This window comes from Budorcas taxicolor, chromosome 14 (assembly GCF_023091745.1).
Source record: "Budorcas taxicolor isolate Tak-1 chromosome 14, Takin1.1, whole genome shotgun sequence".
NCBI lineage: Eukaryota > Metazoa > Chordata > Mammalia > Artiodactyla > Bovidae > Budorcas > Budorcas taxicolor.
Window position 1 is genome coordinate 74,352,102 of NC_068923.1, and position 144,179 is coordinate 74,496,280.

Genomic DNA, 144,179 nt, shown 5'->3' on the forward strand with positions numbered 1-144,179 from the left:
GCTGTCTAGGTTGGTCATAACTTTTCTTCCAAGGAGTAAGCGTCTTTCAACTTCATGGCTGCAGTCACCATCTGCAGTGATTTTGGAGCCCCCAAAAATAAAGTCTGACACTGTTTCTACTGTTTCCCCATCTATTTCCCATGAAGTGATGGGACCAGATGCCATGATCTTCGTTTTCTGAATATTGAGCTTTAAGCCAACTTTTTCTCTCTCCTCTTTCACTTTCATCAAGAGGCTTTTTAGCTCCTCTTCACTTTCTGCCATAAGGGTGGTGTCATCTGCACATCTGAGGTTATTGATATTTCTCCAGGCAATCTTGATTCCAGCTTGTGCTTCTTCCAGTCCAGCGTTTCTCATGATGTACTCTGCATAGAAGTTAAATAAGCAGGGTGACAATATACAGCCTTGACGTACTCCTTTTCCTATTTGGAACCAGTCTGTTGTTCCATGTCCAGTTCTAACTGTTGCTTCCTGGCCTGCATACAGATTTCTCAAGAGGCAGGTTAGGTGGTCTGGTATTCCCATCTCTTTCAGAATTTTCCACAGTTTATTGTGATCCACACAGTCAAAGGCTTTGGCATAGTCAATAAAGCAGAAATAGATGTTTTTCTGGAACTCTCTTGCTTTATCCATGATCCAGCGGATGTTGGCAATTTGATCTCTGGTTCCTCTGCCTTTTCTAAAACCAGCTTGAACATCAGGAAGTTCACGGTTCACATATTGCTGAAGCCTGGCTTGGCAGGTAACAAATGGGCAGGCTGCAATATGTTGACCACAGTGAGTGGTGGGGATCCTCACAAGCTGGAGGCTCCCAACTTCAGCTAACATAACCTTATCAACTCCAGCTGACTGTATGTAAGTGACAATAAGGACCCAGAGATGAAAGATTTTCCAAGTTTTCAAAGATGGAAAGTTAGTGTATTCTTTAGAATTAGGTTTAGCTGGGAGTAATGACCTGCAAAGTCCATCCAAGTCTTTCCAAGTCAATCTCCTGGCCATGCTAGACCTTCCGGCTGGGCAAGCCCTCCTGTGATCATGGTAGGAAAACCACTGGATCTGCAGGCAAACTTCCTCACTTGAGTCCTTGTTCTGCCACATACTGGCTGAATAGACCATAAATACTTTTTAAACTGTAAATGGGAACAGTGTTCCCCTTACCTGCTTCATGAGGATTTGGGGAGGACTCAAAGTGATACATTTCGGGTATCACTTATGTAAAAGCCCACTGTTTATTTATTTTTAAAAATAATTTATTTATTTGGCTGGGCTGGCTCTTCCTTGCTGCGTGGGGGCTTTCTCTAGTTGTGGAAAGCAGGGGCCACTCTCTGGTTGTGGTGCGAGGGCTTCTCGTTGCAGCGGCTTCTCCTGTTGCACAGCACGAGCTCTAGAGCGTTCAGATTTCAGTGGTTGTGGCACGTGGGCTCAGTAATTGTGGCTCCCAGGCTTGGTTGCTCTGAGGCACGTGGGATCGTCCCAGATCAGGGATTGAACCCAGGTCTCCTGCACTGGCAGGCGGATTCTTTACCACTGAGCCACCAGGGAAGCCCAAAGCCCTTTGTTTAAAAGAAACAAGATAGCTAAGCAGCTATGTACACAAATTTGCCTTTTCATACTATTCAAGGGGTTCTCAAGGCAAGAATGCTGAGTGGTTTGCCATTCCCTTCTCCAGTGGACCACATTCTGTCAGACCCCTCCATCATGACCCATCCAGATTGTTCTGGAGCAGGAAAGATCATGTAATGCCCTTTATTCCCCTCTCCTCCAGAAGTGGAAACTGTTTCTAGATAAACCAGAGACACCCTCTCAAGTTAATAAATTCCATACAACCTACAGTAGTTAAGTGATGCAAAAACAAGGTTGTGAAGAGGAAGGGGGCTCAGCTGGCAACTGGCAGGGTGACTGGTGCAGGGACACCTTGCACAGAAGCGCGGTGCACGAGCCCTTGAACTTGCTGGCTCGATGAGCACCAAGCTTTGGCAGTGGGTGGATGAACGCCAAGTTTTGGCAGTGGGTGGCTCCTGCTGAGTAATGCCAGAGGGGATGCCAGAGTCACAGGTTTTGCTTTATTATTATTTGTAAAAGTTTTGGAACCTAAAGTTCCCTAAAAGCCCTTTCTCAAAGAATCACACAGTGATAAAGACTTGGTAAAACTGTAGTTTTGTGTATGATGGAGTCTTGTAGAGTGACCAGAAGGAAGCCCAGGTCTGTAGTTAGAGAGAGAAACCTAGCTTGACCATAAAAATGAGGTTACACTGCAGAGCAACTCACACCACATATATCTCAATGTAAACCAGCCTCCTAGTTATTTTACCATCAGATTCAGGATATACAACCGTGACTGTGCGTGTATGCATGCTAAGTCACTTCAGTCGTGTCTGACTCTTTGTGACCCTATGGACCACAGCCTACCAGGCTCCTTTGTCCGTGGGATTCTCCAGGAGAGATTACTGGAGTGGGGTTGCCATTTTCTTCTCCAGGGGATCTTCCCCACCCTGGGATCGAACCCACATCTCTTCATCTCTGCATTGGCAAGCAGGTTCTTTACCACTAGTGCCACCTGGGAAGCCCACAGCCGTGACTGGCCAGACTCTAAATCTCTCAGCATCTGCCTTACACAAGGTTGTCATTTAATGTTTAATGAATAAATATACCGTCCACTGAAGGAAGGAAGGACACTGCCCGCTTGTGTTTGAGGAATAACATAGCTGGGAGGTAACAAGGCCAAGGATCTGAATTTTTAGCCAGCTCGTGTCAATTCTCTGGACTATGTTAGATAAACATACACCATCAGACTGCATTTCTGCTAAACATGGAATTTATTGGTATCATTCAGTACAACTTTAGTCCTGCCTTTCCCAACCCCAGGCCTGTTGACAGTCCTTTAAAAATCAGGCTACATTACTTTGGAGGAAAATATGTCCACTTAACATGTTTAAAGAAATGCTAGAAAATTTTATTCCTATCAAAAAAAAATTGTTTTATTTACCCCCTCAGCTACTTGACTTCTAACAGAGTGCATGTTGATCTAAAGTCCATGTGACTTCACACCAACCAGGTACTAACTTCCTTAAGGGATTTCTTTGCAGATACCAAATGACACAGTCCTGAGCTATGCAGAGAGGCCTAAGGGAAGCCAACATGTTCCAGATTTTCTTCCTCTTGTGAGCCTAGTCTTTGATTGGGCCAAAGGTCTTACTGGAGAGAAAAAATACTCAAGAAAACAAGCAAAGTGGGAAGCTGAAAAAATGCAACATCTGCAGAGCCCTGAGGGCATTTGAAGTGACCAAAATTGTAATATTGTTGTTCAGAGGCTGTTGTGGACCCTGGCCTGGGGGGATGCTGAAGACAGGTGAGAGAGAAATGGGTGTGACTGTATCACCGAGGCCTCCTTGGGACACACTGGTTGTTGGTGGGGTTAGTTCCTTTAAAATTGGATCTGAATCTGTCTCATACTGAGCTAAGGAAACAAGATTAACAGTTTTCCTGTTTCTTGATTCCTCATTCAAGAAAATTGGGTGAAAGCCAACTTTTAAGTAAGCTTTGTGATAGTAGTATTTTAAAATAAAGGAAGAATGAAGGAATAAGCTGGCCTGAAACAGGAGAGCACAGAACTGCCCATGACTCAGCTGGAAACCCACCCCTCCCACTTTTGTTTCCTAAACTGGCCTGTGGCTTCTGCTCACCATTTTTCTATCAGACCACACTGCAGGAGTTACCAGAGGCAAACTGAACACACATTTGTGGTTTATTACCCTATGGGAATACTGTGCCAGTGCATTTATGTGACATACAGGAGGCTGAGAATGTCTCAACAGGCGAAGACAGCATCCCAAAGCCCTTGGCCGTGCTCCCGCGCAGCAAGGGCAACCTCTTCTTCAAACTTCCTTGATGGTATCCAGGATGTGAAGGGCACCAAGGAAGTCCCTCTGCCCTTCAGCTGGCGGAACACTCTGCTAGTTGATGCAGTTCTTTGTGATTCTTCGACTTCTGTCCACCTGTCGGATGCTGTCTGCGACATTAATGGTGACTTCTTTCGCAGACGTCCGCTTAGTGTCCCTTTTAGCCTGTTAAAAAGTTTAATGCGGTGAATTGAGTTACTAGGAAATATCCAAAGGTCCTCATATTGGCATTAATCTCTTGAAGTTGTTACACACACACACACACACACACAGAGGCAGGAAGAATAACTCATAAGGACACATGCACGAATACTCCTTTTCATAGGCTGTTCTGTTGAATCTCTTTTAGCAACCTAGCGCAGAGCTTGGCATAAGAGATGCTTGGTAAAGCAGTGTTGAAGGAATGAATGAATCAATTAGCAAAGGTCCATCAAAGGGCAATGGGAAGGATTTTACGGTTAGCTTTGGTAGAATAGCTAAGGGTTTGAGCTTTGGAGTCAGACAGACTTTGGTTTGAACACTGACTTTATAATTTCACTGTAGGCAAGTTTTTTTCTAAACTCTCTAACCCTTAGATGAGTTTCCTCATCTGTAAGATGGAAGATAATAATAGTACCTAACTCATAAGGTTATTATAAGCACTAAATAAGATAAAGCTGAGTGCCGAAGAATTGATGCTTTTGAACTGTGGTGTTGGAGGAGTCTTGAGAGTCCCTTGGACTGCAAGGAGATCCAACCAGTCCATCCTAAAGGAGATCAGTCCTGAGTGTTCAGTTGGAAGGACTGATGTTGAAGCTGAAACTTCAATACTTTGGCCACCTCATGTGAAGAGGTGACTCATTGGAAAAGACTCGGATGCTGGGAGGGATTGGGGACAGGAGGAGAAGGGGATGACAGAGGATGAGATGGCTGGATGGCATCACTGACTCGATGGACCTGAGTTTGAGTGAACTCTGGGAGCTGGTGATGGACAGAGAGGCCTGGCATGCCACAATTCACGGGGTCACAAAGAGTCGAACATGACTGAGCGACTGAACTAAGATAATGAATATAAGATACAATGCCTGTCACTAACCAAAATGAGGAAAAAAAAAAAAAAAAAAGACCTGGTAAGTATGATAAGTAGAAAATAGGATAAATTGTCCACTTCTTTTTTCTTCAATTTTTTAGTTAAATGAAAGATTCTTTAAATTCCACAGTGCCTTACAGTTTTTGAAAGTTTTACACACATGATTTCATGTAATCCTATAATAACTCTTCCCCCCCACACACCAAAACCCTATTATCGCCCCCTCTCTCCTTACCTCTCTGCACACGTTTGTCCTCTAAATCTGTAGATTACCCACTTCTAAGTGAAGACACACCAGTGAGATAAGTCCAGGATTGATATTAAATACTAAAGCACTGACTAAATTGCAGATTCCTCACGCATATGTGCACAATCCTCGCATTTCCCCTCAAGAGAAGACAACCTTAACCAGTTGGGGGGGTGGGGGGTGGGGGACAGTAATTCTGAGCCCCTTCTTCTCAGTGATCACGTGCGTCAAGTGAGCAACAGACAGGCCTCCCGAGTCGTTGCCATCTTGGACAGAGATGTGTGTGCTCCCAACCCCCAGGCCAGGGTGGCCCTCTGCCCAGCTGCAGAGAGTGCAGACATCAAACAGCCTCAGGCTGTCTCTTCAGGGTGGTCTCAGCTGCAGAAAGCCCCCTCACCCTGGGCCCTCCTTCCCTGAGGTGGCCCAATGAGAGGGTGCCGCAGGGTTATAAACGCCTAGCTATCTGACCCAAAGCAGGCCAGCCCTGACTGGCCATTTAGCTCCAGGGCCCCCCGTGGGGTGGGGTCGCCGAGGCTATGGTCAGGGCCTCACTGTGGCTCCATTTCCTCTGCCCCACTCCTGCTTCCGGCCCCCTCTCCCACAGTGCTGACTTCCCAAAGAACATCCCACAGGATGACATCTCAGAGCTGGCTTCCTGGAAAACAAGTCTCAGATGTGTGGGAGCATCTCTCAGCATAAGCATCTCCCCATTCTGGGTGTGAGTCTAGAGTTGACAGAAGCCTCTTTTTCATACAACATGGTTCCTGAACATAAGCCAATGATTTCATCTGTAGTGCATCCTAAGACGTGGTAGCCTGTTGCCTCACTGGATAATAACTGCCCTGTTGTATTTAAACAGATGAAATGCAGGTTTCTAACAGACGCTTACTCCTTGGAAGAAAAGTTATGACCAACCTAGACAGCATATTAAAAAGCAGACATTACTTTCCCAACAAAGGTCCGTCTAGTCAAGGCTATGGTTTTTCCAGTAGTTGTATATGGATGTGAGAGTTGGACTATAAAGAAAGCTGAGCACCGAAGAATTGATGCTTTTGAACTGTGGTGTTGGAGAAGACTCTTGAGAATCCCTTGGACTGCCAGGAGATCCAACTAGTCCATCCTAAAGGAAATCAGTCCTGAATGTTCACTGGAAGGACTGATGTTGAAGCTGAAACTCCAATACTTTGGCCACCTGATGTGAAGAACTGACTCATTTGAAAAGACCCTGATGCTGGGAAAGATGGAAGGTGGGAGGAGAAGGGGACGACAGAGGATGAGATGGCTGGATGGCATCACCAGGTCGATGGACATGAGTTTGAGTGAACTCCAGGAGTTGGTGATGGACAGGGAGGCCTGGTGTGCTGCAGTCCATGGGGTTGCAAAGAGTCGGACACGACGGAGCGACTGAACTGAACTGAACTGAACAGGTCGCATAAATCCTGTGTAGTGGCTGCTGGCGATGCTGCTCTTAGATGCTCTCCACTTGGCTGGTGCCTCCATCCCTCAACTGTTTTGAGTTCTGGCTGCTAATCACTCAGAGCTGCACCCTTCTTTCAAGAATTGCCTTCATCTGATTGGAGCCATCTCACCCAGAAATACCAAACAGGTTATACCTGAATTTCTAGAGATAGCCCAAAGCTAATGCCTGATCATGGGGAATATAAAGACTGGCCCTTTTGCCTCAAGGGGGTATAAATCCATGAGGCCATTCATGCTCTGGAGCTCCCTGTGGGATCAGGCTGAGGCGGCAGCTACAACTATTCAGCTGAGCTCAGTATTTGCAGAACTTGGTCCTCTGCCCCACCCTGCATCCCACCACCTTAAGGGTTTCACCTAAGACTATGCTTTTACTCACTTACTTGCACAAGAATCCTCATGTCAAGCTCTGCTTCCAGGGAACCTGACCTAAGATAATACTTCATGGGTAATTTGGGGGATGTTTATCGATCATTTTGACTATATGCAACTTTAGCCTTATTCACTGATTTCATCAGATAGGATTTCATTGTTTTCCTCATCAAGTTCCCAGCACCTAGCATAGTCTGAGACATAGAAAAGTGAAGTCACTCAGTTGTGTCCGACTCTTTGCGACCCCGTGGACTGTAGGCCACCAGGCTCCTCCATCCATGGGATTCTGCAGGCAAGAATACTGGAGTGGGTTGCCATTTCCTTCTCCAGGGGATCTTTCCGACCCAGGAATTGAACCCAGGTCTCCTGCATTGTAGGCAGACGCTTTAACCTCTGAGCCACCAGGGAAGCCCTAAGCCTTCAATTTAACTTTGGTTGAATAAATGGGTGAATGAATGAATAAACACATATCTGAGAATGTACCCTTTCTTTAACTATCAGTAGTCAATACTGTCTAAGAATTTAGTCTTGCTCTTGGGGCTTCCCTGGTGGCTCAGATGGTAAAGAATTTGCCTGCAATGCAGGAGACCCAGGTTTGATCTTCCAGACCCAGGGATCAAACCTGGGTCTGGAAGATCCCCTGGAGAGGGGAATGGCTACCCACTCCAGTATGCTTGCCTGGAGAATTCCATGGACAGAGGAGCCTGGTGGGCTACAGCCCATGGGGTTGCAAAGAGTCAGACTCGACTGACACTTTCACTTTTCACTTAGGTCCTCCACACCTTAACTGGCACTAGGGCCTAGCAGTGACTTTTATGGGTTTATTTTTTTCCTAAAAGCAGAAAACCCATAGAGTCCACAACCATTTTTGTTTCTGAAATATAACAGTAGTGATTATGAGGTTGATTCCATCTGATTTCAATTTGGGGTGTTATTGCATAAAAGCTTAGAGGGCTGCAGCACGGAGGAGAGACACAGAGGCCTTATTTGAAATGAGCCAAGGGGAGGGCGGCATTCCCATCAAACCAGTAGGCAGTAAGAGAGCTTTCCAGAATGGAAATGTAAACTTTCTGAACTGTAGAACTGCTTTTCTTTAGAGTTATTGGCAAGGTTTCACAAAGTTATTAAAAATTCTACACAGAAAGTGCTCTTGCTCCATGGTTCAATCTGCCTTCATAAGTTTAAAAAAATCCAAGCAAACGTTTAATAGTTGGATGATCGTTAGTTTTTCAGCCTGTTTAAGAGTTAAAGGCTACAAAGCAGTCATTCCCAGAAAAGCCGCAGAATATGTACAGTTTGCATCTCAAGTACACTGGAGCAATTAAAAAAAAATTTATTTGGTTGTGCTGAGTCTTCTATCTTTGTGGTGGCATATGAAATCTTTAATGGCAGCAGTTGAGGCAGGTGGGATCCAATTCCCTGACTAGGGATCGAACCCACCCCCTGAGTTGGGAGCCCTGAGTCCCAGCCTCTGGACAACCAGGGAAGTCCATGGGGCAATTTCTTAAATCTGTGAATAAAAAGCCTGACAATGAAGACGTTCAAAGGACAAGCTTTGGGGGCCAGATAGACTTGGCATGAGGCTTTGCCATTAGTTAGCCTAAGAGCGGGCTGCAGTCCACAGGGTCGCAAAAGAATTGGACACAGCTTAGCAACTAAACAACAAGCTGTACAAGACATTGCTTTAACCTCTGAAACTCAGCTCCCTTATCTGAAAGAGGGAATAATGCTTGTTTCTTAGTGGTTTTTGTAAGGAGGGTTTGGGAAAGAATTAAGCATGTCAGTTCAGTTCAGTCGCTCAGTCGTGTCCGACTCTGCAACCCCATGAATCGCAGCATGCCAGGCCTCCCTGTCCATCACCAACTCCCAGAGTTCACTCAAACTCATGTCCATCGACTCAGTGATGCCATCCAGCCATCTCATTCTCTGTCGTCCCCTTCTCCTCCTGCCCCCAATCCCTCCCAGCATCAGAGTCTTTTCCAATGAGTCAGCTCTTCGCATGAGGTGGCCAAAGTACTGGAGTTTCAGCTTTAGCATCATTCCTTCCAAAGAAATCCCAGGGTTGATCTCCTTCAGAATGGACTGGTTGGATCTCCTTACAGTCCAAGGGACTCTCAAGAGTCTTCTCCAACACCACAGTTCAAAAGCATCAATTCTTCGGTGCTCAGCTTTCTTTATAGTCCAACTCTCACATCCATATACAACTACTGGAAAAACCATAGCCTTGACTAGACGGACTTAACATTAATAGGGTGATCAGCTTCTCCTGGCTTGCCCAAGACTGTCTCCAAATAAAATCCCACATTCTGGGAATCTTTCTTGTTCTACTGAAACCATCACTATTGGTGAAAGTGAAAGTCGCTCAGTCGTGTCCAGCTCTTTGCAACCCCATGACTATACAGTCCATGGAATTCTCCAGGCCAGAACCCTATTGGTGGGGCTACTTCTAAATACCAACAATAATAATAACTCTACATGATCTGTCTTTGAATAAAGAACAAACTGGAGTTCTGTATTCTAATAATGGGCACAGATGATTCCAAGCCATAAACAAATCCACTTTCAAATAATTACAGTATATTTAATATGACAAATGAAACAATTAGAACAACAGTGCATTGACTTAAAACAGGAAAGAGAAACTTCCGAGTCTGAGACCTCAGAGAGGCAACCACCCTTTTTATAATGGCACAATTATCTAGGAGGTTGGCAGTTGCTAAAATGTAGTTACAACTTGGAAACCTCAGATTTGAAGCCCAAATGAGACGGACAAAGAAGATGAATGAGAAAGAGAACCACAAGGCCAGAGAATTTGTCTAGAAGTTCCAAGAAGTAAGCTGTTTTGCCCTCTTTTGACAAGAGCTATATAGGTACACAGAATAATTACACCACTTGTGCTTCTGGGACCATGGCATTTTGTATGACACAGATATTTCCCCCTCTGATGTGGTTTTTAGCCATCTGAGCCTTTTAATTTAACAGCCAACTCTTTTTATTCAATGACAGGAAAGCAAAATGTGTCCCTATTGCAATTATTGGCTTAAAAAAGAAAATCTTATGGTCCTTAACTCAATGCTGAGAGAAGCCTGTTTGGCACCTTTTCCTTTTGTGGCTGTCTGCTAATTCAATCCTTCCACTTTTAAAATTCTTGTCTTGCGAGTTTTATCACCATTGGCTTTTGTTAATGGCCACACTCTTGTTTCTCACCCAGTTTTACAGCTTTTCTATTTTCCCCTCGCCTTGTTTTAATTTCTGCAGGTTTAGAACCATAGATTTTAGTCCTCTCGATACTGCCTTTTTAATTAATAGTAACTTACTGGCTGCCATTTCTCAAGGGCAACCAGACTGACTGTGATAACTTCCTGGCAGATGGATGTGCTTCTTTCGAGGTTTTAAAAGTCAATGAGCCAGCTCATTCCCGCAAAAGGAGACCTGAACTCAAGAGGGCAGCTACATCTCCTCAGCCTTTTCTCACTTTTCTCCCAAATGGAAATGGTGATGGTCTTTGCTTTATTTTGACTCCACGAATATACCTAACAGGGCTGTACTGACCTTTTTGCAGCTCCTTGTAGACAATGAAGAAAAACAAGGCTTCTTGAGATCAAAATGTTTTTTGAAAATGTATTTATTTATTGATGACTGTGCCGGGTCTTCACTGCTGTGGATGAGCTTTCTCTAGTTGCAGTGAGCAGGGCCTGCTTTTTGCTGCAGTGCACAGGCTTCTCATTGCACTGGCTTCCCTAGTTGCAGAGCACAGATTTAGTTGCTATGCGGCCTGTGGGATCTTAGTTCCCCAACCAGGGATCTAACCCGGCGTCCCCTGCAATGGCAGGCGGATTCTTAACCATTGGACCACCTGGTAGTCCATGAGACCATGATTTATCAGACACCAATGTTCTATGTAACTAGTATTTTTTATAAATTATAAAAATGATATGTAATTATGGTAAAAAGAAATTCACAGAGTAGGGAAGGGTACAGTGATGAGCAACACTTGCTCCCATGCTGGGGCCACACCGTGCTTTCCCCAGAGGTGATCACAGCTAATCATTTCTTAGGGAGTGTTGAAGGGATTTTCTAAGTGGACACAGGATGGGGCTGTCTCATTTCCTCTCCTGGTACTCTGTACTTTCTTCTTGGCCTTTAACCAGAGATTGGGTTATCTATTTATCTGCTTGTTTACATGCTTATTTTTACATCTTCATTAGATTAAAACTTCAAGGGGGTAGGGACCCAGTCTGGTATTCCCAGCATCTAATTTACTGCCTAATACATAACAGACAGCTGACAATCTGATGAAGGACTTAAGTGTAAAGATACATCTTCAGAAAGAAAGAGAAAAAAAATCCCTGGGAGGAGAACCTGTTTGCATTGCCCTGCCTAAACATTCTAGAACTTTCCTACAGGATTTCAATCATGCTCATTATTAATTGTTCCTTGGACCATCCCTGAAAAATGGCCAGGAATGCAGCTGTGTACTCTTTTTCTGAGGAGGCAGCTGAAGTCACTCAGGCTAAAGCAATTTGCCCAAAGTCAGCGTCAACAGGTAAAGAATCTGTCTATAATGCAGGAAGACCTGGGTTTGATCCCTGGGTTGGGAAGATGCCCTGGAGAAGGGAATGGCTATGTATTCCAGTATTCTTGCCTGGAGAATTCCATGGACAGAGGAACTTGGCAGGCTACAGTCCATGGGGGTCACAAAAAGTTGGACACAACTGAATGACTCACTTTCATTTTCTTTCACAATGTCAACAGGGGTGGTGAGTTGAACTAAAGATGGTAGGAGGGTGGATGTGGGCTTTGGGTCTCACATGTAGATTCCTACAATCGCCAGCATGCACACTAAACTCTCCACCACTTTGCTTCAGGAAATGGGACACAGATCATAGGGTTTGGAGGCAGACAGACCTGGATTTGAACTCCAGCACAGCCAGACACTACTCCCTGTGCCGCGGCGGCCTTACCTTTCCAAGCCTGTTTCCCAGCCGGGGAATGAATGGTGCTGCTGACCACTTACACTGTGAGGGGGAAAGATAATGCCACGTATATACACACGGTGTCTGGTTCACCGTAGACACGGAAATGTTGGTTCTTCCTCTCTGCCTTCCCAAAAGATGAAAGCTTGAGCCTTGACAGCTACAACTCAAGACATTTTTCTTCTTTTCCATCTCGCCCCATTAAAAGGAGACACACAATAACAGACTTCTAGCTGTTCCCCCAATTCCAGGAATTTATTTGGCATTAATGTGAGGTTGTTCAGGAAACATTTGATCGCAGCAACTCCACCGAGAGCCAGGATACTAGCCTCCAAAGGCAGGAGTCAGGCCATGCCTCGGGCAAAACTCTCAATATGTTATGTTAGCTGCTCATTAGTGTCCTACTCTCTGCAACCCCATGGACGGTAGCCTGCCAGGCTCCTGTGTCCGTGGAGTTCTCCAGGCAAGAATACTGGAGTGGGTTGCCATTTTCTTCTCCAGGGTGGCATTAACACGAGGTTGTTCAGGAAACATTTGATCTCAGCAACTCCACCAAGGGCCAAGATACTAGCCTCCAAAGGCAGGGGTCAGACCATGCCTTGGGCAAAATTCTCAAGAGCTCCCCAAACCTAAAGCAAATCCTACACAAAACACAGCCACTTGTGCTAGTTCAGGCTAACCAAGTCTAGGGGTTTTTATTTATCAGGTATCTGGTGCCAAAAGGAGTTGTTGCTTTCCAACTTAAACCTCAGATAGATCAAATGCTAGGAGGGCAGTAGAACCTGCTTTAGAAAAACAGTTGGCTCCAAGGGAACAGTCATCAATCATATGATGGTGGCACGGGGGGTGGGGTTGGGTGAGTTGGGAGTGGACCCGTGGGAAATCTTTCTAGTCTTAATGAAGTCCCAGGCTGACCGCATTCATCAACAATTGGTGAGTTAATATACCATATTTGTTTTTCTCTTTCTGACTTACTTCACTCTGTATAACAGGCTCGAGACATTGCTGTATTGCACAGGGAACCCAGCCAGGCACTCTGATGATCTAGAGGGGTGGGGTGAGAGGAGCGGAGAGAGGCGATATATGTGTAATTATGGCTGATTTGTGTTGTTGTAGGACAAAAACCATCACAATTTGTAAAGCGATTTTCCTCCAATTAAAAAATCAATTAAAAAACCAATCAGTGAGTACATGCTAGGTGCACACTCCTGAAGCAGGCTCAGGGGACAATGGAGGAATACAAAGGAGAATAAGAAGGTCTCTGCCCTGCTGCTGCTGCTGCCGCTAAGTCGCTTCAGTCGTGTCTGACTCTGTGCAACTCTATGGACAGCAGCCCACCAGGCTCCTTTGTCCACAGGATTCTCTAGGCAAGAATACTGGAGTGGGGTGCCATTTCCTTCTCCATCTCTGCCCTGAGTCTTCTCATCAAACTGGTTTTTCTGCAGACCCTTAGGTGAAGAGCGAGTCTTGCAATTCTTCATCTACATAAGGTTGCAGCTAATATATACTTGCAATTGTGGAAATCACCACACACACACCCCACCCCTAAACTGCTTCTTTGCTTCCTTTTCCCAGGCTCAGACTAGAACATGCATCAAAGGAGGCCCCTTCTACCCGGTCTTCCTTTCCTGTTGTCCTAAATGTGCCTTTTTTTTTCGCTCTCTCCTTTTAAGGTCATGTTTTTGTTTCTCCAAGAGAAACTCACATTTCCTTTCCAAACTCATGGATCTTATATTACCGCCACCAGGAGAAATTCTGGGTTGGTTTCATCCTCCTTTTGGGATTACACCCCTGCCTTCAGGTCACACCCACATCCACATCTCTGAGGCTTCACCTACCTTTCCTGGACCGTGCCAAGCCTTGCTGACAATTAGACACTGGAGAGAGAAGGGGGCTGGGAGCAAAGAAGGGAGAGGCTACTTAGCTGAGAACCAGTCCAGGCATCGGCTAATTTGTTTGGCAAGGTCTGGCTACTCTAACGAGAATAATAAAGCAAACCCCAAAAGATGAAGCTTCTGAGGATGTGAAGGCTCCACTGGGAGGCCGGCCACAGACCAGAGTTTCGTGTGGCCAGAGCCGCCTCCATATTTACTTCTCTGCCTTGGCTGAATAGTTGAGGAGACAGCTCTGGAGGAGGAAGACAGGAGTCCTCAGCCTGGAGAAACGGGTTGGAGAGTCATGTCTGGAGGCGGCCCCGAGCTCCCGAGCAATTCATTGGCATGGGAGAACAGGCAGCTACAGAGCTCCCCTTGTGTTGTCTGCTGGGCTCAGGGAGGGGTGGGGAGGAGACCGCCGATGACCTATCAGCTGCTTTTCAATCTAAAAGGTCCCAGGTGACTGGAGCAGATCAAGGCTTAACAGAGAAAGAAAGAGCGCCCCACCGAGACAGTTCCAACTCGTGAAGCATCACTTCTGTCACATTCTTTCTGCCCGTTATCACCTCTTAACACCAGGCATGAGACAGAGGCCAGTGGGAACTGAAAGAAAGATGTGGTTGGTCTGATGAGGTGTGGATTGGAGCAGGGCTCCGAATGCAAGGTGCAGCTGCTCATAGGCATCAGCTGCCCCATCACCCTTCGGAAAGTGATCTGAACTATGGGGATCGCTAGGGAGGAGAAGGGGATGACAGAGGATGAGATGATTGGATGGCCTCACCGACTCAACGGACATGAGTTTGAGTAAGCTGCGGGAGTTGGTGATGGACAGGGAGGCCTGGCGTGCTGCGATTCATGGGGCTGCAAAGAGTCGGACACGACTGAGCGACTGAACTGAGCTGAACTACCATCCCCTACCAGGGACCTTTCATTTCCTTCGCAACACGATTTCGAATCTGTAAGGCTTTGTTCATTTACCCTGTGTTACCTGCCTCCCCAGGCTCAGTGCCATTAAAATCGGCAGCTGCCTCTTCCACTCCTGGACCCTTGGCATCAGAACAGTGCCTGGCACCCAGACAGCACTCCGTGGGTGAGCATCAGATGAATGAATCCAAAACGTTCTTACACTACTCGACAAGGAAATTTTCCACACCAGGTGAGGATTGCCTTTAACCCACAAACACGGTCTGTCAATCTGAACGGGACTACTGAGTAGACATGGGCATGATGATGCATGCTTCATGAACAGGTTCTTCTGGAGAAGGGAAGCTTTAAAAAAGTGCCCAAGAACCCTTAGCTGGTGGCCCGATGATGTCCAGGGGAACACTGTTAAGTACTAACAGGTGATCTTGCGGGAGCCAAAGGCAGATCGGAAAAGGCCAGTGGATACTGCCTGAGCCAGACACAGAAGACTCAGGAAGCTCTAGCCTGGAGTACGAAACACACCAGGAAGAGACGGTGTGTCAAAAGCCCTGGATGGAAAAGGAAGAAAATAATTTTCTCTTTATTTAAAAGATTTATGTATTTGTGTATTTTTTGGCTGTGCTGGGTCTTTGTTGCTGCGTGCGGGCTTTCTCTAGTTACAGCAGCTCAGTCATTGAGGCACACAAGCTTTAGTTGCTCTCTGGCATGTGGGATCTTCCAGGACCAGGGATTGAACTGCTGTCCCTTGCATTGGCAGGCAGACTCTTAACCACTAGATCACCAGGGAAGCCCAATCCTTTTTTTTTTTTTTTAAAGCAGATTCTAGGCAGCTGAGAGCTGTGTTAACAGAAGCTTCAGAGGTGGGCCTGTCTTGTAAGCTGACACCTTTGGTAGAAATCTTTGCCCTTGAGGAAGACAGGACAACTTGTGGCTGGTGAGGTCTCAGGACTGGAAGACCACTGATGCACTTCAGCAATTGTCTGAACGCTTATCTGCTCCTTGATCTTATTTTGGAAATACTTAGTACACAGCATTGTTCGCTGAATCTGAAAACACAAAAGCTGTGTGTTGGGCTTATCAGTGTGTGCCATCTCCCCCCCAGCGCTGTGCTAGTCATGTTGCTCAGATGTGTGATCCTCACTCCCAGCCACACAGTTTTCAGTGCGGCTGGAGCCTAGGCGGGGTGGGCTCTACCCGGCCCCCTTTTAACTACCACACAGTGGGGAGAGCTTTCCTGAAGCACCCGAGGCTCCATTCTTATCTGTACACTGGAGACAACAATATCCACACTGTGAAGATCAGTGATATGACGAAGTGCTTAGACCCCAGGCTGCATGTAGAAGACCTAAGAAAGATGGGACTAAGCGCAGCTTACTGGCCTTACATTCTTATGGTCCCTAACTGGAACTCATCTGCTGCCAGTTAGCATGTTAAGTGATATAACCACTTTGGAAAACTGTGTCAGTATCTGTTAAAGTCAAATATATACCCACCCTATGAGCCAGGAATTCTACTTCTGGGTATATACCCCAGAGAAGGGAATGTCTACCAAAGGGCACAAGCATGTTAACAGTTGGGACTTCCCTGGTGGTCCAGTGGTTAAAACTCCAAGCTGCCAGTGCAGGGGACACAGGTTCAATTCCTGGTCAGGGAACTGAGATCACACATGCCACATGATGTGGACAAAAAGGAAAAAAAGAATACAAAAAAGACTAAATATACGTGTATATAGGTAACATTCACTTAAAGCAACTATCAGTTCAGTTCAGTCGCTCAGTCATGCCCGACTCTGCGACCCCATGAATCGCAGCATGCCAGGCCTCCCTGTTCATCACCATCTCCCGGAGTTCACTCAGACTCACGTCCATCGAGTCAGCGATGCCATCCAGCCATCTCATTCTCTGTCGTCCCCTTCTCCTCCTGCCCCTAATCCCTCCCAGCATCAGAGTCTTTTCCAATGAGTCAGCTCTTCGCATGAGGTGGCCAAAGTACTGGAGTTTCAGCTTTAGCATCATTCCTTCCAAAGAAATCCCAGGGTTGATCTCCTTCAGAATGGACTGGTTGGATCTCCTTGCAGTCCAAGGGACTCTCAAGAGTCTTCTCCAACACCACAGTTCAAAAGCATCAATTCTGCGGCGCTCAGCTTTCTTCACAGTCCAACTCTTGCATCCATACATGACCACAGGAAAAACCATAGCCTTGATTAAACGGACCTTTGTTGGCAAAGTAATGTCTCTGCTTTTGAATATGCTTTCTAAGTTGGTCATAACTTTCCTTCCAAGGAGTAAGCGTCTTTTTTAATTTCATGGCTGCAATCACCTTTGCTCTAATAACAACTAATTTTAAAAAAGAACATTAACAGCTGTATTGTTCACAACAGCCCTAAACTGGAAACAACCTAAATGTCCTTCAAGTACGAGTTAAATGGTGGTGTATTCATTTAACGGAATAAACATGGCAGTGGAGATGAGGAAATTTTTGCAACTCACAACACCATGGATGATTCCCACTAGCATAATGCTGAACAAAAGAAGCTGGACCCAAAAAAGCACATACTATATGATTCCATTTATAAAAGTCAAAAATAAACAAAACTGATCTCTAATGCTAGATGTCAGAGACTGGTTATGTTATGGGGGTGGATGGTGACTGGTGCATCCAAGTCCCTATGGTGAGGGGCACATGGGATATTTGGAGTAATGATACTGTTCTGTGTCTCCTTACAGATGATGGTTACATGTGTGTGTGACCTTATTAAAATTCATCACTCTTAGGACTGACTTGAACATTTTTCTATATGTATGGTGTATGTAGTAGATTGCTAATCCTTTGCTATCCACTGCAGACAGACTCCACTTCCTTGTCTTGCTGATGTTGGGTTTGTCCATGTGACTTACTTTGACCAATAGGAGGTCAGAGGGTCTGATGGGAGCAACGACATGAAATGGTTTTGCCCTCTTGGGTTTCCCACAGGCATAATAAACCCCAGAGAGCGGCTGCTCTTTTAGCCTGATTCCCAGAATAATATACACGGAACAGACTAAGCTAGACCTGGAGCCTGAAGTCAGGTCTAGCCATTCAAGTAATGGTTGATTGCGAGGAGAAAGATTCCTGTTTTAAGCCACTGAATGTTGATTTGCTTTGTCATGCAGCATTATTGTGGCAATAGCTGACTAATACATTATTCTTCAACAAAAAAAGGACTTTAAGATCTAACTGCTCTGTTTTTCTTATAGTCACTTGTTTCAACTTAATGTTACTGACACCCATCTCTAGCACTTATAGGACCTATTCATGTCATCTATCAAGTGAATTTCAGTTTCCTTGTCTATAAAATGGGATGGTGCTTACTTTACATGCTCTTGGGTGGAATGAATGAGCCAGGAGACCTAAAGCACGCGTGCTCAGTCGTGCTGACTCTTTGCGACCACATGGAGTATAGCCCACCAGGCTCCTCTGTCCTTGAGATTCTCCAGGCAAGAACACTGGAGTGGGTTGTCATTTCTTCCTCCAGGGGATCTTCCTGACCCAGGGATAAACCCACATTTCCTGCACTGGCAGGTGGATTCTTTGCCACTGAGCCACCTGAGAAGCCCAGAAGACCTAAAAGCACGACACAATTTTAAAGTGATGGACTTTAAAGTGAAGGCACACTCACACCGGGTGAAGCTGCTTCCTTCCTTTTGTGCACATCTTGGCTCAAAAGGTGAGGGTGCGGTGTGGGGAACAGGCTGGAGAACAAAAGTCAGGGCCTGCCCTAGAGCAATGACGGAGCTTCTGGGTGTCGTTCTGTGGGACCCAGGCTGCCTTGGGAGATGGCAATGATGCTTGGGCCTCTAGAAGGTCAGCAGACCATACAGGACCCCAGGAAGGCCACCGCTGCCCTCAAATCTACCCCCCAGCCATGACCCTCTGTGTGTCTGAAGAACTACCATCAGTGTTTCCTTTCACGGGGTTATGGTGCTGGGTGTCTAACCAGCCTCTGTTGAACCCTTACTGCCTTTCTCACTGCACTTCTCAGTTCCCAAAGAGCAGGCCCATCTGTTTTCTCATTTTGGTATCATTTCCACTGTGTGGATAAGAAACCTGAGACTCTGGAGGACTGAGTGATTTCTGCAAAGCCACTTAGTCCAGGAGTATTGGAGCTAAATTTGCAACAGGTTTTCTGACCAAAGCTTAGAGAGGCAACTCACTGATGTGGGCAAGAATTCTATCATTAGATAATCCAGTCGGATCTTCAGACATACAATAGGTGGCACTGGCCTGAGGGATAGGAGCAGTGAGTTTTGACAGAGGAGACGGGAAAGACAGGTATTGAGTGAGCAGGTAAGTAGTGGACTTTGAAGTGGGTTATGGGGGGTGGTGAGGGAGTGAGAGGGAAGAATGGAGTCGGGGCAGGTGGGGAAAGACTGCAGACCCCTGTGCTGGTCTGCTAAGGAGCAGTCAGGAGCAGCAGCAGGAAGAGTCCTTCCCAAGAATGGCTCTGAGAGAAAAGAAAGAATCAGAAAGGATGCCAGCCAGGTCCAGGGACTCTGCAGCCCCACTCCATCTCCAATAGCAACAGTGTGGGGTGGTGCCGTCACCACATCCTACAACAGGAGCCCCGCCCCGGGGACCCTCCTGCTGCCCGCCTGGCTGGAGGGTTAGGTAAGACTCCAGGCTTGCCTCCTACACGCTGGGCTCTGGTCTCGTTCCCTGCCAAGCCCTGTGACAGCCGACTGCCTGGCCTGGGACTAGTTCCTGCAACCAGTACAGTCCTCACTATCAAGATTTGGCAGCCAAGGAGACCCTTGAACAAAGCTGTATTTAAACAAACACACACTTCCTCTAGAGCCCAAATATCAAGGACCCATTTCCGCTGATTCAACTAAACACAGCAGCCCTCAAGGCAGGGGGTGGGAGGTGGGGCCGTGCTGTTTTCTTTGCAACGATGGGTGGGTGGAGAATTTCCTTTGGCAAGGTGAACCATCACGGCTGCTTCCGTGGATGCAGTCTCAGCGTGGCTCTGCCCAAAAGCAACCTTCTCCCCCCTGACTCCGGTCCCCAGTCTGTTCTGCGGCTGTGACCTACCTCTGCGGTTCGCAGGCTGTTCTGTTTCTGGGCCAGGGGGCCTGAGCTGAGGCTCTGAGGGTTCGGGCACTGGGTCCCACAGCTCATCTTCTTCTCTGGGTTGGATATTCCACTCGGGGCTGTCGATCGGGGCATGCCGTTGGAGGTCACACCATCTTCCAGCACACCTGCGGGGAGGGAAGCAGAGCATGGGACTAGAGTCTTGCCTATGGCAGTTGCTGCAAACAATCCCCAAGACAGCAGAAATGAAGAAATAAATGTCACCCAGAAATCCCATCATGCAGAGCTACATTTTTCTATAAGAAGACGTATGGGTTTTTTCCTCTTCCTTTTTAAAAAAAAATTAAAAAAATAATTTTTGACCACATGGCATGCCACGTGCAGTCTTATTTCCTTGACCAGGGATCGAACCGGTAACCCCTGTGTGTTGAAAGCCTGTAGTCTTAACCACCAGACAAGTCTCCGTTTTTACAAAAATGAGACTTTAAAATAATTTTGTAACCTCAAATTATTACTTAATAATACATCATTGACATTTTCCCACACCCTTAAGTATTCTGCCATACACTTTGTCTGGTCTGTCACTGTATGGATATGTCACTATTTATTTAACTAATGCCCTCTAATTGGATATTTATTTTTACCTTTTCACATCAAATGTTACAGCGATGAAAGCCAGTGGGGCTAAAGTTTTATTCTTAATTATCTCCTAGGATAAATTCCTAGAGGTGGGATTACTAGTTTGAAGGTAACACATTGTTTTTTACATAATTCCATTTCAAGGTGTTGGACTGAGTATGTGGTTCCTCCCAGCAAAGGCCAAGAAAGGACAGAATGAAGTTTAAATATGGCCTCAGTGAAAAGCAAGAGGGTGGAATTCCCTGGTGGTGCAGTGGTTAGGACTCCGAGCTGTCACTGCTGAGGGCGACCAATCCCTGGTCAGTCAGGGAACTAAGATCCCACAAGTTGTGGGGGGAGGCCAAAAAAAAGAAAAAAAGGAAAAAGAAAAGCAAGAGGAGGACTTCATGGATAAAGAGTATTTAATTGAAAAGACAAAAGGTGGTCCAGGGAGCACTGGGGGTGGGGGTGGCAAGGGCGAGACAGGAAGACAGCAGAAGCTGTGATGGCCACAGGGAGGCCCAGGGCAGCCGGGCAGGCCAGTCCCTCTGCTCCTCCAAGGCCAGTCGGCAATGACGGAGCCGTCTGTGAGGGTAGGACGTTGTGATACAAAAAGAAACATACATTTGGTCTTGGTCCCCGGTTCCCGGCACAGAGCTTCTAAAACCCTTATCATTTCCCGAGTAATAACGGGGACAGCAGCACCTTCGATGACAACATTTTATATTTGCTCATGTTTCCTGACGCAGAGCTCCCAAACTCCTTGGAATTTCATGAGTGACAGGAAAGAGAGGAGCGCTATTTGTTCTAAGGAGGCCACTCCTGGTGGCCCCCTTCAGGGTTGGTTGCCAGGAAGACCTGACCTTGAGTAGGAGCTTGGAACTTTCAGCCCCACCTTCCAACCTCTGGGGAGGGAAGAGGGACTGGGGACTTGAGTTAGTAACTGATGATGCCTACGTGATTAAACCTCCCTAAACATCCCTACGTGACAGTGTTTGGGGGAGCTTCCAAGTTGGTGAAAGCATACAGATGCTGGGAGGGTGGCACACCCCAGCTCCACAGCTCAGATCCTGTGCTTAGAACTCTTTCAGACCCTGCCCTGTGTACCTCTTTATCCAGCCGTTCATTTGGATCATTCATAATATCCTTTACAAATAAAATGTTAAACATAAGATATATTACTTATATGCCTATTGGCTAATTGTGTGTGTGTGTTTAAATTTTTGAGTCTTTGCCTGTCTTACTTTTGGGGTGTTGGGGTGTTACTTTGGGGGTCTTAATTTTGGGGTGTTTGCTTTCAAACTTAAGGAAAATAAACAAAATCCTTTCCCAGAGTGTTGAGAAATCTGGCACGAGGCAGGCATCAGAAGCTGTGTATCTGATACACTAAGAGAGGGAGGGGCAGAGCTGATGAGGCTGCAGTCTCCGTGCAGCTAAGGGAGGGACCTGAAGGACACACATGTCCACATGCCACCCACCTGCTCTGCAAAGTGCTAGGAGGCTCCTGACCATGGTCACAGGATAGAAATCCAAATTCAAAACACTAAGTCAAAATGGAAGATGCCTAATCGAAAGTTTCCTGACTGGCAGGCACTCTGGATAAGTTCCAGATGTGTTGAGAAATGGCTGGATTCCTTCAGCTGGGCTCACCCCAAATCTTTGTGCTCCTCTTCCTCCACCAGCTGGCAGCCTGCCCCCCTTCTCTTCCCATCCTCCCTCCATCCTGCATCAGCAGTGCTTCAAACGCATATGCAGACACCCCAGCATACATACTCAATCTCCATCCCCACTGCCCCCTGCAAACAGCTGCCCCTCGGCCTAGGGAAATGCAAACCGCAAACCAGGAGAATGACTCAGGTGAAGAGGCCCATGAAGACCCTGGAAGCAGGTCTGTGTGATTTGGACGGGTAATTCCAGGATCCTGGCACCCACAGAAGAGTCTAAAGCAGAGCTTCTTATCATGGTCCACTGTTGTTACTGGTCTGCTGTGGGATAACTATAAGAACTGAACACAAGCATTTGGAAATGTACGGATGTGAGAGCTGGACCATAAAGAAGGCTGAGCATGGAAGAATTGATGCTTTCGAATTGTGGTGCTGGCGAAGACTCTTGATAGTCCCTTGGGCTGCAAGGAGATGAAACCAGTCGATCGTAAAGGAAATCAACCCTGAATATTCATCGGAAGGACCGATGCTGAAGCTGACGCTGAACCTCTAATACTTTGGCCACCTGATGTGTAAAGCCTACTCACTGGAAAAGACCCTGATGCTGGAAAAGATTGAGGGCAGCAGGAAAAGGGGATGACAGAGGATGAGATGGTTGGATGGCATCACTGACTCAATGTACATGAACTTGAGCAAGCTCCAGGAGATAGTAAGGGACAGGGGAGCCTGTCATGCTGCAGTCCATGGGGTCTCAAAGAGTTGGACACAACTGAGCAACAACAACAAATGACCATCTGACATCACTGGAACACCCAAGGGTGAACCTGTCAGACTGAACTTGTCTGGTTGAAGAGGGTATAGACCAGTTTCGGTGTTGTCAAACTCATGAGGTTAGTCACAATTGCTGCAAGCTGGGTGTTAATCATATACATAGGACCATTTATTTGTCTGTGATGGACTGGAAAAAAGAAAAAGCAACTTGGCCAAGAGCAGACAGTGGAGAACACAGAAGCCGAGAGGCAACAGGAAGTGGGACCGGGCACAAGGCAGAGCTCCAAGCTCCTGGCACCTGTTCTACTGTCCCGTAGTATTTCACTTACAAAACGCAAATTTAGACAGAACTATTAAGAATTTCAGCATGGCACCTGCAGGGCATTAAATCCTAAGCACAGACCCCTTCTGAGCCTGGCAGGCCCTGTGGGGCTGCCCTGGTGGCACCCCCAGGAAGAGCCAGTCCTGACAACACAGATTGAGGCAGAGCTGCTATGGCTGCGGTGCATATGGTCAGTCCTACCCTCTCAGCAGCACACTGACTCCCTGCATGTCTCTGCTGAGGCTCACGACTCCTAGAAACATTGCCATTCATTTGGTCTAGTGTTTTCAGTTTTCACTGGTGGCTGAACAAAAGTTAGAGCTCCTTCTTAATCCTCAGTCTAGGGACTTCCTCAACGATTAAATGGGAAGAATAATTCCCACTTCCTGGGCTATTGTAAGGGTTAAACAAGACAACACATATTAAGGTTCTAAGACTTCAGCAATATGTGAACCGTGAACTCCCTGATGTTCAAGCTGGTTTTAGAAAAGGCAAAGGAACCAGAGATCAAATTGCCAACATCCGCTGGATCATGGAAAAAGCAAGAGAGTTCCAGAAAAACATCTATTTCTCCTTTATTGACTATGCCAAAGCCTTTGACTGTGTGGATCACAATAAACTGTGGAAAATTCTGAAAGAGATGGGAATACCAGACCACCTGACCTGCCTCTTGAGAAATCTATATGTAGGTCAGGAAGCAACAGTTAGAACTGGACATGGAACAACAGACTGGTTCCAAATAGGAAAAGGAGTACGTCAAGGCTGTATATTGTCACCCTGCTTATTTAACTTCTATGCAGAGTACATCATGAGAAAAGCTGGACTGGAAGAAACACAAGCTGGAATCAAGATTGCCGGGAGAAATATCAAGAACCTCAGATATGCAGATGACACCACCCTTATGGCAGAAAGTGAAGAGAAACTAAGAAGCCTCTTGATGAAAGTGAAAGAGGAGAGAGAAAAAGTTGGCTTAAAGCTCAATATTCAGAAAACGAAGATCATGGCATCTGGTCCCATCACTTCATGGGAAATAGATGGGGAAACAGTAGAAACAGTGTCAGACTTTATTTTTGGGGGCTCCAAAATCACTGCAGATGGTGACTGCAGCCATGAAATTAAAAGACGCTTACTCCTTGGAAGAAAAGTTATGACCAACCTAGAGAGTATATTCAAAAGCAGAGACATTACTTTGCCGACTGAGGTCCGTCTAGTCAAGGCTATGGTTTTTCCTGTGGTCATGTATGGATGTGACAGTTGGACTGTGAAGAAGGCTGAGCGCCGAAGAATTGATGCGTTTGAACTGTGGTGTTGGAGAAGACTCTTGAGAGTCCCTTGGACTGCAAGGAGATCCAACCAGTCCATTCTGAAGGAGCTCAACCCTGGGATTTCTTTGGAAGGAATGATGCTAAAGCTGAAGCTCCAGTATTTTGGCCGCCTCATGCGAAGAGTTGACCCATTGGAAAAGACTCTGATGCTGGGAGGGATTGGGGGCAGGAGGAGAAGGGGATGACAGAGGATGAGATGGCTGGATGGCATCACTGACTCGATGGACGTGAGTCTGAGTGAACTCTGAGAGTTGGTGATGGACAGGGAGGCCTGGCGTGCTGCGATTCATGGGGTCGCAAAGAGTCGGACACGACTGAGCGACTGAACTGAACTGACTGAACTGAACTGAATGTGTTTGGCACGTGGGCTTCCCAGATGGCTCAGAGGGTAAAGAATCTGCCTGCAATGCTGGAGATGCAGGCAGATGTGAGTTTGATTCCCAAGTTGGTAAGATTCCCTGGAGGGGGGCATAGCAACCCACTCCAGTATTTTTTTCCTGGAGAATCCCCATGGACAGAGGAGCCTGGTGGGCTATAGTCCACAAGGTCGCAAAGAGTCGGACATGACTGAAGTGATTGAGCATGCATGTCACTTTGCTCTTATTATTATTTAAGGTCCAACACCAGCCGCCTCGACTGCTCAGGTGCCCCCTCTATCAGCCATATTAATTACATTCTTGATCTATGAGTCACACAAGCAGGGTCTATGAAGAGCTCAACGACTGGCCCACTGAGCCTGATGCGTGTGTGTGTGTGTGTGTGTGCTCAGTTGTTCAGTTGTGTCTAACTCTTTGCGACACCATGGACTGTAGCCCACCAGGCTCCTCTGTCCATGGAATTTTCCCGACAAGAATACTGGAGTGGGTTGCCACTTCCTGCTCCAGGGGATCTTCCCAATCCAGGGATTGAACCCGTGTCTCCTTCACTGGCTGGCAGACTCTTTACCACCAAACCACCTGGGAAGCTCATACTGAATCTGATAAATAAGAAAATCCCTGATCATAAGCAGTAAAACAGGGCCAAGCTTGGAGCCTGGCATTGCCAGTGAGCAGGACCATCTGCTCAGTGTGGTCAAGAGGTCACTGCAGGGGGTCAAGGATATGTATGCCTACAATCCATCAGGTGGTTTCACTGCATGGATTTAATTTGACGTGTCTAGTTCCAAAAATAATAAGACTCAATATTAGAAAACCTGTCAACTATAAAATTACACAAGGGGAAAAGAATTTTTACCTCATCATGCAGAGATAACAAGGAGGTGATGTCCTTCTGACAGATGCTACTGGTGCCCCCACCCAGGTTCAGTTATCTGACCCCAGCTGTGGTGCATGCTGGCAGCCAACAGCTCATGCCTGCCCCCTTCTCCTAAGGCCTGTCCTTGGTCAAAGGAGGCCCCCTCACCGGGAGAGGCTTGGTTGATTATGTCAGGTATAGTCCACGGCCAATAAAAAGTGTGTAGGGGTGTGTGTATAAGAGCCCAGCACCCAGCCTCTGAGCAGGATAATTTCTACAAAAAACTTCTCCAAAGTAACTCAGGGGAGGAAGCTGGGACTAGACTCATCCTGAAACTAACACATCTTTGCCCAGCGCCCTCCCCTGGCCCACCCTGCTTCCCAGGCTCCCTCCCTCACATGGTTCTCCTCCCAGGAGTATCTCCAGGAGTCAGCTGCATACAATCCCCATCTCGGGCTCTGCTTCAGGAGAACCAAACCTAAGACAGCATATATACCCTGCATGCTCAATATGTTCTTTCTGCTCATCACACTGACCTTCCCCTCGTCTTCGCCCTGCTCCAGGTCCTAGAACTCTGACTTGAAAAGCGCCATATTCACAGGCTCCCTTGCCCACTGGCTTCTAGTTGGGTGCCAGTGGGCATCACGAGCTATTGAGCCGGGGTCTCTGCAGAGGCACGCTGAGGTAGGGCCTTTACTTTCCTAGCTCCCTTCCAGTAGAGTTTCCATGGGTGCCTGTGTCCTCTACACACTCCTCCACCAGAAAAGGGTATAGAATCAAGAAAAGCCAGAGAGACTGTGTCACTGGGAGGCTCCTGGTGGCTTCGAGGGGAGCTCAGAGGAGTGATGGTAAGAGAGAATAGATGGTAAGCTGTTGCGTAGGGAGCTACAGATGCTCTATCAGTCAGAGTGCAGAGCGTCAACAAAAATTGACGCCAGTGAATTAAAGTCAAAAAGTGATTCATTTAAATAATCCGAGAAGCTCACAGAATATCTGGAAGGGCTGGAGACTAAGACACAGAGGCTGTCAATCGAGGAACAATGTCCCAAATCCTTCTGTGGAGCTTGTCCTAGCAGCCCCTGGACCCTGGAAACTCACCTTGGCATTATTGCCACAGTTACACTGAAAAACTATTATTGTTTTTCTGAAATTCAAGTTAACCAGGTGTCCTGAATTTTATCTGGCAACCCTATAGGGTGCCAAGTCACCCAGACTGGGGGGACACTGTTGTGAAAGTTGCGTTGTACTAGATCCCAAGCTTCATCCGCATCCCTCCTCCAGGCCAGCCCTCTCCTACCTGGGACCTGGGGGAGTGAACCTTATTTTGTAGGAAAAGAAACTGAAGTTTAACTCTGGTTCTGTATATGTCCAAAGCTGGTGGTCTCAGCAAGTATTCATTCACATTACCTTCGAGGAAAAGCTCCCAAGGAGGCAGTTCTCAGATTTTAGTGTTTGTGAGAGCCACCTAAGTGAAAGAAAAAGTCACTCAGTCGTGTCCGACTCTTTACAGTCCATGAAATTCTCCAGGCCGAATACTAGAGTGGGGAGCCTTTCCCTTCTCCAGGGGATCTTCCCAACCCAGGGATCGAACCCAGGTCTCCCGTATGGCAGGCAGATTCTTTACCAGCTGAGCCACAAGGGAAGCCCAAGAGAGCCACCTAAAGTCCCTGTTAAAATACAGGTCCTTACATCCACCCCCACCCCAGAACTTCTGATTCACTGGGGGCTCAGGAATATACATTTTAACAAGCTCTTTCCATCCTTCCCCACCTCCAGTGATTCTGAGGCAAGGAATTCTAAAGACTACACTTCTACGCTCCTGGCATAGAGATCAACACTCCTGCTAGTTTTTAAGGTTCACTGAAAAATGCCTACCGCCATTTCTTTCCACAGTGAAATCTGTAGCAGTAAATTGAGGGACATTTGTGTGCCCCTGGGGTATGTCCTTTTTGGACACCCTTCACAAAATGTTCATTCCATCCAGAAGACAAGCCAAATCACTGACTCTGCCAGAAGAGGGGAAACAGCTGTGTCCAAAGCTGGATGACAAATTGCAACCCAGGACTTCTTGCCAGTTTCTTGCTATTTTTGAAAATGGAACTGGGAGAGGGGCAGAGCATAGAAGTTAAAAAAGATAGCCAGGAACTGTGCGGGAAGCAGGACAAAGGGCCGTTTCTCCTTAACCCTTGTTGAAGGTGATCACAGATTTCAGTCACTGAAACCACCTGCAAGTCATTCCCTCAACGCCCAAAATCCAAAATGCTGAGTCATAAGCAGTCTGTTTGGGAAGAATCTTCTAAAGTCACATCAGATAAAATTCTGGCTCACCAAACACTATCTGGGCTCAGGCTCTGAATATGTGGCTGATGATAAGTCTGTCTGAACTGAGTTATAAGTTAAATAAACTGCAACTACCCAGCCACTTACTGAGAATTTGTTTCCTCAATTTTTCAAAATGAACTAGAATGGGAAGGTGTTTGTCATTTCTTCATGCTTGTGGGTAATTTCTGATTACACACATGATGTGTAAGAAGCTTATATGTGACTTTTGGAAAATATTTATTTATTTATTTGGCTGCTCAGGTTTTGGTTGCAGCAGGCAGGAGTTTTCATTGCAACACATGGAACTCTCTAGATGTGGCTTGAAGGCTTAGTTGCTCCCAAGCCTGTGGGATCTTAACTCTCCGACCAAGGATTGAACCGGAGTCACCTGCATTGTAAGGCAGATTCTTAACCACTGGATCATCAGGGAAGTCCCTACGTATGACTTTTTGTGTGACTGGTATAAGAAAATCTTTAAAATGATTAGCAACCCTTACAATCACTGTCACTTGATTTTGGGGAAGGAAGGGGAAAGAATTGTTTTTTCAAGTGTATGGGATAACTGAATATCTACACAAAAAAGACTGAAGTTGGGCCTTGTTTCTCACGATATACAAAAGTTAACCCAAAGTGGATCAAAGATCTAAATGTAATCGCTTCAACTATTAAACACTTAAAAGAAAACATTGAAAAAAAAATAAAAGAAAACATTGATGTAAATTTTCACAACCTTGGATTAGGCAATGGTTTCTTAAAAATGACCCCAAAAGCAACAAGAATAAAATGTAGATAAATTACAGATCATCAAAATTTTAAACTTTTGTGCTTCAAAGGATACCATGTGTAAAGTGAGAAGACAATTCACTGAATAGGAGAACAATTTTTGAAATTAGATATCTGGTAAGCGAGTCTTCGGAAAAGGCGATGGCACCCCACTCCAGTACTCTTGCCTAGAAAATCCCATGGACGGAGGAGCCTGGTAGGCTGCAGTCCATGGGGTCTCGAAGAGTTGGACACAACTGAGCGACTTCACTTTCATGCATTGGAGAAGGAAATGGCAACCCACTCCAGTACTCTTGCCTGGAGAATCCCAGGGATGGGGGAGCCTGGTGGGCTGCCGTCTCTGGGGTCGCACGGAGTCGGACACGACTGAAGCGACTTAGCAGCAGCAGCAGCAAGGGAGTCTTACTACCCAAAGCACACAACTCCACAATAAAAAGACATACAGCTCAATTAAAACATAGGCAAAGGAGGTGAATAGACAGTTTTCCAAAAAAGATACGCTAACAGTTAATAAGCACGTGAAAAGATGTTCAAGGTCACTAGTTACCAGGAAAATACAAATCAAAACCACAATATCACTTCAAACCCAATGGAATGGCTATAAAAAAGGACAAATAATGACAACTTTTGATGAAGATGTGGAGAATTTAGAACACTTTTATACTGCGAATGGGAACGTAAAATGGTCCAGTCACTTTAGAAATCAGTCTGGCCGATCCTCCAAAGGTTAGACATAGTTGCCACAGGACCCAGAAATTCCAGGCTTAAGTATACCCTCAAGAGAAATGAAAACCTATATCCACACAAAGACTTGTACATGAATGTTCACAGCAGCATTATAACAGCCCCAAGGTGGAAATACCCTAAAAATCCACCAGCTGATGGATGAATAAAATATGGTATATACCTACAGTAGATTATTACTTAGCAGCAAACACAATGAAATACTGAGACAAGTTGCAACATTGGTAAACCTTGACAACATTATGCTAAGTGAAAGAAGCCAGTTACAGAAGGCCACATATGGTATGATTCCATTTATGAGAAAAGATCAGAAAAGAGGCAACTCTATAGACAGAAATGTAGATTAGTGGTTGCCTGGAGCTGGGGAGGTTGGAGGGGCAATGACGAGTGCCTGTTAATAGATACAGGATTCTTTTTAAGTGATGAAAATGTTCTAAAATTGTGGGGATGGTTGCAGAGTTCTGAGAATATATGAGCAGCCATTTAATTGTACACTTGAAATAGGTGAATTGTATGGTATGTGAATTATAGCTCAATGAGCTGTAATTTAAAAAATGGTGAGCAACACATTTTAGAATGGTATATCATCTTGAGAAAACAGAGCACATTTGGATTTGAACAGCAACAGTCAGGGAGAGAGACCGACCGATGGACTTCAAGTCCATAAGGATGCCGGCAGTACTCACTTCTCATTCCCCGAAGGTCAGGAGTCCCACCTGGGAGAGCCCCGGAGATGGAGCTCCAGCCTGCCACACCTGCCCTTGCCTGTGGGGCTTGGTGGTGAAAACGGCTCCCCTTGTCCCCTGCCGTGATACCCAGCAGTGTGCAAGAAAGACATCTGTTGAGAGCAGCGGGCCCCAAGAAGGAAGGAAAGTGTCATCTGTCCCCAGTGAAATCACCCCTGAATTCTCTCCCCAAAGAGACACTCAGGAGAGTGCACACAAGCAATGAACTGGGAGCCTGAATTCTCTCCCCAATGAGACATTCTGCTGCTGCTGCTAAGTCGCTTCAGTGGTGTCCGACTCTGTGTGATCCCATAGACAGCAGCCCACCAGGCTTCCCTGTCTCTGGAATTCTCCAGGCAAGAGTACTGGAGTGGGTTGCCATTTCCTTCTCCAATGCATGAAAGTGAAGTCGCTCAGTCGTGTCCGACTCTTCTCGACCCCATGGACTGCAGCCTACCAGGATTCTCTCCCCATGGGATTTTCCAGGCAAAAGTAGTGGAGTGGGGTGCCATTGCCTTCTCCGAATGAGACACTCAGGAGATCACAAACAAGCAATAAACTGGGAGGTAGCCAAAAGGAAAACTCACAGTCTTCCTTTTCTTCTCCTGACCAATACCCTTAGAACCTGTCGGTCTTGGCCTTTGCTCTCACTTTGATCCCCTCGGTGGCACCTCCCTTCCTTGAAGCTTCCACCTCTGCTCAGAGATCATTACAGAGTAGATACTCCAGGGAGGGGACGGCCATATCTCTGAGTTAATTACCTTGGGGCTGTCTCGACTCTCTAATAAAAACTCACCTCTCTCTCCCATCAAAGAGCTTATTGTTTCAAAGGTACACAATACTGCTATGCTATGAACATAACAATGCCATATGCTTTTCCATAGTCTTCCTCCCAAATTGCCCAAAACACTTCTCTGATATTATTCTCTGTTCATTTTGTCTTTCCTTGAAAAATTTTTCTATTTTTTTTTGGTAGTTATGAAGTTACAAAGTTATTTTTGTCTGTATCGAAGAAATATTCTTTAATTGAAGTATAGCTGAAGTACAACGCAGTATTACGTAAGTTACAAATGTACTGAATAATTATCTTAAACTTTAAAAATGTCTCCCTTGTGTATTAGCTTGCTAGGGCCATCACAACAAAGTACCACAGGCTGAGTGGTTTAAAACAATAGAATTCATGACCTAATTTTACCTTAATTACCTCTTTAAAGAGTCTGCCTCTAAATATAATCATATTCTGAGGTACTGGGGGTTGGGACATCAATAACTCAATTTTGAGGGGACTGTATCACCTCGCTTTTCCTTTTATAAAATAAATGTCTTTCCTTTTATAAATAAATGTTTATAGTTTGCTTGTATGAGAAATAGATATTTCATATAGAAAATTGACTATATTGGTAAAAAAATACATAAGAAAATGAAAATTATTCATAATCCCACCAACCAGGGATAGCTGTTAGTTGACGTTTTACCTACTATGTCCCCAAACATTTTTCACTGCTTAAACATACAGCTTTTAAAAAATGAGATGAGGCCCTAATCCTGCTCCATTTCCCCCCTTACCTATCACCATTTCTACTCAGCCTTATTCCTCCTTCATCTGCTTCTTCCTCTTCATAGATCACTTACACTTTTATCATCTGTCTTTCAATTAACCAATCATTTGAAAAATATTCAGTGCCTACTGGGGCTTCGCTGGTGACTCAGACAGTAAAGAATCTGCCTGCAATGCAGGACATCTGGCTTTGATCCCTGGGTCAGGAAGATCCCCTGGAGGAGGGCATGGCAACCCACTCCAATATTCTTGCCTGGAGGATTCCATGCACAGAGGAGCCTGGCGGGCTGCAGTCCATGGGGTCACAAAGAGTGGTGCACGACTGAGCAACTAACACAACACACAGTGCCTATTACGTGCCAGGCGCTACGCTGGGTGCTGGGTTACACCTGAGGCTTAGAGCCCAGCAGGGTTGCAGCTCAGGCCTCCCACAGCCCACCTTCCTTTTCTTACCGCCCCTCCCTGTCTCTTCTAAGTCCCCCACTTCCACACCAGAAGGAATACCAGGGATGGAGGGAAAGATTGAATTCTCATTGGTGGCAGAAGGAAGACAAGAAATTGAACTGGTGTAGACATAATTCTCTATGAGGGATGAAGGGCGAGGCAAGGCAGAAGGGCGTTTGCAAGACAGTAAGTCACATCCATCACGTATCTGATGCCCCCTTCCTCACCCACATGGCCTGGTCTGGAGCCCACCATCCTACTCAGGCTGAAATTGCCTCTTCAGAGAATTGTTTATCTGAGCAACCCCAGGAACCCTGAACAGCGGTGTCCTTATCACAGAACAGGGCGACGAACCGATGCCTCAGAAGGAAGTCCCAGGAGTCAGGTGGGACAGGTCCCCTCCAAGGGCTGTGACATTCCTTGGCCAAGGCCCTGCCCATCATGGTCCCATTTTTTGGTAAGCAAGCTTGAAAGGGGAGGCTTACTTTGATTGTTTTTTCTTACCCCACATCCTTATGTGTTCAGACAACATATCCTGCTTGTGGCCTGGCTTTTTTCCACAACGTCTGCAGATCTAATCAGTCAGGGATTTAAAAACACCCCAGGGGTTACCTCTCACACGGCTCCAAAGGTGGCTGGCTCCATGCTTGTCTCCTCAGCCTGCCCTGGACATCTGCTTAGCTGGTGAAATTGTCCTCAGGGAAGTCTTCCAATGCAATTTTCTCGCCTGTTTTCTTTTTGCCTTGATTCAGTCACTTTGGGGATGGATAGCCCTTTAAGGAAGGGGCAGCTGGTTTCTTGCTTTTTTTTTTTTTTAATTCCTTGACATTTCTAAATTTAGTACAACTTGCTTTTACAGCAGGCTCTTGAAGGCCAGCTTTAGCTGGTACTGAATTGTTCTCTTAGGTAGACATTAGAAATTTAGTGATAAAACCTCATTAGATATAAGAAATACATTTGGGTCAATCAGAATCAGGAGATTTAGGTCAACTGAATTGAAATTTTAATTCTTGGAAATTTAAAATTATCCAAAGCAATCAAATCAATTCTCTAGCATCTCCGAGCACCTCCTCTGTGCCTACCAGCACTGGGCTGTCCTTGGAGGATGGAAAAGGCCTGCCTGCCTGAATCCTTCCTGCTTCTGTAATTTAATTAGAAATTCAATAGCTTATTTAAGAATTACTGGAAAATAGACCCATGCAAAATTTAAATAACAAGGTATCATTTCTCACCCTTCAGAGTGGCAAAAGTTAAGAAGTCTGATAATATTAAATGTTGAAAGGTGTCAGCGAGTGAATTCTCTCATAAATTGCTGGTGGGAGTGCAAATCGAACTATCTATTTTGGAGGACCACTGGTAGAATTTAGGCAAGTTTAGAATTGTGCACATCATGACTCAGCAATTTCTTTTTTAAATTTCTTTTGCTGGCTGCACCTTGAGGCATGTGGGATTTTAGTTTCCAGAACAGGGATCAAACCCAGGACCACTCCCCTCCCACCCCGCACCCCATGCAGTGGAAGCCTGGATTCTTAACCACTGGGCACCCAGGGAAGTCCCCCTTGACTCAGCATTTTCTGAGTCTACTACTTAGAAAGAGTCTACTACTACTACTTTCTATCTACTGTAGAAAATCTCTTTACATTGGCACCCAGGCCTGTTGAGGACATTCTTTACACCCCTATAACAGTGAAAAATGGAATCAGCGTAGCCATTCATTAGTTGGATAATTACTAAATTAACTGTGTTTTACCTACATTGTGAAATTCTATACAGTAATTTAAAAAGCATAAAGATTTATGTAGGTAAAAATCCAGTATATAATCTCTTTCTTTGCAAGCTCAGTGGTGTTTGATTCTCTGCAACTGCATGGACTGTAGCCTGCCAGGTTCCTCTGTCCATAGCATTTTCCAGGAAAGAATACTGGAGTTGGTTGCCATTTCCTACTCCATCAGTATATAATAATAAGTGGAATAAAGCAATTAGATGATAAATATGTAAGAATGACAGTTTTTATACAGGAAAGAAAAAACTTTATTACATACTATGTTATTATTGTTATATTTTTGCATGATACATACACACATGTGTATACACATGTGTATATACACACGTGTGTACACACCATTCATCACTGTTGGAATTTTTTGTTCCAGGTCTGCCTGCTCCACTAGTCTGGTTGCTCCACAAAGCCAAGGACCATACCTGTCTTGTTCATGACAAGATCTGGCATGTATTAGGCATTCAAGAAATGTTTGTTGGAAGAGTCCTGAACCGTTGAGCAGGTTGCCAGAGCTAGAATCATCACTTAGAAAGAAGCTGTCATATAGACCTCTGTGTGTTCAGTGTTTCCTCCTGTGATGGACTGAACAGCTGAAATCCCAAAGAAGCAAGTGCAAAGGTGCAACAGGCCAGCGGTTCCCATGACTGTGGCGGTATCAGGAAGTGGAGGAAAGAGCTCACATAAACAGCATAATGACTCCCCAGGAGAGACCTGTTAAAGGCTGCTGGCCACTCACCCCACACCCCTCTTCAGGTTACTGTGACTCTCAGGAGCTCCCAATCAGGACAGATGTCTTTCCAGGATTTGGGGCTGAGTGCAAACTCTTAAGTCCACTTGCCCTTTCGAGGCTCAGGCTGCAGGAAGGAGGGATGGCTTTCCCTCATCATGAATGTCACGACCCTCTGGCAAGAGCAGTTCTCCCACAACCTCAGCGCAATAAGGTCATCCTGTACCCAGCTACAGGAAGGGCTGGTGACAGGGCAGTGCAATGCTGCCTAGGGGCTGGCGATGGTAAAGCAAGAGGTGAGTCACACTGGCCTTTCCTTTCCTCTCTCTACAGATGGCTGCCTAGCTGCAGGGAAGGGGCTTTGATGGGGGTTGGGATGGGACATGGGAAAGGTGCCAAGGCCCTGACCTCTGGGCATTTGAGTTCAGGCTGAAAGGTCTACAGGGTCAACTTTGTGCAGAATAAGAACCACCCCCAGCCTCCAAAGTGCTCCCACTTCCCAGTGATGCTTAAAATTCCTTCCCCAGTATCTTTTATACTATGATTAGCACTAAGGTTTAAATTGTAGTTAGTTCCAGGAGAGAGAACATGGTAATTGAAATTCACCTCTCTCCACCTGTCTTAATCTTTTAAAAGCAGAGAGGATTCTTGTACGCTAGAATGACCTCATGCCTTGCTTCTGAGTTGAAGAATCCAGGTAATTAACCGGTGGAAAGGAAATCAAAGAAAAGGGAGACATTAGGTTGACTTAGGTTGACTGCAGATGGTGACTGAAGCCATGAAATTAAAAGATGCTTACTCCTTGAAAGAAAAGTTATGACCAACCCAGACAGCATATTAAAAAGCAGAGACATTACTTTGCCAACAAAGGTCCGTCTAGTCAAGGCTATGGTTTTTCCAGCAGTCATGTATGGATGTGACAGTTGGACTATAAAGAAAGCTGAGCACTGAAGAATTGATGCTTTTGAACTGTGGTGTTGGAGAAGACTCTTGAGAGTCCCTTAGACTGCAAGGAGATCGAACCAGTTCATCCTAAAGGAAATCAGTCCTGAATATTCATTGGAAGGACTGATGCTGAAGCTGAAAGTCTAATACTTTGGCCACCTGATTCGAAGAACTGACTCATTTGAAAATACCCTGATGCTGGGAAAGATTGGAAGCAGGAGGAGAAGGGTTCGACAGAGGATGAGATGGTTAGATGGCATCACCTACTCAATGGACATGAGTTTGAGTAAACTCTGGGGGTTGGTGATAGACAAGAAAGCCTGGCATGCTGCAGTCCATGCGGTTGCAAAGAGTCAGACACAATTGAGAGACTAAAATGAACTGAAGGTTGACTTATTTATTAGGGTCTAGGTGAAGAAGCAGGAAGCAAAAAAGCCATGTCAGGGACAGAAAGAGGAGGGAGAGGGGAGTCACTGCCAGGTTTGTAGAAAAAAAAAATATCTGAGTCAGAGGATTTCAAAGAGGTTTAGTTATGTATCAAAAGTAAACTCCTTCCAAAATCCTGCCATTTGTGACAACGTGGATGAACCTGGAGGGCATTGTGCTTAGTGAAATAAGCCAAAGAAAGACAGATACTGTATGACATCACTTATATGTGTAATCTTAACAGCAACAACAAATTAAACGCATGGAGATAGAGAGTAGATAGGGCTTCCCTTATAGCTCAGTCGGTAAACAATCTGGCTGCAATGCAAGAGGCCCGGGTTCGATTCCTGGGTTGGGAAGATCCCCTGGAGAAGGAAATGGCAACCCACTCCAGTATTTATGCCTGGAGAATCCCATGGACAGAGGAGCCTGGCAGGCTATAGTCCATGGGGTCACAAGAGTCAGACACTTCTTAGCGACTAAACTACTACTGGAGAGTAGAAAAGTGGTTGCCAGGGGCTAAGGGTGGGGGAAATAGGGAGAGGTTGTTAAAAGGGTACAAGCTATCAGCTTTTAGATGAATAACATCTGAGGATCTAAAGCACAGCATGGTGACTATAGTTGACAATACCGTATTGTATTACTGAAATTTGCTAATACAGTAAAACTTAGGTGATGAGTATGTATTAATTACACTCGGGAAAATTCTTTCACAATGCACATATATATCAAGTCAGTGTGTTAGTCGCTCAGTCATGTCTGATTCTTTGCAACCCCAAGGCCCGTAGCCCATCAGGCTCCCCTGTCCATGTAATTTTCCAGGCAAGAATACTGGAGTGGGTGTAGCCATTCCCTTCTCCAGGGATCTTCCTGACCCAAGTATCAAACCCGGGCCTCCTGTATTGCAGGTAGATTCTTTATCATCTGAGCCACAAGGGAAGCCCGTCATGTAGTATACTTTAAGTATCTTACAATTTTATTTGTCAATAATGACTTTAATTTTTTAATGAAAAGAATTAAAAATTCCTTCTTTTGTGATACTTTTCTTGTAAGATAAAGCAGGAATTGAATTGCATTTTTCCCTTTATTCCATATCTCTGCATCTGCCTCCATTTTGAGCCTGCACCTCTGGGGGCCCCAAGTGTCTGTGAGCTGAATGACTTAAATACACATTAATTCAACAGGTGTGACTGGCAGCTATGTGTCCAAGAGGCGTCTGCTACAGTGGGCGGCACTGCATCTGCAGCCACGCAGGCCTGGGTTCAAATCCCAGCTCCACCCCTTACAAGCTGTGTGACCTTTCTGAAGTGACTAAATAATAACATTTTCCATTTTTTCCCCCTTTTGGGCTGCTGCTGCTGCTGCTGCTAAGTCGCTTCAGTCATGTCCGACTCTGTGCAACCCCATAGACAGCAGCCCACCAGGCTCCCCCATCCCTGGGACTCTCCAGGAAAGAACACTGGAGTGGGTTGCCATTTCAGTCGTGTCCGACTCTCAGCGACCCCATGGACTGCAGCCTACCGGGCTCCTCCGTCCATGGAATTCTCCAGGTAAGAGTACTGGAGTGGGGTGCCATTGCCTTTTAGGCTACCAAGTATCAAACTCTTTGCTCTGATTATTCCCATTTTACAGGCTAGGACACTATCTAAGAGAGGACAAGTAACCTGCTCAAACAGTCTGCCAATGGTGGAACCAAGACTCAATCCTCAGATCTGTGTGACTCCAAAGACATCTTGTCCCTATCTCTGTTTCTGTCTTTGCTCCACTACTCAGCATCATTAAGCTTCAATTTTCTTGGGTAAAGAATGAGAATTATGATATCTGCATCAAAGATTGGTGATCAAAGGCAGAAAGGGCAGGTGAGACCGGCTCTGGGCCTGGCACACAGTCAGGGTTGATTTCTCAACTTTCTACCCCCAGGCACAACAAGATGTTGATTCCAGATCTTTACTCAAGAGTAAAGGGATAGGGTGGGGGGAGGGGTACTAGGCTGTGACAGAAAATGGAGAAAAGAGATGAGGACAAGAGAGTATTATCAAAGACCAACTCTGCCAAGACCACAGCTCTGTTCAGATCCGGTCAGGGCACAGCAACCCCTAAAGAGTCCAAGACTTCGTTAGTGGCTCAGATGGTAAAGAATCTGCCTGCAGTACAGGAGACCTGGGCTTGATCCCTGGGTTGGAAAGATCCCTTGGAGAAAGAAATAGCAACCCACTCCATTATTGTTGCCAGGAAAATCCCATGGACAGGGAAGCTTGACAGGCTTCAGTCCATGGGGTGGCAGAGAGTCAGACACGACTGAGCCCGCACGCGTGCAAAGAGTCCAAGACCCAGAGACTATGGGGCCCAGGAGACGCATGAAAAGCTCAGAAGGTTGAGCTAACATAGGAGCCCCAGATGACAGAGCACATGGCTGGCAGATGAGGGTCTCTTTACTATGCTGTCATTAGAGAGCTGTTACGTGACACACATGACAGGGATAAAAGATAAAACACAGTATCCACCAGCCCTCACTGGGCCCCACCTTTGTTAAAGGAAAGATCATTTGGAGCTTGGCCACCTATGGACCTTTGTTGTGCTGAAAAGAAATGGCTTTCGCTGTGCTGAGCCAGAGAAGACAGCAGGGGCCAGAGGGTCAGGAATATTTACTGCACTCCTCCGATGCGCTGGGCTCTACTCTAGGGCTGGGAGTCAGCAGTGGAGGAGAGACTCAGTCCTTGCCCTTTGGTGGAGATATTCAGGATGTGGGCAAGAAAGATGTCCAAGGCATATTACTGGTGGCAAAGAACAAAATCGGCCAAAGAGACGCAGAGGCCAAATCATGGGTGTCAAACCTTGTCAAGGAGTTTGGACGACGTCCTGTGGGCAGTGGCAGCCTGAGAACAGTATGGAGGATCCATTCAAAGGGCTTAAGCCTGGAGGCAGGGAGTCCAGCCAGGAGAGCCTTGCCTTTGGGGCTCTGCCTGCTTCTGGAGTGTCGTTAGCCCTTTGAATGCACTGTTGAGGTGATAATCTTCCCAGCTGGGATCACCAAATTGGAAACCACTCTCAGAAGGCTGTGACTGGCAATAACGCCACTTCAGATAGTGTTTGCCAAAATACACACCTGACAAGTGCAACTGAATATTTAGAAAGAAAGGCGAGGAAAGGAAAACAATAGCGAATTAATTGGAATAATCATCTGTAACCACGATCTAGATGAAAAGATTTTCAATAACAATTTCAAAACGACACAGGCAGAATGGACAGAATTAAGCTTCCCAGGCCACTCACTACAGTTCACTATGAATGCTTAGACAGTTGGCGAGATCTAAAACCCCTTCTGTAGCATCACCCTACTCCAGTACTCTTGCCTGGAAAATCCATGGACGGAGGAGCCCGGTGGGCTGCAGTCCATGGGATCGCGACTGAGCGACTTCACTTTCGCTTTTCACTTTCACTTTTCACTTTTTTGCATTGGAGAAGGAAACGGTAACCCACTCCAGTGTTCTTGCCTGGAGAATCCCAGGGACAGGGGAGCCTGGTAGGCTGCCGTCTATGGGGTGGCCCAGAGTCGGACACGACTGAAGCAACTTAGCAGCAGCAGCAGCATCAGATAAGACAGACACTGTGAGTGTTCTATCAGAAGCAGAAAAAAGAAAAGAAAAAACAACCCTCCAGTTGGGCTGATTTGATTTTCTATCTCTGAAATGCAGTAATTGGCTCTTATATCCCCAGTTCCTGTCTCTGAGCTCTCCCTGGATAGTTTTTAAAGCAGGTTTAAGCTTAACATTTTCTTCTGAGAAGCCAAGTTCAAGCTCCCCACCCTCAACAAGTTCCTGCAAGAATCCAGAAGTAGGAGCGGTTGGTTTTGCTTTAAATCCTATTACCATTCTTGATATTTACAGAAGGAGGTGCCTCTTCCAATGGATGGGCTTGGACAACATTGCCTGTAGAGTCAATACTCTGCTTGTGTGACCTAACTCCACCCCAAACGCATGGATTCCGTTTTGAAACAGGTTCTGCTGTGGCTGTTCAGTCACTCAGTGATGTCTGACTCCGTGACACCATGGACTACAGTACTCCAGGCTTCCCTGTCCCTCACCATCTCCCAGAGTTTGCCCCCAAGTTCATGTCCATTGACTCAGTGATGCCATCTAAACCATCTCATCCTCTGCCACCCTCTTCTCCTTTTGCCTTCAAAAAGTCATCTCACTGGAAAAGACCCTGATGCTGGGAAAGACTGAAGGCAAAAGGTTCTGCTGAGTTTGGCATAACAGAACCAAGGGATGTGAAGTCTGAGAAAAACCAAAATCCCTTCTAGGGATGTTCTTCATTGTAAGACAATATCAAAGCTGATTTTTCTCCAAGTTTCCCTGAGTGTCTGGATCAGACCTCAATGATATACAAGAAGGTAGGTAGCCCTGTGGGAAACTTCAAGAGCCAAAGGGCATGCAGGGCCTTAGACAGATGCAGTCCCAGGACTGGCTTACTCAAGCCCCACACTACTGACCCCCTGGCTCTGTAGCTGTTGTTAAAAAAAAAAAAAAAAATCAGCACGTGGTGGCCCATACATTTCTGAAAAGACAGCCACTCTAAAAGTCTTTTCCCTGCTCTTCATTGTCATTCCTCTCTCAGAGACTACAACCATCTTCACCAATTTGACTCATATCTGACACTCAACCCTCTGCTTCCATCAGTTCATCTCAGCCAGTATCTGCTGGACTCACACATGCCCAGACATTTCACCAGACTCTGGTATCTCACAGACACATAGTTACAGTCTTTACCCCACAGGTACTCACATTTAGTGAGAGTCAGATACAGAAATCACTGCAGTTCTTATAAATCAAGTCATCCTTGTGGTCCAGTTTCAGAATAACATTCAGTTCAGTTCAGTTCAGTCGCTCAGTCGTGTTCGACTCTTTGCGACCCCATGAATTGCAACACGCCAGGCCTCCCTGTCCATCACCATCTCCCGGAGTTCACTCAGACTCACATCCATCGAGTCGGTGATGCCATCCAGCCATCTCATCCTCTGTCGTCCCCTTCTCCTCCTGCCCCCAATCCCTCCCAGCATCAGAGTCTTTTCCAATGAGTCAACTCTTCGCATGAGGTGGCCAAAGTACTGGAGTTTCAGCTTTAGCATCATTCCTTCCAAAGAAATCCCAGGGCTGATCTCCTTTAGAATGGACTGGTTGGATCTCCTTGCAGTCCAAGGGACTCTGACGGAAATCATGTTCAACACTTGTAAGTTATTAGAAACTAATTTAAACCCTTTACTTGATTTTTTTGAGAGATAAGCAAAGGCAGTTCCATTCATAATCCACCACAACACTTTACAGTCTCCCTAGATCCATATTGAATTAGTAATCTGGAAAACCAAATTATGGGCATATGAGAAATAAGAGGAAAAGTTCAATGACATGGAAGATGATGGATTAAAGAGGATGAGTCTGGAGGAAGGAAACTTGGTTAGGACTATTATACTCTCTGAAGGCAGGAGGGGATGAAAACCTCAACTCAAACAGTAGGGTGGGGATGGGCTGAACAGGATGGATTCAAGACACAGGGGAGAAGGGAGGGAGAGATTCGGGAGGAGATGCCCGCAGTCCTGCAGTATCAATGGCAGTCCAGCTCTTCCACATGGAAGTTGCTCAGGTCTCCTTAGACTCAGCACGTCCAAACTGAGCTGATGTTACCTTCAATGCAGTTCTTCTACCTGGCTCTGTCATGTATGTCATGAGCCCATGAACTTTCTAGCCTCTGGTCTTAAAAAATGTTTGTGAGTTATTTCCTTTCCCTTTTCCTTCCTTCCCAATAATCAAGTCTGACACTAAGCTTTGTCATTTCTTCCTTTTATACATCTTCCCAAGTAGCTCTTTACTGTCCTTTTATGCTCCCATTGGCGGGGTCCAGCTCGCCTCTCCTCTAGATGATTGCAAAAGCGACAGCTGGCCTCCTTGACTGTAGTCTCTCACCACTGTCCAGAACATTCATATCATGACAGAAAGACGAGTCTTCCCAGTGCGTGGCTTCCCTCCTCGCATCACATTGCCACACCGCGTCAGATCCAAACACCTCTGCTGGCTCTAAAGAGCTCAGCCGTGTGGGCTCAGTCCTTACGTGCCTTGGTTCTCACTACACATCTTATCCTCCAGGCAGGCTGGTGTCCTCCTGTTCCTCGTAAGTGCAGCCTCATGCCCACCTCGGTGACACTGCTGGGGATGATCTCTTCCCCGTGGGGGGTCTCCCTCACTCCTTCACCTTTCCAACCTGGTGAGGGGCAACACAGACCTGTGTTTACTCAACAACATCCACACCTGGTGTCAACATCACCCAGCTCAGCACTAAATGACTCCTTCTCATTCCGCGTGCCAAAGGTTTCTCTCCCTAGCTCGGATGCTCTCTCTCCAGGGTGTGAATTCTGCCACTGCGCCCAGCTACCTCTGCTAACCTAAGAAGAGGAAAGATCTCAAGGAAGCTTTGGCGTTTTCAGTTTTGCTCTCATTTTAAGAAAAACACTATGCTTTTCTTATATAAACCATGGGAAATATAACAGTAATTTTGGAACAAATTTGCACACAATTCTAATTCATTTTTAATTATTAAATTACATACTTTATTTAAATGAAACTATAACTTAGGTTTAAGTCATATAACCTCTTGGAAAACATGAATATCGCATCTCTGTGAACTATAGTGGATATGGTCCATTTCTTTTCCTTTATCGGATTTTTAAAGGTATTAAAAAGAATCAGAAAGGAGTTTCTATTTACAGAGAGCCCATCACATGTCAGGCACTGACTAGTTGCTTTCTTTTAAGCATCCCTACTCTACTGAGTTAGGTACAAAGGTTTTTTTTTTTTTTTTCTTTAAAATTGACTTATATTTAAAAGATATCCTTAAAATAGCACTTGGGTATGAAATTGAAGAACAGAACTTTAAAGTCTAATGGAAATTAAAAGTACTTCAATTGCCACATTTTGGCTTTTAAAAGAAACTAATGAAACACTGTTTTAGATAGTTGCTTAGTAAAATAAAGATGTGAGATTTCACAAGCAATTTTAGGAATAAATCTGAATAAATTAAGATACAGAAAAATGTTTAAGTGTTCATCACAGCTGAATACACCATGGCATATAATCAGGCAAATATCAAACAGCATTTATATATTTCATGTATTGAAAGGTTGAGGCAGAGCACAGTGTGTCAAATGAGGAGCCTATAAACAGCATAACAGGAGGAACATGTAGGCAATATTTCCTTTCTATCAGAGGTTACTATAGAGTTCCCTGCACCTTCCCAGACCCCATGCTCCCCAAGCCCTGCAGTCCAATCTGTTTTAAGCATAAAACTATCAACCCTTTCTCATTTTAAAATGACATATTCTTCATTAGAGATTCTCTCCCTGACCTACCTAGTAGCCCTGTAGCTCCTTTGATAGAACCTAAGATTCTAAACCACTGCAGTGGGCTTGTCCCCCACTACTTCAGTATTTTTTTTCCCAGCAACCGTACCCTCCCACCTTCAGACTGGGTGATCTGAGATAAGATCACCCAGTTAGAGATCTGAGTTAGAGATCAAGGGCAAAGCCGGTCAGCACTCTGCATTCTCAGGGACCATGTGACTGGCTCAGGGGCATCACATGACCCAGGTCAGTAACTCTCAGGACCCATTAGCAGGAGCTAACGAAGAGGCTCTTTTTCCCACTGGGCTGGACTCTGGGAGCTTTGACGTTGGGCTGTGCCAGTCCTAGGGAAGACGCTTTCTGAAAATGGGGCCCACACAGAAGAAGGGACTTGAGACGTGGAGAGGGAGACATGGGGTCCCTGACATCGCGTGAGCCTTGAACCCAGCCTCACCCCCAGATAGTCCTACACTTGGCCTTTCTCTTACCTGAACCAATACAGTACTCCCCCTACTATTTTTTTGGTGGAGGGAGAAGGGCACAACGGTTTATTTATATTTTTTTGGCTGTGCTATGCAACATGTGAGACCTTAGCTCTCTGATTTGGGATCGAACCCGTGCCCTGTGCATTGTAAGTTTGGAGTCTTAACCATTGGACTGCCAGGGAAATCCCCTACAGTCCTTTCTTTTGCTTAAAGTTTTATCTTGGTAGATGTTGATTATTTTTATTACTTGCCACCAAAAGTGTCCTAACTGATTCATAGTGTAGACCACAAGCTTTACACTTCAAAAGCACTTTAGTTCTGCAGTACCTGGAACACCAACTCATAAAAGATTCTCTCTTGTTTGAGCTAGATCTGCACTGGAGTTCAGACATGTCGGCAAACTGGTGCGGGGGGGCAACTAGCAGCACATGTGTATTATCCTCCCCAAAATAACTTGCCCTAAGGGGAGAGGAGCCAGGCCCAGTGGGCGTCACCTAGGAAGGGGAAGAGCCAAGCCTCACGGCTCGAGGGGAGGAGAGGAGTTTAAAAAAAAGAATTCATCCTTTATCCCTGAGCTCCGTCTTCTGTCCACAACCTGACCCCAGAGAGCACAAGCAAAAATTAAGAAAGCTGCTGGTCAAAATCTTATCTTAACTCATAGGGTACAAACCACACTACAGGGGGGCCCCTCTCAAACTACAACATAACACAAAAAGGGGAGAGAAGTCTTCTTTCCTACTTTGTAATATAACTCTGCTCATTCTGGACATCCGCTAGAGCAGAGTTTCTCAAACTCAGTACTATGCCGTTTGGGGATGGATAATCTCTGCCTCTTGGCAGAGAGCACTGCAGGGTGTTCGGCACACCTCTGGCCTCTACCCTCCAGATGCCTACACCACCCGCCCCCTAGTGGTGACATTCCAAAATGTCTCCAGATTTTGTTCCTAGGGCGATGCTGTGCTTAGTTGCTCAGTTGTGCCGGACTCTTTGCAACCCCATGGACTACGGCCCGCCAGGCTTCTCTGTCCATGGGTAGTCCCCAGCCGTTTTGGCACCAGGATCTGGGTTTCGTGGAAGACAATTTTTTTACGCATGGGGGGATGGGGTGGAGATGGTTTCGGGATCACTCAAGTCATTACATTTATTGTGCATTCTATTTCTAGTATCATGACATCAGCTCAACCTCAGATCATCAGGCATTAGATCCTGGAAGCTGGGTAAATTACCTGGTTGAGAACCACTGCTTTAGAGTCCCAGTGGTTATGGCAATAACTAAAGGGGGACTTCAGTGCCCACTAGAAGTGACAGTGATGCCCAGCTGCAAAAATAAAGGTGCCTGGAAGATATGCCAGTGCCTGCGCGGGATATGGGTGTCTGTGTGTGGGGAGGGTGGGGACAGCAAGTGAGGGGGCAGTTTCTAAAACAAAAAGTAAAAAGAAAATCCCAAACAAAAATAGGACCCCATCTTAGCAGAATAGCAGCTGGCTAGTCCTACCCTGAGGACTCCCTGAAATCCTTTGGGGGATGGTAAAGGGCTGGGGGGCTGAGAGAACAAGTAAGTGGTGGTGAGAAGCAGTGAAATATGCTCTTTGTTCTTCCTGTGAGCCTCTCTGTGCCAAGAGGCCAGTGAGATCTGAGGACCTTTGGATTAAATCTGGAAAATCCCAGAACTCTGAATTATATCAAATAACTTTGGCTCAGGATGACCCACTACTATTCTCTTAGTCATAAGTAAATCTACCTACAGCCACAAGGAATAAACTCCAGCCTCTATTTCTGGGGCTTGGATGTTCCAGTATGTGTACTGAAAGAAGAGAATGCAGGAAGGTATTTCCTTGGAAAATTTAATCAAGAGTCTTCAAGAAAGCAGGAAGATTAGCTTGAGTGAAAAGGAGGCATTGAGACAGAAAATAATCCCTGCTGGTAACAGAAGCAGAGTTTGGTGATGAGCAGAAAAGCCTCTTGGGATTTTCAAAAGGAATCGGATTCACTGATTCACCACATTTTCCTTGGCCTCTTATGTCTGACGATGAGACGTCATGAGAACTGGCTTTGCCGTCAAACAGAGCTGGGGTCCAAGCCCTTCACCTATTTGTTAAATGATCTTGAGTAAGTTACTTCTCTAAAGGTCAGTTTCCTCATCTAATAAAGTAGCTAGAGCAGGCTGGACACTTAGGAGGTGCCTTTCCACATGCTAGCTGACCTTCCACAAAGGGAAGTGGAGGGTGACTCCTGGACATTCTTTCAGTGGACAGTGATCACTGGATGCATTAGCTGACAGCCCCGGTAGTGGGGATCACAGACTGATGAGGTTGTCCCCGCCCCAAAGAAGCTTGACATCTTATTTTCAATCCCACTGAACAAACATTTAAATTACATGCAAGTACAGAACTGGGCATGATGAGTGGCTTGTGTTAGCACTCACTGGCTGTAGTGAGTGCTAACACAAGACCCTGGCAACAAGTAGAAGAAAGAAAAGGAGAAAAAGGAAAGTGAGGTTGGGCCCCACTCTTCAGGCATGTAATAAATGGCAAAGGAGATAAAGTGGTGAACTCAAAAATGTCCATACCACAGGGTCTTGTATTTCAAGTTCAAAGCCCTTTGCACATTTGTGTCTATTTTACTAATGACTTGGCTACTGTTTGTCTCCGGTGTTAGAGGATATTCCCCATAAAGGCAGAAACTGTGTCTCACTTGCTCTACACTATACTTTTAGTACCAGCATTTAGAAGACACTGAGAAATAGTGTACATCTTGATATGATGCTATACACAGAAAATCCTAAAGATGCCCCTGGAAAACTACTATAGCTCTTTAATGAATTCGGTAAACTTGCCAGATACAAAATTAATATAAAAATATTGCCTTTCTATACACTGACAATGAAAGAGAAACTAAGGAAATTATCCCATTTACTATTACATCAAAAAGAATAAAATACCTAGAAATAAACTTATCTCAGGAGGTGAAAGACCTGTAGCCAAAAAACTACAAGACAAGGGTGAAACAAATTGAACATGACATGAGCAGATGGAAAGATATACCATGTTCTTGTATTAGAAGAATTAATATTGTTAAAATAGCCATATTACTTTAGATAGCCAAGGCAATCTAAAGGTTCAATGCAATCCCTATCAAAATACCAACAGTATTTTTCACAGAACTAGAACAAATAATTTTAAAATTTTGTATGGCAACACAAAAGACCATGAATAGCCAAAACAATCTTGAAAAAAAAACAAAGCTAAAGGAATCACACTCCCTGATTTCAGGCTATACTACAAAGCTACAGTAATCAAAACAGTATGATACTTAAAACTCCTAGAAGAGGTCATAGGCAAAACATTCTCTGGCATAAATCATACCAATGTCTTCTTCACTAAGTCTCCCTAAGCAACAGAAATAAAGGCAAAAATAAACAAATGGGACCTAATCAAACGTACAAGCTTTTACACAGCAAAGGAAACTATAAACAAATGAAAAGACAACCGATGGACAGGGAGGAAATAACTGCATGTGATATGACTGACAAGGGTTTAATTTCCAAAAGCTCACACTACTCAATAACAAAGAAGCAAACAACCCAACTGACAAATGGACAGAAGATCTGAATGGACATTTTTTTCAAAGAGGAAATGCAGATGGCCAACAAGTACATGAAAAGATGCTCAGCAACTCTAATCATCAGGGAAATGCAAATCAAAATCACAACGAGATATCACTTCACACCTGTTAGAATGCCTTTCATCAAAAACAATGCAAATAACAAATGTTGGCAAGAATGAGGAGAAAAGGAAACCATCGTACACTGTTAGTGGGAATGCAGATTGGTGCAGCCATTGTGGAAAACAGTATGGAAGTTTCTCAAAACACTAAAAACAGAACTACCATACGACTCAGCAGTTCCACACCCGGGTATATATCCAAAAAACCCTGAAAATATTAATTCAAAAAGATACATGCACCCAGTGTTCATAGTCACATTATTTACAATTGCCAAGCAACCTAAATGTCTATCAATAGATGAATGGTTAAATAAGATGTGGTGTGTATGTATGTGTGTGTATATTTGTATATGGAAAGGAATACTACTCAGCCACAAAAAAGAATAAAGTTTTGCCATTTACAACACCACAGATGGACTTGGAGGGCATTATGCTAAGTGAAATAAGTCACAGTGAGAAAAATAACTGTATGATATATGTAGAATCTAAAAAATACAGCAAACTAGTAAATATAACAAAAATGAAACAGATTCACAGATATAGAGAACAAATTCGTAGTTATGGGGAGAAGTGGGGAGAGGCTATATAAGGGAAAGGTAGGGGCTTAACTGGTACTATTATGTACAAAATAAGCTACAAGGACATACTGCTCAACACAGGGAATATGGCCAATATTTTACAATAACTATAAATGTAGTATAATCTTTAAAAATTGTGAATCACTATGTTGTACACCTGTAATTTATATAAATATTATATATCAACTATACTTCAATAACGAAAGCCAAGTGCCAAAGAACTGCAGTTCATGGGGTCACAAAGAGTTGGACATGACTGAGCGACTGAACTGAATTGATATTTCAATTAAAAACAAAAAGAAATAGTGTACATCTTGAGTCCCAAATAGCACATTTCTGTTTCTGAAATTAAAGTATATTTTTAAATTGATGTCACATTTAATCTGCTCAACGTCTCCTCTTTTTAAAAAAGAAAATGTATTTGGCTGCACCACACCTTAGTTGCGGCATTTGAACTCTTAGCTGCCACATGGAGAATCTAGTTTCCCAGCCAGGGATCAATCCCAGGCCCCCTCCATTGGGAGAATGGACTCAGCCACTGGACCACCAGGGAAGTCCCTCTCCTTCTTAAAAGCCACTATGAAACTGATCTCACAACCTGCAGAGTTTTTAGAACTGTAGAAAGGCATTTCCTAGCTAACTGAACAATGCGGGCAGGGAGAAGCCCACTGCTGCAATCTCCTCCCCCCGCGTCAGAGGTGAGGGATGGGTGTCCATCCCAGTTCCAGTGCCCCCCAAAATTCAGGGACTGAGACGCCCCATCATTCAACCCTAAGAAAGACACTTTCCCACAGGTGAATTTGGAAGGAGAAGGAAACAGACGCATATTTAAGGCAGGTGTACCTAATGAAATAGACCTGGGGAAAGCCCATATGGCGGCTTTGGAACTGCCATCCTGAGACAGGCCCTGGAAGGAGGATGTGCTCCATGAAATGCAGCTGACCTTCAAGAACAGAGTCCCCGCAGGGGAAGAATGCACACCTGGCCCTTGATGAAAGGCAATCTATTTTCCCAGACCAGGTGTGAGGCAGTAATGCAGGCCAGCTGGGTGCAGAAGCCATGGCATAAACTAAAATATTATGCCTTATTAGGGAAAAAAATTCTTCAGTAAATGATATTGGGGGAGAACTGGATATCCACATGCAAAAGAATGAAACTGGACCCCAGATTTCCTTCACTTGCAAAATTTGAAATGGATTAAAGCCTTCAATGTAAGATCTGAAACTGTAAATCTCCTAGAAGAAAACATGGGAGGAAAGCTCCTTGACATGAGTCTTCATTACGACGTTTTGCATTTGACAACATAAGCACAAGCAATAAAAGCAAAAATAGAGATGACATCAAGCTAAAATTCTTCTGCAGGACAAAGGAAAATATCAGTAACATGAAAAGGCAACCTACAGAATGAGAGAAGATATTTGCAAATCATGTATCTGAAAAAGGGTTAATATCTAAAATATATAAGGATTTCACATAGCTTAATAGTGAAAACGCAACCCAATTTAAAAATGGGCACAAGATCTAAACAGACATTTTCCCAAATGGCCAACAGGTACATGAAAAGGGGCTCAACATCACTAATTATCAGGAAAATGCAAATCAAAACCACAATGAGATATCACCTCACACCTGTCAGAATGGCTATTATTTTTTTAAAAATGTTGGTAAGGATGTAGAAAAAGGTAACACATGGGACTGTAGATTAGTGCAGCCAGTCAGGAAACCAGTATGGAGGTTCCTCAAAATATTGAGACTAGAACTACCATATATTCCAGCAATTCCACTTATGGTTATAGAGCTGAAGGAAATGAAATCAGTCTTGAAGAGATATCCGCACCCTTGTTCACTGTGGTATTACTCACAATAGTCAAGATATGGAAACAATAAAATTCTATTGCTAGATGAATGGATAAAAAAATGTAGTATGTTTATATATATACACATGGAATATTATTCAGTCATAAAAAGGGAGAAATCCTACGATTTGTGACATGTATAAGTCTTGGGGGTATTATGCTAAATGAAATAACTCAGAGAAAGACAAACATTGTATGATCTCATTTACATGTGGAATCTAAAAAAGACACTGAATCCATAGAAACAGAGAGTAGATTGGGAATTGTCATGGGTGGGGGTGGGAAGTAAATTTCAAATTTCCAGTTATACAATGAATAAGCTATGGGGATTTAATCTATATCTTCATGACTACATAGTTAACAATACCATATTATATAATTGAGAGTTACTAAGAGAGCAGATCAAGTTCTCACCACAAAAAAAGTTAACTGTATGATTAGATGAACATGTTAACTAATCCTATTGTGGTAATCATCTTGCAATATATACATATATCAAATCATGTTGTACACCTTACACTTGTATGTTATGTTGGTTTATGTTATATGTCAATTATATCTCAATAAAGCTGGAAAAAAAATGTGCTTTATTAGTACCACTGAGGTTAAACCCTATGTTCAAAAGCACCCATCAGATAGAGAATTTTTTCACAATGCATTAGAAAGAATCAATATACTTATTATAGTTAAACCTATTATGCTTATCATGTACTATAATAGTAGAATGAGTTGAATTGTGTCCCTCCCAAATTCATATATTGAAGTCCTAATCCTCAGAACCTCAGAATGTGACCTTGTTTGGAGGTTGTGGCAGATGGAACTAGTTAACTTAGTTGAGATGAGATCATTGTCCTAATCCACAATAACTGGTGTCCTTATAATAAGGAGAAGTTTGGACACAGACACACACACACACAGGGAGAAGCCAGATAAAGCCACAATCAAGGTGATGCTTCTGCAGGCCAAGGACCCCAGAAGGTCGCCAGCCAACTGCTCGAGGCTAAGAGAGAGGCACGGAACGGAGCCTTGCTCACTGCCCATAGGAGGAACCACCCTACCGGCACCATGATCTCAGACTTTAGTCGCCAGAACTGGGAGAGCATAAATTCTCGTTGCTTTTCGATTTTGGTTTTTGAATTTATTTAATCTGTGGCTGCACTGGGTCTTCTTGGCTATGCATGGACTTTCTCTACTTGGAGCGAACGGGGACCACTCTCTAGCTGCCGTGCTTGGGCTTCTCCTTGCAGAGGCTTCTCTTGCTGAAGGGCAGGGGCTCTAGGGCACGTGGGCTTTAGGAGTCGTGGCGCAGGGCTCAGCTGCCCCTCGGCATGTGGAATCCTCCTGGACCGGGATCCAACCCGTGTTCCCTGCACTGGCAGACAAGTTTCCCCACCACTGGACTACCAGAAGAGAAAGTGAAAGTCCCTCAGTCGTGTCCGACTCTGCGACCCCATGGACTGCAGTCCGCCAGGCTCCTCTGTCCATGGAATTCTCCAGGCAAGAATACTGGAGTGGGCAGCCACTCCCTTCTCCAGGGGCTCTTCCCAACCCAGGGATAGAATCCGGGTCTCCTGAATTACAGGCAGATGCCTTATTGTCTGAGCCACCAGGAGTGATGGGCCACTGAGGAAGTCCCAATTCCTTTTGTTTTAAGTGATCCTGTCTCTGGTGCTTTGTTGCAGCGGCCCTGGAAAATTAGCACACTTAGCATCAAAGAGAAGGGACTAGCAGGAATCAGAGGTAGTGACAGGGAACTGAATCCTGTTTCAGTGGCCCTGCTTGGGGAAGAAAGACATAAGATATCAACAGAGTAAACTCTCCAGTAAATTCACTCCCTGAGGAATCTTTTATCACCGTGTCACCACTTGATTTTGAGGTCTGGGACAGAGCCCCATGCACAACTCTCAAGCACTGTGTGTGTGTGTGTGTGTGTGTTTTAGGAAGGAATTTAGCTCACACAGGAACAAGGAAAGGTATTGAGAAACTTCAGACTTTGATCAATTAAAGAGGTAAAGGAGATATGTTACAACTTTGGGATAACCACTACAATAGAAACAGAATGCAAAAGCTCCAAACTAGAATTCAGGAAAACATCAGAAGTAAGAAAAACAACAATCTAGAAGCTGAAAAGAGGTGGGGAGAAATAGAGAAGTTGGGAGAAGAAAACTGGTCCATTTCTCAGTGGAAGTAGGAGGTGCCATGCTCCCCTGAGAGGAAGGGGCCCGAGACAGACGGGAATGGCGGCCTGCAGAGGGGGGTGAAGGTTTGGAGGGTCAATGAAAGGAATGGGAGACAAGGCCAATTTAGACTGAGTCAGAGGATCGATTTGCAGTCATCAGGACCTGGCTGAGGATTAAAATCACAGTTTTGGAGGACAGCCAATCAGCTATAAAAGACTAAATCAGGCAGAAAGTTACTTGGTGCAAACAGAATCGGAGCACAAAGAAGGAGGTGTTGAGGCTGTTCCAGCCAGGCTTTGGAGCCGTGAAGCCCAGGACAGGAAGATTGCTCCAGTCTGTGTCATGACACGTGTGCCCTCCCTTTAGAGAGGGCTGGATAAAAAACTGAGACATTCTTATGACTCAGATCCTGCTTTGATCACTCTCTCGAGGCAGCGCTACATCAGGCAAATTATAAATCAACTGAGCAAATGACAGCTCTCTGAGCAGACGGGTCTCCAGGCCTGCCCCCTAGCCCCATGGCCTTCTATTGTCAGCAGCCCAACAGGCACCAGTTCTCTTGGGATGAGTCACCGCTTCTGGTTGTCCCTCTCATCTAAGTTGATTCTCCTTGGCTTCAAGTTCAGAGGTGACTTCTTACTGTGTTTTTTGTCCATCATCCCTAGGTACACTTCATTTTGAATCCTCTGGGCCTGTTTGGAAGGAACAAAGGGTGGCAGAAGGTAGCACGGACTGAAGGACATACGGACAGAATCCCACAGTCCCCAGCTGTGTGACTAAGCCTCTGTGAGTCAGCATATTCTCACTCATAAATTAGGGCTTGAATGCTGGGAGACTGAATGAGATAATCTATAAAGCACCTATTTTACCGTCTGACACATCGTAGGCACTCAGTAAATGGCAGATCTCTTCCTCCGTAGCTCTCAAGGTTTTGACCAGAATTCTGACTGGGACCATGGTGTGGTAGGCAGAATAATACCCCCACCCCCAAATATTTTTTAAATAATGCTCTTTTTTTTAAGATTTTTTTAATGTGAACCATTTTTTAAAAAAAATCTTTATTAAATTTGTTACAATATTGCTCCTGTTTTATGGTTTGGGGTTGGTTTTTTTTTTTTTTTTTTTTGGCCACAAGACATGTGGGATTTTAGCTTCCCAACCTGGGATGGGACCCACTCCCCCTGCATTGGGAGGTGGAATCTTTTTTAATTTTTCCTTTGGGAGATGAAGTCTTAACCACTGGACCATCAGGGAAGTCCCTGTTCTTAATCCCCATAAGTAATAGGGTATTCCCTAATACATATAATTCCATAATACACTTAATCCCCTGTAAATGTATTAGGTTACCTGGCAAAGGGGAATTAAGGTTGTAGATGGAATCAAGGTTGCTAACTCCAATTAAGGTTGCTGTTTTAAGATGACTGTAAAGTAGATTATCCTGGATTATCCAGTGTAACCACAAGAGTCCTTAAAAGTAGGAGGAGGCAGAAGAATAAGACTTAAAGGATGATGTGTTTGCAAAAGGAAGGCAGAGAGATGCAATTTCATTGACTTTGAGGATGGAGGAAGAGGCCATAAACCAGGAAGTGTGGGCAGCCTCTAGAAGCTGGAGAAGGAACTCTCTACTAGAGTACCCAGAGAGGAACCCAGCCTTGCTGACACTTCAGTCCAGGAAGACACCCCCCTCTCCACCCCAACAGCTTTTAACCTGCAGACTGGAAGGTAATAAACTATGTTGTTTAAATTGCTACATATATGGTAATTTGTTACAATAGCAACAGGAAATGAATATACCTGGTGTCATGGGAGTTTTTCCATCCAGACCACATAAAGGAATTCAGTTAGTATCCAACAGTGCTCTGCAACCTTAGGTATTCCAACACCACCACCATGACTTCTATGCCTAGGACCAATTTTGAGTCATTAACCAGTTTACTGGGGAGTATGGAGCAGAGGTGATGGGGCTGGGTAGGTAGTCACCCCAAGATCTGTGTTGTAAAAGAACTGACCACTGGTAGCGATTCTGTGGTGACTGTTGTTCAGTCACTAAGTCATGTCCAACTGCAAACCCATGGACTGCAGCACATCAGGCCTCCCTGTCCCTCACCATCTCCTAGAGTTTGCCTAAGTTCGTGTCCATTGAATTGGTGATGCCAAGCAACCATCTCATCCTCTCTTGCCCCCTTCTCCTTTTGCCTTCAATCTTTCCCAGCATCAGGGTCTTTTCCAATGATTCGGCTCTTCACATCAGGTGACCAAAATATTGGAACTGTACTGAACCCTAAACAGCCCACCTGCTGCAGAGACCTCCTGACACCCAGGTCAGGGAGGCTCTCCCACTGGTCTTTATTTTCTACTTGACTTCTCCCTGGGCCCTGCGGTGAGTCACGAGGAAGGAGGGAAGAGCTTGAAGGGTACTGAAGCTGGAAGCCTCCTTCCTCGAACTGCCACTGTGTGCAAGGCTGATGCTCTGCATCTCAAATACTTTGGAAACAGCCCCTGTGCCAGCCAGGCCTGCACTCTGCCAAAATGTTTTGGAGGTTAGCATTCAAACCACCGTTCCAGAGGCTGTATCTTCCCTGTGGCCAAGCACGTGAGCCCTGGAGCAGACAGCCTGCAAGGCCCAGATGCAGGTTTGTGTGCAGTCAGCTCCCTAAGGACCCATGATGACTAGTAACAATGAGCCACTGGCACTGCCGGGCTCTGAGCGCTGTGCGGTCGCTTCCTCTGCCTTGGGTTTCACTGTCTTCCATTCTCCATCTTGTAACAATGGCATTCCTCCCGCTAACCCATCCTATCCTATCTTTAACTTTATCTCTTAGTTATAAATCTGCTCCTCTCTCTCCGTTGTTTTGAACAACTTCCCAATTCTGCATCCCCCTCTCCTATCATTCTCTCCTGGGCTGCCAGGAATCCCAGGACCTGGCCTTAGCCTCACATTCCCTCTGGCCAGGAGCAATGACCCAGGGCTCCTGCAGTGGGTAGAGTTGTCCTTCCTTGATCAGGAACTGAGAATTCTGCAACAATGGAAATAGTGACAGACTTTATTTTGGGGGGCTCCAAAATTAATGCAGACGGTGACTGCAGCCATGAAGTTAAAAGATGCTTGCTCCTTGGAAGAAAAGCTATGACCAACCTAGTTCAGTTCAGTTCAGTTCAGTCACTCAGTCATGTCCGACTCTTTGTGACCCCATGAATTGCAGCATGCCAGGCCTCCCTGTCCATCACCAACTCCCAGAGTTCACTTAAACTCATGTCCATTGAGTCGGTGATGCCAGCCAGACATCTCATCCTCTGTCGTCCCCTTCTCCTCCTGCCCCCAACCCCTCCCAGCATCAGAGTCTTTTCCAATGAGTATGACCAACCTAGAAAGCATATTAGAAAGCAGAGACATTACTGACAAAGGTCCATCCAATCAAAGCTATGAGTTTTCCAGTAGTTGTGTGTGGATGTGACAGTTGGACCATAAAGAAGGCTGAGCACCAAAGAATTGATGCTTTTGAACTGTGTGTTGGAGAAGACTCTTGAGAGTCCCTTAGACTGCAAGAAGATCAAATCAATCAATCCTAAAGGAAATCAGTCCTGAATAGTCATTGGAAGGACTGATGCTAAAGCTGAAGTTCCAATACTTTGTCCGCCTGATGCAAAGAGCTGTCTCGTTGGAAAAGACCCTGATGCTGAGAAAGACTGAAGGCAGGAGGAGAAGGGGATGACAGAGGATAAAATGGTTGGATGGCATCCCCGAGTCAATGGACATGAGTTTGAGCAAGCTCCTGGAGTTGGTGATGGACAGGGAAGCCTGGTGTGCTGCAGTCCATGGGACTGAAAAGAGTTGGACATGACTGAGTAACTGAACTGAACTGAACAGAGACATCCCTAATCCCTGAGACCCTAAGGCCACCCTCTATCACCCCCATCTATCTTAGTAACATTTCCAACTCTCACTACTGAATATTCATCTCACAGTAATGATTTGCCTGCAGCCTCACCTGCCCAGTAAAACCATCAGCACCTTAAGGGCAGGAACCCAGTGTTAGTCATTATCCAAGCCTGGAGCCCAGTATAGCACCTGGCATATAACTGATGTTCACAAAGTCATAATGACTCCACAGTGATCGCCTCAGATCCATTCTGGAACAAGAGAGCTTAACTGCACACACTCTGCCAGGAACCAGCTGTCTGCCTGTAGAGAAACCACCTCTACTCGTAGCTGGAAAATAACGGGGTTGGGCCAGGCCTAGGGCATGTCTGAGGCTCCTGTTCTGCTAGAAGTCTGTGACTCCTGGTAGAGCTCATTGTGCTCCTGTGACCCTGTAATTGGTAGTTTTATTTGTGAGGAACAATTGCCCCAAAGCTGGGAGGAGATGGTAAATGTCATCCTAGGAACACTTCCTAACAAGCTCACCTATAGGTCTTCAGGCTCCAGGGTCCCTGGAGCCTAGACTAGTGGTTCTTAAGTGGGGCAATGTTACTCCCTGAAGATGTTTTGGTTGTCAGCTGGGGGTTGTCTACCCTATTGGCATCTAGTGGGTAGAGACTGGGGATGCATCCTATAATGCACAGGACAGCCTCTGTAACAAAGGATTTTCAGCCCCAATGAGTCAACAGTGCTGAGGGTGAGAAATCCTGCCCTCGAGCATGCAATTGTGTTCCCACGTTTGGTCTCAACCCCAACATTTTACAATTCTGAGAACAGACAATGTGTGATGAGTTTCTTTTCCAATGGCTAGAGAGGATAACCCCAAACACTATGCTTTTATTTTCTTTTTGTCCTATAGGCTATAACAAGCATTATATTTAATATCCTTACTTCAGCTTTCCTTCTGCTGCTGCTGCTTAGTCGCTTCAGTTGTGTCTGACTCTGTGCGACCCCATAGACGGCAGGCCACCAGGCCCCGCCATCCCTGGGATTCTCCTGGCAAGAACACTGGAGTGGGTTGCCATTTCCTTCTCTAATGCGTGAAAGTGAAGTCGCTCAGTCGTGTCTGACTCTTAGTGACCCCATGGACTGCAGCCTACCATGCCCCTCTATCCATGGGATTTTCCAGGCAAGAGTACTGGAGTGGGGTGCCATTGCTTTACCTATTAAAACCAACAACAACTAGTTTCGAACTTCCCTGTTGGTCCAGTGTTTGGGATTTGGCCTCCAGTGCAAAGGATGTGGGTTTGATCCCTGGTCTGGGGAGATTCCACATGCTGCAGGGCAACTAAGCCTGTGCACCCAGAGCCCATGCTCCACACCAGGAGAAGCCACCACGATGAGAAGCCCGCACACCACAACTAGAGAATAGCCCCTGCTCGCTGTCACTAAAGAAAGCCTTCCTGCAGCAACAAAGACCCAGCATAGCCAAAATAAAGACAAATCAAAGAACGAAATGGAACAGACTTCCCTGGTGGTCTAGTGGTTAGGACTCTGCACTGCAGAGGACCCGGGTTCAAACCCTGTCAAGGAACCAAGATTCCACATGGCATATCCAAACAAAACAGAAAACCACTTTCTCATGTATTTTTCTGAGCTATTTTCAAAATTATATTTTGTTTTTAAATTAAACTTTTTATTTGTGTAGATTCATAAACAGTTGTAAGATGTAATGCACAGAGCTCTCTGGGTCCTTTACCAGTTTCACAAAGAACCATATACAAGATCACAAGCAGGGTGCTGACGTGGGTACAATCCTTCCATCTTACTCAGATGTCCCCAGCTATGCATGTATTCATTTGTGTATTTGCATTCAGTCCTATCCAGCTTCACACATACGTAGGTTCACGAAACCATCACCACAGTCAAGACAGAATAGTTTCATCACCACAAGGATTCCTGGTGCCCTTTTAGTGACCATACCAGCATATTCTCTTTTGACTTGGATTTATCAGCCTGCTGTGACCCTTATTAATGAGTTAGTAACACCTGTTTACTATTTGTATGAGAATTTAACATTTTTAGAAAATACACTTTGGGTTTTTTTAATTTTTTTCTTTTTAATATTTTGGCCGCACCTTGCAGCATGTGGGATCTTAGTTCCCTAGCCAGGGATGGAACCCTGCATTGGAAGCAGAGTCTTAACCACTGGGAAGCCAGGGAAGTCCTGAGAAATACACGTTGACATATTCCTTTGCCATTATGAAGTTACTCTACCTAAGCAGCAGCTCCAGGCTGAGCACTGATGACAAGGGTAGACCAGTGGTTCCTAATTTCTCCACCATTGAGTATACCAATGAAAACCATCATTCTATATGCCAGGAACACAGAATGGCCATGAGAAGCTACTTCTCTTCTTTGTGATTCAGTTTCTTCTTCTGAAAAATGGGAATAATAAAGTACATCATGAGAAACACTGGGCTGGAAGAAGCACAAGCTGGAATCCAGATTGCTGGGAGAAATATCAAGAACCTCAGATATGCAGATGACACCACCCTTATGGCAGAAAGTGAAGAGGAGTTAAAAAGTCTCTTGATGAAAGTGAAAGAGGAGAGTGAAAAAGTTGGCATAAAGCTCAACATTCAGAAAACTAAGATCATGGCATCTGGTCCCATCACTTCATGGGAAATAGACGGGGAAACAGTGGAAACAGTGTCAGACTTTATTTTTGGGGGCTCCAAAATCACTGCAGATGGTGACTGCAGCCATGAAATTAAAAGACGCTTACTCCTTGGAAGAGAAGTTATGACCAACCTAGATAGCATATTCAAAAGCAGAGACATTACTTTGCCAACAAAGGTCCATCTAGTCAAGGCTATGGTTTTTCCAGTGGTCATGTATGGATGTGAGAGTTGGACTGTGAAGAAAGCTGAGCACCGAAGAATTGATGTTTTTGAACTGTGGTGTTGGAGAAGACTCTTGAGAGTCCCTCGGACTGCAAGGAGATCCAACCAGTCTATCCTAAAGGAGATCAGTCCTGGGTGTTCTTTGGAAGGAATGATGCTAAAGCTGAAACTCCAGTACTTTGGCCACCTGATGTGAAGAGTTGACTCATTGGAGAAGACTTTGATGCTGGGAGGGATTGGGGGCAGGAGGAGAAAGGGACGACAGAGGATGAGAGGGCTAGATGGCATCACCAACTCAATGGATGTGAGTCTGAGTGAACTCTGGGAGTCGGTGATGGACAGGGAGGCCTGGCGTGCTGTGATTCATGGGGTCGCAAAGAGTTGGACAAGACTGAGTGATTGAACTGAACTGAACTGAACTGAACAGCCCCTACTTCAAAAAGATCATGGAGAATTCAACAAGTTAATACACACAAAGCACTTAGAATATTGTGTGGCACATAAATCCTCAATAAATTTCAGTTACGATATGTTCTCTCATTTAATACCCACAACTACCCTACCAGGTAAGTGCTCTTATTATTCCAGTACAACAGATGAAAAAACCAGAGCTCAGAAAGTTCAAGTAATTTCCCCAGAGTCTTAATCTAGTAAGAGACAGAGTCAGGATTAGAACTCTGGGCTCTGTGACTCCAAGTATCACCTCTGCCCCACTCTGTGGGAATATCGTGCTTCTGGGCTAAGTCACTTCAGTTGTGTCCAACTCTCTGTGACCCCATGGACTGCAGCCTGCCAGGCTCCTCTGTCCATGGGATTCTCCAGGCAAGAATACTGGAGTGGGTTGCTGTGCCCTCCTCTAGGGGATCTTCCCGACCCAGGGAGGGAACCTGCATCTCTTACATCTCCTGCACTGGAAGGCAGCTTCTTTACCTGGGAAGCCTCCTGTGGGAATATTAGGCAGATGTATTCAGAGTAAAAACTAGAAACTCAGGTTCCAGAGGAACACAGGTTGCTGAGAAGGTGGGGATGTGGCACAGGATAGGTGGCTATCAAAAGAAATCAAAATTCTGATATCCAAATACCCCCAACATCTTATTTCTAGAGTTTGAGGACTATTTCTCTGAACAACAGAAACCCAAAAGAAAATCTTTTGTAAAACAAGTGAAATAATATTTTTTCTAAAATTTCTTCCCACACGAAGCTGGAAACACATGGGAGAAAGAAATCACTATTGATCAGCTCAAATTTATTCAGCACGCCTAGCAAAGGGACAGCAGAAAGGCATGAGCGGGACCCTGAGCCTCCACCCTTAGAAAAGTTTTTGATTCACAGTTCTTTCTTTACTGACATATTGATTTACATTGAGGCATAATGAAAAACTTCCTGGATCACGACTTAGGCAAGATAAAATCCCAGCCAATCAGTAGCCTGGGAATTGAAAGCCAGGAGTTGGAAAAGGCTGGATCGTGAGCAGAAATTGAGTCTTCTCACCAGTCCCTCCCATGTCAGCTTCTTGGAGCTGGGACAGCACAGAGCAGAGGTTCCCAATGTTGTTGGGTCACAGGAATGAGATCCCCTGTGCGCTGCACAGTGAGAAAAAAGCAGTCATGTAGCAGGTGCATGTGGATGCTAGGACGGTCCATGCCCCTTCTTAGCGAGACGGGGGTGCTCTGTCTCCTTCCTCAGCAATGACTTCCTCCCCCACATACTCACATCCCTCTCCCCCACTTTATTTTCTCCCCATAGCACTCATTTCTACATAGCATATGCTTTCCTTATTATTTTTTTAATGCATCATGCCTCACTTAGACTTTAAGCACGAGGGCAGAGATTTTTGTTTATTTTGTCACTCTAATATTCTCTATAGAATAAATCTGGCTCATAATAGCTTCTCAATAAATACTCACTGAATTAACTTAGAAATGGTTTTTTGTATGTGTGTATGTGTGTGAAATATCCTTTCTGATGAAATGGTAGTAACAGCAAATGACAGGGCTTTTTCATGTCCCGATGGAAAAATTAAAAATTAACAACTCTACTGGGGGAGAATGGATACATGTATATGTATGGCTGAGTCCCTTCGCTGTTCACCTCAAACTATCACCACACTGTTAATTGGCATACCCCAATACAGGCTTGCCAGGTAGCTCAGTAGTAGAGTTTGCCAGCCAGATGTGCGTTCAACCCTTGGGTCAGGAAGATCCTCTGGAGGAGGAAATGGCAATGCCCTCCAGTATTCCTGCCTGGGACATCCCCTGGACAGAAGAGCCTGGTGGGCTATTTTCATGGTGTCTCAAAAACAGTCAGACGTGTGTTAGCAACTAAACAACAACAAATACTCCAATACAAAATAAAAAGTTTTTAAAAATGGCAACGCTATATAACCATTCATGCACTCTTACACTTTTTTTCTCTTTTTAATTTTACACAATTAAAACAATTTTACTGGCCCATGAATTCTAAAAGTTTAGGGCTCCGGGGACTCAGAGAATAGTTTCAGAAAAAGGTAGGCTTGGTTTGCACCCAGCTCTACCAGCCATTTGATCTTAGGCAAATTCCTCTATATCTTTAAGCCTCAATATTCTCACTTGCAAAAGAGGAACAGTCATTGAGAGGATGATATATATAAAGCAGAAACCTGGTACAGAGTGAGTTTAGTTCAGTGAATGAATGATGCTCAGCATGTGATTCAGCTGTGCTCAAGGCAGGCCTTCTCCAAAGGCCACATCTCAGAAGTCCTTTTGGGGTTTGCTCTCTTTGCTCCAGCTACACTGCTGACACCTGGGCCCAAGCCAGACATGGGCCACCCAAAGGCAGTTTCCTAACATCCAAAGGAGCTCATCTTAACTCGGTATTTAACCCCTTTGCTATAAATGATAAACATTGAAAGGTTTTGAGGCACTACTTCCAAGATGCTCAAGTCCACTTGCCTGGAGGTGGTGACTTCTGAGATCCGTATAAACTAAGAGATTGATAATGAATTCTCTTCCCCAGTATGACTAGAAAAGAGAGGAATCAGGTCAGAAGTCACTGCCAAAAGGATATCCTTCAGAAATGATGACAAAACAATTCTGAAATTAGAACATAAATAACTGAGGACATAGAAATCATTTCCTGTCAATTTGATTTGCATACATTTTTAATTTTTTGCCTTCATTCAAGCACAACTTGCCTTTTGTTGGAGTCCATGGTATTGGAAAGCTATGTTAATGAAGAAAAATGAGTGTTAAACTGGGAGTTGCAGAAGCAGAGAGCTGTCTCTGCTGCTTAGCCTTGAGAAAGACGGAGCTGAGTCAGAGAAGAGATCGAGGGAAGTCTCTGGACTTTAACTGCTTAGGGGGAGGAGGGTATGATGAGTAACCGAAGAGGGTAAAACAGTTCTGCCACATCTGACAGGCTCTGTCCTGTGTAATTCCATCCATGGAGATGGATGTGGGCAACCCTCCTTCAGCAGTGGTTCTCATATTTTTAAAATGATCTGAAAAAATTTGGGGAACCATGGCCAGACTGCTGCTGCTGCTGCTAAGTCGCTTCAGTCGTGTCTGACTCTGTGCGACCCCATAGACGGCAGCCCACCAGGCTTCCCCGTCCCTGGGATTCTCCAGGCAAGAGTACCAGAGCGGGTTGCCATTTCCTTCTCCAATGCATGAAAGTGAAAAGCGAAAGTGAAGTCGCTCAGTTGTGCCCGACTCTTAGCTGCCATCTAACATTGCTGTCATTCAGTTGCTCAGTTATGTCTGACTGTGACCCCATGGACTGTGGCATGCCAGGCTTCCCTGTCCTTCGCCACCTCCCAGACTTTGCTCAAACTCATGTTCATTGAGTGGATGATGCCATCCAACCATCTCGCCTTCTGTTGAATGTTAGCCCTTTGTTTTTGCCTTAATAACAGAATCTTGGTTTTTAGCATGGCATGTTGCCACTCAGCTAAAAGACATTTCCCAGCTTCCCTTGCAGCTAGATGTGGTCATGTGACTAATTCTGACCAATGACATAGAAGTAACAAATGATGCTACCAGGAAGTTTCTTTAAAGGCAGGTCCTTCTCCATTCTCTTCCCCCATCTTAACATCTGGAATGTGGATGCCATGCCTGGACCATAAGTTCAAAGGCCACCTGAGCATGGCAGGGCAGTAAGCTCATGGCAAAGCACTGAGACAGAGGAAGCCTGGGTCCCTAAGGACTTGGGACTTGCCATATTGGCCCAGGAGGGAAACAGACAATTATCATGTTTTAAATCACTACTTTTTCACATTTCTTCTTCACAACTAAACCTAATCCTAATTGATACAGGTTTTGACTTTTTATTCTGCCAAATAAAACTTAAAAAAATCAAACTACTGTATATCATCACATGATGAAATACCAGAATAAAGAATTGTCTTTTGAATTGAATAATTTTTTTTATTCATCCAATAACCACTGAACATTTACTATGTGGCAGGCACTGTCATAAGGCCTAGACGACAGCAGTGACCATATGAAGAAGACACAGCGCTTACCCTTGTATGGCTAACACTGCAGTGACACTGTGTAAGCTTGCCAGGGACTTCCCTGGTGGTCCAGTGGTTAAGAATCTGCCTTCCAGTGTTGGTGGCGGGGGGTGGCAGGTGCATGCTGGATCCCTCGTCAGGGAACTAGGATCCCACACGCCCCAGGGCAGCTGGACCTGCACACTGCAACTGGAGAAGCCCACGTGACTCAGTGCAAGATCCCTGCTGTCACAGCTTAGGCCCAACGCAGTCAAAAAAAAGATGTGTAAACAAATATTTTTAAAAATGGAAGAAAGGAAGTAAAGCTTGCCAAACTGGCTCTGTTTCTCATTTTACTGCAAGCCAATGATAACTTGAAGAATTTCTTCCAATAGAAGAACTGTACAAAAAAGATCTTCACGACCCAGATAGTCAAGATGGTGTGATCACTCACCTAAAGCCAGACATCCTGGAATGTGAAGTCAAGTGGGCCTTAGAAAGCATCACTATGAACAAAGCTAGTGGAGGCAATGGAATTCCAGTGGAGCTATTTCAAATCCTGAAAAATGAGGCTGTCAAAGTGCTGCACTCAATATACCAGCAAATTTGGAAAACTCAGCAGTGGCCACAGGACTGGAAAAGGTCAGTTTTCATTCCAATCCCAAAGAAAGGCAATGCCAAAGAACGCTCAAACTACTGCACAATTGCACTCATCTCACACGCTAGTAAAGTAATGATCAAAATTCTCCAAGCTAGGCTTCAGCAATATATGAACCATGAACCTCCAGATGTTCAAGATGGTTTTAGAAAAGGCAGAGGAACCAGAGATCAAATTGCCAATATCTGCTGAATCATGGAAAAAGGAAGAGAGTTCCAGAAAAACATCTATTTCTGCTTTATTGACTATGCCAAAGCCTTTGACTGTGTGGATCACAATAAACTGTGGAAAATTCTGAAAGAGATGGGAATACCAGACCACCTGACCTGCCTCTTGAGAAACCTATATGCAGGTCAGGAAGCAACAGTTAGAACTGGACATGGAACAATAGACTGGTTCCAAATAGGAAAAGGAGTACGTCAAGGCTGTATATTGTCACCCTGCTTATTTAACTTAAATGCAGAGTAAATCATAAGAAACACTGGGCTGGATGAAGCACAAGCTGGAATCAAGATTGCCGGGAGAAATATCAAGAACCTCAGATATGCAGATGACACCACCCTTATGGCAGAAAGTGAAAAACTAAAGAGCCTGTTGATGAAAGTGAAAGAGGAGAGTGAAAAAGTTGGCTTAAAGCTCAACATTCAGAAAACTAAGATCATGGCATCCAGTTCCATCACTTCATCGCAAATAGATGGGGAAACAGTGGAAACAGTGTCCGACTTTATTTTTCTGGGCTCCAAAATCGCTGCATATGGTGATTGCAGCCATGAAATTAAAAGATGCTTACTCCTTGGAAGGAAAGTTATGACCAACCTAGACAGCATATTAAAAAGCAGAGACATTACTTTGCCAACAAAGGTCCATCAAGTCAAGGCTATGGTGTTTCCAGTGGTCATGGATGGATATGAGAGTTGGACTATAATGAAAACTGAGCGCCAAAGAATTGATGCCTCTGAACTGTGGTGCTGGAGAAGACTCTTGAGACTCCCTTGGACTGCAAGGAGATCCAACCTGTCCATCCTAAAGGAGATCAGTCCTGGGAGTTCATTGGAAGGACTGATGTTGAAGCTGAAACTCCAATACTTTGGCCACCTGATGCAAAGAGTTGATTCATTGGAAAAGACCCTGGTGCCGGGAAAGATTGAGGGCAGGAGGAGAAGGGGATGACAGAGGATGAGATGGTTGGATGGCATCACCAACTCAATGGACATGGGTTTGGGTGGACTCTGGGAGTTGGTGATGGACAGGGAGGCCTGGTGTGCTGTGGCTCATGGGGTCGCAAAAATTCGGACATGACTGAGCGACTGAACTGAACTGAATTGAATCATAATTTGGTCGGGACTGATACTGGTCCACACGCCGTATTTGAGAACCACTGCCTAAGGTGGGATTATGGCATTGTCTGCAAACTCAAATATATATTAAGCACTGCCTTGTAGCTTGAAATAATGCTATGTCTCACATATTAACTACTGCTTTCAAAATGTAGGCAGACTCAAAAAAAGGAAACTCACTTAAAAGCATTATGGAATTCATAATATCTTTCTGTCAATTTGGTGGGGGCTGGGGTCAATTTTTCTCAATCACTGAATGCTGAAAGTTTGGGACATCATACTGAATACCGAAATTTTGGGGCATTATAAAATATTTACTGTACTCAAAATGGTGAGAAAACAAGTATTTTTTTTCCTTATAACGATTTTTATTCCTAAGGATTGTGAAAGATCACTGAATCCTGTTTCCATAGTTTTCCATGTGAGCACTGAGAAAAGACTCTCCCCTTTAAAATTCTTTGCTTAGAGACCCTGATAGTTTCTCCCTGTTCAGGGTATACTTTCTAAGCTATTTAGAGTCGGTTGTCCCTTAAGGATTCCCCTGAGATACTGCTTTTGCTAAGATCTAATGGCATTAATCCATAGAGGTTGGAATGGAGCTGAATAGATAGCCAAAACCTCTGTCCTCATAACCCATAGGACAGTGTTAAAAGGGACAAGTTGCTGAGCAGGTGAGGCAGAAATCATCTGCCAAGCTCCCACCATGGGATTCCTTGCAGATTCCCCACTCCAAGAAATCAACACCGTATTGGACCTTGGGACCACACGGTCCTTTGAAGTGCCCACCTCTCAGCAAAGAGTTGAAAGCAATGCATTTGATACCTCAGAACAGTCTGAGCACTGAATTTCATAGGGAATAAAAGACCACAGGAAACTTTCGGTCTAGTTTCTGTTCCCAGGCATCCTGACAGTCCTTGTGCAGTCCAGCCTTAGAAAGAGGATTCTTCCAACCAAACTACCTTGGGAGAAATTGCAAGAACACTTACGAAGCAAAGACGGCAGTCAGTTCAGGGGGAGCATTTACGACCTGTGTGATAAGCAGAAATGTCAGAAGGATCTGATGTTACACCTCATAGATGTGTGTGTGTCTGGTCATATATGTAAAAGAGCACAAACAGGTAAGATGGGTGAGAGGCAGCAGGAAATGGGAGGTGCCCTTTCTGATGGGAGGACCAAAGAAACACCTGTGTGGCGTGGCCTGTAGTTCTGGCCAGTCTGTGGACTCCAGTAACCTCAGGATGGACCCAGACTTGTGAATTTCCTCAGTGACACCACTGTGATCAGTCACTCCTGAATTCACCTCAAATGTTGTCTCCCAGAGTGAATTCTTCAGAACATTACGTTTCCAGAATGATAACTGGGTATTCTGTTATACCCAAGAGGAGGAGAAGGGGATGACAGAGGATGAGACAGTTGGATGGCATCACTGACTCGATGGACATGAGTTTGAGCAAGCTCCGGGAGTGGGTGATGGACAGGGAAGCCTGGCATGCTGCAGTCCGTGGGGGCTGCAAAGAATTGGACATGACTGAGCAACTGAACTGACTGATTCTAAGTTTGGGCAACTCTTCATTAAACAAAAGTGTATTTGTTATTCTTTTCTTTTTAAAAACATTTACTTATTTGGCCGCATTGGGTCCTCATTGTGGCACACAGGATCTTCCATTGTGGCACACAGGATCTTCCATTGTGGCACACAGGATCTTCCATCATGGCACACAGGATCTTCCATCGTGGCGCACAGGATCTTCCATTGCGGTGCATGGACTCTCTGGTTCAGGCACACAGACTCCAGAGCAGTCCCGGTGTGTGGGCTTAGTTCCCCGACCAGCGACTGAACCCATATCCCTTGCACTGCAAGTTGGATTCTTAACCACTGGATCATCAGGGAGGTCCCTAAACAAAGGTGTATTTGGTTCCTGAGGCCACTGTAACCCAGTTTCTCTGAGGCCAGAAGGATGAATTCAAGGTGCCAGCAGGGTGGGAGGCCTCTCTCTGACCTCCCTGGCCTCACCTGGTTTCTGGCACCTGCTGCCATTCCTTCATGCTCCTTGGCTTGCGGCTTCTTCACTGCAATCTCGGCCTCTCTCTCCAATCGGCCTTCTTCCTCTGTGAGCGGTGTGGTGTTGAAACTCCCTCTGGTCCTCTCTTTTAAGGTTACATGCAATTGCATTTAGAACCCATCATAATATTCCTGGATAAGCTATTACTCTCAAGATCCTTAACTTAATCATATCTTCTGTCACATGAGATAATACTCTTCTGCCATATAAAGTAATATTCACAGATGCTGTGGAATTAGAATCAATGACTAAGCTTTGGGGGCTTCTCCAATGGCTCAGGGGTAAAGAATCTGCCTGCCAAGGCAGGAGACTTGGGTTCCATCCCTGGGTCAGGAAGATCCCCTGCTGGAGGAAATGGCAATTCACTCCAGTATTCTTGCCTGGAAAATCCCATGGACAGAGAAGTTTGTGGGCTACAGTCCATGGGGTCACAAAGAGTCTGACATGACAGCATGCATGCACGCACCTAGCTATGGGGCCACCATTCAGGTAAATAGATTTATTTACTATAGGATTTCTCATAGTCTATAGTCTCATGTATCTTGTGACTCTAAGAGGAATTCATAGCATGAGCATTTTCCAAGCTTATGCAACCACAGGGCGCAGCCCAGGCGCCTTCCTGTAGTGAGTCTAAGAAGAGTTTTTGCAGACTCACAGACATAGAGAACAGGCTTGTAGCAGCAGTGGAGGGATGGAGTGGGAGTCTGGGGTCAGCAGATACAAATTACTATATAGAGAACAGATAAACAACAAGGTCCTACCATATAGCACAGGGCACTATATTCAATATCCAGGGATAAGTCATAATGGAAGAAATATTCAAAAGAAAGTTTATATATGTACATGTATGTATAACTGAATGTTATATATGTACATATACATATAACTGAATCACTTTGTGTACAGCAGAAATTAACACAACACTGTAAATCAAGTATATTTCAATTTAAAAAAAAAGAAATGGTTTCTGTATCCTCAGGTCTGCTCCAGGTTCAAACATCCACAAATCATCCTTTGCACATCATACATTTTCAGGGTTTCCTCTGGCTCTCTTCCACACCTTTGCAGTTCATAAGGTGAGCCCAGAAAACCAGCGAGTTGACATGCCCATAGCAGGTACCCAAGGTCTTGGCAGTGGTGCCATGAACACCAGGGAGGAAGCCCCGCCCAGGGCTTGGAACAAAGCCTGCTCCTGGCTGTGCCTGACATGAGAAACAGCGACCTTGTTTCAATTTGTTCTCACCAAACACACAAATAACTTTCTCCTTTATTCCCAGAACACACTGGCATTTTTTCAAGGGGTGATATGCCAGAGGGGTTTCCCCAACAACCGAGCTAGAATTTGTGTACTTGTCCTCTCCTGCACCAAGTCCATCTTGAAGTAGGAGGCCAGAGGGGTAGCTGCAGGGTCTCGTCCCCCTTCAGAGTTTAATGAACCATCAGCTTCTGGGGTCCAAATTCTTCTGAAGCTGTGCTGTGTACTGGGTGCAGAATTTTCATCCTCAGTTGTTTACGGATCAAAGCCATTTTTCCAACAAAAACACATTTAATTGTGCCAGAAGGTGGAATTTTCATGTCTCTATTCCATAGTTAGGGTCAAGTGGATTTAAGTAAGCGTTATGAAAACAAATACCAATATCTCCACATTATCTGAATAGGTGGAAAAATAATTCCAAGTTCTAGTAGTATGGGGAGGGCCATTTTTTTATGGTGTGACTTTTATCAAGAGTTTTTGAGGAGGTACCTGCTTTTGTATATTTTCTAGCAGAGAGACTGCAATGTTCAAGCATCTGTTGTGTATCTGGGGATGTCCGGCATGGATTCAGGGTGCCTCATGTGGCCCCAGGGTGTCTAGCATAGATCCTGGAGACATCTGCTGTGGATCCAGGGCATCTGGCACAACCTGGGATTGTCCAGTGTGGATCAGGGTGTCTGATATGACCCTGGGGTATCTGTCATGGGCCCTGGGGTGTCCAGGACAGAATGAGGTGTCCAGCATGGGCCCTAGGGTATCTCTGCTAGGATAACTCTTGCTCATTGTAAAAATGGTTTTCTTTTCATAGCCTCTTCCTTCTTCATGTGATAAGTTTGAAAAGTAACTCCTTTTTCTGGTTCCTGTGAAGATTGCAGGATTGGGGCAAGACTCATAACTAATTTTGCATTCTTCATTTCATGCTATTCATTTCTGGCACCACTGATACTAGTAGACTCAAACTGTTAAGGTTTACATTGAGTAGTATTTTTCCTGCTCCTTTAGAAATTTTTGTAAACGAGATTATTGAAACCAGTTGATTTAACTTTAGATACACAGTTGGAAACCTCTGGCCTTAGTGGATGGTTTTGGCATAAATATCATTCACACTCACCTTTATCCAGGGACGACTGTACACTTTCTTTAATCTGGGTCAATGTGCCTAAAAATGCAGGGGTCAGCACAGTCCTGGGGAGACCGAGGTCATATTCTTGTGCTTCCATTTGGATGATAATTGTGAAAAAATATTATATGCATATTTGTGATCATCCTGGGATTTCAGCTCAGTAGAATTCCATGATTTGGTGCCCGTTTACATTGTTTTTAAGGCTCTATTGGTACCAAGTGCTTTAATAGTCTTGAAGTACGAAGAAAGAAATCTACAAACAAGACCTCTGCACTATATATGTGAAGGGGAAATGGACTCGTGGAAAAAGAGTTATTTAAATGGAGAAAAGGTAAGAGATTTGAATCATCCCCCAACACAAGGAAATACAGGGGGCTGATCTGGAAACAAGGGCATCCCGGCATAAGCAGCTGTGCTCCCGTCCTTAGAGCAACCCACCTGCGAAAGAGTACTGGATGCTGAAAGCTGGAATCACCGTTAAGATGAAGAGTAACTGCGATAGTAACCATGACTCAAATGATGGTCCACTGTGTTCCAACATCAAATGCATCAAGTGGATGAAAGTGAAATAGAAAATAAGCAAACGTATCTTTCTACCACTAAAACTAACAGTTGTGAATCAGCTTCTACACAATTACCTGTGAAATTAATGCTGTTATTCAGAATGCAAATTAATTATTCATTATTTTAGAATTTAATAATTATTCAACTATTCTTCAGGCTTTCTTGTTTGTGAATTTCTCCTTTGTGAATTATTCTTTGTCTTATGACTGTGTATGAGCTGTAAGGAGTGGCTCTACCTAATTTAATGTGTATATACTTAAGCAAATTTTAAGTTTGTTATCCACAGGTCAATTAATCTTTAAACCTGTGAAGTTGGCATTATTTTTCCCATTTCTATAGGGAAACCGGAGCTTAGAAGATACACAAATTTGTCTTGGCAAATAAGCAATCCAGAGTAGAAATCAGGTTATTATAATTCTCACAACCTTTTACAGCCTTCCTAAAGCCAAAGATGCATCCTTGGATAGTACACGTGACCTTTGGATCATTTAGTCAAAAAGGAATTCACCCAAAAGCAATTCACTGAAAGACCAATTTGCCAAAGTCTAGTCAAATGGGCTTCCCAGGTAGCTCAGTGGTAAAGAACCTGCCTGCCGTTGCAGGAGACACACATTCCATCCCTGTGTTGGGAAGATCCCTGAAGAAGGAAATAGCAACCCATTCCAATATTCTTGCCTGGGAAATCCCATGGATGGAGGAGCCTGGTGGGTCTCAAAAGAGCCGGACACGACTGGGTAACTAACCAACAACAATTAGTCAAATACTCTTTTCACTGAAAAACAAAAAAGCCAAATGATCAATGCCCCAAGTACTTACTATCAGTCAATTATTTTACAGGCAGTTTGGAAAAGTCTGCTAGAACAATATGCTGTCCATGCAGATGCAGACAAAGGCGGGGCAGGGGCTGGAAGTGGAACAAGGGCAGAGTGGAAGTCCAGAGAGCAAGGACAGCAAAAATGGATTTAAAGGAAAGTCTCATCACTGACACTTAAAAGAATCCTGGACTAGCAATTCCAAGATAAAGCAGTTGCAGCAAAGTTGAGGCAGACCCAAACTAGGGGCAAAGTCTTAGCTATTCAGTGGATTCACTAACAGGATTCATTTATTTGTGAAGAGTTGGGCTTTGAACTGAGCTTTCCTGTGAAGTCTCTATCTTGAGTGGGAAGCCCATCTCACCTGGGCTTCCAGAGTTCAGCCAGGTCCTCACTCCAACCTGAGAGGTAAACAGAGGTGGGGGAGGCAGGAAGTCCGGTATCGAGAACTTTCCTTGAGGCTCTGGTCTCCCCATTGCTGCTCTCTGCTCTGCAGAGGTCACATGGTCGCCCAGCATTTGTTAATGCGCCTTTAAGAATTCATGTTCCCAGGGCCTCCCTGGTGGCTCAGTGGTAAAGAATCCGCCTGCCAGTGCAGAGGACATGGGTTCAAACCCTGGTCCGGGAAGATCCCACATGCCTCAGAACAACTAAGCCCACGCACCACAACTATTGAGCCTGTGCCCTAGAGTCCATGAGCTGCAACTATTGAGCCCACGTGCCACAAGCACTGAAGTCCACATGCCTAGAGCCCATGCTCTGCAATGGGAAGCCACCACAATGAGCAGCCTGAGCACCGCAACTACAGAAAACCCATGTGCAGCAATAAAGACCCAGCACAGCCATAAATAAATAAATCTTAAAAAAAGAATTCATGTTTCCAGGGCAAGGGAGAAAGTCGAGCAATGGCCACCAGCAGAGGCAAAGGATTTAGTTACCAGGGGAGGATGAACTGATACACCCAACAGGAGGTCCTCAGAAGAATCTATGTGACGACACTACTAGAGTCTGGGTTGCATGGAACAATTTGGGGGACCCAAATTGGATTCTGGAGAGTCTCAGTGATCTCAGGAAAAAGAGGTGGCAAGAGATAAAGGAAGAAGTCATACTGAGTTCACTGTTGCTGGAAGATTTTCCAGTGTTTGGGTCAAAATCAATGGGGACATATTTGGATTCTTTTTTTTTTTTTTCTTCCCTGATTGGCTTTCCTAAACTTCACCTGGCTCTGCTTAGCTTGATGATTTTCCAAAGAAATCAGATAGACATCTTAAAAGTCAGCCAGAAAAATAAGACACAGATGTGTGCTACATAATGACATTTCATAGTGTTCAAAATTAAGACATACAGTAAATGAAACTTCCAAATAACAAATGGCACAGAGAACAAATTCTTGTTTCAGAGAGAATCACCTTCTGTTTCTCAAAGCACATTTCACTTCTAAGAACACTATGCCACATAGCAATATTCATCTGTGTTAGTTTCTCAGGGCTGCTGTTAACAAAGTACCACAAACTGGGTGGCTTGGAAGAAACAGAAACTCATTTTCTCACATTTGTTTCAGAGGCTGGCAGTCTGAAATGAAGATGTTGGCAGAGCTGGTTCTTTCTGGAGGCCCTGAGAGAGCGCCTGTTCTATGTCTCTCTCCCAGCTTCTGGGAGTTGCTGGCAATCCTTGGTATTCCTGGGCTGGTAGAGGCATCCTCCAGTCTCTGCCTCTCTTCACGTGGTATTCTCCGCTTTGTGTCTGCATCCAAATCTCCTTCTTATAAGGACGTTTGTCACTGGATCAGAGTTCACCTTAATCCAGTGCAAAACCATCCTAACTTGATTACACCTGCTAAGACCCTATTACCAAATAAGATCACACTCACAGGGGTTAGGGTCACTGGGGCTTAGCACCTGAACAGATCTTTCCGCAAGTCTATCCACTGTCTCATCCAATACAAAACCATCTGAACCATCAAATCCTTTTTCTATACTATAACCCAAGGTTTTACTTTTTTTTAAACCAGGCTCAATGAACTCCAATTTTCCAAATGGAAAATGTTATAACTGCAATTGCAACTAGCTCGGTTCCACTCAAGCCCTTCAATAACATCTACTTCTATATCATCCCAACAGCAAAACCTGCACCAAAGAAAATTAAAACTTAGGTAACAAAATAAATAAATACTCATGGCATCATTCTGAGGCATAATTAGGGAATCAAGTGACTCATCAAGGCAAAAGGATTACACTTCATCCAGAATTAGATTCTCGATTTGTCGTATGAGCCAATCATTAGAATTAACCTCTAAGACATGTATCTTCAGAGCGCATTGGATTTAATCATCCTAATGTGTCCTGTGACTACGGCAAGCTAAGTCAGTTTGGGCATTGTGGAATACAAATCCAGTTCAGATGTGTATTCAGAATTACACACACAGAAAGAGATTAAATAGATATGCTTTTCTTTTAAGAGGATTATTACCAAGCTTTTAAAGATGCCCAAGTACCTCATTAATTGTTAATGTGTTCACCGGGTTTGTACAAATTCAACAACCCAGAGACACATTCAAATATGTTTATTTAACCACTCTGGAGATTTTTAAAAAAGAAAATTGGGTCTTTCTGGATAACAGTAAATCAGCATGCTGGCTATGGAAGAGCCCCTTGCCTGTGCCCTGCCCATATTCCAAAACATGGAGGGAGGTGGTCCCTCTCCACTCACCCCCAACATCATCTCCACTTCAAGCCCTGATTCAAGGAGGTCCCTGGCAACACAGAAAGTGTTCCCAAGGCCTGAAAGAGCAGCCTAAGAAAGTAGAACTCTCTCCTCAATGATGAAGGAGTACTTTCTGCCTCCTCCTTATTTATCTGCCTCCATCCCCTTTTATTCTCCCAAGGCTGATCAGAGTGCAGTGGAAATAATGGTCAGAAGGGAAAAAAAGTAACATAGGGAAATGGGAAAACAGTAATTGATTCCGCCTGGGGAGAACCCAGGGTGGTTTCACAGAGGGCATGGCTTCGCGGTTGGATTCGTACAAGAAAGAGCAAACGTGAAGGTAAAATGTTCCATCTGAGCAAGACTCGAGACGTAGAGAAGAAAGGAAAGGGCAGGCCAAGGAAGCATGTGAGGCTAGTGTGGAGCTGGAAGGGACAGAAGATTCAAGCCAGAGGGCCACGGGCCTGAAGGCCAGGCTGAAGGTTTCATCATCTGTCCAGTAAGAAACAGAGGTCACAAAGCACCCGGGGGCGTGAGTGACAGGATCACATCCATGCTCCAGACAGACTCTGGCAGGAGTGTGCGAATGACTGAAGAAATGAAAGGTCAGAAGTAAACGAGAGGACTTCCCCGCTGGCGCAGTGGGAAAAAAAAAAAAATCCACCTGCCTATGCAAGGGGCGTGGGTTCAATCCCTGGTCCGGGAAGATTCCACACGAAGTAGAGCAACTATACGCCTAGATCCCGTGCTTTGCAACAAGAGAAGCCACCGCAGGGAGAAGCCTGGGTACAAGGAAGAGCAGTCCCCACTCACTGCAACCAGACAAAGCCCGTGCACAGCAACAAAGACCCAGCACAGCCAACATAAATAAATATAAATGTGTTTTTCAAACGAAGTAAACGACAGGCTCAGAGCCTCCATGGAGGTAATCCCAGTCCTGCTTCCCACTGCCCCTGGAGCGAACCCCACACTCTTGCCCATTACCCACGAGGTAGGGGCTACACATTCCGTCCCTTACACATATCTTTTCCTCCTATCCCTTCTCTCGGCTCCCTCCAGTCACATCAAGCTCATTCCAGCCTCAGGGCCTCTGCACTCGCCTGGGGCTGTCCAGGAGCCGGTCAGCCCGACATCCACAAGGCCCGCCCTGCTTTCCACTCACAGGTGAACTCACATATCGCTTCCTCAAAGAGGCCTTTCCTGAGCACCCAATCTGTTAGCCCCCACCCTATCCCCAGTTGCATCTCTTTCAGTACCTAGGTGGTTTCCCCGCCCCCCGCCACGGTGCTTACAAATATCTAAAATCACCTTGGTAATTACCATTACTATCACCATCACATCCCATCTGAACATAAGCTCCAAGAGCAGAGTCTTGTCTGTCTGATTCTCTTCTACAATATCTAAAATAGTGGCCCCTCCCACCCACAGTGGGTGCCAAAGAGCATTTGTGGAAAGGAAAGAAGGAAAGGAGAAAGACGGTTGCTCACTAGCTGAGAAATCCAAAACAATTCAACTGAGCTTGTGGTCTGGGGAGAGACAAGCCTGGGATGATGAGAGGTGCCTGCCTCGCCACCAGATTGCCCCACGTGCAGGAAGGTCAATGGGAGGCTGTTCAAAGATGAGCATGAAGGAGGCCCTGAATTAGGGCACTAGTCTGGGGCCTAAAGAAATCAATCCATTCCAAGAGGCACTTCAGAGACAGTCTGTGGGATTCGGTTCCATATCAGATGTGCAAAAAGAGAGATAAAGGCGGGTGTAAAACTAAAATACCTCTGAAGTCTTGCACCCAGATAACCAGAGGATGACTGTGGTAAACGGAATGCACAACAGGATAGGCAGGTGTGTAGAAGAAGAGGTTAATTTGTTTGTGGGAAAACTGAACTGGAAGCCCCTGGCTGACAGCAGGGCTTCCCCGGTGGCTCAGGGATACAGAATCTGCCTGCAGCCACAGAAGACTTGGGTTCGATCCCTGAGTTGGCAAGATCCACTGAAGGAGGGCATGGCAACCCACTCCAGTATTCTTGCCTGGAGAATCCCATGGACAGAGGAGCCTGGCAGGCTCCAGTCTAAAGGGTCGCACAGTCAGACACAGCTGAAGCAACTTAGCACGCATGCACAGCTGACAGCAGCCAGATGTCTTTGGAGCAGTTGGAAATACGATGATTTCCCCAGGAGTGAGCATGCTTAATGAAAGAGAGCCTGGAAAGGACATGAAGAGCCACATACCTATAGGAGGAGGGTGAGGGGGAACCAGGAAAGAGGAGTCAAAAAGGGAAAATGAGGCAGAGAAAACATAAGCAGAGGTAGAAGGGAAACTCACCAGTGGTGGGGGTGGTGAAACCAGGGGAGAAGGTTGATTTTGATCTTTGATGTGGGCAGAAGAGAATAGCTACATCAATGCACTGCATAGAGCTCCGACTCCGCATTTACAATGCTACTCTTTGTGATAAGAGTTTCAGTAGATTCACAGGCACATAAGTCTCCTGTAATGCAATCTACTGCCTGTGAAGGAATCCATCTGGACCCACGGGCGTCACCCCTGTGAGACTTGGGAAAGGGGGAACTGATGCAAAGAGTAATTTCCGTGAGGCTCACTGTGCCACAGTGATCAAGCCCTTTGTTTCTGACCCAGGATCTCCTGTCTTACCAGCTTCCAAGACAGTGTCACAGGCTGACTAGCCAGGTAAGATCTCAGAACTTCCACAGTTGTTAAAACTGCCATGCTCTTCTAGAACCTTGCCATTCCTTCTTCAAGGGGTGGTGTATAATTCCCTTCCCTTGAACCTGGCCAGGCTTGTGACTCACTTGTAAGCAAGAGAATGCAGATGTGACACCCCCATGAGTTCCAAGGCTAGGTCGTGAGAGTTAATACAGCTTCTGCCTTTTTAGCTGGGACATGGCGCTGGAGCTCAGAACAGTTATGTAAACAATCTGACTGTCCCGAGGCCACCATGCTGTGAGGAAGCCCAAACTAGCCCATGCAGAAAAGACCATATGGAAAAGCCCCCGGACTGTACTCAGAGGGAGATGCCCAGCCAGCTCCAGCTGCTCCACCCGAGAGCAAAACCCCAACAATTTCATTCACTAAATAACTATAGGGACTTCTTGCTCTTCAAAATATCTCAGTCATCTTCCAAGGAAGAAGATTTGCAACTACTGAATATGGTCAAAAAAATAGGTCTAGAGACGTAAACAGATTGTATACGTCTGGGAAAAAGGCAATTTGCCCATAATCACATGAAAAGAACAGCAACCTCACTCACAGAGATGTACATTAAAACTACCCATTTTCTTACCCATTAAAGTGACAAAACTCCCTATGTTGGACAGTATACATTGTTGGCAAAAATATGGGACAACAGGCACTTTCAGACACTGCTGATGGGAAAGCAAAATGGTAGAAATCCTATGGAGGGGGATCTGGCAATACCTGTTTGCATTCAGCCTTTGGCCGAGTCATCCCGTTTTTAATAATCTACCTAAAGATACATTAGAAGTGACAAACATATGGACAACACTAGTTGCCTAGTAAAAGCCTAGAAACAACCCCAATAAACTATGACACAGCCACAGAACGGAGTACTATGTAGTTATAAAAAAACAATGAGGAATTTATATACTGCTTTGAAGTGGTCTCTGGAGTATATTGTTGGGTGAAAAGGCCAAGGCACAAGACAGAGGGTATAGTATGCCACCTTTTATCTTTAAAAGGAGAACATGTGACTATACGTGTGTGTGTGTGTGTGTGTGTGTGTGTACATACTGTATAAACATCAGTTCAGTTGCTCAGTCGTGTCTGACTCTTTGCGACCCCATGAATAGCAGCACGCTAGGCCTCCCTGTCCATCACCATCTCCCAGAGTTCACTCAGACTCATGCCCATCGAGTCCGTGATGCCATCCAGCCATCTCATCCTCTGTCGTCCCTTTCTCCTCCTGCCCCCAATCCCTCCCAGCATCAAAGTCTTTTCCAAGGAGTCAACTCTTCGCATGAGGTGGCCAAAGTACTGGAGCTTCAGCTTCAGCATCATTCCTTCCAAAGAAATCCCAGGGTTGATCTCCTTCAGAATGGAATGGTTGGATCTCCTTGCGGTCCAAGGGACTCTCAAGAGTCTTCTCCAACACCACAGTTCAAAAGCATCAATTCTTCGGTGCTCAGCCTTCTTCACAGTCCAACTCTCACATCCATACATGACCACAGGAAAAACCATAGCCTTGACTAGACGGACCTCAGTCGGCAAAGTAATGTCTCTGCTTTTGAATATACTATCTAGGTTGGTCATAACTTCTCTTCCAAGGAGTAAGCATCTTGTAATTTCATGGCTGCAATCACCATCTGCAGTGATTTTGGAGCCCAAAAAAATAAAGTCTGACACTGTTTCCACTGTTTCCCCATCTATTTCCCATGAAGTGATGGGACCGGATGCCACGATCTTCGTTTTCTGAATGTTGAGCTTTAAGCCAACATTTCGCTCTCCTCTTTCACTTTCATCAAGAGGCTTTTTAGCTCCTCTTCACTTTCTGCCATAAGGGTGGTGTATATATCAAAGTAAAAGTTGCTCAGTCATGTCCGACTCTTTGTGACCCCATGGACTATCTAATCCATGGGATTCTCCAGGCCAGAATACTGGAGTGGGTAGCCCTTCCCTTCTCCAGGGGATCTGCCCAACCCAGGGATGGAAACCAGGTCTCCCACACTGCAGGCGCATTCTTTACCAGCTGGGCCTCAAGGGAAGCCCTAAAGGTATCAAACGAGGAGGACAAAAGCTACAGAGGGGCTAGAAATAGAAGTTAGACTTCTTAAATGGAGCTTGTTTTGCAGATTTATCATTGGACCCATATAAAGTTTTTACCTAAGTATAAAACAAAAGTAAACAAAATTTTTAAAAAGCAACAATTTGGCCACAAAGTGAACAAATGCACTTACTTCTAAGCTTAACCATATACAGCAAAAAATTATTTCAGATTACTGTTAAACATAGCATTCTAACTATATAGTTCTATTATGCTATACCCTAAGGACAAAACCCCACAAAAATCTAAAAATATTTTCAGTAGCATACTGTTAGATATACAAAAAGTAAATAAGGACTTATAATGTTGTTAGGAACCAAGGCTTTCAGCATCTAAAAAAAAAAGGAATATAAAATAAAAAAATAAGGAAAGCCAAATTTTGAACAAATAATATCAATACAAATATCTCTTTAAAAAAGAAAACAACTCCTAGCTCTGTCTACTGCAAAGGTTCATAAACAACAAACCCAACAGCAATGAACACTCCAAGTGCCCCAGCTCAAGTCTCTAAATATCATATTTCAATGAAAGGAACCAGGACTCCTCAGGGAAATGGTTAATTCCAAGTCTAGCACAGGAAAAAATACAATATAAGTCTAGAAAAAATATCACAGCAGAAAGCAAGGACTATCAAAGACTACGGGAGTTGTGTAAAAAGGAATAGAACTGAGAAGCTCCCTTTCACCAAAGATGGAACAGTTTAGAAACATACACACACATAGATAATAATACATGCAACAAACTAAAACTCATCAAATATGCTAAAAATCCATGAATTCATAATGATATTTCCACCTTTGGAGGAAACCGGGAAAAAAATTGGGAACTGATAATTCAGGGAAAGAAGTGGACATTTAACTGCCTTTTCAGGGAAACCAAAAGGGCAACAAGGAAGTTATTCTTTATAAAATATCTAATGAATGTTGAAGAAATGTTAGAATATCACCATTTTGCAATTCCTAATGAAATAACTGATGTGGGCAATGATTATCAATGACTGAAAGCTAATAAGGAACTTAACAGTGGACGGTTATTAGATTGTCACAGGCAATCTTAACAACAGAAAATTGAGAGATAGCCAGATAAACATCAACCAAACACAATGTATGGACGTTGCTTGCATCCCAATTCAAACCAACTGTAAAGCATTATGAGGTCATGGGTGAGATTTGGCCAGTGATTGAATCTGGTTATATTAGCGGAATTTTCATCAATTTTTTAGGTGTGCTAATGGTACTGCAGTTCAGTTGAAACACAGAATTGATATTACATTTCAACCTACAAAAGTAACAGTTTCATATAATTCAACGTTGTATCTTTTTAAAAAGAATCCTTATGTTTTAGACAGCCATACTAAAGTATTTACTTACACGACTTCCCAAACTTGCTTCAAAATAATCCAGTGGGTGAACACAGATGGATGCAGAAAGGAGACAAGATTTGCCGTGTGTTGATAATGTTGAAGCTGGATGATGGTACAAAGGGGTTCATTACACTGTTCTCCCAGTTTGAAGTATGCGTATTCATTTGTATAGTTTTAAAGTTTTAAACTTTTATGTAAGTTGAAATGTTAATGTTAGAAATGCCTGAGGATACTTCAATAAAAATAAGTAAACAAAGTTTTTTAAAAAGAAAAGAGAAAGTGCCTAAGGCTATGACTGTGGGGTTCCAGAACTGTTTTGAGCAATTGCAACCAGTTGGTATCTGCTGGGAAGCATCCATGCTCAACTGAAAATATAATCGGTGTGTGGGTGTCTGCACGCATGTTTAAATCACCTTGTCATATGAGATTTTATTACATTTCCCACTGCTGGCAGTGCAAGAGACCTCTGCACTGGGTCTTTGGGCTCGATCTCTGGGCTGGGAAGACCTCCTGGAGAAGAAAATGGCATTGCATTCCAGTATTCGTGGCTGGACAATCCCATGGACAGAGGAGCCTGGGAGGCTACAGTCCACCGGGTCACAAGAGTAGGACATGACTTAGCGACTGAACCACCAAACCACATGTGATTTGGGGATTCCAGGAATAATCAGCGTTTGAATTGTGAATTCACATGCAAAAGAGAAAAGGCCGTGGGCAAACTCTCCCTGGGCTCCTTTGTTAACATGTCTCGCAGCTTCCATTTATGTAATGGCTAGACGCCCCTGCCTCTACAAAGGAAACACCTGATTCAGAAAAGTAAACATCATAAGAGCAAGCAGCTGCCCAGAACCATCATCAACCATATGGTGAGCAGAGCTTAGAGAGACATAGCAACTTTTTAAACACCCCAACTCTGACGTTACAGCCCATGGCAGGAACTGGGTGTTAAGGAATGGTGAGCAGAGCTCAGAGAGACACAAGGAAATGACTGATTATTCCTCTCACCTCCCAGCAGCAGCTCCGCACCCACAGAGGAAGCACAGGATGCAGCTGGGAAAAAGCCTTTCAGGCCACAGCAGCTACCTCGTGGCTCTGAATCAACGGCGACCTGTGATGAAGGGACAGAAGGATGCCAACATTCCTGGAGACCCAAGGCAGGGACACCTCCTGAGAGAACCAGGAACCCCAACTTTACTCTGGGTGATGCTGCGACAAGGTTTTCTTCCCAAATCCCACTCAACCCAAGAGGGCGTGTGTGCACGCTAAGTCGCTTCAGTTTTGTCCGACTATGCAACCCCATGGATGCAGCCCGCCAGGCTTCCCTGTCCTTCACTATCTCCTGGAGGCTGCTCAACTCATGTCCATTGAGTCGGTGATGCCATCCAACCATCTCATCCTCTGTTGTCCCCTTCTCCTTCCTTCGATCTTGCCCAGCATCAGGATCTTCTCCAATGAGTTGGCGCTTCACATGAGGTGGCCATGATACTGGAGCTTCAGCTTCAGCATCAGTCCTTCCAATGAATATTCAGGGTTGATTTCCTTTGGATTGACTGGTGTGATACTCTTGCAGTCCAGGGGACTCTCAAGAGTCTTCTCCAACACCACAGTTCGAAAGCATTCAGCCTTCTTTATGGTCCAACTCTCACATCCATACATGACTACTGGAAAAACCATAGCTTTGACTAGACAGACCTTTGTAATGCCTTTGCTTTTTAATATGCTGTCTATGTTTGCCATGCCTTTTCTTCCAAGGATCAAGTGTCTTAATTTCATGGCTGCAGTCACTGTCCACAGTGATTTTGGAGCCCAAGAAAATAAAGTCTGTCACTGTTCTGCTTGGCAGGCAGATTCTTTACTACTGAGCCACTGGGGAAGCTGCATAATAAGACACCTAATACCTTAATGACCTAATGTTATCAGGGACACCTTACTAGTCTTTCAAAACTGCCTTCCAGGTGAGAAAAGCACTTAATCCCATTTATTTGCTCATTCCACAAACATTGTTTCAGGGCTTACTGTATGTGCTGAGCTTGCCAGAGGTGTGTTTGAGGGCGAGGACCAGTAACCGCAAATCTTGTTCTTTTCTTCCTTCCACTCTGCCTTTGGGATGAAAGACATTGGCTCCTAAACCTGACTCAGCCTCAGAATCACAGGAGTGAGCATTGGTACATGGCCATGCTCACTAATTTATGTATCTTTTCCTTTGGCGGCTCCAGTGCTAAAAACAGCAAAGTTGAGTGGCTGCAACAGAGATCAGTGGCCCACTTAGCCTAAAATGTTTACCATCTGACTCTTCACCGAAAAGTTTTCCCGGCCTTTGATCTAGAATCTCCCTTCTCTCTGAGAGGTCCAAGCATCACTCAGGAGCTTATTAGAAACGCAGGATCTTGTTCCCACCACTGACAGAGGGAATGCCACTCAGTGCGGACCTAAAGAAGCTATTAAACGTGCAGGAGTTCTGGCCCCACCCGCCTACCGTATCTGAAGCCCCAGGGTTGGGGTGCAGGCTTTAGTTTAGGATCCCCAAGAGAACCTTGGGCAAGGTTCCTCACCTCCCTGACTTCCCCAATCTGTAAAATGGGGTAACAGCACTAGGTACCGAATACACAAGGCCTGGCACGTCCTCTGCACACAGTTTACCAGAAGCCACGCTCACAGGCAGGGGTTGTGACTGTGAGTGTTGGCACTCACATCATTTATCTCCCAGCAAGCAAATGTGAGCCTGACTGCTTCGATGACTGTCCTTGAAAAGTGATTCTTGGACGTAATAATCTATTGTGGCCTTGTGGTCAAACACGGCTGTTGTTTATGGAGATGTTTAAGCGTGGATGGTCCCTCCTATGATCGGCACCAACCCATCGCCACTTCCCTTGTAACTGCCGCTGCACCCTGTTGTTATGACGACCGGTTTCACAAACAGCCCTGCTATTTTCTACAAATCCTTTCGGTTTCCCCATGCCCTAAAGTCCAGCGGCCCTAGAGACAATAGCGGAGTGATTTTTTTTTTTTTAACTTTCACAAGAAACACTGTCAATTCTTTAAACAAGCCAATTGGCTGTCTGCTGCTCCCCTAGCAGAAGCCCCCAGCCCGGGCCTTAGAGTCACCCTGCACAGTGAACCTGCACAAATGTTCCCACTCATTGGCAATGGGTGCCACAGAGGACCTGAGGGCACATCAGCTTCCGGCTGGCATCAGCTTTACAAGAAAATGAAGCAGCAAAGAAAGAAGTGGCCACCACATGTCTGTGTACACAGCACAGAGTCTGATGTCAAGAGACCGTTTCAAAAGATTTCAATTTGAGTTATTGCTGCATTATTTCTAAGATTAGCTCAATATTGGCACACGTAACTTTTTCAGCAAATATTCACCTTTATGAATTCATTTGACACGCGGGAATGCTGAAAACAATTATTATTAGAATGTGTTATTATTGCAGCAAACTCTTAATGCCAGTCATTATGTTATCTGGGTTTCTGGCAGACCTGCCTCCCCCTCACTTCCTCTTCTTCCCCTTGGCTCCTGCTAATCCTCTCTCCTCTCTGACACAGTCTTAGGATTAAAGGTACAGCACCTGCTTGCAGTCTACCTAGTCTCTGCTCTCCCCTTTTTCCTCTTGGCACAAGGACCCACTACTTTTAAGGTGTCATGAACCCAGCTAAAAGTTTTGACTTCCTAGACTCTAGAAGCCTGTGACAGCCATATAGCATGCTTCTGGCCAATGAGAAGTGTATGCAAATTTACTGGGTCCTGAGATATCTACTGTTTTACAATTTAAAAAAAAAACCAACTTAGGTGGAATGCTTCTTTCTACATTTTCCCCTTCTTCCTATCTAAAATAAGATGTCATAGTAACTTGCAACTATGAGGATGAAATCCACACACCAAGGATGGCAAAATAATAAGCTCAAAGAGCCCAGGTCCTGGATAGCAGCCTTAAGTGGTGGTGTGGCTCCTGACCTCCAGACTTTCTGTTAAGTGGGAAAGATAATGGAACCTCCTGCGATGGCCTCACCTATTGTTACATCAAGAAGCAACCCCATCAGTGCACTGAGAATCCAAACAGGCAGATGTAAGGAGAGAGAATGGCTAAAGACGTCTAAAAATGCTGACGTGGCAAGAAGGATGCACAGCAGGTGACTGGAGGGAAAGATGAAAGAATTCACAGCAAGTCTTCGATGTTTTTAGCATTCAGAGGGCAAGAAACAATAATGTCGGGAGTGTCACATACAGACTAAAACAGCATATTAATAAGGAATCAATAGAACTGCCAAGAACTGGTAAGAACACTGAGGTTCCAGGCATGAACCACTATTGGATGCAATCACCAACACTCACCACTTTCCACAGCAACTCTGGGCAACTCAGAAACAGAGGAGGGGTGACCCTGGGTTTGAAGTTGGCACAGTCAGCTCAGGGCAAGACTGAGGAGGTAAAGGGATCCTGGGTGCCAGGAGAGGCAGCACTGAAACACAATGTGCGTCCTTCACACTTGTGAGCACAGTAATTCTGCAGCGACTCCCACCCTACAGTGTGGAAACCGAAACCCAGAGAAGCTAAGAAAATTGCTCAAGTCACACACTTAGGAAATGTCTGTTGTTAAAGTCTAATTCCTTAACCACCAAACTATACTATCTGCAAGCAAAATAACAAGGAGGAGGATGATGAAGAGAGAGGTTAGGACACGGTTACATGAGAAGGAGGCTGTAAACAGAGAGACAGATCTGGCGAGGTGGTGCGGTGTGTGTGGCTGTCTCAGGCTGCTGCAGTGACTGAGAAGAGAAGGGCAAGAACTTTGGGACTGGATTTCCAGGCTGAAGGGCATCTGGTTAGGAGCAGCTGCCTCAGCCTTGCCCAACTGGCTGTTAACATGCCTAGAAGACAGAAAAAAACCAAGACTCACAACAATCCCTAAAGTGAAGACTAACAGACAACCGAATCCAGAATCTAGGAGAAATGGGCACTATTTGTAGAGCAGATGGACTAGATTAAGAAAAATCTATTGCTTCCTGGCTTTGCTTCATAACACAAAAGCCACACGGCAAGATGTAGGCAGACAGTATCTATCCCATCTGACACAGAGACCCAGAGCTGGAGCGTATGGGGTTGAAGCAACCCCAACATGGGGCAGCCAACTTGCATGATTTTGTGGGCATTTGAGACTCAGACAGAGAGCTGGTCCACACACACATCATGTTTCTACATCCACAAAGCAACCACAAATCCCAGAAAACAGCTGGGCAGAATGTAAAACAGCATCCTCAACCTGAGCGAATTGTAGGGAGGCGGAAGGGAGGTGGAAGGGATGTGAAGGGGTTTACACACAATGGATTCACACTACTCATTAGCCTAGTATGTAATTTGTTGTCGTTGTTGAGTCTCTTTTGTGATCCCATGGACAGAGGAGCCTGGCAGGCTCCAGTCCATGGGGATTCTCCAAGCAAGAATACTGGACTGGGTTGCCATTTCCTTCTCCAGGGGACCTTTTTGACCCAGGGATTGAACGTGCATCTCCTGCATTGGCAGGTGGATTCTTTTACCAGTGAACCACTGCAGTATGTAATTAACCTGAATTCAACTACATTGCTTAGAAGAAAAAAAAAAAAAGGAAGAAAAATCCCTTCACCCATGCATGGTCTTCACCGCCTGCTCTTCCCGTATACCACCTAGACTTCGGTTGTCACCATCTGTAACTAAGGGGCTTCCTAGGTGGTGCTAGTGGCAAAGAACCTGCCTGTCAATGCACGAGAACTAAGACACGATCCAATCCCTGGGTCAGGAAGATTCCCTGGAGGAGGAAATGGCAACCCACTCCAGTACTCTTGCTTGGAAAACCCATGAACAGGGAAGCCTGGGCAGGCTCCAGTCCATGGGGTGCCAAAGAGTTGGACACGACTAAAGTGACTTAACACACCATCTGTAACTAAATATTTTTTTGAACACAAGGAGGAAAAAGTTTTTTTTCCCCCTTGGCCTTTGGGCTTCCAAGCAACTCGAAGGCTCTTTTACATATCCCCCAACCAAACTTTAAACATAATCCCTACAGAAGCTGCAACACACACCACATACGCCTAGATTCAGGACCTTAAGGATGAAACCTAAATGGAGGCGTGTTTCCTTCTGTGTGCTTCTCTGCACTTTTTAAATTCTCTGAAGGAATATACACTGCTTTTGAAACCAGGAAAAAAGATTATTCTGCCCAAAGACTGCTCCATCTGTAACAAGCCCAGCAGGTGAGTGGGATGCAGGTGATTCTCTGGGCAGCTCCAGCAGCCCTGCCCAGGGGCACTCAGCACCAGCAGGGGTGGCATCTGTGCCACAGGGCTGCGGGCATCACTTCAAGGACTCGCGTTCTCGCCTTGAGAATGCTGGCAGGAGGCTCCCACTCCAAGTGGTTCGTATTTTCAAATAAGCCAAAGGCAGATGGGGTGGAGGAGGGCCCTAAATTTGTGCTCAGTAGTTAGCACTGCCCTGGATTTAGAAACAAGAGATCTGGATTCGAACCTGGGTGCTTCTATTTCCTGGATAGGTGACCCCACTCAATCTCTTTTATTATTTCTATTGTTATATTTTTTTACTTTTCTTCATAATTGATTCACAATGTTGTGTTTAAACCATTCAGTCTCTTAAGCTCACTAAGCCTCAGTTTTTCCTCATCTAGTAAATGTTGATAGCAATGATGTATGAGGTTCAGAGTTATGAATACTAATGTCTCTTATTCATGTCTGACTCTTTGGGACCCCATAGACTGTAGCCCAGCAGGCTCCTCTGTCCATGGGATTCTCCAGGCAAGAACACTGGAATGGGTTGCCATCTCCTTTCCCAGTGAATACTAATATCCCCAAAGAAAAATGCTCACTTATAGTAGATGCTCAGTAAACGCTATTTGAATATAAATGACAAGGAAAGAGATGCAATCTCAGAAGGAAGTGTGAAGTAGTGACCACAGAAATCCTCTTGCTAGTTCCAAATGTTCAGTGTCTGGGCTCACAAGAACATTTCTATCAGTATTCTGTGGCTGTAACAAAGTACCACAAACTGGGGGGCTTAACAGAAATGTCTTGTCACAGTTCTGGAGGCTAGAAGTCTGAGACCAAGGTGTTGGCGGGGTTAATTTCTTCTGTGGGCTGTGACAGAGACTCTGCTTCATGCCCCTCCTGCAACTTCTGCTGGTTGGCTGGCCATCTTTGGCCTTCCTTGCTTTCAGTGTCTGCCTTCGTCTTCACATGGCATTCTCTCTGGGCGTTTGTCTGTGTGCTCACATTTCCCTTTGCATAAGGACACCAGTCACATTGGATTATAGCCTACTGTAATGACCTCATTTTAACGTGATTACTTCTGTAAGAACTCTATCTCCTGAAAAGGTTACATTTTGGAAGAGAACATAGGCAAAACATTCTCTGACACAAACCCATAAATTGTACCAATGTTTTCTTAGCTCAGTCTCCCAAGGCAATAGAAAAAAATAAAAATAAACGGGACCTAATCAAACTTATAAGCTTTCGCAGAGCAAAGGAAATCAAAACCAAAACAGAAAGACAACCTATGGACTGGGAGAAGATATTTGCAAGTGATGCAACCAACAAGTACTTAATTTGCAAAATATATAAACAGCTCATTAAATGCAATAATAAAAAACCAAACAACCCAATCAAAAAATGGGCATAAAAAGATATTTCTCCAAAGAAGACATTCAGATGGCTTGACAGGCACATGAAAAATGATCAACATCACTAATTATTAGACAAATGCAAATCAAAACCACAATGAGGTACCACCTCACACCAGTCAGAGGAGCCCTGATCAAAAAGCCTACAGATGACAAATGCTGCAGAGAGTGTGGAGAAAAATGAGGCTTCTTACACTGTTGGTGGGAATGTGAGTTGGTATAGCCATTATGAAGAACAGTATGTGTCGTGGTCTTTTACAGACCGGGACCTGGTGGACCAGAGTCGACGAAAAGAAAGAGAAAAAAAGAGAGAGAGCAGTATCTCTGGGGTTACGTAGAAAACCAATAAACCCCACACACAGGACTTGTATTGCTCACGAAGGCACAGGGCGTCCTCTCAAGGAGGTCTTGAAAGCTGGGTGAGAAAGTGAGCTCGGCAGGTTTTCACGCTCCGACGAGAATGAAGACAGAAAGGCCGCGGGGGACCCAAGTTTCTAGTGGAGCTCCCAGGCTAATCCAAAAGATGGAGGTGGGAACAAGCCAGTGTGACCGCTGCTCTCACCAGGCTGGACAAAGCGCCTGGAGAGCCTGGGGCAGGACGGGCGGCCACCTGGGAGACCAGGGTCATGAGAGGTGAGATTCCCAGATGTTGATGAAAGGCCCGGGTTTGTTGCCACCTGTTTCTTGAAGTCATTTTTGCAAAACCACCCTTAAAACAAACAGGCTTGTGTTTGGCAGAGGGAGTGTAGAGAGGTGGGGAGGTTTTCTTACTATGCAACCCACCAGGTGGACGAGAACCTGAAAAGGAAGAGCGGGTAGAACTCTTGAGGAAAGGAAACATCAACTCTGCGGACTACAGGAAGAACGCAATGGACACAGAAACATTTTAGGAGATGTATTCATTCAAGAGAGATCGCTTGAGGTCCTACTGTGGCCAGGCCCAGTGTTAGGAGCAGGACTACAATGGCCAGTGGGAAGACCCCTTCCCTGTCATTTCCAAGAGTACAGGCCTTAAATCAATAATTATTTGACTGTCTTGTAATAACCTAAATGGAAAAGAATCTGAAAAAGGATATACACACACACACACACACACATATATGTATTATATATTAGGTTGGCCAAAAAGTTCATTTGGGCTTTTTTGTACCATATTACGAAAAACTTGAACAAACTTTTTGACCAACCAAACATATATATATATATATATATATATATATATAATCACTTTGCTGTACATTTAAAACTAATACAACACTGTAATTTAACTATACTCCAATTCTAAAAACTGTTTGAAAATATTACCAAGTGGTAACAGGTCTATAGGTCGAGCTGGTGGAGAGGGAGGCTTATCCACCACGCAGTCAGAGGTCAGTTCTCCACAGGTACCCTCACTCAGGGAGGAGATCGGGGGTCATCGGCTGGGTGCAGCCTGCAGGGGCAGTCCTGTTTCTGCAGGGAGGTCTCCTGCAGGGCTCTGTGCACACGGGCCCTTCCCCAGGCAGAATGAATGACTCAGTTCTCTGCACTCCCCTAGCTCCCTCCCTTCCTGCTGTTCTAGACCGCCCTTGGAGGAGTCTGCTGCTGATGCTACTGCTAAGTCACTTTAGTTGCGTCCGACTCTGTGTGACCCCATAGACAGCAGCCCACCAGGCTCCCCCCGTCCCTGGGATTCTCCGGGCAAGAACACTGGGGCGGGGTGCCATTTCCTTCTCCAATGCATGAAAGTGAAAAGTGAAAGTGAAGTTGCTCAGTCGTGTCCGACTCTTAGCTACCTCATGGACTGCAGCCTACCAGGCTCCTCTGTCCATGGGAGTTTCCAGACAACAGTACTGGAGTGGGGTGCCATTGAGGAGTCTAGGTTAAACTTATTCAGGGAAGCAAACATCAGCAGCAAGAGATGTAAGGCAGAGAAAGCGGGAGGAAACTTACGAAGACTGGACAGGAGGAGAGCAGGTTTAGATGAAGCGCCTACTCATTCAGAGGATCCCAGTGGGCGGCTCCACAGCGTGCTATGAGTCCACTCCCTGCACTCAGAACTCCTGAGGCTGGGGTGGCCAGAATAAAAAGTGGTTTCAATGGGATACTAAAAGAGAGTGACCAGGGGCCCAGAAAGAAAGGACTCTTGAGGACTGAGGGAGCTAGGGGCAAGAAGTGTGAAGGGACTGGGAGGCTGTGCAGTCTGCCTTGAACAGAGACCCCCGCCAGCTCCAGAATTCTAGCCATGAAGCCATTAGTGGCGATTTTGTTGTTGTTTAGTCACTCAGTTGTGTCCAACTCTTTGCAACCCCATGGACTGTAGTCTGTCAGGCTCCTCTGTCCATGGGATTTCCCAGTCAAGAATACCAGAGTGGGTTGCCATTACCTTCTCCAGGGGAATCTTCCCAACCCAGGAATTGAACTTGTCTTTCCTGAGCTATCAGGGAAGCCCAGTGATGTTTTTACAATCTGAATTATCCTAAATCCTGGTTTTCCTTTTGTCCCCCCATCAGAAAAGAGTTGATGGGAACAGGAAAATGTGGTGTCTGGCTTCTTACCACAACACAATCACTGTGGACCCATGCAGTGCCCCCCAGAAGCCTGGAATTTAATTAACAGGTGGCACATGGGCAGAGGGTGGATAAGACTCTGGGAGTAGGAGGGAAGAAAAAAATAAAGAACACTGGCTAATCGCCCAGGGTGACTGTAGCCCAGGGAATGCTTGGTTCCATGCTGACCTTCAGAAATGTTTCCTCTTCTCTGAGGCTGATGGAAATTTCTAGGGAATTGAAATGATCCTGCCCATCTAAAAGTCTTGCCAATTTTAGGGCACTGTTCTGAGACAGCAGTTGAGCCATTCCTGTGAATGACTCAGGTCTTCAGGACCACCTGCCTGTCAGGGCTGTCCCACGTATGGCAGGGTACCACGAATGAGCCTGATTGCCCCAGATACCACCTGTTGCAGATCTCATGATGCATGACGGGACATGACTCAGAATGGCAGAGTAATAAATGAATAAGCATTGGAAACAAATTAATATGGACATATTTAGCCATCCCATAATAACTCTCCCACACTTGTACACGTGTACAGACACACATATACTTCCTGTCACCAAGGCAACCATTCCCTGAAGCTGTATTTTGTTCTTTTCCACATTAGATATTTTTAACCTTACTTCCTAGGAGTGTAGCTCTGGTCTTTGGAGTCTCTGCTGAGGAAGTACCTCAGTACACCTCCTTGGGACATGCTGTTACATCTAACATTTTCCAGGTCAGTTTTGAAGGCTCATGTCTTATCCTCCTTCTGACATGGAATTCAGCCAACACACCATTTGAAAATGCACTGAAAGCATCAGCAACACAAAATGACCATTATGACTGCTACTGTGAGTCAGAGGAATTAGAGACAAAGGTAGCGTTTGCCTTGCAGTTTTCCCTGACAATTCTCGCTTTAAAAAAAGGGGGGCGGGGCGGGAATCACAAAGTTCATGTGAAAAAGGAGCCAGCTGGGTTCCAAAAGATGGAGACAGAGTCTCGGGATTAAAAGGGACAGCTCTTATTTTGGAGGCAGGAATTTAGGACTAAGGATGGTTTAAGAGCAGTTGACATTTCTTTCCTCCTCCTTATAACATATGTTACTCTTCCAATTAACCTCATTTTCTATTTTAGATTTCAATATTTCAAAATGCCAGCAACACAAAGGGGTCAGTCAGGAAACAGTTAAAAGATTCTTATACAAATATTGATATGGCTTTTGACAACATCCATGTAATAAGCAGGGAAGTTTTTTCCTTTTAACATCACCAACGCGTTCATGATTAAAGGTCAGTCTGTGGCAACAGTTAATCTAATTTCATCTCTACGCTACAATCATTACTCTCTGCTTAAAAAAAAAAAAATCTTATTTGTCACCGGTCCAAAAAGTTCTCTGCATATCCTTCTGTCAGATTTCTGCCAGAGGGGGAATGGTAGGAGTATTTAATTTACAGTAGTAATCCACTCTCATGCCCTGCCTGTTATTAAGCGTCGGGGCACGGTGGAGTGGAGAGGGAAGTCTTCACTAGGAAACAACTGCTTGTGAAGTAGCTTAAGTGCAGAACTGGTGATGGTGCGGCCGGCATTTATTATGCCCTGAACTAGGGCTCTGGTTTTCAAAAACCCGAGACAGGAGAAAAGGTAGGAGCCACGAGGAAGACTGCACCCAGGTAATCTGGGTCAGTCTATACATCAACGGAGAGAGGGGCAAGAGGCCAGTGGATGGAGAGCCTCGGATGGGTGCACAGTGGCCAAAACCCGGCGGCGGCGCATCCCGAGGGCTGGAGGCGTGGGTGGGCTGAGGGGAAGGCGTGCGGGCCGGGCGCGCTGTCCTCCCGCCCCATCCGACCCTGCCAATGAGCGGGCACCGGCGCGGGCCCGGAGGTGCGGGGTTCCCCCGAGGCTCGGGGACTAACTCAGCTTCCCTGAGGGTCTCTGGGTGGCCCACCCCCTCCCTGGGCCTGGGCGGGTCAGTCACAAGGCAGGTCCCGTCTGTCTGTCTGTCTGCCTGTCTCCCGCCTCCCCCTCCCACCACCACCACCGCCGCCGCCGCCGCCGTTCCGCACCGAACGCTGCGGGGGTCTGGGCTGGCCCTGGCGCCCCGCTGCCCCCGCCGCCCGCGGCCGGGCGCACTCACCCGCGTGCAGGCCGCCCGCCTCGGGGCCGCTGTCCGGGGCGGCGGTGCTGGGCGGCGCGTCCGAGTCGGTGTAGGTGAGCCAGGTGGACTCCGTCTCCCGAGTCCAGCTCTCGTAGTAGCGGGGCTCGATGGCATCCGCCCGGCTCCCGCCGCAGCCCATCGTCCCTCCCGCACTGCGGGCGCGCCGGGCGGCCGCTGGGTTTTTGGTTCCGGCGGCGGCTCAGCCCTGGCGGCGCAGCCCCGGCCCGCGAGGAGGCGGCAGCGGCGGCGGCGGCGGCGGCGGCGGCATCGGGTCCCCGCGCCAGCCCGCCCGCCCGCGCCGCAGCCAGGCGCCCGCCGCCCCCTCCGCCGCGCCCACTCCCCGCGCCCCTCCTCTCCTCCTCCAAGGCCCTCCCCTTCCCCACCTCTCGGCCCCCCGCCGCCCCTCGCCCTCGCCGCGCTCCTTACCCATCCCCGATTCAAACTCTCCCCCGCATCCTCCCTGGGGGCGCCCAGCCGACCGGGGGACTCAGGAGCGACGGCCTGGGAATGGGAGTGGGGCGAGGGGTGGATGTCCCTCCAGGGGTTCAGCCCCTCCAGCTGGGGTTATGGCTCCCAGGCTCTTGCGCATCCATCCATTCCCCCTTCTTTATTCCTTCATGCCTTCTTCCTCTCTCCTTCCCTCCCTCCCTCCCTTCCGCATTTGTTCCACTCAAACATCCCGGGGAACCTTGCAAGGGACTCTCAAGCTTTCTGGCCACCTGTTTCTAAAGCAATGGAGCTGACGACCCAGAACCAGGAAAAGAAACTATTGCTGTTAAGAATGAAGGAAGAATCAGAGCCCCTGCCTCTCCTACTTGGTTTGGGAAGCAGGGAGTAGGGCCTTATAATTTCTGAGAGAGTTGGACTGGAGTCTGTGTCGCTAACACCCTTTCCAGTTCTGCGACTTTGAACTTTGGTCTCAAGAAAGCAGAAGAGCATCAGGAACCTCAGGGAACTCGGAGCAGTCCCTCTGGATCCTCTGTTAAGGCTTGGCTGGCTTCCCTCCAAATCCACTGGTGGCCTTGATATTCCCAGGGTTCCACCCCACCTGTCAGCCTTTCATTCCGTGGTGCACGCTCAACTTTGTGTGCTTGATGGGAGCACTCCTCGAGCTCAGACTTGGGTAAACCAAAGAATTCCCTTGTCCCAAAGGAACCAGAACACACTGGGAAAAGAAGGAAACTGCCTTAAGGAGACAGCTAAGAAAGAAGGGTTGAAAGAATAAATCCTCAATGACTAGGCTCTGGCAGAACTTCACAGTGTTGAATAAATATTGTTTTCATTCTTCCAAAAGTATACATATATTATTTTTTTAGTCGAAATATATCTGATGTACAGTAGGAGGTTAGTTTCAGGTGTACTACATAGTATTGGACATTGGCATCCATTATGAAATGATCACCATGGTAAGTCTAGTAACCATTCTGTCCCCATACAAAGTTATTAAATTATTATTGACCATATTCCTTGTGTTGTATATTACATCCTTGTGGCTCATTTATTATATCACTGAAGGTTTGTACCTCTTAATCCCTTTCATCTATCTCACCCACCTTCTCACCTTCTGTCCATCTGGTGACCGTTCTTTTGTTCTCTGTATCTATGAGTCTGTTTTTAGCTTGTTTTGTTTGGCTTTTAGATTCCACATATAAATAAGATCACACAGAATCTGTCTTCCTCTGACTTAGTTCAGTTGCCTCAATATTCTCTAGATCCACCCACATTGTTGCAAATGGCAACTTTTCATTTCTTTTTAAATGATTAATATTACATTGTCTATATACCAGATCTTCTTTATCCATCTTTCTGTTGATAGACGCTTACGTTGCTTGTACATCTTGGCTATTGTAAATAATGCTGAAAGGAACATAGGGGTGCAAATATCGTTTATTTCTTTGTTTAGCTGCATCAGGTCTTCGTTGCAGCATGCAGGATCTTCATCGTGTCATGCAGTGTCTTTCGTTATGGCACACGGGCTCTCTAGTTGCAGTGTGTGCGCTTAGTTGCTCTGTGGCCTGTGGGATCTTAGCTCTTCCAGCAGGGACTGAACCCCCATCTCCTGCATTGCAAGGCAGATTCTTAACCACTGGACCACCAGGGAAGTCCCCATATATCTTTTCAAATTAGTGTTTCTGTTTTCTTTCAGTAAATATCCAGAAGTAAAATTGCTGGATCATGTGGTAGCTTAACTGTTACTTTTTTGAGGATCTCTATACTGTTCATAGTGGTTGTACCAATTTACTTTCCCACTACCAGTTCATAAGTGTTCCCTTTTTCTCTGCGTCATCAACACTAATAATTAGTGATGTTGAGCATCTTTTCATGTGCATGTTGACCATCTGTGTGTCTTTTTTTTGAGAATTAAAAATAATTTTATTATAGTAAAATATATATATGTTTGTCACTTCACCCACTTAGTGTATGTCTTCTTTAGAAAAATGTCTGTTCAGATCCTCTGCCCATTTTATGTTGACTTGTGTGTGTTCTCTGCATATTTTGCATATTAACCCTTTAATGGATAAATTGTTTGTAAACATCTTATCCCATTCAGTAGGTTCTGGGAGGGATTGGGGGCTGGAGGAGAAGGGGACGACCCAGGATGAGATGGCTGGATGGCATCACGGACTCGATGGACGTGAGTCTGAGTGAACTCCAGGAGATGGTGATGGACAAGGAGACCTAGCGTGCTGCAATTCATGGGGTCGCGAAGAGTCAGACACGACTGAATGACTGAACTGAACTGAACTGAACTGGCTGTGTAAAAGCTTTTAATTTTATATAGTACTGTTTATTTTTGCTTTTGTTTCCCTTGTATGAGGAGACAGATCCAAAGAACTATTGCTAAGACCAGTGTCAAAGAGCATACTGCCTATGTTTTCCTCTAGGACTTTTATAGTTTCAGATTTTTAATTCATTTTGAATTTATTTTTCTGTATAGAGTGAAAAAGTAGTCTAGTTTCATGCTGATGCATTAAGCTATTCAATTTTCCCAATACCATCTACTGAAGAAGCTGTCTTTTTCCCATTGTATTTTCCTGGCTTCTTTGTCATAGATTAATTAACCGTATAAGCATGGGTTTATTTCTGGGCTCTCTGTGCTGTTCCACTTATCTATGGGTAAGTTTTATGTCAGTACCGTACGGTTTTGATTACAGTAGCTTTGCATTATAGTTTAAAATCAGGACTTGTGATACTTCCAGCTTTGTTCTTTCTCGAGATTGTTTTGTCTGTTTGGGTCTTTTGCATTTCCATACAAATTTTAGGATTATAGCCCTATTCTAGCTCTGTGAAAAATGTCATTGGTATTTTGATAGGGATTGCATTGAATCTGTAGATTGTCTTGCAGAGTGTGATCATTTTAACAATATTAGTATTTCCAAAAGACATGAGTGTGGTATATCTTTTCATTTGTTCATGACATTTCAATTTTTTTGATCAATATCTTACAGTTCTCCAAGTCTTTTATCTCTTTGATTAGAATCATTCCTAAATATTTTATTCTTTTTGATGCAATTGTAAATGGAATTTTTTCCCTAATGTCTCTTTCTGAAAGCCCACTTTTAGTGAGTAGAAAGAAAGCAGATTTCTGTATAATAATTTTGCATCCTGCAACTTTACTGAATTCATTTAGTAATTCTAATACTTTTTTGTGGTATTTTTAGGATTTTCTATATGTATTATATCATCTGCAAACAATGAAAGTTTTACTTCTTCCTTTCTGATTTCAATCCCTTTTATTTCTTTTTATTGCCTAATTACTGTGGCTAGGACTTCCACCTCTGTGTGAAATAAAATTGGTGAGAATGGGCATCCTTGTCTTATTGCTGATCTTAGAGGAAATGGTTTCAACTTTTCAACACTGAGTATAATATTAGCTGTGGGTTTATCATATATGGCCTTTATTATATTGAGGTATCTTTCCTCATTCAACATATATTTATTAAATACCTATTATGACAAAACACTGCCAGTAGATATAATACCCATCTAATACATTTTATTATCAATTGTATATAAACTATAATGTGTACTGTTTAATATATCTTATAAAGTATACAGAATATAGGTATAGTATTCATTATATACTATATAACATATAGAATGTAGACTAAGTTACATTGTCTATAGCATTCAGTATGTATTAACAGCATCCAGTTCAGGGCAAGTTCAGGGCATTCCTGGAACATAGTAGAAATGAATAATGTGGGCTAAAGAAGATCTAGTTTAGGGCGGAGCTCTTAGATGTCCCTCTGGCAGGTTCTAATCAGAACCCATAATGCAGAAGTGAGCAAAGACTCCCTGAGCCAAGATCAGGGACTCCTCCTCATGCTGAGTCCAGAGCCTGCCAAATCCAAGGGCCCAGGCTGGCCCTTCCCCTGCAGGGCTGCAGGGGAAGACACCTTTTAAGACACCCTGGCACTGTCTTCAATCTGGTTTCAGCTGTGAGAGACAGAAGAGATGCAGTTATCTAGGATGCGGAGGTTTCCCCAGCCTATTGGAATTCAGATGCCCTGTGCCTTTTTTCTTAACCTTAAGGTTTTAAGAAGAATGAGCCCTCTGGAACAGAGAATTCTCAACATCTCTAACAGAATTTCTGCTTCCATCAGTTCTAGTGTGAAGTGGCTCCTTTAATAACCAACTACTTTGTAAAAGTCACCACCCAAAGAGCCGTCCAAACAGAAAGAGTGTCTGAGCTGGGAAGGTGCCAGGGAGTTCTAGAAAAATATAAAAGGCCCCCAGAGCTGGAGCACTGTGAGCCAAGGAAATGAGGTGAACATGAGAGGAGGTGGAGGAGTGGGCTGGACCAGCTCGGGCATGGAAACAACCAGAGAGAGAGATTTGGACTTCATCTTAAACACGATGGGAAATGTTGGAAAGCTTGAAGCCATACACTGTTAACATCAGATCTGTGATTGTGAACTCTCACTCTGGAGGAAGGTGGAGAATTCTTGGCAAAGAGGCCGGAGTGGGTCCTGCGAAAGCATTAAGAGGCTCTTAGAGACAATGATGTTGGAGAATGCAAGGAGTGGGGTGGACAGGCTTGCCAGTTGCTGAGAATAGGAATCCTGGAGGTGAACTAAGATTGTATCAGCATGGAGAGGTCTGGAAATGGCAGATAGATGAGGAATACTGTTTCATTTGAATTTGTTATGCCTCTATGACTTGAGTTCACACAGGTAAAGCACTTGACTTAGTTGCTAGAATGTAGTAAGAGTGACTTTGTAGGTGATGTGTGTCTGTGTGTGTGTGCATGCATGTGTGTGCTCAGTCATGTCCAACTCTTTGCGACCCCATGGGCTGTAGCCTGCCAGGCTCCTCTGTCCATGGGGATTCTCCAGGCAAGAACACTGGAGTGGGCTGCCTTTCCCTCCTCCAGGGGATCTTCCCAACCCAGACCTGTGTCTCTTGTGTCTCCTGCATGGGCAGATTATTTACCAACTGCGCCACCTGGGGAGCTGGTTATAAGTGCTGGTTTTTCTTATCACCTGGCTCTGAGTCTAGAACTCAGGAGAGAGATCTTGGCTAGAGAAATGAATTTAGGAGGTATCAGTATATTAAAGATATCTGAAGAAATGTCTTCCCCGAATATCTTGGCCTTCTCTGTTCTTGTTTTTTAGTAACTTCCTCAGCTCCTGCCTCTTGCTCCCTGTCCCTTAAAGCTCAATCTCTTCTGTCCCCAGTCTTCCTCTCTTTCTTATGAAAAGCAACTTAACTCTGTTCCAGCATCTGACTCCATGTTTGATACTTCAGCCACAACTTAACAATTTCTTCAGGCATCTCAAAAACTTGAAGGATGAAAATATTGTCCACACCTAGCTTTGAAAAATCCTCTATTACTAGGCTGTGGAGGATAATAAATAACAATCCATTTTTCTTGGCACATATTCACGTTCTAAATAAGGTATCTAATATGTGTACCAGTTGGAAATAGGGCCTGCTGACATTTGGCCAGTGACAGGGATAGGAATGGAAACCTGCATGAACCAGCATTGTGTTTATGACTGACTCCAGCAATGTTTCAGCATCCCATGTGAATTAGCACCTCAAAAGTTACTCTGCCAGCCCAGCTTCCTGAGGCTCTTAGAGGAGGAGAATATTGCTGAGCTGGAGTGGTGAGTGTGGAAAGACACAGGAATATGGGGTCATCAGAGCCAGATTAGGGAGCAGTGGCAGTGAAACTGTGATCTTGTTGACTTCGAGCTGCCCAGATGACATCTGTAGGAAGATGTCAAACTGGCAGTAGATAAATATAAAGCTGGGGCCCAGAAGAAAGGTCTGGATGGGGACCACGGGAGTTAATGAGATCCCAGGGGGAGACTATGGGAAGGGAAGGCTGGGAATGAGTGCAGAGGATGTTCAACATTTGCAGGGTGAATAGAGGGAAGGAGCCAGGAAGGGAAATCGAGGGGAAATCATCAGAGGAGAGTGGCACATCAGAGATTTTGAGAGAGGAGACCTCTCCAACAGTGCACCTATACAATGCAGATTGCATCACATGGGAACCGAGAAGTGGACCACGGGATCTAACATCAAGGAGGTCCAGTTCATTGGAATATTGGCAGTGGAAGCCAAACTGACTCAGGTCAAGAGTAAAGGAGGGGTGAAGAATGAGGCAGCAATGTAGCAGCTGGAGGGAAAGTCCACATTAGAACTTTTGTTTTAATAGAAGAAACTAGAGAATGTTCAATCTTGAATATTCACTGGAGGGACTGATGCTGAGGCTGAAGCTCCAATACTTGGGCTACCTAATGTGAAGAGCCAACTCATTGGAAAAGATTCAGGGCAGGAGGAGAAGGGGGTAGCAGAGGATGGGATGGTTGGATGGCATCACTGACTCAATGGACATGAGTTTGAGCAAACTCCAGGGGATGGTGAAAGACAGGGAATCCTGGTGTGCTGCAGTCCATGGGGTCGCCAAGAGTTGGACATGGCTGAGCAACTGAATAACAGCAACAAAAGCATGTGTTTATGGCTCTAGAAGGAGGCGAGAACACTGAAATCTGGGGATAAAGAGGGAGAGAGCCACAGCAGTGGGAAGCGATTGGCTCCCGTGGGAGGAAGGCACCCCTACCTGCACTGTTGTAACAGGAATGCATGAGGAGGGCTGAGAGGATTCCAGGTTAGAACTAGGATGTTGAGGGTTCTCCAAAGCGATGGGTTTTATTTTCTCTGTGAAACAAGAAACACAGTTAGTCACTGAGAGTGAAGTAAAGAAGCGTTTCAGAGATTGGGAAAAACAGAGAAGGATTCCATCATTATTTTAGAGACTGGGAGACTGAGCTGTGCATTTTGGGGGACCAGTCTTCAGCTCAGTTGAGGCTGCTGACTCCATCCTGCTGATTGTGGAGATTCCTCGGCAGAGTTCAGCCACTGGGGTGCAAGTTCCAGATGAATGAGGGCTCAGGCAAGACTGGGGGAGGTAAGAGGAACAGAGAGCCTGGGAAGTGACTGAAATAGTGGTGCATGGAACCCACTGGGTGGGAGGGAGCTGATGGGGGAGGAGGAGGCCCCCCAGTGGCCAAGGAGCACTCATTATAGGGGCTTCAGTGGCCAGTTGGGAGAAGTGGGGGTGATGGCAGAGAAAGCAGAGGGACTTTGAAACCCCATGTGGAACGAATCCTAAGAAGTGCTGAGATTGGACAACTGCCCATTCAAAACCTGTGAACAGGCTTGTGGGGCCTGGGTAAGAGTGCAAATGGAAACCGTCGTACCATATATCTACTTTTTAAAGGTTGATTTAAAAAAAGTTAGCACACTTAGGGAAAATATGTTCTCTTATCTCAACAGATTATCTTCATAACAACCTGAAAGGCCAGGTTCTAAGGTAGGATTCTCTGTGTCTTTGGAGATCTATGCTGAACATGGCAGAGTGGGCTGAGCTGCCCAGTCTGGGACTCCTCTTCCTGCCCCCATGTCAGTCTTGCTCTGCAACAGTCCTTATGGACACATGTCCCTGTGAACCCGCAAGTCCATGTTCCATTTATGCTCTCCTCCTCCAAATCAATGCCCTTGGCCCCTCCTCTGGCTGAGGAATCTGTAGCTGGGGGCTAAAATCTGCCTCGAAGGAGCTTGCTTTCAAGGCAAGCTCTGGAAATAGGGTCAGGGCTTTGCAGGGTACCCAGCAGGGAGGTTAGAAGGGAGGAGTTGGGGCCCAGACTCCAGGTGGATGAAGCCCATGGCCCCTGGATTCCTTACCCTCAGAGAGGACCAGAGTAGGGCCTCTAGAACAGAAGCCAGGAGCACGGGGTCCCTCTTGCCAGATGCTGTCCAGTGATTTGAATGGAATTGTGAACACTTCCAGGAAACAGGAGCTAGTTGTAAAGTCCTTGGGTTGAATGTGGTTACTGACTACAGGCATATTCCTGAACATCTATGTATATTTTAAGCTTCTCAAGGATAAGAGCGTTATCTCATTTGGCTTAGAATCCTTAAGAAAGAATAATGGCTGCAGAGAGTCGATGCTCATCAAATATTTGCTTAATGAATGAATTGCCTGTTAGTGACAAGAGGCAGTGTGGGGATGTGGTCAGGAATATGAATTCTAGAGCCCAACTCTCTGAGTTTGGAACTTGACTCTGCCACTTACAACTAGATAGCCTTGGACAAGTTGCTATCACCTGTGCCTCAGTTTCCTTATCTGTAAGTGGGGATAATGAATTGTGTGAGTAGATGTAAAGGCTTGGAAGAGTGCCTGGGACACAGGAAACACTCGATCAACGCAGGTATCTCTGCACTTAGGGGAAAGCAGCAACAATAGCATCTCTCTCCCTTACTGAGCAAATCTCTCAAATTATGTGTTTTCACATGAGATAATGTCTGTTAATTTGGGGGTTTTTGTTTAATATTTGTTTATGAAGGGTTAATAGGGTAGCAGAGATGTGCCTACAAACAGGCCTATCTGCTAGGGCTGGACGTCCTTGCAAATGAGGCGTTCTGCCAAAGAGTCTGGACACAGCCTTGAGTTTAATGGTCCCTTGCAAACGAGGGAGCATTCCCTTCTTGTGATAAAGAAGGAATAGAGGGCTTTGTACAGACTCTGCCGTAGACTAGGATTTTACTCCCCTTTGCTATACGATAACATGTATGCACCTGCGCTGTGCTGAAAAGGCTTATTCATGCAGTCTGGAATTCTGCCTAGGGGGCTTTTGTAATAAACGGCAATTAGTTTTTTGCCCAGTTCTGTTCCTCCGGCCAGAGTGTGCGTGTCGTCTGTCTCTTGTGTGTCTTGTTCTGTGTCATTTCACTCGTAATCTCCAACAGTTTATTTGGCTGAGCCAGATCTTAGTTGCAGCATGTGAGACCTTCACTCTTCGTCTCAGGATTTAGGATTTTTAGCTGCAGCATGTGGGATTTAGTTTCCTGACCAGGGATCGAACCCAGGCCCCCTGCACTGGGAGCATGGAGCCTTAATCACTGGCCACTAGGGAAGCCCCCCAATATCTGTAATTTGCTTAGCACACAACAGAAGTTTGGTAAATGGTAGCCTTTTTTCTTTCCCTTTCTTCCCTTTTCTTTCCCTTAATGATGTTACTGGGGCTTCCCAGGTGGCGCTAGTGGTAAAGAACCCACCTGCCAATGCAGGAGAGCTAAGAGATTCGAGTTCGATTTCTGGATCAGGAATATCCCCTGGAGAATAAGGGCATGGCAACCCACTCCAGTATTCTTGCCTGGAGAATCTCATGAACAGAGGAGCCTCGCAGGCTACACACAGTCCATAGGGTCACAGAGATGTGGACACAACTGAAGTGCCCCTGCTCCTCCATGCTCTTTTAATTACAGCTTTCCAGTTGGTATTGAATTTTCTCCCAAAACTTCAAGAATAACTAATAAATTAAATGTGACTATGGAAAGTGTAATAAATTATGTTAAACCCTCTGTTCAGAATCTGGAACTCAACTGCCATGAATTAGCCATCTTTTTCCATCAAGTTTGAAAACAACAACCTCAAAAATGAATTATTTTTAAGTGGGTATGATTGCAACAGGGAAATGGAAAGCCTTAGCCAAAGTCACCCAGATCAGTGAAGTCAATTATGCCTTTAAAAAAGTTTTGCTGCATTTTCACAGAAAAAATAATCTTACATGAGTTAACCAAATCATGTTCTGACCAAATCCTCAATTTTCAAAAAAATTTCAAAATGTGTTTATATAACCTTTACTCCATTTGTCCTGATCTTTTTGCCACAAGAAGAGCAATGCCATTCTGGAGACGTCTGCACTAAATAAACAAAGTACTTTACCAGGGTGTGAGTATCAAGAGAAAAGTGATGGAAGCAAAGCAGGCTACCCGTCTACTGACGCAAAGTGCAACTAATGCAGAGAGGCAAACACTGCAAGCCACTGACATCCAGCTGTGGGTTACAAACGTTGCCTACTGTATACGTAAATAAAGGACGTTGCAGCCATCTAGCCATCATCCACTGCAGCCACAAACTGTGCACCCAGAGGGGATTTAGGACTGAGGAAAGCAGGGTACTGGCCCCAGATAGTTAAGATGCATAGCAAAGGCGTGATTCCAGTGAGTTCAAACTCTTACATCTGCCCATATATAGAAGAGCACTAAATTCATTAACTTGAGATGCCTGGTTTTCTTTAATTAACAGTAATCTTTTGATATTCCTACTACCTTGTTTTTGTTGCAAAAATCCCTACATATCCTGGCCTCTACCTTACCTTTTCAGAGCAGTCCCTCAGAGCTATCTGAGGGGCTGTCTTCTGGCCTAAGTCCTCTGTTTTGTGCACCAAAAGAAACACATAATTCTCAACTTTAAGGCTGTGCTTTTTTTTTTTTTTTCAATTGACAGCCATCTCCACTAAAGGGTCAAGTGACCAGTCTGTCATGAGTAGGTAGAGGAGTCAATTCCTGTGCTATGCCCTCCTCCAACTTTCAGCTTTCAATTGGAATAACAAGGTAAGAATACAATTATTTGTATGTGTGTGTGATAAGAACACACCCCAATAAAGTTTTCTTTTAAAAATGCAAAAAAAAATCCACTTTTGCTGAGTGTTACATCATTTGTTACATGATGGGATTCTCAAAATAAAGTCTCTAAGACCTCTTGTGGTGGATACTGCCCCTCTCCTCCCCCACACACTCATTTCTATGGAAACCAGAGCAGAGAGCTTGAGGACCCAAATCCATTCTACCTCCAGGTCATATTTCGAGCCCAGTATCACAAGGCTCTGGCCCACTGTGACGAGTCAAGGAAAGGAGACCTTTCGGGAGGCAGACAGCATCCAGGGCAAACCTCCCACCAGGATCAGTCATCTGAAAATGACTAAAGATAGATTCATTGCCTTAGAAGTTTCCATTTTTCCAAGTGAAAAAGTAATATAGATGAACAGCAGTAGCAGCAGTAGTTCTGGCCTCCGGGTGCAGACCCCAGGTCAGTCTCTTGGGCACCCTTTACTAGCACCCCACTGCTCCAGAGTGAGAGGAACAAATCAGAACTCTGGTCCCTGCCCTCCCTCGAGAGGATGTTAAAGCATTCCACTGAGCACACCTCCCAATCCCCAGTCTTGGCTGGCTGACACATCCTCATTCTACAAATTGTAATTGTGTTCAAAAGTAAGAGAGCTCAAGATTAGTATCCCAAAGCACAAAATCTGAGTCCATTCCCTGCATCTGGGTGAATAATCAGCAAGTGTCATTTGACCATTTGACATGGGCCAGTTCATGCATCTCTCACCATTGAAGAATGACTTCATGCCCTGGGGGAAAGGCGCAGCGCACCTGGAATTCAGGTGATGCAGATGATGGGGAAAACATGACAACTAGAGTGGAAACAAGAAAGGGAAACTGAAATGTTGAAATGGCAAAAGGAGATGTGAGCTTTTGACTTGGTTGAAGAGGATAGAAAAGGTGGAAGAGAGAATTTGGGAGGTTGGGAAGAAAGCAATTAAATATGGTACTACAAAACATTTATACAGGAAATGAAATGTGAAGTAAAACACTATTAATTTTCCCTCCACTAATCTTTAAACCAAATAATTCTCATGAGAAGAAAGGTCTGCTCCTTTGGGTTAATTCTAAAGAAATTTAGCAAGTTCTTTTAATATCTTCAGAAGCTCTCTCAGTGCCTGGATTAATGTCTGTGGCACTTTGCTGCTGCTGCTGCTGCTAAATCATTTCAGTCGTGTCCAACTCTGTGCGACCTCATAGATGGCAGCCCACCAGGCTCCCCCGTCCCTGGGATTCTCCAGGCAAGAACACTGGAGTGGGTTGCCATTTCTTCTCCAATGCGTGAAAGTGAAGTCACTCAGTCGTGTCCGACTCTTCGCAACCCCATGGACTGTAGCCTACCAGGCTCCTCTGTCCATGGGATTTTCCAGGCAAGAGTACTGGAGTGGGGTGCCATCGCCTCCTCCGTGTGGCACTTTATTATATCCCAAATAAAAACATGAGACAAAGCCATTACGGGTATTTCCAAGCTTCTGATTTCATCACACTTCCTTTCTGTATAGTACCGCTTGTTGATAAGACGTAAGGAATAACCAGTTTGTTCTCTCACAAAGGAATATGAGACACATTCTTCTGGAGATGGCCTGGAGAGGAAAATCTGGTGATGATGCAGTGGGCAGGTGATTTTTTTAATTGTCAGAACAACTTCAAATTGTAGACCGTGAGAGTTTGAAAGGAGGGGTACTCAATTCGAGATGAGAATAGATCCAGAGAGGCATATTCACACAGAACTAATTCCAAAGAGAATTTTGAAAACCCAGAGAAGGTTTTGATTCAGTATCCACCTAGCATTACATATTCTTAAGGACCTTTAGAGTCATCATTATCTATGTCTTCTAACATTGTGGTGGCTGAATTAATAACTGTCCTCTGCACTTCCTCTTCATCTTGAATGAGGAAAGGTTGAGTAATTCATCAAAGGTTACTCTAAATGTCAGGGAGAGAAAGATTAGATCCTGGACATTTTAGTCAAGACACACAGAGTCTTAATTCTCTTTAGAAGAAGGGAAGGACAGAATGCAGCTTCTTCCTGAGTTTGGAGAAAGAGCATTCTTTATGGATTTGAATAGTGCTTTCTATGGTGTTTATTCAGACAAATGGTCCCATTTCCATGCATCAGCTCTCTCTAAGTGTGCCTTCACCTTGAACCCATGAAAGTTTTGACAGCATATTAATCTCAAGAGTGTTTTGAATCTTGGCAGACACCTTTAAGAACATAATCTGGCGAAAAGAGAACTGAAATAGAGGGAATACATTGTGGCTGAGGCTTTGGAACAAAGGTTGCTAGTTTACAACGCTGGGAGCCCAGAGCGCGGGGCTTGGGTTTCTAAGGCAAAGCTCAAGATGTAGAACAGAATGTTTTCCTCAGCTCTGATCGTGACCCATGAAGGCAACTTGGTTCCTGGGGCTCTCCAAGGTTCTCAGAAATGTTCACGTTGTACACAGTAGACCAGATCATTGAGATTCTTTCTCTGAAAGAAAAGAAAGCACTTTCAGACCATTTTTGTTTGTTATTTGTTTAATCATGATACAGTTGACCTGGACTTCTGATCACTAAAGAGAGCTGCTGTTTCTTATTCATTTCCCTTTGCAAAGACTTGCCTGCCTATTCAGTCAGAGCAAATTAAAAAATGAGTTCCAGGCAAGCGAAAAAAATACAAATTGATTTCCATATATATTACACTGCTCCTTCGGGCAGGGCAGGCCATTAACTAGACCTATATATAAACTTCAACCACACGACAGCAGGGCCCAGGGCAGCAGACGCTGACTTCTGTTCATCATTTCCCCAGTGAGGAACAAAGGATCACAGTCATTTACACTGCCCATGCCATTTTGGTGGCAGCTGTGTGTTTGATGCCTTTGTCAGATAAAGTATAGATCCAGAAGAGAGAGGGGGTGAGAACCCAGAAGTCAGGTCATCTCTCAATTCAGTCCCCATAACATTAATGTGGAAATGAGGCTCAGTTTGCTTTCTGCTAGTCTTCAGCAACAGAAAAATAATTGCCTTATCCTAAATGAAAAACATGACTTCCTGATTATAGTAAATAGGGGAAGGGGTAAAAAACGAGCAGGCAGAGAATCAGGTCTTTCATTTGTAGTAATCTGGAGAAAGCATTGTCTCCCCAGAGAGCTGGCAGCTCTGGAGCTGATGGAAAAGAAGCCGAGGCAGTCCACCGGGTGTTTTGAAGGCTGAGGTTGTTCAGAAGCTTGATGCTCCTGGTGCACAGCCAGTTGAGGGCGGCGGGGCTTCATCTGGCTTTGCCTGTACTGTGCTTGTGGTTAGTAGCTCAATCGTGTCGGACTCTGTGACCCCGTGGACTGTAATCTGCCAGGCTCCTGTATCCACGCGGATTCTCCAGGCAAGAACACAGGAGTGGGTTGCCACTCCCTTCTTCAGAAGATCTTACCGACGCAGGGATCAAACCTGGATCTCCTGCATTGCAGGTTCTTTACTGTCTGAGTCACCAGGGAAGCCCAAATCATGTCATCTTTTTAATGGCCACAGAGTATTCCAACCATGGTTCATTCATTCCCCTGCTGATGGACACACTAGGGACATTGTCCAAACATCTACAATGAACATCCTTGGACACATGAGTTTCCTTGAGCCCTGCATCAGCTGGGGGGTAGGTAAACCAAGGATTTAGAATGTTTTGTGCATTCTCCCCTCAAGAAGACCTGTGTTTGGCTCTGATACTTACTACCTGAGACCATAGGCACCTTTCTGTGTCTTAGTCTCATCAATGACATGGAAAAGCATGGGACCTGCCTGACAGTAGAAGGGAATGGTGCATGCAGAGTTCCGAACACAAGTCCTAACATATAGCAAGTCTTCAATAGGTGGCAGCTATGATTTTAATCTTTAAACATGTTTTATTCTTATCATTGTTATTCCTTGACTGACTGGGACCACTGGGTCTTCTTTCTGTCCTGCTGTTCACATTGCTGCCCGGATCTGCTCTTTCCCAATGTCCTTAAAGCCCTGGAATCCTAAGAGCAGACAAAGAGTGGGGACAAGCTAACAGAGGCCCTTCTCCCTTTCTTTGCATTTCCACCTCTGGCCAGAGAGGCAGAAAGCTCACAGATAAGACCAGATTTCTGCACAGATGCAGCTGCCTTTTGCACCCAGAGGTGACCATGGAAACAGACCAGGCCCACTGGAGGGCATCCATCCCCACAAGAAGATCTTTCTGATGGACGGTGGATCAGATGGCCCTTGGGTGCGCATAGATGGCTTCCAGGCTAGAACAGGTATACTCAGGGGAGCGGCAATCCTCCAGCTCCTGTGACTAATGATGGCCTCCCTGGTGGCTCAGATGCAAAGAATCCACTTGCAATGCAGAACACCCAGGTTCTACCCCTGGGTCAGGAAGATCCCTTGGAGAAGAGAATGGCAACCCACTCCAGTATTCTTGCCTGGAGAATTCCATGGACATAGGCTATAATCCATGGGGTGGGTAAAGAGTCAGACATGATTAAGCAACTAACACTTTCACTTTCACTCTCTGTATGTCCCAATCTCTGTATAATAAGCCCTTTGAACGTGGATTAGCTCATTTACTCCTCATAGCAACGCTAAGAGGTAGGTGCCATTAAAAGCCCCAATGTCACAGTGAGAACCCTGAAACCTAGAGAGGTCAAGTCTTAATCAGTGTCAACCATAGCACCAAAGCTGAGATTTAAACCCAGGCCTTTATGACACCCAAGTCCACACACACATTGATCACCATGCTGATTTCCCATCCGGGAGCTGTTCTCCTGGGCTGGTGACCCACAAACATCTAAGTAGCTGCTCATGTCACAGCCCTGAGTGAAGCACCTGTAAGGTCTTCTCCAAGGGCAATCCCATTGTGGGAAAACTACGCGTGCTCTCCTATTGTCCACAGGAGAAAAATGAAGATTAATGAAGACCTTGGGAGAAATTTTCCGATTCCAAGCAGTGTCTATTCTGTGAGTAATCCTATCTGAAATTGAGCAAAATAGAACAGTTACTGGAAATAAGGTGAAAAATACTCCCTCCACAGTTTAGAACTCCCTCATAAACAACCATATGAGCAAACCCAGGAACAAGCCTCAAATATGAGAGCAGTAATTTGATTTTGTTTATTATCTGTGTTGCATAGGGTGTTATCCTGGCAGCACTGGGGAGAAACAAGCTAGTAGAAATTATGTGTGGGCTGGTAGAACGTTTGAATTATCTGCATTATTGATTTTACCTCCTGATAGATTCTCTCAGAAGGCTGAATGAATTGATGTGAATTTCAGGTTCTCAGCTACCAGTAAGCAGCTCACTGAAGAATCAGAGAATTGCTGCAGCACACAGGCCAGGCAGCAGCTGGTTTCACACTTATCAAAGCACCTCAAATAAGAATAGAAATTTAGGCTTTTTTTAAAATGTATTTACTAATACCCCCCATACAGAAAGAACAGTGCATTTTTTTTGGTCCCTAAAATGTAGGCAGATATTTTAGGGGGAAAAGGCAGGACCTGGAATGATTGCAGAATGTTTGAAAAGTAGGTAATGGTGGTGGGGAACAGGGTACAGCAAAATTGTCCAAATATATCTAACCTATTGGACATAGGCTCAGGTGGGCTCTATTTGCTAGAGAGGCTGAGAAGCCTCTTGGGAGGAGGATTTAGGGCAAGTGTGGATGTGTGCTTCGTCACTCAGTCATGTCTGACTCTTTGGGACCCCATGGACTGTAGCTCCTCTGTTCATGGAATTTTCCAGGCAAGAACCTGGAGTGAGGTGCCATTTCTTCCTTCAAGAGATCTTCCCAACTCAGGGATTGAACCCTCATCTCCTGTATCTCCTGCATTGGCAGGGGGATTCTTTACCACTGAGCCACCAGAGAAACCCTTTATTTCATTTTCAGCTTTTTGTTTATATTGGAACATAGCCGATTAACAATGTTGTGACAATTTCAGGGGGACAGCAAAGGAACTCAGCCATACACATATGTATGTCCATTCTCCCCTATACTCCCCTCCCATCCAGGCTGCTACATAACATTGAACAGAGTTCCCTGTGCTATACAGAAGGTCCTTGCTGATTTTCCATGATAAACGTAGAAGTACGTATGTGAATGTATTCAGTGTTGACTAAGGCTACTGAGACGTTGTGTAATCAAGGGTGAAAGACAGCTCACTTCATTTGAGAATATGAAGGTCACTGGTAAACTTGATCTGAGTGACATCAGTGAAGGGGTGGACTCAGAGCCGTAGAGGGTTAATGAGCAAGAGAACACAGGCATCTCGTTTTCCTCCTGGAAACCCACAAAAACAATGATAAAGTGATTGTGTTTAACATAAACCCATAGGGATGGTGAGTAGGGGACAGAATAAAATAACCACAAAAATTTGAGAGCTGGAAACCATTTAGATAAGTTTTAACTGATTGAGCAGACTGAAGAAAGCTGACTTTGAAGCCAGCAGTGGAAAAACTTAAAACCAACACAGTTTACATCTTCAAAGTCTTAGGAAGTGGTGGCACCAGGAAACTTTAAAAGTGGGGGTAAGGCAAAGGGGCTCGGAACTAGCATTAAAACAAGGAGAATTGGTTGAAAGCTGTTGAAAAAGTAGGGCTTCCCAGGTGGCTCGGTGGCAAAGAATCCACCAACCAATGCAGTAGACACAGGACACGTGGGTTTGATCCCTGGGTTGAGAAGATCCCCTGGAGAAGGAAATGGCTACGCATTCCAGTATTCTTGCCTAGAGAATCCCATGGACAGAGGAGCCTGGCGGGCTCTAGTCCATGGGGTTGCAAAGGGTCAGACATGACCGAGCATGCACGCACCTGTGGAACAGTGTCAGGCAACCTCATCCGAATCCCACCTCCACCTCTTACCTGTTCCGGGCCTCAGGCATTGTTCTCAGTTGAAAAAGGAATTATATCTGCAGGGTCACCACCGTACCCTGAACAGCCTTTGAACTGCTGCAGAAGGAGGATTCCAAGGGAACAAGGTCCCTGAGAAGATTAGAGGTGTTGAATCCAATCCACAGGGTAGGGGTGGGCTTTGATATGGAAGGGACACCTCCTTCATGGAAATGAGAGGGGAGGAAAAGATAGGTGCAGACCCAAATAGAACTGTGGGATCGGCCATGACCCTGCTTCTCCTCTTCTCAGGCCTCAGCGAGATACCCAGAGCAGAACACGATGCAATACACTGGCAGTTGGCCGAGCAGTAACACACGCACACACTATAAGCAGGCATGTTCCTTCAGCCCTCCTACGGTGTGCAGTGCCAAACTGCCTGTGCTTGACGGAGTAACTCTCACAGTGGCTGTGTTACCCTTTCATCTCACAGAAATAAGAACATCTACATTTGAAAATAAAAGGACTTCCACTGCTAAAATGTGGATTCAATTCTCTTGTGCCCCATCCCCAACTCCTGCTATAAAACAACTACATCATATACAGGAATATATATGCATCGTATATAGAAGAGCTAATTTGCGTAGAGCAGAGGACTGCAGCCCACAAGGCTCCTCTGTCCATGGGATTTTTCCCAGCAAGGATACTGGAGTGGTTTGCCATTTCCTTCTCCAGGGGATCTTAGCAACCCAGAGATCAAAGCCAGGTCTCCTGCACTGCAGGCAGATTCTTTACTGACTGAGCTATCAGGGAGTATGGGGGTAGGGGGGTGGGGGGGAAGAGCAAAAATGCAAACAAAAGTGCTGCTTTGAAGTTTTGTAGCTTAAGGAGCTCGGAAGTTGAGGAGGAAAGTGGAAAGTGTCTTGAGGCTAAAAGGAAAAGGGAAAGCGCCTTATGGGGAGACTGGCAACGACAGCAATAGCCAACCAAAGTCGAATGGCTACGACATGCCAGGCAGGGCGGAGTATTACAACCGCTCTCTCCGGAGGCATTCGTGTTATTATTTCACAGATGAGAAAAATTAGTTCAAAGAGGTGGAATAATTTGTTCAGTATCACACAGCAATAAATTATGGAGCCAAACTCAGGATCGAACCCAGGATGGCTCAACGTCATCAGCCATGTTCTTAAAAACTTTTTTCTGACATGATTATTTAAGTAGGTGATTACAAGATTCAAGCTGTATGGCAAAAGCCATCACAATATTGAAAAGTAATCATCCTCCAATTAAAATTAATACATACATTAAAAAAAATTTTTTTTAAATTATTACAGAGAGAATTCTCTCACCAAGGCTCCCCTCCTCACAGACAACCAAGATCATTAGATTATGTGTGATATACCCAAGATAGTTTATGGATTGCATTTTGCTATGTAAGTGATAGATTATACACACTGGTCTGAGCCTCACACTTTTCACTTGGGGAGGCGTCCAGTGGATCCCTCCGTGGAGGCACAGAGAGAACATCCTTGCTCTGTTTCCAGCTGCAGTGTTGACTGCTGTGGGGAGGCACCGTGAGCTTGTTTACAGTCCCCAGCAATAGACGGAGCCATGTTTCCATTCCTCGAGTAGCTAGAGCCTTTGCTCTGAGCAAATTCCCACTCCCTCTGGAGACATTTTGACACTCTCCCTTGACAATTGGGCTGCTTTCAGCTGCAAGACACAGCAGCACTCTCAGGTTGCCTTGCTGAGCAGGGGTTTACTGAGAAAGGAAACAAACAGCTGGAGAAGCAGGAGGCAGAGAAGCCCTGCCTTGGTATCCTCACCCCCATCAGCAGGGAGGTGTGCCAGGAGCTACCCTCCCTCCGTCCCCAAGGCCCTTGGCGTTGTTGGGCTCCCTCAGTGCTCCTGAGTCCAGACCTCCACTCAGGAGAGGGCAGGGCAGGCTTGGGGAGCTGCTGGCCAGACAGCTACCCCAGGAGCACGGCCCACTCCTAGTCCCCCCAGGTGTAGCCAGGGTGATGGGGTCAAGGGGGAGAGAGTATGCGAGGCTGTGTATAAGGGTTCGTTTTCCCAGAATGGGGTGCAGACCCCTTGCTCAGAGCAAAAGAGACTTCTGGTTTCCTGTCCGGGAACCCCAGAATTGCCCAGGAGACATTTTCGTGGTCTGCAATTCCTGCCAAGTGAGTGTGGCCAGCCTCACCTCCTGCCAAGACCCTCTTGAAGTTATCTTGTTTTTAGGCCCAGGATGATTCAGTCTATAGGGGAAACCTGATCACATGGAAGCACTTATAAAGCTTTTAGCTTAAAAAACAATTTCATGAAAAAAAATTTTTTTTCACAAACCTTAACTCACCAAAGTCCACTGAGGTAGGCAGTATGGGTTCAATGCTCATTTTACAGATAAGAAAACTGAGGCTTAGAGAGTTTGCCCAGGATCACACAGCCAGTAAATGATGGAGCTGAGACTCAAACCCAGGTCTTCAGACTCCAGCTTGCCTCCTTCTGATTCCTCATCATGACAAGACTTTTTACCGACTCTCCTCCTTCTCACCTCCTGAATGACAACACTCACAAGATTCTCTTTCGGGACCTTCATTTTCCTCTCTCCATACAATCTCAGGTTATTCTCATTTACTTCCTTCCCTTGGGTATGCATGTATGAAGTCACTTCAGTGGTGTCTGACTCTTTGTGATACTGCGGACCATAGCCCACTAGGCTCTTCTGTCCATGGGATTCTCCAGGCAAGAATACTGGAGTGGGTTGCCATTACCTCCTCCAGGAGATCTTCCTGACCCAGGGATTAAACCTGCATCTCTTATGTCTCCTGCATTGGCAGGCAGATTCTTTACCACTAGCACCACCTGAGAAGTCCCTTCCTTCCTTTGGTCTAATTCTAAAAGCTGGATGGCCCCCAGTTTCTCTCTCCAGCCCAGACCTCTCTCTTAAGTTCCATACCCGTACATCCACTCTCCGACTGTACACCGCCATGTGGCTGCCCAAGTCACCTCCAGTGCAGTGCTTCTAAAATGAAACTTATTGTCTTTCTCCTTCAGTGGCTCCTCCTATGGGCTCTCTATCTCAGGAACTGTAGCTTCCTCTTCTTAAGCATCACCTATGTGCCAGTCACTTTATACTGGCAAGATGGTGTCATCCCATTTCACAGGTGAAGAAACCAAGGCTCGAAGTTATGAACTTACTTGCACAAACCATACTACTGAGTAGCTGACAGTGCCGGGATGCAACCTGAGCTCTTTTCTGCACTGCTTCCTCTTTGCTAGGCTGTCCGAGAACTGCAGGGCCAGAGCGGTTCACTCTGTTTTAACAAACCAGGAGTCACGGATCATCCTCCCATCCCCTAACCCCTGCTCTCACCCCCCACAGCTGCTTCAGACCCAGGTCTACCTCCTAAATGTTTCTCAGATCATCCTGTCTTCCTTCCAGTCCCCTGACACCTCCACTCCCATAGTGTGAGTTGCTCAGTCATGTCTGACTCTCTGCAACCCCATGGACTGTAGCCCGCCAGGCTCCTCTGTCCACGGAATTCTTCAAGCAAGAATACTGGAGTGGAGTGGGTGGGTAGCCATTCCCTTCTCCAGAAGATCTTCCTAACCCAGGGATTGAACCTGGATCTACCGCATTATGGGCAGATTCTTTACCATCTGAGCCACCTGGGAAGCCCCTAGGTCAGCACCTAAATGATTTCTCCCCCACTACAGAAATAGCTTGCTAACAACTAGTTTGTCTTTGAGAACACTCCCGCTTCAAATTCCCTGGCCCTAAGAATGAGCTTTCTAAAATACACATGATTGTTGCCTTCTTGGGCTTCCCTTGTGACTCAGCTGGTAAAGAATCTGCCTGCAATGCAGGAGACCTAGGTTCGATCCCTGGATTGGGAAGATCCCCTGGAGAAGAGAAAGGCTACTCCAGTATTCTGGCCTGGAGAATTCCATGGACTGTATGTATAGTCCATGGGGTCTCAAAGAGTTGGACACGAGTGAGCTACTTTCACTTTCAACTCCGTGTTGAAATCCCAACTCCCCGTTCCTGCCACTGCCTGTTCATCCAGGGTCTCTGCAAATGCCCATGGCCTCACTAATAAAAATGGCTTCATTTCTTGGAGGGTTCCACTGAGCCCATATTCACAACATCCTCATGGCACATTGCACTGGTCCCAGCCATCTAAACAGTATTCCAACGAACTACAGAACAATGCTGGTTGAGAGTCATTCATATGCGAAACAGAGAAAGGCTGAAATGTGCGGGAACTCTTGATAAGTCTACAGTCATCCATCAAGCCAATCGAGTGTGTTTATATTGTCTTGGGTGCCATGTAATTTGGTTTTACAATTGGGGAGCCAATTAGACCCAGGATGGTGGGATGTGAGTGTTGCGGAATGATTTATTACTCCACATCTCAGGGAGAAGTGCACTTTATAAATTTTCCAAAAGTGTTCGAGAGAGAGCATCATTTGTGCTCTGCACGCAAAGCATTCTGTTGTTGGATGCACATTAACAGATTAAAGGCTCAGAAAAACCTAGGAAGTGGAGCGATTTTGTTCTCAGGAATTTTGTCCACAGTTGTCTCTCTGCACATCTATCTAGTAATATCCCCTGAAAGCATTTTTCCCTCCACAGATGTTTGGGGAAGCACTGGAATGCAATGTGGAGGCCCTGGAGGCTTCTGGAATCTCACCTACTTTGATGTCAGGTTGCAAATACAAACCTGCCACTCTGCCTGAAACAGCTCTAGTTACCCTTGCCAGTCCATCCAGTTTGGTTCAGGTGTAACTGCCTCCTAAAAACCATCACACACACACACATATACACACATACATATATATATGTGCGACATTTAATCATATGTGCCTCCATAACACCTCTCTCTCACAACACCTCTCTGTATTTTCTATTGGTTGATAGACAATTCAGCCCAGACCAGAATCTGAGTAGAATGTATAGGCTCAGGCATCGGAGGCATCCTGAATACAGCAGTTCCTGCCTCCACTGCTCCAGGTTCAAGTTCAGCAGGAAAGCAGGTTTCTCAGCAAGCTCACCTCATAAGTCACATGTCCACTTGCTGTGGATGGGGAAACAAGTTCTGGATGTTAGTACCTGTGGCCTAGACCACAGGTGCCATCTCTGAAGTTGAGAGGAGGCAATCTCTCAGATAGGGAATGGTTTCTAAGAGAAGAAGGTGGAGGAGGATGGACAGCCAAGGCATGGCCCAGAACCATCCATGTGTGGTCCAGAGCTTTCTCTTTACTCACTAATCTTCCCTGGCTGACTGTGAAGTCCCCGAAGGTGAACAAAGACTCATGTCATGAAATATTCAAAGCGAGACCCCTACCTTGAAGAAGGTTTTATGGTCTAGTCTGAGTCAGTATTCATACAGAAAAAAAAAAATCAATGAACCATAGACAGGTGACAAGACACAAGTGCCAAATGAGTGACTAGGGTGTTGTCAAAGGAATTTTAAAAAAGGACAGTTGAGGAAGGGGGCCGAAGAAACCCGAAGCATTGTCCTGCTCTCACTGGCCCCCAGGCTGCAGCAGGAGCGTCAGGCGAGCTACCCACACAGGGCCCAGCATCCAGGTGGCTGGCTCACCCCTGCAGAACTCCTGGGTAGCTGGGTTTTTCAACCTCCATCCTTGAAATTATTGGCTTTGAAATTTGAAACCCTGGGTCTCTCCTGTTGCTAACTCAATTCAATCCAAATAAAACTAATGAAAGTGAAAGTGAAGTCGCTCAGTCATGTCCGACTCTTTGCGACCCCATGGACTGTAGCCCACCAGGCTCCTCTGTCCATGCGATTTTCCAGGCAATAGTACTGGAGTAGATTGTCATTTCCTTCTCCAGTGGATCTTCCCGACCCAGGGATCGAACCCAGGTCTCCCACATTGTAGACAGACGCTTTATCGTCTGAGCCAGCAGGGAAGTCATAAAAAGAGAACAGCAATTTCTAGCACCCCATATTTAATCGTTGTTTAAAACAGGCCCAGTTACAATAGCTAAGAGAGGAAAGCAACCTAAATATCTGTTGACAAAGGAGTGGATAAAGAGATGTGGCCCACATAAACAATGGATATTACTCAGCCATAAAAGAGAATGAAATAATGCCATTTGCAGCAACAGGGGTGGGCCTAGAGGTGGTCATACTCAGTGAAGTCAGAAAAGACAGATATCACTTGTATATGGAATCCAAAAATGGCACAAAGAGTTTCTTTACCAAACAGAGTCACAGATGTAGAAAACAAACTTATGGTTACCAGGGGGGAAAGGGGAGGGATATACTGGGAGACTGGGATTGATATGTATACACTATTATATATAAAATAATAACTAATAAGAAGTAGAAAATAGCAACCGACTCTGGTATTCTTGCCTGGAAAATCCCATGGACGGAGGAGCCTGGCAGGCTACAGTCCATGAGGTCACAAAGATTCAGATACAATTGAGTGACTGAGCACGCACTCACACACACAAGGACCTACTGTATACCACAAGGAACTCTACTCAGTACTCTGTAATGGCCTGTTTGGGGAAAGAGTCTAAAATAGAGTGGATGTATGTACAGGTACAATTGATTCACTTTGGTGTACACCTGAAATTAACACAATATTGCAAATCAACTATTCAATAAAAATTTAAAAAAAAATGCATGTCCCTTATGTGAATGTTTATCTACAGTAAAGAGAGTGGGTTCTGTTGACCCTTTGATTCTCAGGAAATGTTCTAAGGTTAACTTATCCAACTATAAGCTCTTTGTTAAAAGAGTAAGATTCAGTATGGTATAAACAGAAAGACAGCTTTAGGGGAAGAAGAGATGGGATGAATTGAGTAGCATTGAAACATATACATTACCATAGGTAAAACAGAGAGCTAATGGGACCTTGCTATAGAGCACTGAGCTCAGCTTGGTTCTCTGTGACAACCTCGAGAGGTGGGGTGGGAGAGGTTGGTCAAAGTAAGGTTCGAGAAGGAGGGGATATATGTATACTTTCGGCTAATTTCACAATGCTGTGTGGCAGAACCCAACACAATGTTTCAAAGCAATTATTCTCCAATTAAAAATCAAAAGATGTTAACCAAAAAAAGAGAAAAACATCTTGACTCTTTCTAGCCACTGCTTCTTTAAGCAACTCCTGGTAAAGTTGTTTTTCTCTGTCCCCAGATGAATTCCAGGTAAAGTCCCAGAGCTTTTCCAGTCATTCTATTTATTAATGAATAGTCTCCCTTCGCAGGTCCTGGGAAGTCCAGTTCAGTCTACCTCAAGGCTATAACCCCATATCCAAGTTACAACTCAGGCTTGACTCAGGCTAAGGAACTCAAAATCAGGGAGGAGGAACACAGTGGACATCTCCCCCATCCTCTCCTGCTCAAATCCCCTTCCGGCCCCTCCAGACTTGGAGCATGGAGAGGGGACAGGGCACTCCAGGACACTGCAGGGCCCCAAAACCAATGCCTGGGGTGGTGGTAGGGGTGTCCTGCCCACGTGATTACTCTCTCCCATGGGGAGCTTCTGCAGTCCGAGGAGATCCCTCTCTGCAGGGACATATTTGACATTCGTGCTGTCCCTCAGATGCCCACTTAGCCCCCAGCCTTGGCTTCTGCGATCCACCCCACCCTGAGTCTCTGCTGGGGTCACCTTGCCTTGCAGGTCGTCCTTTGGGGCTGAGTCCCTTTCAAGGTAACTCCACACCAGCGCACTTTTGCAGGCTCTCCTGCCACCATGGAAACTTGCTCCTGAGCCCCACCTCCCTGAGTGCAGCTCACTGCCATGCACCCCTCTCCTTGTCCCACCACCCTAGGGGACCACTCCAACCAGGCTCTGCCTCTGTGGCTTGAAATGTGGCTCCGGCATAAGTCCCTTTGTTCCTCCAACTCCAGAGGATACCTGTTGAGCTCTCTGCAGGCCTTCTGAAGCCTCAGAATTTCACTTGTCTTCCTTCGAGCCTTGCCATGTGGCACAACTGGTTAAGAGCCTGCCTGTCAAGGCAGGAGACGTAAGAGATGCTGGTTCCATCTCTAGATCGGAAAGGTCCCCTGGAGGAGGGCATGGCAACCCAGTCCAGTATTCTTGCCTGGGAAATCCCATGGACAGAGGAACATGGAGGGCTACAGTCCATGGGTTGCACAGAGTTGAACATGACTGGAGTGACTTAGCACTCTTGTGGGCATGGGGATGGTGGGGAGAGACAGTCAGAGGTGTGAGGGGAGAAGCACCGCCCCCATTCCTGTACAGCTATCACCCTAGAGAGCACCTCCCCCCTGTCTCTTACTGGGTGCCCCAGCCTTGTCTTAGGTAGTCTCCAGGCAGGTGATGAGTTAACGATCTCAACACTGACTTCACAATCTCCTAGTAAGGCCTAGACAAGCAGCTCTGTGTTTTTGTTTCCCTTTGTTGCAGGGGTTGGGGGCGGCGGGGTGGGTCTCTGATGAAACTCAGAACCGACAGGAGCAGTTAGTTACATCTCAAACCCTGGTACGTGGTTCACAGCAGACTTTTCAATAGGATCCACTGTTCCCAACTAACACCCTGAGAGATGGACTGACCAAGCGTGTCGTGAGCATCTTCTTGTGTTACAGACAGTGAAAGTGGGAATGTGAGTTACACGGCTCCAAGCAGAGGGAGGGGAGGCTGAACCCAGCTCCTGTGACTCAGTCTGTTCTGTGATGAAAGCCTGTAAAGATCCCCTGAAGGCCCCCTGGGGGCAGTCACAAGCATACGGGTCACTGTAGCCCGTAGCCCAGCCAGAGCGGACCACGATGGCCTTCTCACTCAGCACCTCCAGCCACGTTGGCCTTTTGCCCTTTCTTCGGGCGCACAAAGCTCTTTCTCCTGCCAGGCCCCCTGTATTCACTTCCCAGGGCTACCAGAACAAAGTACCACTGACTGGGTACTAAAACAGTTGAGATGTATTCTCTCACAGTTCTGAAGGCTAGAGGCCTGAAATCAGGTTGTCCGCCGGGCTGGTTTGTTCTGATGCTCTGAGGCTGAACATGTTGCCTGTCACTCCTGGGGACAGCTAGACGTCCTTGGTGTTTTTGGACTCGGAGGCATCACTCAGCTCTCTGCTGTTACTTTCTTCCCTCCACACCTTCGCGGAAGCCCACACTTAACACAGATGGAGGACTTCCCTGGTGTTCCAGGGGTTAAGAATCCGCCTGCCAGCTGCCAATGCAGGGGACGTAAGTTCAATCCCTGGTCAGGGAACGAAGACCCAACATGCCTTGGAGCAGCTAAGCCCATTCTCCATAACCACTGAGCCCGCATTCTAGAGCCACAGGCCGCAAGCACTGAGCCCAGGCACTGCAGAGCCTGTGTTCCACATGAGAAGCCACCTCAACGAGAAACCCAGGCACTGCAACTAGACAGTAGCCCCCTCCAGCTCACTGCAACTAAAGAAAGCCCGAGGAGCCACAGAGACTCAGCACAGTGACCCCCTCCCCAAAGTTTTTTAATTTTAAAAACAGAAAAAAGACAGACAGAAATGTGATGAATGCACAAAGGCCTCTAATAATCTCTGAAAGCTTAAGTGGCTCAGCTGTGTCTGACTCTCTGCGACCTCACGGACTGTAGCCCACCAGGCTCCTCTGTCCATGGGATTTCCCGGGTAAGATTACTGGAGTGGGTTTCCGTTTCCTTCTCCAGGGGATCTTCCTGACCCAGGGATCGAACCCAGGTCTCCTGCATTGTAGCAGATTCTTTATTGTCTGAGCCACCAGAGAAGCCCAGATATCAGAATGGGATTCTAGAGATATTTGCCGGCTTCACAAAGTCTATTTAAATCACTGAATTACCATTCTGGCCCATCTTCTTCTGCCTGACCCTTGACTGAGGCTGGTAACCCGGTCAGAGAAGGACGACATCCCTGCCTTCACCTAGCAGGAGTGAGGGCTTGAGTGACCGAGAAGTGGGTTTTCTCTCTACATTAAATAAACGCTGACAAGAGCTAAGTGATCTCCCTCACCCTACACTACCTTGTTCAGAGAAAGGATTTGACTTCACCAGACATAAAATCTGACAGGTATTTCTCCCGAATGAATCAGTGGGGAGGAGCTGAAGCGACTTAGTTTTTTATCTAAAGAAATGTAATATTTAAAGAGAGAGTTCTCTATCCCCCCCTTTGGGGAAGGGAACCCTTAATTTTCCCATCAACTCTGACACATGTGAATCACAGCCCTTTAAGTCCTACAAAAGCCTCATGATTCATCAATAACCCTCCTAGCTGTAGGCTGCGCTTTATTCTGAGAGGGCAGGCTTTCCCCAGAGAAGGGATCTGAGAACATAGCCCTCCCTCCCAGCTGAGCATTATTGCGAGCCAGGCCCCTGTTTACTTCTCAGAGACTGGGGGCTAGGAAAACTTTAACGCCCTTGTAAGCCTGTGACATATTCAGAGGGCCCTGTAGGAGGGCCGTGCTCCCATCTTCATAGGGACCAGGTCACCTTGACTGATTCAGAAAACTGCATCTTTTTAAATTTCAAATTTTGTGCATAAAGGGGAAAATGATTTTTTCCTGAAGAAACCTGACTGAAGTGTATGTTATATATAATTCAGTTCAGTTCAGTCAGTCATGTCCGACTCTTTGTGATCCCATGGACTGCAGCATGCCAGGCTTCCCTGTCCATCACCAGTTACTGGAGCTTGCTCAAACTCAGGTCCATTGAGTCGGTGATGCCATCCAACCGTCTCATCCTCTGTCAACCCCTTCTGCTCCTGCATTCAATCTTTCCCAGCATCAGGATCTTTTCCAATGACTATTTCAGTTCCATACAGTCAAAGCTATGGTTTTTCCAGTAGTCATATATGGATGTGAGAGTTGGACCACAAAGAAAGCTGAGCACCGAAGAACTGCTGATGCTTTTGAACTGTGGTGTTGGAGAAGACTCTTGAGAGTTCCTAGGACAGCAGGGAGATCAAACCAGTCAATCCCAGAGGAAATCAGTCCTGAATATTCATTGGAAGGAATGAATATTTTCGGCCACCTGATGGGAAGAACTGATTCCCTCAAAAAGACCCTGATGCTGGGAAAGATTGAAGGCAAGAGGAGAAGGGGACGACAGAGGAGGAGATGACTGGATGGCGTCACCAACTTGATAGACATGAGTTTGGGCAAACTCTGGGAGATGGTGTTGGACAGGGAGGCCTGGTGTGCTGCAGTCCATGGGGTTGCAAAGAGTCGGACACAATTTAGCGACTGTACTGAACTGATTTTAGGTGTTCGGGTTATTTTGATAAATGGATACGCTTGTGCAACCACCATCCTAATCAAGACATAAAACATATCCACTATCACCCAAAGCTCCCTCATTCTCATCTGCAGTCAATCTTGTCTACTTCCACCCAGGCAACCACTGAGATGCTTTCTCTCACTATAGGTTAGTTTGGCTTATTACAGAATTTCACCTAAGTGGAAAGTATATGGTGATCTTGGGGCTGTTTTCTCTGGCTCACTGTAATGTTTTTGAGACTCACTAAGGACTCACATGTATTGTTTATTTATTCTAATGGCTGAGCAGGACTCCTTGTACAGAAAGATCACAATTGTCTTCTCTACTTACCTGTGGATAGGCATTTGGGTTGTGTCCAGGTTTTGGTTCTCATGAATAAAACTGCTACAAACAGGAATGTACAAGTCATTCCATGGAAATATGCACTCATTTCTCTCACACACCTACCTAGAAGAGGATCAAACTTCTTTTTTTTAAAGAATTCATCCAACATGATGAAGCAGACCGTGATCAGGAACTTGGGGGAAAATCTGAATATTGCAAGTGACTATAAAATAAATTATATAAGAGTGTAATACAGTGACAGTCCAAATGATGTGGGCTTCTAGGGATGGGTGATATGGCAGTGGAGAGCCCTGGAGTCCAGGAATTAACAATCCCTTGTTTCTCTCCAGTTGTCATGAGCTTGGACAAGTCTCTTACCTTCTGAAACCACCACAAATGAATATCTGATCCTTCACTGAGCTTTAAGATTATCCCTTGGAAAATGTTAGGTCCTTTGAGAGAACTTCAGCTGTAAAAAGCCAAGTGGTATACACTAAACTTAGAAATATGGACTTAATCCAGGAGGTCAGGCACATACTACATATATGGTAGGTACTCCTTGGGGAAGTACGAAACTGAGAGTGTTAGCCAATCAGTGGTGCCCAACTCCAGTGATGCCATGCACTCCAGCCCACCAGGCTCGTCTTGTTCATGGAATTCTCCAGCCAAGAATACCGGAGTGGGTAGCCATTCCCTTCTCCAGGGAGCTTCCCTACCCAGAGATCAGACCTGGGTCTCCCACATTGCAGGCAGATTCTTTATCATCTGAGCCATCAGGGAAGTTAAAAGCAAAATCTTCTCTCAACCCAGAAATTCTCTTCCCAAATGCAGTAGAGAACAAAATCGGTTTTGTTATTGAATAAGCATTGAACCAGAATGTGATGCACTGCACAGACAATCCATCAAGAATTACAGAAGCAGAAAGAAATCTCACCCTTTTAGAGAGCCATGCAGATGCAGCCCATTACATACAGGTTCTCAGGATAAACCCCACTAGTCCTGCAGTCAGGGGACTTGCCAGCACCATCGGTCACACACAGCTCATCCTAACTTTACCTGGTAATTGGGGTGACCGTCTGTGTTACCTACATGACTTTATCCAAAGGAAAAACAAACTTCTCCTTCATAACAGGAGGGTGTTTTGCAACTCACCTATGCTGGGAGACAGGTGCCATCTCCCCTGGCATTCGCATTTCAAAGAGGTGCCTGATGAAGACATCCCTGGGTCATAAAAGGGACAAAATGCCAATCTAGTCTTCAAAAGGATTTACATCTTTCAAAGAAGAGAGCAGATCCTGACAATGACAAGGTTTCTGAAGTCAGTGCTCAAAGTAAAAGGAAAAGAGGGAAATCTCTTCCATTATTTTTAAACAGGGGGGATGGAACCTCTTACTTTAATTAGCATTTGTCCTGACAGTACCCAGTGAATATTCGATCCTTACAGTCATGCATCTCTCAGTTCAGAGCCTCAGAGTCTGGGGTGAGCGAGGTGAGGGATGAACCCAAGATTCCCACCAATTTCTTCCAATTTCCACCAATTACTACCAATTTCTAACCAACTCCTGTGACGGCCTCCGTGATGAGTGTTCGCTTTGATTCCCATCTTTTCCATCTCCAGCTCATTTTTATTCTTGAGGTTGGTCTCTTCTAAGAAACCATCCTCCTTTTTCCTCCCGCTGCTAGCTGAAGAGTCTCTGCCATCCTTCCAAAGCCCCAGCAAAATCCTTGACTGGCCCCTTGCCTCCGGAAGCCCTGGGGTCACCAGGGGCGACCAGGATACTGGTCAGTGTCGCCAGGACCCTGAGACTGGGCACCGTTTTGGGGTCCACGCGTCCATCTCTGTGCTGGTCATGGAGAAACTCACGAGCTGCAAACCTGGCCACGACCTGCGTCCTCTTTCCCAAGCTGATCCCCCTATTGTTCTGTCTGAAAGACATCTGTAAGCTGCCCCCATCCAATTACGGCAGTTTCTTTCTCTCTAAAATACTACCAATTTCTAACCAAAATTGGGTGGCCTCCCTTTCTAATTAACTCAAGTGCCCTCATCTCTGATGGTAACAACTATAATTACAACTCACTTCCCTGTGAAGTCTGTTTAAAACTGGGGAATGTACAAGGTGACCTTTTTATCACCCCTTGTTTATCTGGGCTTGGTACTGGGGAGAGGAGACAGAAGGACGTTGCTTTCCCCCCTCATCTCAGAGAGCTGCATCATGACCTATGTGTAGCACTGCCTGCATTTCAGGCCCGCAGAGAGTCGCTCACTCAGTGGGTGCAGGACCAGAGAGTTTGTGTTCCGTGGCAGAAGGAGCAGGAGGAGGAAGACGGTTGATACTGTCATTATTTAAAATCACTTCTGCCCACTGGGCTGAGTCACTAGAATGTCACCGCCTGGGATTTTGCATCAGTCTCAAAAATATACCTTTGCAGAGCTTTCCGAGCTCAGAAGCACACCCGTTCCCTCACTCAGGCCCCTTAAAAGGAAGCTGCGTGGATCCTGCGCACGGCTACTCTCTGTCAAGGGCCTCAGCTCTCCCCCTGCATCTTCCTGACAACAGTGATGCTGCATGTGTGTGCAGCATGTTTACATGCCAACCTGAGCTCGGAGGGAGGTGGTGCCATCTCCCCCGACCCCACTTCCACACTCAAGACAATGAAGATTTCAGAAGCCAGAGAGCAGCCTGGGCTGAAATCCAGGTTTCCGGCCTCCTGGTCTAACCCGGAACCAGTAAGAGAAGAAAAGGAGTTTGGGTCTGAAAACATGGACCACCCTCCTCCCCACATGTGCCTGCAGTGTCCAAGTGAACAGAGACAAAACTCCAATTTGGCTGAAATGATTTGAACACTCGACATGTGGTTTCAGATTTCAAAGCAAATGAGACCATTTCCTATTTTTCTTTCTACCCCAGACTATGAATATTCTCTCCCTGTCCCTCCAAGTCCAGAACAAGAGACTTCCTATAAAGGCTTGGCTGGTTTCCAGGATACTTGCGACTATTCACAAGGAAAAGAAGGATTTCCCAGCAGTAAGTTCTGGTGGTTCTCAGAGAGCAAACCTGGGGAGGAACCCTGTGTGACTTCAGGCTGCTGACCATGACTCCGTCTATAGTAACTTACAGTTATGATTATCCCCTTCCCTGGTGACTCAGACGGTAAAGAATCTACCTGCAATGGAGGGGACTCAGCTTTGATCCCTGGGTTGGGAAGATCCCCTGGGTAAGGGAATGACTATCCACTCCAGTATTTATTTTTTTTGACTAACACTTTTTTACTAATTAATTTTTTAACTGAAGGATAATTGCTTTACAGAATTTTGTTGTTTTCTGTCAAACCTCAACATGAATCAGCCATAGGTATATATATATCCCCTCCCTGTATAATAGGTTCTAGATTCATCCACCTCATTAGTACTGACTCAAATCCGTTCCATTTTATAGCTGAGTAATATGCCATTGTGTATATGTACCACAACTTCTTTATCCAGTCATCCGTTGATGGACATCTAGGTGGCTTCCATATTCTAGCTATTGTAAATAGTACTGCAGTGAACAATGGGATACATGTGTCTTTTTCAATTTTGGTTCCTAGGGTATATGCCTAGGAGTGGGATTGCTGGGTCAAATGGTGGTTTTATTCCTAGTTTTTAAAGGAATCTCCATACTGTCTTCCATAGTGGCTGTATCAATTTACATTCCCACCAACAGTGCAAGAACTTTCCCTTTTCTCCACACCTTCTCCAGCATTTATTTTTTGTAGACATTTTGATGATGGCCATTCTGACTGGTGTGAGGTGATATCTCATTGTAGTTTTGATTTGCACTTCTCTAATAATGAGCAACATTGAGCATCTTTTTATGTTTGTTAGCCATCTGTATGTCTTCTTTGGAGAAATGTCTGTTTAGGTCTTTTCCCACTTTTTGATTGGGTTGTTTGTTTTTCTGGTATTGAGTTGTATGAGCTGCTTGTATATTTGGAAATTAATCCTTTGTCAGTTGTTTAATTTGCTATTATTTTCTCCTATTCTGAAGGTTGTCTTTTCACCTTGCTTATGATATTTGCTGTGCAAAAGTTTTTAAGTTAAAAGCTTTTAAGTTTAATCAGGTCCCACTTGTTCACTTTTGTTTTTATTTCTGTTACTCTAGGAGATGGGTCATGTATCTTGCTTTGATTTATGTCATCGAGTGTTTTGCCTATGTTTTCCTCTAAGAGATTTATAGTTTCTGGTCTTACATTTAGGTCTTTAATCCATTTTGAGTTTATCTTTGTGTATGGTGTTAGGAAGTGTTCTAATTTCATTCTTCTACATGTAGCTGTCCAGTTTTCCCAGCACCATTTATTGAAGAGGTTTTCTTTGCCCCATTATATATTCTTGCCTCCTTTGTCAAAAATCAGGTACCCATAGGTACATGGGTTTATTTATGGGCTTTCTATCTTGTTCCATTGGTCTATATTTCTGTTTTTGTGCCAGTGCCATACTGTTTTGATGACTGCAGCTTTGTAGTATAATCTGAAGTCTGGAAGCTTGATTCCTCCAGCTCCATTCTTCTTTCTCAAGACTGCTTTGGCTATTCAGAGTCTTTTGTGTTTGCATATGAATTATGAATTTTTTTGTTCTAGTTCTGTGAAAAATGCTATTGGTAATTTGATAGGGATCACATTGAATCTGTAGATTGCATTTGGTAGTACAGTCATTTTCACAATATTGATTCTTCCTGCCCAGGAACATGGAATATCTCTCCATCTGTTTATATTGTCTTTGATTTCTTTCATCAGTGTCTTATAATTTTCTGTGTACAGTTCTTTTGTCTCCTTAGGTAAGTTTATTCCTAGGTATTTTATTCTTTTTGTTGCAATGGTGAATGGGATTGATTCCTTAATTCCTCTTTCTGATTTTTCATTGTTAACATATAGAAATGCAAGTGTATTGTATATTGATTTTGAATCCTACAACTTTGATAAATTCACTGATTAGCTCTAGTAATTTCCTGATACTATCTTTAGGGTTTTCTGTGTACAGTATCATGTCATCTGCAAACAGTGAGAGCTTTACTTCTTCTTTTCTGATTTGGATTCCTTTTATTTCTTTTTCTTCTCTGATTGCTGTAGCTAGGACTTTCAGAACTATGTTGAATAATAGTGGTGAAAGTGGACACCCTTGTCTTGTTCCTGATCTTAGGGGGAATGCTTTCAGTTTTTCATCATTGAGAATGTTTGCCGTAAGTTTACCATATATGGCCTTCACTAGGTTAAGGTAGGTTCCTTCTATGCCCATTATTTGAAGAGTTTTCATCATAAATTGGTGTTGAATTTTGTCAAACGCTTTTTCTGCATCTATTGAGATTATTATATGGTTTTTATCTTTCAATTTGTTAATATGGTGTATCACATTGATTGATTTGCATATATTGAAGAATCCTTGCATTCCTGGAATAAACCCAACTTGATCATGGTGTATGAACTTTTTGATATGTTGCTGAATTCTGTTTGCTAAAATTTTGTTCAGGATTTTTGCATCTATGTTCATCAGTGATATTGGCCTATAGTTTTCTTTTTTTCTGTGGTCTTTGTCTGGTTTTGGTATCAGGGTGATGGTGGCCTTGTAGAATGAGTTTGGAAGTATTCCTTCCCCTGCAATTTTTTGAAAGAGTTTTAGAAGGATAGGCATTAGCTCTTCTCTAAATGTTTGATAGAATTCTCCTGTGAAGCCATCTGATCCTGGGTTTTTGTTTTTTGGGGAGATTTTTGATCACAGCTTCAATTTTAGTGCTTGTAACTGGGTTGTTCATAATTTCTATTTCTTCCTGGTTCAGTCTTGGTGGATTGAACTTTTCTAGGAATCTATCCATTTCTTCCAGGTTATCCATTTCATTGACATATAGTGTTCATAATAGTCTCTTATAATCCTTTGTGTTTCTGCATTGTCTGTTGTAATCTCTCCTTTTTCATTTCTAATTTTGTTGATTTGATTCTTCTGTCTTTTTTTCTTGATGAGTCTGGCTAAAGTTTGTCAATTTTGTTTATCTTCTCAAAGAACCAGCTTTTAGTTTTGTTAATCTTTACTATTGTTTCTTTCATTTCTTTTTCATTTATTTCTGCTCAGATCTTTATGATTTTTTCCTTCTACTAATTTTTTTTTTTGTCGTTGTTCTTCTTTTTCCAGTTGTTTTAGGTGTAAAGTTAGGTTGTCTATTTGATGTTTTTCTTGTTTCTTGAGGTAGGATTGTATTGCTATAAACTTCCCTCTTAGAACTGCTTTTGCTGCATCCCATAGGTTTTGAGTTGTTGTATTTTCACTGTCATTTGTTTCTACAAATTTTTTATTTCCTTTTTGATTTCTTCAGTAACCTGTTGGTTATTTAGAAACGTGTTGTTTAATCTCTATGTGTTTGTGTTTCTTACCGTTTTTTTCTTGTAATTGATATCTAGTCTCATAGCATTGTGGTCAGAAAAGATGCTTGATATGATTTCAATTTTCTTAAAGTTACTGAGGTTTGATTTGTGACCCAAGATGTGATCTATCCTGTAGAATGTTCCATGTGCACTTGAGAAGATGGTGTATTCTTCTGCATTTGGATGGAATGTCTTGAAGCTATCAATGAGATCTATCTCATCTTATGTATCATTTAAGACTTGTGTATTCTTATTAATTTTCTGTTTTGATGATCTGTCCATTGGTGTGAGTGGGGTGTTAGAGTCTCCTACTATGATTGTATTACTGTCAGTTTCTCCTTTTATGTCTGCTAGTGTTTGTCTTATGTATGGAGGTGCTCCTATATTGGGTGTATAGATATTTACAATTGTTATATCTTCCTCTTGGATTGACCCCTTGATCATTATGTAGTGTTCTTCCTTATCTCTTGTAATCTTTATTTTAAGGTCTATTTTGTCTGATATGAGGATTGCTACTCCAGCTTTCTTTTGATTCCCATTTTCATGGAATATATTTTTCCATCCTCTCACTTCCAGTCTATATGTGTCTTTAGGTCTGAAGTGGGTTTTGTAGACAGCATATATATGGGTCTTATTTTTGTATCCTTTCAGCCAGTCTGTTTCTTTTGGTTGGAGCATTTAATCCATTTACATTTAAAGTAATTATTGATATATATACGTTGCCATTTTCTTAATTGTTTGGGGTTGATTTTGTAGATCTTTTATCTTCTCTTTTATTTCTTGACTATATAAGTCCCTTTAACATTTGTTGTAAAGCTGGTTTAGTGGTACTGAATTCTCTTAACTTTTGCTTGTCTGAAAAACTTTTTATTTCTCCATCAATTTTGAATGAGATCCCTGCTGGGTACAGTAATCTTGGTTGGAGATTTTTCTCTTTCAGCACTTTAAATATATCCTGCCATTCCCTTCTGGCCTGAAGAGTTTCTGCTGAAAGATCAGCTATTAAGCATATGGGATTGCCCGTGTATGTTACTTGTTGCTTTTCCCTTGCTGCTTTTAACATTCTTTCTTTGTGTTTAGTCTTTGTTAGTTTGATTAGTATGTGTCTTGGTGTGTTTCTCCTTGGGTTTATCCTGTATGCGACTCTTTGTGCCTCTTGGACTTGACTGAATATTTCATTTTCCACATTGGGGAAATTTTCAACTATACCCTTTCATTTTCTCTTCTTCTTCTGGGACCCTTATAATTCAAATATTGGTGTGTCTGATGTTGTTCCAGAGGTCTCTGAGACTATCCTCAGTTCTTTTCATTCTTTTTACTTTATTCTGCTTTTCAGAAGTTATTTCCACCATTTTATCTTTCAGCTCACTGATTCATTCTTCTGCTTCAGATATTCTGCTATTGATTCCTTCTAGAGTATTTTTAATTTCAGTAATTGTGCTGTTTGTCTCTGTATGTTTAATTCTTCTATGTCTTTGTTAATCGATTCTTGCATTTTCTGCATTTTGTTTTCAAGGTTTTTGATCATCTTTACTATCATTATTCTGAATTCTTTTTCAGGTAGTTTGGCTAATTCCTCTTCATTTATTTGGACTTCAGTGTTTCTAGTTTGTTCCTTCATTTGTGTATTATTTCTCTGCCTTTTCATTACTGTTTTAAAAAACTTATTGTGTTTGAGGTCTCCTTTTTTGTGCTGAGTTTTTTTGTTGTTTTGTTTGTTTTCCTCTGATGGGCAAGGTTGAGTGAGGTGGTAATCCTGTCTGCTGATGATAGGGTTTGTATTTTGTTTGTTTGTTTGTTGTTTAGATGAGGCATCCTGCACAGCTGATACTGGTGGTTGGGTGATGCTGGGTCTTGTTTCAAGTGATTTCCTTTGTGTGAGTTTTCACTATTTGATACTCCCTAGGGTTAGTTCTCTGGTAGTCTAGGGTCTTGGAGTCAGTGCTCCCACTCCAAAGGCTCAGGGCTTGACCTCTGGTCAGGAACAAAGATTCCACAAGTGGTTTGTTATGGCATTCAGTTCAGTTCGGTTCAGTTGCTCAGTTGTGTCCAACTCTTTGTGACCCCATAAATTGCAGCACGCCAGGCCTCCCTGTCCATCACCAACTCTCAGAGTTCACCCAGACTCACGCCCATCAAGTCAGTGATGCCATCCAGCCATCTCGTCCTCTGTCATCCCCTTCTCCTCCTGCCCCCAATCCTTCCCAGCATCAGAGTCTTTTCCAATGAGTCAACTCTTCGCATGAGGTGGCCAAAGTACTGGAGTTTCAGCTTTAGCATCAGTCCTTCCAATGAACACCCAGGACTGATCTCCTTTAGAATGTACTGGATGGATCTCCCTGCAGTCCTAGGGACTCTCAAGAGTCTTCTCCAACACCACAGTTCAAAAGCATCAATTCTTCGGTGCTCAGCCTTCATCACAGTCCAACTCTCACATCCATACATGACCACTGGAAAAACTATAGCCTTGACTAGACGGACCTTAGTCGGCAAAGTAATGTCTCTGCTTTTCAATATGCTATCTAGGTTGATCATAACTTTCCTTCCAAGGAGTAAGTGTCTTTTAATTTCATGGCTGCAATCACCATATGCAATAATTTTGGAGCCCAAAAAATAAAGTTTGACACTGTTTCCCCATCTATTTGCCATGAAGTGATGGGACCAGATGCCATGATCTTCGTTTTCTGAATGTTGAGCCTCAAGACAACTTTTTCACTCTCCTCTTTCACTTTCATCAAGAGGCTTTTTAGTTCCTCTTCACTTTCTGCCATAAGGGTGGTGTCATCTCCATATCTGAGGTTATTGATATTTCTCCCAGCAATCTTGATTCCAGCTTGTGCTTCTTCTAGCCCAGCGTTTCTCATGATGTACTCTGCATAGAAGTTAAATAAGCAGGGTGACAGTATACAGCCTTGACATACTCCTTTTCCTATTTGGAACCAGTCTGTTGTTCCATGTCCAGTTCTAACTGTTGCTTTCTGACCTGCATATAGGTTTCTCAAGAGGCAGGTCAGGTGGTCTTGTATTCCCATCTCTTTCAGAATTTTCCACAGTTTATTGTGATCCACACAGTCAAAGGCTTTGGCATTAAGTGAGATTAAAACAAATACCCCAAAATGAGAAACCAAAGAGGAACCCCAGACAAATGGCAGTTACAAAATCAGGAAAATGATAATTAAAATAATGGAACATACACATATACATATACACCCATAAGCAAAGTCAGAACAGTCCAACAAAAATAAAATACAATAGTTTGACCCGGCAAACAATGGAAATCAAAAATTATATTTACCAGTTAAGAACAAAACTAACTAAAGCACAAGCTGGAAAACAAAACCAAAGCAGGGTGCCAAGTGGGGAATAAAGCAATGAAAACAACACTAACAAATATGTTGAGAGGAAAGGAAAGAAAGAATAGATATGCAAAGTTAAACAGAGATAGATAAAGAAGATTTATATACATTAAAGATTAACTGCAAGGGGAAGAGAACAGTAGGAAAGGCAAACAAAGGAATAAATGTAGAAAAACTAATAATAGGTTTAAAAAATCTTTTTAAGAAAAGGAAAACTCCACAGAACTGCAAGTCCAACAGAGAGGCAGAGGTTTATAACAATGATAAAAAATGTGACTGAGAAAAAAATAAGCTCAGAAGCTGAATCAGACTTCATAGTGCCAATAAAATCGACAACTACAACAGAGGCAGGGAAAGAAAAAAGAAAAAAAAATCCAGAAGAATCTACAGAACAAGTCAAAACATAATAATAAGTGGTTTTCTTGAGTCACTGCTGTCCAAGTCCTTTCCCTCACTCGGAGTCTCAGTCCACCTCACCTCCCTAGGATGCCCTCCAACACTGTGCTGATCTCTGGACCTGCTGTGGGGGCCACTCAGATTCTAGTCTGGGCCTGCTCCTGTGTGTTCTTGCCTCCAATGTCCACAGCTATCAGAACTAGTGCATTTTCTTTTGTGGGAGCTCTCAATGTCCTTTTGTATATTCCATAGACACAGAGTCTGCCTAGTTGATCATGTGAATTTAATCTGCAGCTTGTACAGCTGGTGGGAAGGTTTTGGGTTCTCCTCCTTAGCCACGCTGCCCCTGGGTTTCAATTGTGATTTTATTTCCACCTCTGTAGGTGGTTTGTCCACTAGGGTTTGCTTCTGAGGCTGCCCTGGAGGGCTTGGGTTTGCCCCTGGGAGGGCCAGGTGTTGAGGTGGTACAGCTGCTTGGATCGCAGGGGTTCTGGAAGCACCAGGTACTCGGGGGTTGGCGGCTAGGGCAGCAGGAAATATAATGCTCTAGAAGGGAATGGCAACCAGTATTGGCCAATACACTCCAGTATTCTTGCCTGGAGAACCCCCCAATAGAAGAGCCTGGCAGGCTACAGTCTACAGGGTTGCAAAAGTCGGACACGACCGAAGTGACCCTGTGTACATAGACGCAAGACTTTTCTTGCCTGTGTCAGCTCTGCCCCAGTGAGAATTGAGTGTGAAGGTGGTGCAGCTGCTTGGCTCACGGGGACCCTGGCGGTGCCAATTGTGTAGGGACACGGACTGCCTCCACTGCAGGAGTTATGGCCCTATCAGAGTCTTTTTTGAGCCTCTTGTAGCTGGTAATCAGAAGGCCTCTTTGGCCAGTCTTTCTCTATCTCCGCCTGTTTAGGCACTTAAGAGGGCTCCCTTGCCTGGGGTCCTTTTCTGTTGTTTGGCACATCAGGCACATAGAGGGGCCCCCTGGCTGGGGTCCCACTCTGTATATTGGTGCGTCAGGCACTTAAAGGGGCGCCATGGGTGGGGCCCTACTCTGTGGTTCAGTGCATCACGTGTTTGATGGGCCAGCCTCTCTATTGTTCAGCTGCCAATGTAGGCTTGTGGGGAGAGAGCGGCTATGGTGATGGCTCCACCCGCTATGCGTGACTCAGCAGTATCACCTTGCTTCCATGGCTGCCTGGCTTTCCTCCACAGGCATTTCCCACCACAATCTCCTCCCTCACATCCCCTGGATCTGACTCTCCGCAGTCAACAGCAGCCTCGCACTGGGATCCCACAGTCCCTAAACTCCAGCTCCCAGCTGCTCCACCTTTCAGGGGACCTACGTCCCTGTTCGGGGTGTCTATGGCAAGGACTGTCTGATTCCCATTCCATTTAGGCTGCCACAGGTCAGTTGTTTCACTCTTAACCTTAAATGTTTCTCCTCTGATTCACACAATGGCACCCATGTGGGGATCAGACCCCTCCTTCAGTCCCCGGCGCCCCTCCGCCCCCATCCCCCACCCCTCACCCCTTGGAGGGCAGGTCCAGTGCTAACACTCCTGTTTTTCCCCCTAGTTCCTTCATCCTGCTGAGACTTGTGTGGCTGTATATATTCTTTTCTGCTGATCAGGTACTCCTGTCCCTCTCAGCTGGTGTTCTGCATGCACTTCTGTGTCTGACGGTGTATTCCTAATGTATCCACGGAGAGAGATGTACCCCACATCCACCTGCTCCTGCGCCATCTTGTTCTACACGCAAATATTCTTGCCTGGAGAATCCCATGGACAGGGGAGCCTGGAGGGTTATAGAACATGGGGTCACAAAGAGTTGGACAGGACTGAGCAACTAACACACACATGCTTATCCCAGCATTGTTATGAGGATTAAATGAGATAATGAGTGGAAACCACTTAGTGCAAACACTTATTAGGCCTTCCATAAATGTTGATAACGATACAGTAAATTTTCAATAATTATCTCATGCTACATATCTGCAAGTAACGACTCTTGTCTTACCTTTTCTAAGCACCTCTTATAATGACAGTCCTTAAAGATATCCTTTGTAAAAGATATTTAAGCATGTATCTTAAACTCTAATCCAATAAAGCTACCAAAACAAATCTCCTACAATGAAAACATTGATTTTATTTTTGACATATGGATAACTGGAGCTCCCCACTGTCAGGGGAGCCCTAACTATCTGATTTTTTTTTTTTCCATCCAATTCTCAAAACTCCTAGGAGCCTTCTAGGAGTCCTGAGAAGACGCAGGACAACTGGTTAACCCAAGACAACAGAGAGCTTCCCCTGTGGCTCAGACAATAAAGAATCAGCCTGCAATGCAGGAAACCCAGATTCCATTCCTGGGTTGGGAGGACGCCCTGGAGAAGGGAATGGCTACCCATCCCAGTACTCTTGCCTGGAAAATCCCATGTACAGAGGAGCCTGGTAGGCTACAGTCCATGGGGTCACAAATAGTCATGACTGAGGGACAAACACATGACAACAGGTCCCACCCATGTGGCAAAGAACCTGAGCAGACCAGCCCTCTCCATAATAACAGGAGATGCTCTCCAAGAGCGGGATAAGTTGAGATTTCTTGATGTTTCCAGAGTATTCTCGAGTCTCTTCCCCAGATAGAAGGCTCCATCCTCCTCACCACCTCCCAAAGAGCTGAGCCCCCTCTCACTGTCCTTCTGCACCCTGGGAACTCTGGTGCATGGAGACTAGCCAGACCCCCATGGCAGACACCTCATTGTCCCCACTCTGCTCTGCTCTGAGGAAAGGATGGAGCCTGGGAGCCACCCAGCCTCCTCCTCTTTAGAAATCAAAGTCTGAAACAGGCAGTGAAGAGGCTGAGGAAACGGAGGAGACAGAAGTGACCCGAGAGCGTAGCCGCCACCACCACCATGGGCCTTCTCAAGAAACGCAGGGGCGAGACGATCCCAGAGCAGCTGCAGATGCGGGAGGAGGAGAAGGTTAACCCGAGGCCACTCTCCGTGCTTGCGCAGCCGGTCAAGAACAACACCCAGGTGCCCATCAGCTGCCACAACAACAGGAAGCTCCTGGACGCTGTGAAGGCCTCCGATGGGCACTGCAACATGGTGCTGGAGAACGCGAAGGAGAGGTGGGCCGAGGTTTCCAAGGGTGGCAAGGGCAAGAAGTCCAAGCCAGTCAACAAGGACCGCTGCATCGCAAAGATGTTCCTGTGTTGAGTCATCGTGGTCCTGTGAGACCCGCTCATCCCTGACAAGGAGGGGCCTCCTCCCCACCGTCAGATCCTGCCCCTCATTCTTGTTTGTTAAACAAAAACAAAAATACTAAGGAGCACTGATATTCCGTTTAAAACTGCAACCTCTCCCCCACATCTCCAGCTTTATTCCTCTCCATTGTGTTTATCATCTTCTTACATTCTGTTTTACTTGATTTCTTGGTTGTCTGTTTTCCCCTTCTAGAAAATAAAATCCTCAAGGGCAGGGATTTCTTTCTTCTTTGCACACTGCTATATCCTAGCACCTAGACCCTGAAACACTGTAGGCTCTGAAAATATTTCTTAAATGGCTGAAGCAAATGAAGAGTATTTATTGGATTTGAAAGTGGCTCTGTCTTGGAGAAGGAAATGGCAACCCACTCCAGTATTCTTGCCTGGAAAATTCCATGGACTGAGGAGCCTGGTGGGCTACAATCCATGGGGTCGCAAAGAGTCAGACACAACTGAGCGACTTTACTTTCACTTTACCTTCTTTTTGACAGATCATAATAGGCCAAAGCTTAAAATTTTCAAATATTATGAGCTTTACCCATGTCCTCCTTGAAATATTATGAAAGTTTATCACAAGCATCTCTAAAAAAGTTGAAGTTTTTAAATGGATGCAAGGCTTAAAATAGTAAATGATAGTGTTTTCTTTTTTTTCTTCTATCTGCTTCGTCCCCTCCACCAACACCACTGCTTTCCCCTACCCACCCCTGCCCTCCATTGCAACATACACATATACATCCTCTTGGATTTTGCCCCACTTAGGCATCTAGACTGTTTTGTAAATTAAAAAATACCATGACGGAAGGAGGGAGAAAAAAGAGTCTGTTTTTAGTTTTAAAAGCCTAGGCCCTTGAGAAAATTCAGAGCATAGGAAAATCATGAGTAAGGGTCAGATATTTATACCCTCAGACCAGGAAAAGATTTCCCAGGCTGTTGGCGGCAACCACTTGTTTTCTGTATCTATGACTCTGTTTCTATTTTGTTAATGGTTTTCTTTCTTTCTTTTTTTTTTTCTATTTTTAAAAAATTTATTTTATTTTTGGTTGCTGTGTGCAGGGCTCTCTCTAGTTGTGGTGAGCAGGGGCTACTCTTTGTTGCAATGCAAGCACTTCTCCTCGCGGTGGCTTCTCTGGCTGTGGAGCACAGGCCCTAGGACACCTGGGCTCCAGTAGCTGAGGCACGTGGGCTCCGTAGTTGTGGCACAGGAGCTTAGTTGCTCTGTGACACGTGGAATCTTCCCAGATCAGGGGTCAAACCTGTGTTCCCTGCACTGGCAGGTGGATTCTTGTCCACTGTACCATGAGGGAAGTCCCTTTTTATTTTTACTATTTTAAAAATGTGTATTTATGTATTTGGCTGTGTTGGTTGCAGCATCAGGATCTTGGTTGCAGCTTGTGGGGTTTCCATTGCCGCTCTCTGGCTTCGCTCCAGTTGCGGTGAGCAGGCTGTGGAGTGCGCAAGCTCAGTAATTGCAGCATATAGGCCTAGTTGCCCTGGGGCATGTGGGATCTTAGTTCCCCAGCAGGGGATCTAACCCATGTGCCCTGCATTGGAAGGCAGATTCTTAACCACTGGACCACCAGGGAAGTCCCTGTTTTGTTTTTTAGATTCCACATGTTAGTGAGACCATACAGTATCTGTCTTTCTCTAACTTACTTCCGTCAGCATAATACCCTCTAGGTCCATCCACTTTATCACAAATGGCAAGATTTCGTTCTTTTTATGGCTGGATAATATTCCATTGTGTGCGTATGTGTATGTATATACACAGTGCGATATTCTTCATCCATTTGTCTGTTGATGGCCACTGAGGTGGTAATGTGATGTTTTACAAAAACAACACAGATATGTGGGATTATGGATTATTTTGTGTGTTCTGTTTTGTGAAAAAAAAAAAAAAACAAAAGAAATGACAAATTTAAATTAATTTGGCTCCAGGCATACTGGAACAAGATTTTGTTAGTGCCTCATTCTCCCCCTTACACTGAGGCTCTTCCAGGACCCAGTTACAAGTCTTACACTGCAGTAGACGTAGCCACAACTAACATAGCTTCCAAAGAGGACAAGTAAAGTGAGCCGCCTTGGATCAGGAAAAGCAGCAGGAGGAGCGGCAGTGAAGTCTCCTTGTTTAAATGTATGTCATGTGTGTTCAGCTCAGATATTTCTATTAAGCTCATATTCTATGTGATTAATACAATTTATAAGGTTTCATAGATACATATAACTATAGTGTTAAACAACAAATTGTGCGGCTACCTTAGACACAACTTCAGAAAATTCACCTTCTGAATTATTCCTTCTATATGACTTCCTGATCCTTTATTGACAGATCTAAAATCCTCATGATTTTAAGTGTCTCTTGCTGATATTTTGCAATAGGAAATCTAGGCTTAAAGAAATTTCTGCCAGGTCATTTACTATTAGTGGTGACTATTTCCCTCATTAAGTTACAAAGGAATGAGGTACTTTAGAACCCAGAAGAAGCCTCCTGAACCTCACTTGGCGAGATTCTGTTATATGTAGGCTATTCATAGGCTAAGGACTTGAGGTTTACTGTATGTGTGATGGAGACACATGAAGATGCCCAAGGAGAAAGTGATCTCTGTGTTTTAAACCCTGCCTCTTAGAAGCTACTTTTATAGCAGTATGAGCAAGGGTTGGAGCACCAAGACTGTGTGAGCAGGAAGTGGGCAGCTGCAGTGATATGAGGTAGAGATTATCAGCCCATAGAGAGAGCTATTAATTGCTGAGTGCCCCATCTGTGTCAGAGAAAAGAGCTCAGTGTTTCTCACTGCTAATCTTCACAATAACTTTGTGAAGGAGTTCTTTTCACAGTTGAGACAGATGGAGACTCAGAGAGGTTCGTTAACGTTGCCTAAGTTCACACAGCTACAAAATGTTTGCTGTGGTTGTTTCAGTGGCTAGGTGCTACTAAGCATTCTTCAAGGAAGAGGACAGCCCCACTCAACAGAGAACCACTACATCCCAAATGCCAAAAGTGCCTCTTTCAAGAAATACTGGAGACAGTCTTAAAGTACATCTCCCTGCCAGACTGGAGAGAAGTGGGAACGAGAGATGGAATTTCAGAAATAGATGATCCAGAATCTGAGATGTATTTTGTTATTCAGTTGCCAAGTTGTGTCCAGCTCTTTGCGACCCTGTGGATTGCAGCACACCAGGCTTCCCTATTCCTCACCATCTCCCAGAGTTTGCCAAAGTTCATGTCCATTGAATCAGTGATGCCATCCAACCATCTCAAATGAATGACACGAAGAAGAGCTCATAAAGAGAGAACATTCTGAAAAACCAGCAAACTCAGCATTTAAGTGTGGTTCCTGGAGCACCTGGAATCCATCAGCATCACCTGGAATTCATTAGATGCCAAACCTTTGACCCCATCCCAGACCTGCGGAGTCAGAAGCTCTGGGTTGGGGCCAACAACCTGTGACTTAACAAGCTCTCCGGGTGATTCTGATGCACAACCAATTGAGAGAACCATCGAGGGAAGGGTTGGGCAGAAAATGAGGAAAACAGTGCAAGAAAAGAGAAGAAATGAGAGTTTCTGGAAGAAGTGGTCAATGGGGACAAAGGCCGTGGACTCAAGCAGAGCGGCCACTATGTCTGATGAAACAGGATGTTCTCGATGACTTTGCCAGGAATAGTTTTCCACGGATGGGCAGACTGAGGGCTTATCTGGAATAATAATAATAATAATAAAATGGAGAGTAAAAGAAAAGGGAGAGATCGCTAAGTAGCTTTAGAAGGACATAGGGTTAAAGGAGAGTTTTTTGTAAAGAGGACAGAATTATGCTTATATAAGACAAAGGTGAAAAATAAAAAAGAAAGAAAAAAAAATCAGAAGCTCAAAGTGACTTACTGTCACTGTCGTAAGATTGAGCCAAGTGTTGCAGGTAGCAGGAGCAGGGAAATACTGGTTGAAACAGGACATACCTTTCCAGAAATGGGAATGACAAAGGCAGGGAGAAGTCCAGAGGTGTTGAAAAAGCAAGGACATTTAACACTTAGCATGATGCCTCCCACCCAGCAGGCTCTTGGGACTAAGGAGCCCACTAGTTCCAAACTAAACTTCAGTTTGACTGTTCAGTGGCCATGTGGCCTTAGGCAGAGCAATGGACCTGAGTCTCGGTTTTGCCCATCTGTGAGAGGCCAGATCTTAAGCAGAGCTCAAAGGGGCAGGAGTTGGGAAGGAACCTTGGAGAATGGGAAGTTCTGGAACAATTCCTGTGAGGATTGGGAGACAGAGACCAGTAAAAAGAGCATGTTCACAACCTGGTAAAAGGTACATAAGGAGCTTGTGAAACCAGAATGGTATAAAACTTAAAAATAACATTCCAGCTCTGGACTGACATTCCAGTCCTTCTTATTTTGGTTCAACTTCTGTATACATCCAACAAAAAATAACTCTAAACCCAGGATTGGGTGGTTACTGAGAAAGGAAGAGCTGCTTATAGGGGATTAATTTTATATATCATTCTTGACTGGATCACTGGGTACCCAGACAATAGTCAAACTTTACTCTGAGAGTTTCTGTGTGGGTGTATTTGGATGAGATTAATATTTAAATGGGTGGACCCAAGTAAAGCAGACTGACCTCCCTAATGTGAGTGGGCCTCATCCAGTCAGTTGAAGACCTGAATAAAACGAAAGGCTGACCTCCCACTAGTCAGAGTTCGTTCTCCTGCCTGATGGCCTTCGAGCTTGGACATTAGTTCTTCCTCATTCTACTGCAGTGTCTGGCCTTTGGACTCAAACTACGACATCAGCTCTGGAGGTCTGGGACTTTCCAGCCTCCATAACTGTGTGAGCCAATTCATTATAATAAATCTCTTCTCAGAGTTTCCTATTGGTTCTGTTTCTCTGGATAATCCCCCCAACTACTCGACTGTCTCCCTGCATGATTTCACCATTCATCCCCCTCAGTTTCAGAGAGGATTTGAAAGGGCCGCTTAGCATCATGAAATTTCAGGCAAGCCTTTCAACATGCAAACTGTTCCTTACAGGAGCAAAAGCAGGTTCATTGGAAAGGGGTTCTGAAATGAAGCAAGAATAAGGGAAAACAGAATAAACAGAAGAATTACCAAGGGAAAACAATTAAAAGAGAACCAGAATGGTAAAAGATTGTGACCAAACAAAATAAGGCATGAAAGATATGCAAAGTTATCAAAGAGGGAGTAAAAAAAAGGAAAAATGGAGAAGTCTTGATAAATGTTATTGGGGCCTCACAATTTCAATGTGGGATTTGATGAGTTTGGGGAGACTAAACTGGAGAGTTAACTTTTCCAGGGAGGAGGAACTGAAGCTGTGTGTCTGAGTTTGAAGATAAGAGCCTTCCAAATCATTTATTTTAGAAAAGGAATTCTGAAGCAAGGGCAAACAGCCAATTAAAATCTGTAGCACTTTGGGAAAAGCTCACACTTCCCTTCAACTGAAGTACCTAATTAGACGGCCCCATTCCAGAACTAACACTAGCAATTCTCAAAGCAATCAATTCCTTTTTCCCAATGGTCACACCTCTCTGAAGTTGCAGTACTTCCTGAAAGAGTTAGGAATGCGATAATAGCTGAGCCAGATGAATACCTTGAATGACTTAAGAGGCAGAGGCAAGAGAGAGGTTAGAGTAGCAACCATTTATATGACAGATGCATTTTAAAAAATATTTATTCTCTTGGCTGTGCTGGCTCTTAGTTGCAGCATGTGGGATTTTAGGTCTTCGACTAGGGATTGAACTCCGGGCCCCCTGCATTGGGAGAGTGGAGTCTTAGCCACTGGACCACCAGAGAAGTCGCTCTGATAGATTTCTATGTTAAGTTAAAGAATAGAGAGCATAGCTTCTTGTTTCCCAGCAGAAGAGCAGAATGGATTGAAGCAAAAAGACAACTTGCCCCTGTTATGAATGTGGAAGTGAGACACAGACATATTGGGAAAATGAGATGGAAACCACAGTGTCCTTCACCCCCATGACCCCTGTTGTCATATGTTGGCTATTGCCAAAAAGCTGCGGAGTTAGCTGGGTATGTATCCAATAGGATCTAAACGGCCAAGTAATTTTATAAACACATGACGACTAGGAGTTTGAAGAAACTGGTGCAGAAATTCATAGTAAAGTTCACAAATTACTAAACTCTGCCTGGATCTCCATGGACATTTGCAGGATAGCAGTGAGTCTGTTCGCAAAGCACTCTTAAAAAGTGACGGGGTGGACAGCTTTGGGGTGCAAAGTCCAACATACTTCCTGGCATAGAAAGCTCTCAATAAATCCATGTGCTGGATGAACCCAGCACTGGCCATAAAGGTGACAAACACGATGTAAGAAACAGAGTGACAAACACATGAGTAAGAGCCCTGCTGGGGATTCTTGAAACACATCAATCAGACCCTACGGTGGGTTCCCTTTGCTATGAGAACTCAACCTAGGTTCTCTGCCGTGGTCTGTAAAACCCTACCTGGCTTAAAACTGTTGACACCCCCTCTCTGCTTAAGCTCTTGGTCAGAAGCTGTGCTGGCCTTGCTATTCGAACGCTCTGGGTGCCTTCCCTGCAGGGACCTTTGCATCTGCTGTCCCTCCAGCCAGGGATGGCCTTCCCCTAGTTCTATGCAGGCCCAGTGTCTTCTAGGGCAAGTCACCACCCTATTTAAAGCAGCTCTCCTCACCCCTTCTCAGCCCAGGTCACTCTCTCATCACCTCACAAGGTCAGAGGTGAAAGGCTGCACTTGATGTGTTTGTTGCCGCTCCACCACCAACAGGTCAGCTTCAGGTGGGCAGGGTCCTTCTCCAGACTGCTTTGTCACAGCCGGGTTTTCACAACTAGTCAACATTTGCTGAAGGAAATGGATTCTGCCCTCAGGGAACTCATAATGTGTACCTTCAGGGAAGGGTTGTCTTGTCCAATGAAAGAATGTGAAGTTGCTCAGTCGTGTCCTGACTTTGTGACCCCATGGACTGTAGCCTGCCACGCTCCTCTGTCCATGGGATTTTTCAGGCAAGAACACTGGGGGGCGGGGGTGGGGGGATTGCCATTTATTTCTCCGGGATATCTTCCCAACCCAGGGATCAAACCCCGGTCTCTGTCACTGTAGGCAGACTCTTCACTGTCTGAGCCACCAGGGAATCCCCTGGTGAATGAATGAACTAGAGATATTCTCTGTAGAGTGTATTTATATTCTCTACAGAGTGCAGAGGAGTGCGTGACTCGTACTAAAGCAGCAGAGAGACCATCAGACCAGTTAATCCTCACAGAGCTTACTTTCTCAGACACTGCTGGGAAGGAGTGCTGACTGTTGTCATGACAACTGGCAATAGCAGAGTTCCCTGAAACAGATGTGTGATGACCCGGTAGTGGGGGAGGGGTCCGCAGCCTGCTGCAGCCAAGTCCAACTGCAAGGATGAGTGGAACAAAGGAAAACACGAAAATAAAGACACTGACAGGAAAGGCCATTAAACCTTAGAATAAATAGCAAGAGTACTGAAAGGAGTAAAACCTTCAAGTGTAAAACTCCACCTCTTTCATAAAGGGGAATTCAAATTAATTTTTTAGCTACATTGATATATGAGAAACGAACTGAGGGAATTTGTATGTAATGTGAAAATTTAAAAACCTGGCAGCCTTTTAAAATTTAGAAATAATATATAGATCATAAAATTTGTCCTTTCAAAATGTCCAGTTCAGAGTGCTGTGCTGTGCTTAGTCCCTCAGTCATGTCTGACTCTTTGCAACCTCATGGACTGCCTGCCAGGCTCCTTAATCCATGGAATTCTCCAGGTCAGAATACTGGAGTGGATTGCCATTCCCTTCTCCAGGGGATCTTCCCAACCCAGGGATTGAACCCAGGTCTCCCACATTGCAGGCAGGTCCTTTACCGTCTGAGCCACCACTTCAGTGGGTTTTGACATATTCACAAAGCTATGCAATTATCACCATTATCTAATCTCAGACTATTTTTCAGTTCAGTTCAGTCGCTCAGTCGTGTCCAACCTTGCGACCCCATGAATCGCAGCACGCCAGGCCTCTCTGTCCATCACCATCTCCTGGAGTGAAAGAATTGGGTACAATTAGCAGTCACTCCCCAGACAAGGCAATGGCATCCCACTCCAGTACTCTTGCCTGGAAAATCCCATGGGCGGAGGAGCCTGGTAGGCTGCAGTCCACGGGGTCGTGAAGAGTCGGACACGACTGAGCGACTTCATTTTCACTTTTCACTTTCATGCACTGGAGAAGGAAATGGCAACCCACTCCAGTGTTCTTGCCTGGAGAATATCAGGGACGGGGGAGACTGGTGGGCTGCTGTCTTCGGGGTTGCAGAGAGTCGGACACGACTGAAGCGACTTAGCAGCAGCAGCAGCAGCAGTCACTCCCAAATCCCTCCCTTTTCCCGGTCTCTACCAACCATCAGTCTTTCTGGATCTTGGGCTTTGCCTATTCCTGACACTTCATATAAATGGGATCATACAAATATATGACCTTTTATGTCTGGCTTCCTTCACTTGGCATAATGTTTTCAAGAGTCATCCATGTTGTAGATTGGAACTCCATTCCTTTTTCTGGCTGATATTCCATTGTGTGGCTGTACCACAGTTTATTCACTCACCCATCATAAGTTGATGGGCACATGTGTTGTGTCCACTTCTTGACTATTATAAATAATGCTGCTATGAACTTTCAT

At 45.0% G+C, this 144,179-nt stretch overlaps 2 protein-coding genes across 2 annotated transcripts; one reads left to right on the forward strand and one right to left on the reverse strand.

Annotated features, from left to right (window-relative positions):
• Window positions 1-3,796: 3,796 nt before the first annotated feature.
• BAALC (BAALC binder of MAP3K1 and KLF4) lies at window positions 3,797-92,896 on the reverse strand. Its single transcript, XM_052651973.1, has 3 exons — window positions 92,737-92,896; window positions 19,908-20,074; window positions 3,797-4,064 (listed from the first exon to the last, which is right to left on the reverse strand). Exons 1-3 carry the CDS (start codon window positions 92,894-92,896, stop codon window positions 3,954-3,956), a joined length of 438 nt encoding a protein of 145 aa, XP_052507933.1. The 3' UTR covers window positions 3,797-3,953.
• A 42,251-nt stretch (window positions 92,897-135,147) lies between these two features.
• LOC128059486 (small nuclear ribonucleoprotein Sm D2-like) lies at window positions 135,148-135,453 on the forward strand. The gene has a single exon (XM_052651909.1). The coding sequence runs from the start codon at window positions 135,148-135,150 to the stop codon at window positions 135,451-135,453; it is 306 nt and encodes a 101-aa protein (XP_052507869.1).
• The last annotated feature ends 8,726 nt before the right edge of the window (window positions 135,454-144,179 follow it).

What these genes read in the sequence shown, in the direction of transcription:
- BAALC (XM_052651973.1), bottom strand. Translation starts at nt 92,896, where the DNA reads ATGGGCTGCGGCGGGAGCCGGGCGGATGCCATCGAGCCCCGCTACTAC. An exon ending in GGCGGGCGGCCTGCACGCGG is followed by an intron (nt 20,075 to 92,736) that starts GTGAGTGCGCCC and finishes CCCTCCCCGCAG; the next exon opens with GTGTGCTGGAAGATGGTGTG. An exon ending in ACAGCCTGCGAACCGCAGAG is followed by an intron (nt 4,065 to 19,907) that starts GTAGGTCACAGC and finishes ACTTTTTAACAG; the next exon opens with GCTAAAAGGGACACTAAGCG.
- LOC128059486 (XM_052651909.1), top strand. Translation starts at nt 135,148, where the DNA reads ATGGGCCTTCTCAAGAAACGCAGGGGCGAGACGATCCCAGAGCAGCTG.